We start from the raw sequence: 144179 nt of genomic DNA, 5'->3' as shown, positions 1-144179 counted from the left end.
AGATATATGCTGAAAGAATAGCAACCACCTATTCAGTTAATATGAAAATATGAGACTGAATGACACTAAATTAATTTCAGAGGGTGTTTTTCTATCTGTGTGAATAGTTGTATTACAAGTGTCATAAACTTCCTGGAAAATATTTTTTTTTTAGCATAATCTTTTATCTTTTTAAAAAATAATAAATGTTGAAGCAATTTCTGAAACACATTATTAGCATAAATATATTAACATAATAAAATAATTTTGTGTGCCAAAAAGTCAGTATTCAAAATGAATGAATCCACTTTGTTGTCATGCAAAAAGAACAAAAACCTAAACCCTAAATATTACCATATTAGGTCAGCACTTTTTTTAATAGTGATTGTTTATGCTTGCCGTTTTCAAGGTGCAGGGAAAGGTAAATATTTTAGTGCTTTACCCGAGTCATTAAATCCAATTTTTTTTTTTTTTTTTTAACAACTGTTTATTAAATTTTATTTTGTGGAACAGTAGTACAAAAAAAGCAGCTGTACAAATTTAAAACCCACCCCTTGGTAGACTCAAAAATTAAAATAAAATAAATAATAATAATAAAGACATTAATTAATATTAATAGATAAATAACAATTTAATAATTTTTACAAAGATTTTAGAAGACACAACATTAAAAGCTGAATGGCATGAATTTACAGTTTATTAAATCAAAATTTTAAAGAAAATATTAAATATGAAAAATATCATTGAATATCAAAATATTAAGATATTAATATATTGTTGAAACATAAATGAATTAAGCCAACATGAATACAACAACATTAGTAAGAACTTGTTACATGGTTTGAGCTATATAGACTTTTAAAAGATTTACCGGTTATCATCTCAGACATCCATATTTGTCAGAGAATACTAATGCACTATAGAACAAAAAGTAAAAATAAATATATGCATACATAAACCGCATTGATGATCAATTTGTTACTTTGTTTATTAGTTTATTCAATTGCCATTACATACTGAGCAACTAATTATCTACACAACATTTGATTCACTGCACTTTTGACCCTACAAGAGATTATGAAGCAATCTGCCTGTCAGCCGGTATCAGTGCCTTCATTCTGCATCAGTTCCCGCTGGCGTTTTCTTCCCGCGGTCCTCTGCTATCATGGCCGACGTTAGACAGCCATCCCTAGTGATGGTGTGGTGGAAAGTTTCCGCCACTGCTGTGTCACAGTGGTACTGAAACACGAGCAAGCGTCAGGTTACATGGCGGGCAGAAATAGAACATCCTCGAAAAGTACCAAGTGCACAGATGTGGCCCTTTGTCATTTCTTATTGATAAGAAAGGCCTTAAATAATTTGCTGAGCCAATGTGGGTCTCCAACATGCGAAACGGCATTGAAAGGAATACAGGTGTTGGGTTGGTTTGGTTTTAAGTACAGATGAAACATGCGTGAGGTTTATATTTAAATGTAGGGTTGAGTTACATGGGATGTCAGCCTGGATTCAGGGCTGGTTTATGGTCATTACCCAAAGTGCTCTATCCTGAACATTAGAAGACTGGGTACAACTAGGTCAACATGGTGGATCTCAGATCCATGTCACAGCGATTTGTCTCAAACATTGCTCAATCAATCTATCCCGTATGAGGTTCACAAACAAAACACATACACAAATTTGTTAATACCATCACCTGACTAGTCATATTAAATTATATTTAGTGATTCTGGCGACATGTGTTTACACAAACACATTCATTATTTAACAGCCATCTGAAATCAGCACTTAATCATGTATGTTTATTCAACATGTCTCCCTTCTCTCATTTAAACCGGCTGGGTTAGTTTGAATGGTGCAAAACAGAATACATTTCACAAATGAAGTAAACGGAAATATCTCTAAAGGAATATTTGCAGTTCAGTACAAATCGACAGCACTTGTGGGGTTATGTTGATTACATTTATTCAACTCACCTCTCATTTTCTTTCCCAAAACCGGAAGTTATTTGTTACAAAGGAAGTGAATGGGGCTCACTGTTTCAGTGTGACAGCCACATGATGTAAAGAGTTTTTCAAGTTTTTAAGTTAACATGCTTTTAGAGTCAAGAAAAAACTGCTTAATCTTTTCTGTGGGAAGTTCCAATTTATTTGTACAACTTTTCCAAAACCTCTAAAACAACCGTAAAAAATGTTTTGAATAGCTTTACAGATTAAATAATACACAAGTTTTAACAGAAGAATTTATGAAAGTGCTTTTGTAAATTAATATTATCCACCAAAAATAGCACTATTCAATTCAATGGTAAGCGTCTCACCGTAACCTTGATTTTTGAGAAAGAAAAAAAAAAAGCTGCGTTTTTAATTGATTGATTGCAGTCAATATTATGCCAAAAATGCTGTCAGTTTAACCAAAGGAAATCATGTATTTTCATTTATTATTAAATGGAATTTTAAGTTTCAAATTTCTGCTTTTAAAAAACTGGCCACGTTTACTTCCACTGTCAAAAGTGTGTGTGTGTTAACAATGCTAACAAATGCTGTCTGTTTTAACAGAAGAAATCATTGCAATTATAAAATTACAAGCTTTAAATTTCTGCTTTTAAATCCTCTAAAACATTGGCCCATTCACTTCCATTTTTTTTTGGCGAGTCCAAATATTTTTTTTGTTTCAATCAATATTAACAGCCACAAAAACTGTTGATTGATCTTAACTTGTAACGAAGCCAGAATATTCCTCTACCAGCTCCATTATTAAGCAATGTGTGTACAGGCAGAGATGAGGTCAGTTCATAAACAAGGTCATAAATAAGCATCTCGGTGTGTGGCAAGGAGAAGTGACAGCCTGTGTTTATACTGTTGGCTTGCTGAGAATATCTGCTTCTTTTTCAGGACACCTTCATCCATGAGAAACACACAACAGCTTGTTCTTCGTCCCTGCAGTGGTAAAGCTACCGTCTGTCTAAACAAAGACCATAAGAAACAAAACATGAGCGCTTTGAGCCATTGAAATATTTTGCAATTCACCATATAAGAAGTTTGAACCGGGATGACTCGATGTAGCAATGACCTAGAATGTGTGCTTTTGAAATACAATGAATAAGTTACACAATATAACAATCCCAAACCATGAGCGCATCATCCAGGCACCCAATGAAAAGCAAAACCTGTTTCCCAATGAAACCGTGACAAAAATCAGGCCTGTGCAATGAACAAAGCATTTGAGGTTTAAATATAGAACCTTTTATTTCCATTTAGAGTAAATAGTGTTCAGAATCTGAAATAAGGCTTAAATACCTACAGAACGTTCGTATTTAAATAGTCATTAACACTTTACATGCCCAAATCCAGTGACAATGAAAAAAGTCCTTGGTTTTTGTGTGTTGTTATCCTTCTTTTTTCATATTTTCCCTTGCAAGAAAGAGTTCAAGTATAAAAATTCTCAACAGTGTAAAATAGCCCATCTGATGCATATTTAAAGCAATAGAAGCACAGCATCCATCCTCAACATTAACAATACATTCTAGTGTATGAAGCAGCATGTCCCTTAGGTTTCGCCAGATTTTTTTTTTTGTCCTTTTTAAACAAGTCTTTTAAACAGTTCTGGATATGACAAATGGAGATAACATGCCCGAAACAACAGGCCTGCAATAAAATAAACGTCATACGATAGGCATTACACTAGCCGATATTTAATGTCATGTTCTAAAATTCCAAATATATAAAACAAAAAATTGTACAGTGCACATACAGAATTGTATCTTAAGTTCTACACCAACATTTTTGGTTGAGTATGTTAATAATACTACAACTAAGCCTATTCAATAACTTATAATATGCCATGAGATGAATACATTATTATCCATACAGAACCGCTTCTAAGTCAGTGATCTTAGAGCGCAACATAGTCAACTCAAAATAAATATCTTAAATAGCAGATGTCTTTAAATAGCATTACAAATGCAAGGCACACAAAGAACCCTCATACGCATGGATTCGGATCCTTTCACTATAGTGCTGTTCTGTAAAGAGTTGCTCATTGAAATACATAGACCTTATTACATGTGCTGGTGCTCAGACATATTTCTTAGTGAACATATAAAGACCAGGCCAATAGCGGTTCGTTGGTATAGGGTGAAAAGCTTGCGGGAACCCACTCCCTTATCACGGATCCTCGTCGTGTTCCAGATAAAGATCTGTCGCTATATCGGGAGGATGCACAGGTCTGTCCTCAAGCTTCTGGACCCTCTCTAGGAGGATAAGAAGAGTTGACAGACCCGGAGCAGGACTGGAGTCCAGGGATGAAACTGTGACAGCTCAATAAACAAGCACCAGTGATCTTTCCAGAGCAATCCGATGGCGTGTATGTGTGTATCAGTGCCTGTTCCTTCCAACACAGCAATTGCTCTCTGATTCTATACTAGTACTGAGCAATGCCTTATGCTTTTTTCCATACGTAATCATCTTTGTTTGTGTGTGTTTGTGTGTTTATGCATCCTACCTCGCCCACAGACAGACATTAACACTTAAATTTGTGTGTAACGGTGTACATGTTAGTCCGTGTTTTGTAAGCATATAATACAATACGTCTCAGTCTTTTTGTCTTTTCGAGAGTGCCTTCAAATTGTTCGATGCCCATTATGGGGGAGCAAAAGAAAATCTCTCCTGTTCCTGCACTTTGTTTTGTCCCCTGGCGGCCTGTTTGCTTTGCATAGGTCAGGAGGTCAATACGGGAGTCAGAGAAAGGGAGGACATTCAGCATCAGATAGATAAAAAAGGTAGTTCACAACACATAAAACATGCTAACACTGGATCTTTCTCCATTTTGCCACAGTTAGGTCTACTATCCCTGATTGGCAGAGTTTGTCATTTCTAATTCGCTGAAAAATGCTCCATTTCCCTGATGATCAAAAAAAAAAAAAAAAAAAAATGCACTTGAGAAGACGACAGAACAAAAAGAGCCCTCAAAAATGAGAATAAATATAAACGTAAGGGGCCCAAGAATCAAAACAATGTGGGACATTTCCAAGTGTCCTTAGGAAAAACGGTCGCCTACATTAAATAACAGCATCGGGACTTAAGGTTTCGTCTACAACGCACCTATACCACAGTGATTAGTCGCTGCATACCTCCTTTCGCAATAAATATCCTACTCTAATATTAATTATAGTAATAAAGATAACATAATAACAATGGTAATAGTAAAAAGCTAGATTCCGTCCTTTTCTGCGATCTTTTTTTTTTGGTTTGTTTGTTTTTTTGTTGTTGTTTTTTTAATCACAGCAAGTTGGAAAGCAATGGAGTTCCCATCTCACTAATAATCTCTCTATCAATTACTATCCCCCTCCCGTATGCTCCTCATCTTCTTCCTCTTGCAATCAACCCACAACCAGCAACTATTTTCGTCACCATCCTCTTCATCATCTAGTAACAGTCGCTGGGCGTCGATTCCCTGCGCATCTTCCGTCCGTCTCTTTGGTTGCTATTGCATCCGTTCGGCTTGCAGCTGCTGGGGCTGGTATTGACCAAAGGCCGCAGCTGCAGACCCCGGCGCGGCGGTGGCCAGTGGCTGCTGCATGGCGTAGCCGTAGCCGGCGGCAGCTACGTAGCCGGTTGCGGCAGGAGAGGCAGCGTATGGGTACTGCTCGTAGGCTGTGGCGGCCGCAGCGGTTGCGGCACTGGCGTACTGTGCGTAGGCTGCACCTGTGTAGTCGATGTAAGGTGAGGACGCGGTGGCGGAGGCCGCAGCTGGCTGGATGTGAGGGATGACCACACTGGGCTGCATGAAGGCCTGCGGGTACACGTAGTGAGTGGGGATCCTGTGAGAGACAAACAAGACAGCATGTTAGCAATGCATTATGGACATATCAAATACAGAATCACATCCACAACGCGGCCAAGCACCCCATTTCCACAATTCAATAAAACCAAGGAAATGCCTGCTAGTTATTATTAGAAATATAAGGTTGCCAAAATAGACATCTCTGTACAATTGTAATTTCCGTGCCATTTGCAGTACCAAATAATTACTGTCATCAGACAGGTTTTTCCAAAATTCACCCGGGTGTCATTGGCTAAACAAGCGGCTGCTCCACCCCCCCCAAAGCCATGTTGGGCTTATCAAGACGCTCAAACAAACAGAGCAATCTTAGCTAGTGTTTACATGTTTAAGGGTGAAAAGTATTTTAACAAAAAAATAACAAAATCACCCTCTAATATTTAAAAGGTCCATTTAAATCCAACTGAATATTCCCCATCAGTGATTGGTCAAACAACCACCTCCAAACTCATGCCACTGGCTAAGCCACTGTTGCTTTCATAGATATGTATATTTAGATGCCATATTCGACCGCTACAGACACTTCAACGCATCTGCCATCTTGGAACGGTCAATGTATCGCCAGTCACAAAAATAATTGAGTTTCAAGATGCCACAACACTGCGTAGCCTCTGGTTGTGAAAACCACTGAAATGTAAATTCCTGAAGAAATTGGATACATTTTTCACAGGTAAGAATGTGCTGGTTTGTGTTTTTAATATCTATTAACTTAATAAAACAGATTTTTAAACTATAGTACCTTTTAAAAGTTGTGTTAGCTAACAGCTTCGTTTTGTGTTAGTTTAGCAAAATCATCTGCTGAAGTCTATTGCAGCTATAGATACATAAACATGCGTATAACTACAGTTGCAGACACACAGGCAACTTACTCTCGAGTGTTTACAGACTATCTTTGACCGTTCCAATATGGCAGATGGCTTACTGGCCCATAGAAACAGCCACTAATAGGGCATCTACCTATACCAATAGGCTATTAAGAGGATTTAGCATTTCCAATTAATGTAGGCCTGCTACATTCTTCTTCTTATTATTATTAGATTACTTGTATTAATAAATTACATTAAAATATTGCCCCGCAATAAATTCATACCGCATCACCGCATGATGCGCTGTGAGGGCAATAAAATAGGCTATTAGCTTACGCTTCATTGAAAATGTTTTTAAAAATATTTTTTAAAACAGGTCTATTAATTTATACAATGAATTATAGGCCTATAATTAAAATTATTAACACTGCAGTCATCAATGAAAAATCAGAGCAGCTTTATTTCGGGCACCGATTTTCAAAAACAACCGTCAGTTTTTTTTTTTACTTTCACTTTCTCTATAGTGAATTGACGTTCATCGTCTTGCGCAAAGTTTGCGCGTTGCTTTCTTGAGTTGCTTGACCCCTCCCCCATAATATCAATTGTTTGTAGGCCACATATTAGGCACTTTTTTTAAGGTTTTTAATGTTTATTTATGTTAATGAGAGATATACTGAGAGTTAAAAACCAGGAAAATCATTTGGAAATCCTTGGGGGGGCTGTGCCGGGGCTAAGCAAGTTTCTGATGGGGCTATAGCCCCATCAAGCCCCACTCTAGCACCACCACTGTTGAGACACTTTAACAGAGCAATTTGATAGCCAGTGCTTATATTTTTTTAGATAAAATAAATAAATAGATAAACTGAGACAGACAGATATTTTAATTTAACCAAAAACAAAAAACAAACAAAAGAAACTTTTGATAAAAAGCCAAGTTCAATGCAACTGAACATTATTCCCATCAGCTATTGGTCAAACGATCAGATGCCCCGCCCCCAAGCTCATGACATTGGCTGAGCCACTGTTGCTATGTCAGGCTGGTCGGGATTCTCAAACAAAAAGAGCAATGTTTTGATAGCCCCTCATTGTTTACACTTTACAACATACAATTGCCTTAAAGCGGTCTGTACTCTAACTTGGGAGACGGAGAAAATTATTTAACATCCTTTTAATACTCAAAATGCTAAGTTAACAGATCATCTGTGAGAATCATCTGTTAAAAGTCACATGCGTTCAACACCCCTGTGATCGTCCTATGATATGGGGGAAGGCAGGACCCAGGAGAGGCGAAGAGGAGATGAGGGGAGCATTGTGAATATGTCAGGGCTACTTTGACAGCTGGACAGTTTTCAAAAAGGGACGTTGCTGGCTGTTTCCCCCTCCGCACTTAGACAATGAGCCTCAGGCTGGACAGCACACACAGAGGGGAGTTTTGATTAAATAAGCAATCAGGCACAATGAGCCCATTCTGCCTTTCATTACGTAGCCCGTTGCACTTTCAGAGCGCTTTTCACATTTACGGTCTGCACTAAACAGACGGGTGAGAACTTTTTAAATTAGTTCAGGGATGACAGAATGCATTGAAATGCCTGACACACTAAATATGATTTAATAAGACAATACAATTATATTGTAAAAGACAGTGACATCTGTGAGAATTTAGGGTTGGAGATTCTCATGAAAAACTGAAATGAGTTCATAATGAAATTTGACTAAAGACTTGTTGGGAAGCAATATCTACTTTGACCTGCACACGTAGAATAGGAATTTCCACAAGGAGGCTTTTTAGAAAAGATGGTGTTTATGACTAAAATTTGAGCTGGTTAAGATGGTTTGAAAAAGTGAGAGAATGGTTCTATCATGGCAACCCTATTTGTAGCACACCATTATAACAATCAAACCTCAAACCCTGACCACCCCCAGAATCAAACTCCAAAACCTCTGACCCAAATTAAAAAAAGTAAGCATACCACAGGCGTCAAAAAAAAAAAAAAAAAAAAAAAAAAAATAAAATAAAGGACAACAGTACGTATTACCAACATCAACTCAAAACACACAACCACTCACATAATGCCATAAATGAGAGGGATGAAACAAAATCTTCCTTTTTATCACTCAGGTCAAAGGGCAAAGATGCTCCTATGAAATCTTTCATAGATGCCTTGCCAGCCTGAGGTGACAGCAGGGATTGTGTTAATATAGACTACCATAAGAGTCAAACACAGTGAAAATGCACTCAGCTTCAAACATTGAGAAGTTCACATTCAACCTGCACAGGCACCACAACAAAAACCACACACAGTTGACTATTCACTCATTTAAAACGAGGTTCACATTGTGAACAGACCTCTCACGGACATTTATTCTCTGATTTACATATGAATCAATGTGAGAAATGAACAAATGATTGGTAAGCAACTTAAAAAATATAAATTAAGGGACAATATTTGCCCTGGATCTTATGAGCAATTTTTTGTTTACTTTTATGGGGGCACAGTTTCAATTTAATAAATTAATGAATTAATATAACATTAGTAATTAAAATAATTAGATATATGAGAAAGTTACCAATCAAAATAAAAAAAACAAAAATCCATTTTAATTTATCACCAAAATATGTCTACAAAATAAAGAGTTTGCCCATGCAAAAGTCACAATGGGTAGTTGTTAGGGCATTGCTATGCAGTTTGCTAAAGTACTGTGGCTGGTCAAAAAAGATGTTTTTGACTCTAGATTGTATAAAGAATAGCTTAAGCAGTAGAGTTAGTATCAAACAAATAAATGCAATAAACCTTCTAGCACTTAACTGATGTATCTAAGCACATCTTTAAAAAAAATAAGTTAAATGTAATACTCTTACTCAGTACATGTCTATCACAACATGGTCTAATATTAGGTTGGCCTGTTAGTTGTTAGTACATTGTGATTCATACTACCGAACACGCTGTCAGAGAAAAGACAGGAACATTGTGCAACCACTTTTGAGTTAACCTAAATAAAATGCAGCTGACTCAAGACCACAGTCAGTGCAGCTCTTTTAGTATGAGTGACAGGGAGGGCTGGACGCTATTTTCTGCCTCCTCGGTCATTCCACACTAGAGTGCCATTTTCTAAATGCAAGAAGATTTGACCTTCTACGTCTTTATTCTATTTGTCTAGTGAGCACTTAAGAAAATACTGCTACTAAATAATACACATGATTATGAGCCCAAATAATCAATGATTTTTACAAAGAACCTACTCCCATTGAAAACTAACTATCAGGTTCTTTCAAATAGAGATTAAAATAACTGTTGTTACTGTGCCGCTCAACAATGCACATAAATTTACCCATAAATCTACCCAAGGCCAGGAACCTTGAGGTTTGTGTCTAAATAAAGGTCAACTTCAGACTAGAGTTTCACAGATCTAGAAGACAGCTGTTGTCATCCGTGAAGATCGAAGGGAGTCGAGAACTAGACTTATATATTCTACACAATTTGGACAATTAGCCTTCATGATCTGGTTAGGTTGTTTTTACACACCATGTGTGATAATGGCATATTTAATGCTGAGCTCATGAGAAACTCTACAAAGAAAGTTGCAGAACAGGCATGACTTTGCAAATTTCAAACCTGACCCATATATTACACAGTCCCAATTTGACTACCAACACCGTTTGGTTGCGTTTGGCCCCTGAGCAACCTTTTCCAACCGCTTCAAGGTCAAAGAATGATGCCACTGTTCATTTGACAAGCAGCTTCCTGACAACACTGTCAAAAAATGCCTTAACACAATGCACTGGTGCTAGACGAGAGGTGCCATCTCAGCGGCAATATGGCACATGTTGGGCCTTGTTGTATTTATCTCGAAGCTAAATGTCAGGAGCTGCCCAACACCCCAAGCCAAGAACAAGTTTGTGACAGTGACCGGAGCCAGAGAGAGAGAGAGAAAGAGAAAGACAGAGTGTTAAAGAGCGAGAGAAAGCTTCATGCGACTGCAGTGTCAGCACTACAGCCTTTGTGCAAAACAATGGTGAAGCTTGTTTTCCTTAACGCCGCACGGGGCCATGTGACGAAGGCTCACTCAGGGGGCTGTGGCATCCAGACATTTGTTTGTCACAGCAGAGGGCTCACAACACTGCAAACACATACATGCATGTCACAAACAGACACACGCTCACCCACACGCTGTGGAATCCTCCACAAATTAAACCATGACACTGAACGCTTGACAGTTTTTTCATATGCCTGCTGATCTTACAATAAATTGTCAAGTTGCCTCTGTAAACTGATGTTTCTTTGTCTTTCTGTCTTTGGTATGATATACACTACTGTTCAAAAGTTAGGGGTCAGTAAAATTAATAAATTAATAAGAAATTAATACTTTTTTTCAGCAGGAATGCATTAAATAAAAAAACAAAAAGTGAGTAAATGCATTTATAATATCGCAAAAGGTTTTGATTTCAAATGTTGTTTTTTTTACTTTCTTTACAAAGAAAAACATATATATCATGGTTTTTTACAAAAACATTAAGCAGCACAACTATTTTCAACATCAATAATAAGAAGAAATATTTCCTGAGCAGATAATCAGCATATTAGAATGATTTCTGAAGGATTGAGTAACACTGAAGACTGGAGTAATGGATACTGAAAATTCAAATAATAAAAAGAAAACAGTTAGTTTAAAATAATATATACAGTAATATAATGAAATTTGGTCAAATAAATGCAGCCTTGGTGACCTTAAGAGACCTCATCAAAACATAAAAAAAAAAAAAAGAAAAAAAAAAAAAAGACCAACCTCAAACTTCTGAACAGCAAACTTACACGAGCAGGTAGTCAGGACAGTTATAAAAAAAAAAAAAAAAAGTAATAAATCCATAAATAAATAAAAAATTCTATCATCATTTACTCACCCTCATGTCATTCCATACCTGTATTTTCTTTCCTGAGACATGAAATCCGAGCGGTTCATTTCCATATATATATATATATGGTGATTTTTAATACCCAGCTCCAAAATGACAAAAGAAGCACTATAAAAAAAATATCCTAAAACTGACTTGTAATCTATACTTCAAATCTTCGGAACCTATTCAATAATTCTGTGTGAGGAACAGACCAGAATTTAAGTTATACACCGAAAAGACATAAAAGATCCCATTGTATTTGGTGTCAACGTTTAAACGTGTAATTTTTACAGTTCACTTATAGCTATTAGCTACTTAAATGTCTGTCTTTTCATCACACAAAGACATCGTATGGCTTCAAAAGACTTGTAATATAGCGCAATCGTTGTGATGCTTTTATAGCACTTTTTTGTCCTTTTTGGAGCTTGGCAATATAAAAATTATCCACTTTTGCTGTATGGAAAAGAACATCTCAGACATGCTGTTTTCCATCTCTTTTTGCATTTTACTGATGAAAAAAATATACAGGAACAATAAGTGGCTGAGTAAATTAGTATATTTTTAATTTTTGTTTGGGTAAACTACCCCTTTAAACTTTCTGGTTTGTTTCGTTTTCTACAAAAATGGTCAACAGGGAATTTACAAGGAGATCATCACAGAAAGAGAAACGGCAGGACTCTAGAGACTCTGGATCCACTGCAGGATGCCTTATAGGGCTAGAGTAAAGAGACGATAGAGGAGAGACAGAGAGAGAGCTGGAAAAGAAGGAGAAATGAACAGACACAATGGAGACGGGAGAGAACGGTAAAGGGTGAGTATGTGTCATAGTCTCTGTGTTGTGAGTGTGACAGGACTCCCAATCAGTGAGCAAAATAAAACCGCAGCGTGCAAGTTTGTAGTCGGGCTGTAGGGTTGGCGTGAAGAGGGATCAACAACGGCACACAAAACAAAATGGCACTCACTCCAATAACAAGACACCAGAAAACACACAAAAAAGTGAAAATACATGTTAAAAAAAATGATAAATGATCAAAAACACAAGCTCCAGCAATAAAAAACGTGAAGAAAATAAAAGGAAGCAAAGTAAAAATCATACTTTGCTCCGTGGCAAAGTTATCACTCCTCCACAACGGAAATTCAGCACCCCAAAACCAGCCTTTTTTCCATTAAATTAAAAAAAGCACACAGTTAAGCTATCAACACCACTTCATAATGGTAAAAAGGCACACACAGCTCTATGTACTATTAAAAGTGAAAGTCCAAACCAAAATAAAACCAACATACATGCATCTGTAATCACCATTTTCGAGCTTGTTTGTGTGTGTTTGAGTTTACAGGTACTGTAGCTACAGATCTGCACAAAGCTCTCAGAGCTATTCCTCAAACCACCAGTTATCTTAACCCAAATCGAGCCTGTCGGACCAGAGAAAGATAGACAACATTGAGTCAGGCTATAGTGTCCAGTGTAAAAGATCTTCTTACTCACATACACGCACACACATATACCTGTACACACTCTCAACATCAGTCTAATTATATCAAAGTATTAAATAAGCTTCAGTAATTATGAATAAGCACTGAACGTCATGTCATGTCTTCCCTATTATCAATGTATAAAAATACATTCGTTCATGACACCTCCGTGAGTTCATAATATGATCCTAAAACTGGTTTGATGTTTAAAACTACCACTGTACACATACATAATCTGTTTTTGGTGTTACTCACCCATATGGTCTTTGGATGTAAGCAGGGTGAATCTGAGGGACACCGAAGGTAAAACCTGCACGCAAAAGAATTAAATAGCAAATTAACAAGGCTTTGTGCATTTTTGCTAAATTACTAATGTTATAACCCCAACTAAACCTGCTAAAGTTGGCTGTAGATGAAGTTAAACATCGGTGGAACTACTGTTTTGTTGAACTTTGCCAAGTCAATGGGACTGTACACATGAAGTAAAATAGCTTACAGTTAATCACATCATTACATCTCTAATCTCCTTTACAGTCACCGTTTACCATTAATTAAGACCTGAAAACCTTAGGTAAACATCAGCGCATTTACAAACAAAGAAACTACAGAACTGAAAAATGCCTATGATTTTGTTAGAACATAAATGTATCTGTGCTTTGTCAGTCAAACCTTGTAGGGTTTATTGGGAGTCATTTTGCCAATAAAAGAGCGATGCAGTTGGTAACCAATGGCTTCATTTCATGAATATTATCTTTATGTCTTTGCTCTTCATAGCAACACATAGAAGCTTCACCTGGCTGCATCACCCGTGGCTTGGCTCCGAGATAAGCCAGATTAACGTTGGCTTTCCTGCCATCGATGATGGGGTTGGGGTCCTTACAGGCTCTGTCTGCAGCAGAGCGGTCTGCCATAGTCACCTAGTTTGAAACACAACAAATAGAGATGTGTGGTGCATGAGAGATACACATTAAAGGGATATGCGAATTCTGTTTTATATATATATATATATATATATATATATATATATATATATATATATATATATATATATATATATATATATATATATATATATATAAATACAAAAACAAGCTTCCATTGACTATTTGGTACTGAATAACCAGAGAAAGCCATTGCAGACTAAGCTTAATTCCTTTAAACAAACCCTTGTGACCTCTGCCCCAAATGAGGCTTTAAACACAACATGGTGTGTGTGTTATTTGGTGTTTATTTTTAAAATATCTGGCTAACAAAATCATTAAAGACAGAGGTCACTCAAGGCTTTCTACGCCTTATTTTGGATATCCTTGTGAAGCAGGCAACAGGTTTGTTGTGAAATCCACTAGGGTCCCTTAACTTCTGCTGTGTGGACTGTCAAAACTTTACAAGTTGGCTTGTTTACTCAGTCGCTGAGGAACTCTTATCAGGGTGCTTCTAGTCAAACTCGACAGCTGAGCCAACAAGGGCCTGTTTTACACTTCAATTGTGCACTTTGTTCGGTCAGGAATTTTTAATATTCTGACTATTAACATGCAGCTTGAATTTATACTTCGAGTATTTTACATTTAAAGGGGCCGCCGCAGTTCAATCAAAAATTATGGTGAAACTTGTATGACTTTCTTGGGATATAAGACTTTTTTTTTATTGTATGACTTTTTTTTTAAAGATATATAGATTTTAATTTATCTATTTTTTTTTTTACATAAAATGAAAGTGAATGGGACTGGGTTATTCAAGTTTCGCGTTAGCCACAACAACATGAGAGTGAGTAAATGAGTGGGGTGAACTGTCCCTTTTACAACACAGGTTTCAATATCAGTCTGTAAAATAAACGCATGCAGATAGAATAAAACTATTTTAAAAGTTTAAAACTTTTAGCGGCCACTTACTAAAGAAATAAAAGCAGGCTATTTAAGCTATCAAGCACGAGCGTTCCGCACAAACTCAGTGCGTTTGATTATAAAACAACTGGTGAGTTTTTGCAACACAGCCGTGGAGCAAAATGTTTGTTTCAAAGTTTACGTTTGACAGTCAAGGTGGGAATACTTACAAATCCATAACCCCTGGATTTTCCAGTCTGTCTGTCGGTAATCACCACAGCTTCATCTATTTCGCCAAACACTTCAAAATATTTCCTCAGACTGGAATCCGTCGTATGATACGGAAGACCACCGACAAATATCTTGGTATAAGTGGTGTCCTTTTGGGTGGTATGCATCCTCACAAAAAATGCTCAAGTGCAAAAAATAAAAAAGGGAAAGACGATCGTGCAATTTAGGACTGATAATGACCGTACCACTCCTTTAATATTCCGTTAAAATATTCACTAGATGTTACAAAAAGCGATTGCTGAGAAATATAAAACGCGCACGCGCGCAGATGGGTCTAATGTCAGAGGTAGATTAATGTGGAGCGGATTGAGCCAAGGATCATCAGGTGGATCGAACTCCTCTTCCAAACTGACGTGACTTCTAAAAAGTGCGTGTGACCCATTCCTAAAAGCACCCGGTTAAACCACACCCAGATCACTTTGAGGGAGGTACGAGCACGCTTGACCCCACGCCCACTACACGCGCTTGAACAACAGCTGGACGGCGCACAACGGGCATCTGTTTGCCTTTGTTCAAGAACTGTAGACATTTCGTACAGTTGTTTCAGTAAATGCATGTAAATGTGTGTGTGACAGGAAAAAATACTCCAAACGCCACATTTTTCTAACAGTAACCTTGCTTTAAAAACCAGATTAAACCAACAATGTGGTTTTAACTGGTCTCCCAGCCTTGCCAAGCTGGTCAGCAAGCTGGTCTCCCAACAAAACAGCTGAAAAATGCCCTAAAACTCTAGATGACCAGCTGAATACTGTCTGAAAACCCTATGAAGCCAGCCTACAGACCAGAAACAAGCAAACTGTGCTCGGTTAAACCAGTTTATGCTTGTTTAAGCTGTTTTCCCCCAGCAGGAAACATTGGCAGTTTTGAGATCTAACAAAAATATGGCTTCAGGCAATAACTAAGCATGACAGCGCCAGATCTGTTACAAATAGCCTAAACTTAATTGCAAAATTCAAAAAAGCAATGGCTGTAATGGCTGACACAAATTGGGTTAACACTGCACTCCATATGGCAAAAGAATGACTTACTACATTTTTTTTAAATTCAACCATTCATCATTTATTTATTCAGAAATATATAATATATATATATATAAAAAAAATTTCAGAATAAATAAATGACGAATGGTTTCATTATTATATTATGAGTATATATATGTATGCATGTATTGTATATATGTAAAATATATAAATGTATTTATGGAATTTAATGCGACTTCATGACTTAATAGCAAAATGTTGCAAACAAAAACAAAATGTTTCCAACACACAGCTTTCACACTTGGTCACTAATAATAGACATAGCTATCTGAAGATAAGCACAGAAGCAGACCCAGCATATCTTATCAGGCTGATCTTGTCCGTTTGGACAACTTGGCAGGTGGTGGGTAAGAGAGGTAAAAGAGTTCTTCGGGTGAAGAACATACACAGATGTGCAGGAGAATGGACGCGTTTCAAATGCTGCTTCATTGAAACTAAAAACAGAGTGAGCGTCTGGGCATGTTTCCTGCGTCCCTCAATGAAAATTTGCAGCATAAAAGCACTCCTTTTGTGTAGTCAACACCTTTCATTTCTTTTCACACGTTTTTTGGCGCATTTTTGATTACCATTTTATAAATATAAAAAAATAATAATATTGTATTTTGTTATATTTTTTTATTTTGTGTTCAGTCACCATTTGATTAAACCTATTTCACCATCTTTAATAACTTTTTAGCTTTATTGTAACATAAATTTGTAGAAATATGCCTATAAGTCTCTACTTCATACCTCAGGACACTACTGCTATTTATTGCAAAATCAAATTAAAATCGGTTAATAATTAATTAAAAGTATAGCATTTTAACATTTCTTTGACATATGTGAAAGGCACATCTTTACAACAATTACAACTGCTAATGTCAAACCATCCCAATCTCCTTTAGGACAAAAAGAACAGACGAGGTCTCCATATAATTGGGAGGAACGTGATATGTCACCAGGTAAATTATTAAACAGGCTTCTCATTTAGACCATACAACTTCCAAAGCACTCGGGTGATGGAGTTTTTGTGGAAGCTTGCAACCTGAGAACTAGCCTGTGTGCTGTGACCCGCCAAGCCATGTGGAGATCCTGACGCCCGTAGATGGATAATTGAGGCTTTATATAAAAAATGTCAGGTAGGAACTCGATCGAGAGCATCCATGAATCAACTAATTTATTCATGCCGGGCCACACGCTCATTAAGCTGCGAGCGGAGGCGCAGTGAGGGAGATGGCTTTGTGTTTCAGCACAGTTACAAAAGGAGGCCTCTTCTTTCAGGAGCTGTCTAAGTTTACCTACAAGACATTGACTTGATCTTTTTTCCCGTAGGCTACAGTTTTATGGGCACCCACTGCATAACTTGATTGGCAATCAATTTCATAAACTTTCATATTTAAAACTTAAACTTTTCTGAAAGGAATAGTCTGGGTTCAATAGACAAGGCTCAACTGACAGCATTTTTGAGATAATGTTGATTACCACCAAAATAATTTTGACTCATCCCTTTTTTTTCTTTAGAATAAAACATCAAAGGATCTGTAATGTATTTACAATAGACGCCAAAGGGCCCAATTTTAAGGTTTTAAAAGCAGAAATGTGAAGCTCATAATTTTATAAAACAACTTGCATTCATTTTTATGTTAAAACTTTGAACTGTAAAGTTGGTATTGTCATTTTTACAGTTGTTTTAGGTTAGATTTTGTTTTTATTTTTTGCTTTCATGTTAATTTTAATGAAACGTTTGAGTAATTTTGATGTTTTTATTCATTTTATTCTTTTCAAATATGTCTAAATAGGTTTTTATTAATATTTATTTCAGTTTTAGTTTAGTTATTTTAGTACATTATGTTAAATAAGAAATGTTGGTAACTAGCTGAAATACAACAAGTTTAAGTTTTTTTTTTATTTCTATTTCAGTTAACGTTTATTTTAAGTAATGAAAATGTTTTTAATAGTTTAGGTTTACTATAATAACCCTGGTTAACACACATATTGTTCACGTCTTGTAGTTATACTATTGAAACATTAACATTTATGGATTCACTTCCATTTTTTTTACACAAAAAGTGTTGTTGATTGAGCTTAACTTGAACCCTTATTCTTGAACCCAGAATATTTCATAACGTTAATGGATATAACCTGTCTTGTTAGTTCTTCTTCTTTTCAAGTTGAGGGAATAGTTTATAATAGACCTAACGCTCGTTTTGTACGGCAAACAAAAAGAACAAGAGATTTTGGAGAGCCCTCAACACAATCCACCTGTCAAACACAGTCACTCACTCACACAAACACACATGTACGGCCTTCAGAGGTCACTGGTTCTAGCAAACAGCTGAACGGCTTTGAAAACCACACATACAAGTCATAAAAGGTTAGGGTTGAAAACTCTTTAAACATATGCTTCGTTTATTTGGATAAAGTCAGGTGAAATCTAGTTGTGTGGTACATATGTTCTAGTCTGTGAGGCTAATTTTCATGTGGTATCATAAAAGCCTGTCTGACAAGAGCCAGCTTGAATGGTGAGGCATTACTGCTTTGATAGAGGGGGCATTTTCAAATGTAACAGGTGGGACCTGTCGGAATGTCAGTGCAGGCAGACAAATCACTGGCAGCTGTAACAGCACACACACACACACACACACACAAGATGACAACACATTTTTTAAAGGTATCTAGTTTTATATAATTAGCTAATTACAAGAGGCCTAGTTACTTAGGATAGTTACACCATCATAATTACAAAGAGACATACTAAAATGCAAGGATAACACCAGAGAACCATCTCGGATTTCCACTGTCCCCAAGACAAAACAATTCCCTGTTTCAGACTAACTACATTAGCTAAGTAGCGCCACCTTGTGGACAGCCATTTCCCTTCAGTGGAAGGTACACACTTGCAATTGAGTGTTTAAAAGAATATATTGATTTTTAGACAAAAAATCTCACAGATGATTGTAATAATTGATTGCATATAAAAGTAGTTTATATGATAAACTGTACATAAAAAGTTTGGGGTTAGTAAGAAATCAATACTTTCATTCCGCAAGGATGCATTAAATTGATTAAAAATTACACTGTATAGACATTTATAATGTTCTAAAAGATTTCTATTTCAAGTAAATTATGTTCTTTTGAACTCTCTATTCATCTAAAAATCCTAGGGAAAATGTATCATGACTTCCACAAAATGATTAAGAAGAACAACTGTTTTCAAAGTGGATAATAATAATAATAGGAAATGTTACTCTATTAGAATGATATTTGAAGGATTATGTGACACTGAAGATTTGAGTAATGGCTGCTTTAGATTTGTCATCACAGGAATTAATTACACTTTAAAATATAAAATAAGACAGAAAACTGTTAAACTTATTATTTCTAATAATATTTTACTGTAATTTTGATCAAATAAATGCAGCCTTGCTGAGCACAAGAGACTCTTATACAAAACATTAAAAAAATCTTACTGGCCCCAAACTTTTGAGGAAGTATAATGTTCTTAAGAATCAAGACTTACAAGCAGTATGAAAGAAATATCTCATTGGCAACTTACATATATCATGCTAAATTGTTAACTTTTCTAATCATTTGTTCTGCTACCTACATAATGACTGCCTCAACCTGTTTACACTTATTAGGCACATATTTCCATGATAATGTAAAACCCCAAGGTCAGAATTTGATCTGAGCCATACCCTGCATTAAAATAAACAAGAATGTGAATAACATGTAAAGTGCATGTGCAACTCTAAGAAATATCGCTAGATCAAGCTGCTTCAGTATGTAGTTTCACTCTGAAACACACACACAAGCAGTAGGTCTAAAATCTCTCGTCTGTGTCTTCAGTCTGTTGGAAGGTGGAGTCATTTTCCAGTTCTGGGGAATCATTAAGTCTTTGGTCCTCAGACTCTCCATTGACTGGCTCCATTGATTGTAGTTGTTTGGTTCTGGTTGGGACAGGAAGCTGTTCAGAATGGAGCAGTTCCAAGGGGTCGAGTTCCCCATCTGCGGTCACTGGGGCAGCGACACGCGGCCGTGCTGATTTAATCCTCAACTTGCGTTTCAGGTCTTCCTCCTTCTCCTAAAACAGATCATTTAACCATATATCATAATATTGTGCCACATGCTATTACTAATACAATCTAAAAGCACAAAAAAGTGCAAAAAAACCTCCAAGATCAAATATAACACTGAATATTAGAGAAGAGATTTTAAATGCATTAAAACTGAATGAATGATAAATGTCATTTGGTTCTGCTTCACCTTTCTCCTCTCCTCCACCTGTCTCATCTTCATCTCAATGTCTTCCTTTCTGGTGACTTCTTGTTCTTTGCGAATTTTCAGTGACTCTAGCCGAGCGGGAGGCCTTCTCTTTGGCTTATCAGCATCATCCATCTAACAGACATTATAAATGTTTGTCCCAGAGGAACAGAAATGATCATTTATACACATACAATATGACAGTTCAATTACAGATGTTTTTTTTCAAAGAATAGTCAACTAAATGTTTGAGTGGATTAAAGACTAAGTAAACTCCAAAAAGAGCTATCAAGACACCAACAAAATATGAATGAGTCTTGTATCAAGGGGTTTATTTTTGAATAATTATTGGCCAAACATATGATCACAGATATTGCAATGCAACTTACTAAATAAGTAAATAAATATAGCCTACATTATACACTAATAGTCAAAAGTTTTTGAACAGTAAGATTTTTAATGCTTTATTTTTTTAAATAAGTCTCTTCTGCTCACCAAGCCTGCATTTATTTGATCCAAAATACAGCAAAAATAGAAATATTGTGCAATATTTTTTCTATTTAAAATAACTGCTTTCTATTTGAATAACTGCTGAATGTTTAGCATCATTACTCCATTTTTCAGTGTCACATGATCCTTCAGAAATCATTCTAATATTCTAATTTGTTGCTCAAAAAACATTCAGTATTATTATTATTATTATCAATTTTTAATTTTTAAAACAGTTGAGAAAACATTTTCAGGATTCTTTGATTAATAGAAAGATCCAAAGATTTATCTGAAACAAAAAGCTTTTGTAATATTATACATTATACCATTCAAAAGGAATATAAATTAATACTTTTATTTAGCAAGAATTCTTTAAAGTAATCAACAGTGACGATAAAGACATTTATAATGTTACTAAATATTTCTATTTCAGATAAATGCTGTTCTTCTTTCTATTCATCAAAGAAACCTGAAAAATTCTACTCAGCTGTTTTCAACATAATACTACTACTAATAATAATAAAAAATGTTTTTTGAGCAGCAAATTAGAATATTAGAATGATTTCTGAAGGATCATGTGACACTGAAGACTGATGATGCTAAAAATTCAGCTTTGAAATCACTGGAATAAATTACATTTTAAAATATATTCAAATAGAAAATAGTAAAAATATTTCAAAATGTTACTGTTTTTGCTGTACTTTGGATCAAATAAATGCAGGCTTGGTGAGCAGAAGAGACTCCTTTAAAAACATTACAAATCTATTAAGTTATTTTAATGTTTTGTTATTGTTTTATTAAGTGATTTTTACTTTATAAAAATTAATTATTTTATTATGTGAGAAAAATAAGACATGGACTAGTATAGGGACAACAGTTTAGAGCCCATTACACAAAAATATTTGACTGCAGAAAGTCACGACTGAGTCTGACCAATCAGATTCAAGTATTCTAGAGAGTCTTATAATAATAAAGACTATTCTAGTAATGAATATATGTATGAAATTCTTATTCACTGTATAAGAATTCAGTTTTGGACATTTCCACAACACAATGCACTGTGTAAGTGAAAATACAGGTGAAACGAATATGAACAATCAATATGTACAATTCCTTCTTATTAACACAGGTCCCTATTTATTTTTTTATTTTTTTATGTGAGAAAAGGCAATATTTAAGAAATCATAACACTTTTTTATATTTCAACATTGACAATAGCCCTCACCACGATGTTGTAGGCTTCCCCACTTCCTCCCTGCCTTGGTTGAGCTGGAATGATTCCCTGAACAAGCAGCTGCTCCAGGATCTCACTGGACTCGGGCCTCTCTTCACTTTGCTGGGACAGTCCAGAACTCTGGGCTAGATTTCACATGATGTGTGGGTCAAAATAATTTATATATTTAGTTCATTTCCTATATTATATTTTATATTGTTATTCCATTTTAGCCTTCCTGTATCTCTGATGAAAGGCGTCAAAGTTGGCCAGCAGTTTTTAGCTCCTTTAAAGTGAAATAACAAAGTTGTCCTAGAATTTCTATCTAACCTTGTAGTGGTGGCAGCATTCGAGGTAGGCCTACAGATCCAGGTAGAACTGTTGGCTCCGCTGCATCCAGACTGACCCCACTATCTGTGGTCATTTTGGACACGGCAGAGTCACCACGAGAGCCTCCCTGAGCCACAACAAACCCCACAGTCTCAGTCTACAAAATAAAAGCAAAGTAAGTCAGGTATAAGTCTGCATATAACAAAACACTGACAGCCAAAATTGTTTGCTTGTCTTGTAAGGTGAAGTTTACCTGGTCTGTTGGCTGGTTTTAAAGGGATTTGAGACTGGGAAACCAGATAAAATCAGCTAAAACCAGCAAACTAGCTTTGGTTGGTTTAAGCATTTCATTTTGTTTAATTATTCATCAAATTCACCTAATATAGACTATTAAATGAAATAGGTTAGTTGTGTATAGATTTATAGATTTAAAAAAACACTTTTTATAGAAAGTGTTTTTTTTACTTGTTGTATGTCTGTTTATGTAGCACCGTGGTCCTGCGAGGCACGACATTTCGTTGTACTGTATGTCCCCACATGTAGCGGAATGACAATAAAGCTCAACTTGAACTTGAAATAGTTGTGGGAACAACAGATCTCTTCATCAAGTTTCCTCATATGTTTCAACATACTATAACCACTACCGACATTGTTTTAATCATCATAAATCGAATAACAAAAAAGATTACAGCTTACCTCATTTCCGTTCAGACCGCTCTGTTTTACGGGTTCGACCACCGTGATTTTGGAGCTCCCACATCCCATGTTTATCGCTCAGGACAGCGCGAGCTGAAAATGCGGCTCCGAAACTATTCAATCTGTGTGAAGTTCTTAAACACCGTCGCATTCCAACACATGATCCACGATCTCGCGACCATCGTTGTCAAGGACTCTCTGCGTTGCTATGATTCGTTGCTACAATAAATCTGACCCCGTTCCAGAGGTCACGTAACCTGTTATGTTGCCTTGGCTCTACACTTGTCAAAAATAAAACAAGGGTTTATACAGGTAATTGATTATTAGAACAAAAGTGGCATCAACAGCTAATTTTTTTTAGTGAATTATTCTTCACTAGATTATTTAATTAGAATTAAAAATATATGAAGGTAATTTGATGCCATAAAGATTTGCATGCTCAGGATACGATTTGTGAAAGTGCACATAAGACTGTAAGCGTAAATTAAATTTGCATGCGCAAGAGAAGCTTTGTAAAGGTGTAAATAGCGTTTCAAGCGCAAGAAAAAATTATTTGCAGCATTTTGCTGTTACTTGTAACTGTAATTCATGTATTGTGAAACTGCAGCTTCATGCTAGCTCAAAATAAATATGATCTGCATTCTTATAACTTCCATTTTTCCGCGCTTACACTTTTGGCACGGTTTCTTCGTCAAAATGCGGTCAAAAGCACTGCAAGCCTGTGAACAGTGATTTGCAAGCGAAAACAACAGTTTAAAGAACTGCAAAACGGATTGACCTCGTAGAACCAATCTGTATGTGTAAAAAAACAGACTGTCAAATGTCTAAATGACTTGTTGTGTATGTAGGGCAAAAAGTTCCCGAAATAATCCGATATGTACAGTCTTTCTTTTATCTGCGCTTACAGTTTTGGCAGATTCTCTCACTAACTGAGATTTGCAAGCGTGAGGGGGAGGGCGGGGCCACCTTCTTTTTGTAGCTAATCAAATGAGGCTCTAGCTGACTCTCCATTTACTCTAATCTGATTGGTTCAAATAAACACATCATACGCCAAGACATTTATCTTCATTTAGTTCGGGAACATTCTCCATTCTTTTTGAACAAGTGAACAAATCAAGCTAATTTTGGTGTTCTTTTTTTTTTTTTGTCTACTCTTATTGATGTCTTTCTTCCAAATGATGATGTGTTGGCTACATTTATTGGAAACGGCCTGTGTTCTAATGACATACCTGTCATAAAACAATTGGCCAAGGCTTGACAGATCTATAACACATTATATGTCACCTAGACACCTTCCTCAACTACAAGCGTAAAGTTACCCAGCCCACCAAGTGGCACAATTATAGGTCCGACTCCCTCATAACTACTCCTGTTGGTTAACTAATCATAGATAATTGCCAGGACTCATATAAGATGTAATAAATTATATCTATTTGAGTGAATATCTAGATTTGATGAAAAAAAACAAACAAAACCCAATGTATTCATACATATAAACAGTACCAAAGCAAACTGTGCAGACATAAATATATATAGCATATAATAAATTATATGTAAAAATATAATAATATAAAATATATTTACCAATATATTCAAATAAATATAAATAACATGCACATGAAAACACCCCAAAATATATATATTTTCTAAACAAATAAGTATTAGGGAACAAAGTATAGTTTAGCTTGTATATTTATCACGTGGAGTAAAATCTGACAGTAGCCCTAACCATTACACTGAAAGTGAGAAAGAAAGAAAGAAAGAAAGAAAGAAAGAAAGAAAGAAAGAAAGAAAGAAAGAAAGAAAGAAAGAAAGAAAGGAGGAGCCTTATAATCGTGCCAATACAGCATCTCGAGTCCTAAATTAAATTAGACTAAATAGATTTGGTTTTACATTCAGATTAGATTAAACTGAAATAGATGAAGAACATTTCCAGCGTGAACTTCTGTACTTCCTCAAGTAGATATCCGTCACATCATAAATCCTTAAGAGCAGATCCTCTTTTCTCCAGCGCGGTCAGGCCAGAAGATGGTAGTATCGCTCATCTTTCCTCCAGTCAACACCCACGAACCCTGAACGACCCCGCCTGAAACAGAGCCCTGCAAATGGGAGAAGCTCTTATAGCCTCCTGCCTTTCCTCAACCAATGAAGTCGCCTGAAATAGGGCGGTGAGAACATCTCGACCCACTCAACTTCAGTGAAGTTCTGTCAGAGAAACTGGGCGCTGGTGGAGTGGAGTGGAGTGGAGTGTCTTCTGGACCCCTTGTCAGTTTGGATTAGACCAACCATGGCGCCCAGTCAGGGTTCCAGGATGCTCAGTAAAGATGATGTGAATTATAAACTTCACTTTCGGATGATAAACGAGCAACAAGTGGAGGATATCACCATTGATTTCTTCTACAAACCGCACACCATTACTTTACTGACGTTCACCGTCGTCAGCATAATGTACTTTGCGTTTACGAGGTAAGTAAACAGGAGGTTTAGGACAGAACACACCTGTCTGTCAGCATGGCAGCGGCAACTCAGAGCGCGTGACAGAGGGTTCCGTCAAGACAATTACTTTCCCTTTCAGCTTAAATGGTTTGAAGATGACGCAGATCAGGTTAACAACTGCCTGAAAATATTTGAAAAACTTAGGCTAAACATTACACTATGTTCAATTAAAAATTCAACGAGATTGTCAATGCCACTTGAATCTATTTGAATCTGCCACTTGATAGTAACAGTGTTACACAACCTGGAGCCACAACTTACATTTTTGATTGTATTGATAATAGCCTAATGTTTTAAAACTGCTCACTTATTTAAAGATTTAAATATTGCATTTTCAGTGTATTTTTGAATGACTGTTAATGTGATATATTTACTTCTATATGTCAGGGTTATTATTAACTAAAACTAAACCCATAAAAAATTGTTCCTTGAAATGAAATTAAAAATAGCTAGTTGTCAAGGCAGCAGTTCTCATTTTTATTTAATTCAACTTTATGTACTAAAAACCAAACAAAAGCTGAAATAAAAATTGATGGATGGTTAAAAAAAATAAAAATGACAAAAAAACAGCAAAATGACTAAAACTTCAACTAAAATAAAAATGTATAAAAATAATAACTGATTTAAAATATGAATAAATCTGACAATAGTATCTCAATGATACTAAACACTGATTCTCCATTGATTTGCCACACCCACACCAAAAAGTCTGGTGACATTGTGAAAGGTTATAGTTCTATGAAGTAATCATGGCTCTGAAATGTTATCTGCACTTCGTGTTTTTATTATGGCAGGGATGATGGTGATTCTGATAATAACCTTCGTGTGGGTCTGCTGCTGGTCGGATCTTTCTTTCTTGTTATCAGTGTTCTTGCCTTCCCCAACGGTACAGTCGTTGTTCATTTGCTTCTCAGTAGAAACTTTTGCTGATTGCTTTCATTGCAGGAAAATTCTGTCATTATTTCCTTACCCTCATGTATTTTCTTCCACGGAACACAAAAGCAAATTTGTATAACAGAATTTCCAAGCTGCTCTTTTCCATAAAATAAAAAGCTCAGGCATTTGGCTAAACCTCTCCAAGTAAATCACACAAACAGGAATGACATGAAAACAAACAATTTCTTTTTTTCTCATTGGATTAAAAAAACACTTTTAGGTCCTTTCATAAGACCGCATCCCGCTATATGGCGCATGGTTTTTGGTGAGTGACTGTTAATAGTCTTTTCTTGTGTTTACTTGTCAGTGGCTATGTTGACTCAACCTCCAACGCCGTGATCTATTGAAACTTTGCAGGTCTCAGTGCCCTTTACTTCCTATTCCTGGTGTTCCTCATCTTCCTGAACTGGAATCAGGTGAAGGTGCTTTTGTATTGGCTGGACCCCAATCTACGCTATGCTACTCGAGAAGCAGATGTCATGGTGAGTGATATGATATCCCAGGACAACAACTAAATTCATTCTTGCATGAGAAGTTAGAAGCTAGCCATCATGTCTTATACTCTTTGTTGCCATAGCCCATCATATTGTGTTTATATAAATGATATCAAATCTGTATTGGCAACTCAAGTCAACATTCATTCACACTGAGCTGTGAAAACCTTAGCTTTTCTCACTTCTCAACTCTGTTTTGGTCTAGCCTATGTTTTCTAAGATCTCTGATCTTATTATTATTATTTTCTTCCATGGATACTTGGCTTTCATTTGAGTCCTTTTAATTTTTTTAATTACTCCATTTACATACCAGTATAAACAGCTGTGAAAAAAAAAATAAAGGAGTGCATTCAGTTTTATATAATCTGTGATTTCCTGCATTATGTCGTCTTTATTTATGGCTGCATGTCAATCTTATGAATTTTTATATGCGATCATGGTCGCAGCAGACTAGTGCAGCCCATAGATTATGTCTGAGCTGTGGAGTTTGAAACCCTCCCTTTAGTGTGTGTGTTTCTAATCCAGTGAATTATGATTAATTACCGTAAAGTGATAATGCCAGCTTTCTGTAAGAGGTTTCCATGTAGCTCAGAGGACGGCCTGACTGCCTACGTTCAGCCAATAGGATTATTTGAATCTCTGTCCATTGACATCAAGCTCCATATCTCTCACTGAATCTAATTTGCACTGTGCCCTACTTTTTTTTTTTTTTTAAGCTTGTTTTAAGCTTTCACTCATTTGTAAAATGAGTGAAATTGTTTCTTGAAACAAATTGATTATACAGCCCCGATATATTACTAATGTATAGCCAATAACATATTCTATAGTTTAAATAATCCTGACGTTTTCCATACAGTTTACATAATTTTGAATTTACAGTATTTATTTATACATTTTTCAATTTTATTTTTTTGCATTTTGTTTTATTTATGTATTTAATTTTATCCTTTTTTACAGGAGTATGCAGTAAACTGTCACATGATCACATGGGAACGCATCCTGAGTCACTTTGACATTTTTGCTTTTGGTCATTTTGGGGGCTGGGCAATGAAAGCTCTACTCATCCGCAGCTACGGCCTCTGCTGGTCTATCAGCATCACGTGGGAGCTCACAGAGGTAATGCATTTTATATATTTATACCGTTTAAACGTCAAACCTCATTTTTTATGTTTTTGAAAAAAGTCTCTTATGTTTACCAAGACTGCTGATTTGATTAAAAATATACAGTAAAACCAGCAATATTGAAACATTATTACAAATTTGACACTATGAGTCAGTGGGTGTCTTTCCCAGCCAAATACCTTTGAAAGTAAGTAGTTGCTCATGCAATAGTGCTGATTATGCAACTTCCTCATAACCAAATACTTAATCGTCTGTAAAATTGATGTCAGGGAATGTCAAGTGTTCTTTGACTAAGCAAATAAAACATAAAATCTCAGTTTGAGGTAAACCCTGATAATATCTTATGGAGTATAATTTATGTATGATTGTTTGAGGCATGCTTATTATTACTATTTTTAATACCAGATACATATGAGTTGATACTAGATTTGTAGACTATCTCTAATCCACAATAATGTCTCAGAGTTGAGCAGTGAAAACCGCCTGGTTTGTTATATAGGGGCATGGCGTACCACCTTTTGTTGCTTTATATGTCTCTCGCCCCTTTCTTCCTCCTTCAGTTGTTCTTCATGCACCTCCTGCCAAACTTTGCAGAGTGCTGGTGGGATCAAGTCATTCTTGACATCCTGTTGTGCAACGGAGGGGGAATTTGGCTTGGCATGACTGTGTGTCACTTTTTAGAGATGCGTACCTACCACTGGGCCAGTATCAAGTAAGCTCTTTTTATGATGAATCTGTGGCTGTTCCCTATGAAACCAGCATTTGTAATTGAAAAATATATAATTTTGCTGCTGCTAATGTTGCAGAAATTAACAAGCAGCAGTAGTCACACTCCCCACCATTGTATTGTGTTTGGAGATGTGAATGCAGAGATAAGTTATGTGTTAACTCCAAACCTGTTTTGCACTACATTCTTGTTGGATCATCTGATCCAGTTTTTAGGTCACTGAGGTAGTGTACAACCTGTGTTTTGGATGATTATAAACAGGTCGTTTGTGTGTTTTGTATATGTTCAGGGATATCCACACAACCACAGGCAAGCTGAAACGGGCTGTTTTGCAGTTCACTCCGGCCAGCTGGACGTATGTGCGCTGGTTTGACCCCAAATCCTCTTTTCAGAGGATGGCTGGAATCTACCTCTTCATGATAGTATGGCAGGTGTGTGATCTAAAACATAAGTAGTATGGAAAGCCTTTCAGTTTTTGTTACATTCAAGCTTGTCGCTTGTAAACAGAACCTCTGTCCCACAAACTTTACTTTAGCCAAGTTGGGGGCATTTAAATTATAGAGTCACAGTGGAAAAATATAAGTATTGATGATAATTAAGATTTCATTATGATTTATGAGCGTACAATTTATTTGTAAATTTTTTTAAACTTTAAATGAGAAACCTTAATTATGTAGCTTGACAGAAAATACCTGTTTAGCCAGTTTATGATGGCAAAACTACATATCCCGTCTTTCTCTGTGTTTATATAACAATAATATTAACAAAAATAACCGTTTTCTATTTGACATATTTAAAAATGTAATGTATTCCTGAGCAAAGCTGAATTTTCAGCATCATTACTCCAGTCTTCAGTGTCACATGATCCTTCAGAAATCATTCTAATATGCTAATTTGTTGCTCAAAACCTTTTTTTTAATTATTATTCTCAATGTTGAAACATGATTCATATCTTTTGTGGAAACCATGATACCATTTTTTAGGATTATTTGATGAATATAAAGTTTAAAAGAGCAATATTTTAAATAGAAATAATTTGTAACAATGTCAAATGTTTTACTTGTCATTGGCTATGTTGACTCAACCTCCAACACCGTGATCTATTCACTTTTGATTAATTTAATGCATCCTTGCTAAATAAAACTATTAATAAAAAAAACCCAAATCTTACTGACTCCAAACTTTTTAACACTAATATAGATAAAGCATCAGTTACACACCTAATGTACCCTTTGACCTAAAAAAAAGTCTTCTGTTTAATTGAAAAGCAGAGCAAGAAATATGAAATAGGTCAGTACATTCAGAAGAGCTTAACCAAACAGTAGTAGACCACAGATTTAGACTTTGTTTCTTTGTGGTTCTTTGGGTTTTCACTCACTTTTGTCCTGTTTCTGCTCCAACAGCTCACAGAATTGAACACGTTTTTCCTGAAGCATATCTTCGTATTCCAGGCCTCTCATCCTCTCAGCTGGTGCCGGATCCTCTTCATTGGGATCATCACTGCCCCCACAGTGCGGTAATGTCCAATTACCTTTTTCTATGTTCCAGCATAATGCCTTGAAATTAACCTTTCTTTGTACTGGCACTTCTCACCCAACCAAACAACATTAAGACATTTCGCTTTATTTCATCAGAGTTTTTGCTCTGGTCTCGATTTGCTTCTCTAGAGATCAGGACCATTATCTCTCCAAAATCTGATGTACTAAAACAAAAGCTTTTCCTGGAAAGGCAGGATGTGAGATCCATAAGAACTGAGAAACATGAGACTGCCATGCCTTCAAAAGCCAGTTATTTTATTTATTGAAATTATTTATGTATTTATTATGGAGCGTGATCCAATGATCCATAAACGTCAACACAGTAATGCTATTATTCCATTCTTTCAGCCATATAATCATTATAAATAAATGCATTTATTTTGGATAATGATGTTTGGCAGGTGTGTATGCAACCATTGTACTGTTTGATGCCAGAGGTGTTGAATGACTCATTACTTATAGTTTGCATTTAGGCAATACTACGCATATCTAACAGACACCCAGTGCAAAAGAGTTGGAACACAGTGTTGGATGTTTGGGTAAGTGCATGCTTATTTTTCTAATGCAAAAGTTCTACAGGTACATCTCAAAAAATTAGAATATCGTGAAAAACAATTTTTTTGTAACTTATTTCAAAAAGTTAAACTTTCATATATATATTAGATTCATTACATGTAAAGTAAGGCATTTCAAAAGTTTTTTTGTTGTGTTTTAATTTTGATGATTAGAGCTTACAGCTCATGAAAGTCAAAATCCAGTATCTCAAAATATTAGAATATTTCCTAAGATCAATCAAAAAAAGGATTTGCAAAGCAGAAAAGTTCAAGTTCTTTAAAGTATGTTCATTTATGCATTCAGTATTTTGTCAGGGCTCTTTTAGCGCAAACTCCAGCATCAGTGAGGTGTGGCATGGAAGCGATCAGCCTGTGGCTCTGCTGAGGCACTATTGAGCCTTCAGCTCGTATGTATTGTTGGATCGACTGTTTCTCATCTTTCTACCATAGAAAATATACCATAGATTCCATATGAGATTCAGGTCAGGCATGTTGGCTGGCCAATCAAGCACAGTAATATCATGGTCAGCAAAGCACTTGGAAGTGGTTTTGGCACTGTGGGCAGGTGCTAAAGTCCTGCTGGAAAAGCAAATCAGCATCTCCATAAAGCTTGTAAGCAGATGGAAGCATAAAGTGCTCTGCAATCTTCTGGTAGACGGCTGCATTGACTCTGAACTTGATAAAACACAATGGACCAACACCAGCAGACGTCACAACACCCCAAATCATCACTGACTGGAAACTTCAAACTGGGCTTCAAGCAGCTTGGATTCTGTGCCTCTCCAGTCTTCCTCCAGACATTGATTTCCAAATTAAATGCAAAATTTAAATTGATCTGAAAAGAGGACTTCGGACCACTGAGCAACAGTCAAGTTCTTTTTCTCCTTAGCCCAGGTAAGATGCTTCTGACGTTGTTTCTGTTGCAGAAGTGGCTTGGTAGCCCTTTTCCTGAAGACATCTGAGCTTGGTGACTCTTGAAGTGAAGCTCTCCCAAGTGTTTGAATCAGCTTTGCTTGACAGTATTCTCAAGCTTGCGGTCATCCCTGTTGCTTGTGCACCTTTTCCTACTCAGATTCTTCCTTCCAGTCAACTTTGCATTTAATATGCTTTGATACGGCACTCTGTGAACAGCCACACCTTTCAGTAATGACCTTCTGTGACTTACCCTCTTTGTGGAGGGTGTCAATGATTGTCTTCTGGACCATTGCCAAGTCTGCAGTGTTCCCCATTATTGTGGTTTCAAAGAACAAGAGATACCCTGAATTTATACTGCAGGGATGGTCGTTTAATGAAACTCAAATATAAATATTCTAATATATTGAGATACTGGATTTTGAAAATGAAGTTTTTCCACGATATTCAAATTTTTTGAGATGTACCTGTATGTAATACCTGTCAAAATAAGTAAAAAAAAAAAAAATCATATTCACAGTTCAGCCAGTAGTTTTTCCAGTTTGGATGTTTTGGGTCTTACAATCAGCAACAGGTGATGACTTATAGGGATAGTTCATCAAAAATGAAACTTCTGTCATCATTGACTCACACTTTCAAACCTGTAGGACTTGTGTGGTACATAAAAGAACACATTTGTGGAACACATTTTGAGCAGTTTACATTGACAATGAAAGTTTGAGTTTACAAACAAAAACAGTTGAAAATATTTTCTTTTGTGTTCCACGGCATAAATAAAGTCACGCAGGTTTGGAGTGACATGATAGAGTTAAAATTTTGGGGTAAACTATCCCTTCCATAAAGACTGTGCCATAAAATGATTCTGTCTGTTTAATTTGGAACTTATTATTTTCTTACAGTGGTGTAGATACAGAGAGGTTTAATACATAGTTTTAGTTCTGTCTCACCACAGCTGTTTTTGTCAGAATCAGGTGATTTGTGCCCTGTTTACCAGACAATCTCACTTTTTCCATTCGATTCTAAACAATGGAGGCATTTTCTCTTGGCTTTGTAAAGCTCCAGGTCTGCGAGATTACTCCTACATGGTCTGGTGACTTAACAAACCACACTTTTGTATTTGTAAGTCCTACAAATCTGAAATGCTCAATAGAGATTTTTCCATTGTGCATTAAACACAAAAAGTTGGATACTGTTTAACACTTAAAGAAAAAGTATAATTCTGTCATTTACTCACCCTCATGTTGAACAAGAAAAGGTAATATTTTGAGTTGTGTTTTAAGTTAAAAATTAATGTGGTCTACTATTTTTGAACCCTGTTGACTCTTCAGTCATTTTGCTCAGATATTCTTCAAAATATCTGAAATAACTAAATATCAAACCAATCATGGCATCTATTTTTTCTGAATTTTCAACCGTATATATGTTGAAATTGGCATTTAAATATTTGTTTTTAAAATTGTGCTGGAAAGTTTGTTTGTATATTTATATAAACAAATAAATGACACTTTGATATGTTGTTATATAATGCAACAAATATGAGTATGTGTTTTGTTCTGCAGGGCCATTGCTTTCCTGGAGGCCCTGGCTTGTATCAAATTTGGACAAGACTTGTTCTCTAAAACACAGGTTCTTTATGTTGTCCTTTGGCTTTTGTGTTTGGTGAGTGTTTTTTTGTTCATTTCTGAGTCTGATACCACACTGAAAAATCTCATTTAAAATATTCAATAGTACAGAAATGTTGTACGGCATTTAAAAATCCTCACTATTTTTTCATTCACTAATGAAAAAAGCAATTTATTCAATCATGTGCAAGTGGAACTAAATAGACATTGTGAAATTCATGTTCATTTTAATACATTTTCTCAGAGTTTTGAATCCCACTGTTGTGGCGAAGTCTCATATACACTTTCTCTCTCTTTTTCTTGCCACCTTCCAGGCTTTCATTACTTTTCTCTGTCTATATGGTATGATTTGGTACGAGCAGAATTATGGGAAGAGGCTGAAGGTAAATGACTGTATTTATTCATCTGTTACCATAACATGATGTACTGACAGATACTAATTTAATCCAGTGAATTCTTCAACTAGAATACAATCTAGTGCTGTCTGCTGGTCTTTCACAATTGACAATATTTACATTAGAAACATCCCCAGCAGAGAGCACACAAAATGTCACAATTATATGTTAAAGCTAATTTGCTCTGCGTTTTAGTGTGTCGTGCTTTATTTTCCTAGTTTGTGCTTGCATATCAAATGTTGACAAACTGCTAAATCTCTTTAACAGTACATTGCAGATTGTGACGACAACATTCTTACTGACCCGTATGACTACATTCCTGAAACTGCCAAAGGTAACATACAATGATTTGTTTTAGAGGGTGTATTACTATAAATCATATATTATTAGTAGAATGTACTTTTATTGGGAAGTCGTGGCCTAATGGTTAGAGAGTTGGACTCGTAATCCAAAGGTTGTGGGTTCGAGTCTCGGGCCGGCAGGGATTGTAGGAATTCCGAGTATGGGTCACCATACTTGGCTGAATGTCACTTCACTTTCTCAAATGACGACAAATACCTAGAAATGTACCATTTTAATGTGATTTTTCACATCACGCTCAGATTTGTAACATGGAATTTCCTTTCATTATTTAATTTTCTACCCTAGATTAAAATTAAAAAGAAAATTGTATTGTGGTATGAAGAACATTTTAAGGAACATTTGAGATTTATTTACACTTCGAATATCTGAATGGTTTTATTTAACATATATGCATTTACATTTTTACTACTATTAGCAGAGAGGAACTCGAGTAGTAATTCCACTTCATCACGGAGAAGAAAAAGAGGCTCCGGAAAAAACAAAACAATCAATGGAGCAAGCAGCAAGAAGTGACCACAGCTAGAGACCAATGATCTCTCAATGGGCCACAAGGGGTTAAAGAAAGAATCTGTCATAAACAGTTGAAGAGAGGTAAGCGGTTAGCTGGGTGATAGTGTGCAGACACACGAAGGTTTCTATAAACAGAGGACACATTCCAAACCACACGCCTCTGTCTTTGCAATGTACTGTTGTATACTAGGTTTCATTTTCAAAGCGCTTGGAAGGAAACAATGATTTGTGGTATACCAGGATTCTGGGAAATGACACAATGCACACTTTCCAGTGGCACTGATGTGGCTTTTATATGTCGGAAGCGTCTGAGCCAGTGAATGTTTTGTGATGGCCCTCCAAATGAAAGGAGCTCAATGCTGCCAGGCTTTCTGTAAATCGTTATAGGGGAGCGTTATTCAGTGCTGATTATTTATATTACCAGTATTGTTAATGCAGACCAAGCCCTCTCTTAAATTTTGCACATCATTCTCCACTTGACCTGTAATCAGTGATTTTGATGACACATACCTATGCATTGATTAGGGTAAGAAATTTTATGCAACATTTTATTGTGAGCATAAAAACAAGCTCTACATTCGTCAAAAACCTTTAACACTCGTTTTAATGATCTTGGCACCAATGTTCTATTATCACAACCGTTTTTCAGTCTTCTTTCAGTCTTTTCATTCTTCTTATTTAAATTAAAACTGCAGAGTGGTTGAAGGAGAGGCAGGTCAAGACCTTTTGCATTAAGAGCTGTTGATTTACTTAAATGTAATATGATTCAGCTTTTTTGGCAACATGTAAAGGTGGTTTAGTAATGATGTCATTTTTGTTCTGTACTTTTATTAATTTTGCTTTGTATGTTAACTTTTGTGGTAAGATTTATTACTGTATGAGTATGTGTGGGCATGTGCATACATGATTTTAGACCAATAATATTTTCTGTGGGAGGCCTTTAAATCACTATGCATTTCTACATGCAATTTTTTGAAATCGTTGTAAAATTTGCAAAACCTGCAATTAGGATTTTGTGCTTTTTTTTTAGGCAGGAATATTTTTTTCCATGGGATATTAATACTACATTGTGGCATATGCTTATACTATCACTTATTTTGTCTTATTTAATTGTTTTTTACATTCCATTTTTCATGGACCAAATTGTTGAGCAATACCCAAGCTGTTAGGTATACAGAATTTAATATTTTTTTTCCTGGGAAAAAACAAAACAAAACATCAAAATTTAAAATAGCTGTCAAGATTTCTAGTTATAAATTTGATATGGCTCTGCAGTTCTGAAGGTGACCAAAGCAAATGCATAAAATGTGATGTCAAACTTGAATCTGCCGCAGCAGTGTTGTAATATATAATTATTTCTTAAACTTTAATGTGATAATCAGGAGCAATGAGGTGTGACCATTTTGTTTGAGATTTTTATCAGTGTATGAATGAATGGTTAAACTTCTCACAGATGTGAACCCCCCTCAAGGGGATGTTCTGTTATAACTAAAATAAGTAAAAAATATAATAAAATACTACTACATAATAACTACTAACTACATAATACTATTATTGTTAGAAATTGCAACAATATAAAATAGAAATAAATATATTTATACATTTAAAATTTTAATTAAAACAATAAGTAAACAATAAATAAATAATTATCTCCTGGCCAGAGGAGAACTGGCCCCCCGACTAAGCCTGGTTTCTCCCAAGTTTTTTTTTTCTCCATTCTGTCACAGAGGCAGTTTTGGTTCCTTGCCGCTGTCACCTCTGGCTTGCTCAGTTGGGGACACTTAATTTTTAGCGATTATCGTCAATTTGATTTAGCAGATACTATTTAAACTAAACTGATCTAGACAATGACATCTCTGAATTCAATAATGAAACGCCTTAACTGAAAATTGAATGTTTAATCTTATTATTATACATTACTGACACTCTATCCTCCAGTTTGATACTGTTAAGTGCTTTGACACAATCTGTATTGTTAAAAGCGTTATATAAATAAAGGTGACTTGACTTGACTTTTCACTTTCTTAACACACTTATACTGTATTGTTGAGGAAAAATTTAAAAGAAAATATAAATTGAAGTCTTTATTAGTAATTGTAGTACAATTGTTTGAGTTCCTGGGAAAATATATTCCGGAAAAAAAAACAAAAAAACATATAATCAAAATACAGTGATATTGGTTTGTTTACCTTGCTGTAAACTTAAAGAAAAAGTTTCTCATTGGTTGTTCCGGGACCAAAAAAAGGATATTGAACCAGGAGCGTGGAATGCAAACGGTGCAAAACGTTTATTAAAGGAAACGGTGGTGTGTTGATCACCCTATTCTGATGACGCAAGAGTTGCAATTATGGCAGCTGAAAAGGACATTCTTTGTGTTCTTTTTAAAGAATTTTCGGAGTCTGATGAAATCGGTATAATACGTGTTTAATACTAAAAAATACGCTCGATGTTACAGTCACAGCCCTTGCTGTCCAGAATAAAACAGAACATCCCAATCGAGTGAAGGGATTTGTGGAAACTGTGGTTCCTAATTATTGTGATCCAACCTCGCATTTCAGGATGAAAAGACAAACATTTCAGGTGAAGGATAATCCACTTCTTACCTCAGAGACTGTGTTATGATCTATATGACCTTATTATTTTTATTGTGAGTATTAGGCTTATCATTTTTGGGCAGTTGTGGCCTAATGGATAGAGAGTCAGACCTGTAACCCAAAGGTTGCGGGTTCGAGTTTCAGGTCCAGATTGTAGGGGGGTGAATGTACAGTGCTCTCTCCACCCTCAATACCATGACTGAGGTGAGTCCCTTGAGCAAGGCACCGAACCCCCAGGCAACTGCTCCCCAAATTGGCTGCCCACTGCTCCGGGTGTGTGTTCACTGTGTGTGTGTGTGTGTGTGTGTGTGTTCACAGTGTGTGTGTGTGTGTGTGTTCACTTCTCACTGCTGTGTGTGTGCACTTGGATGGGTTAAATGCAGAGCAGAAATTCCGAGTATGGGTCACCATTCTTGGCCACACGTCACGTCCTCTCCTTTCCTTTCCTTATTGCTGATCACTGTTGTTGTGGTATGATATTTTAATATTTACCAATATATAATTTGAGGAGCATAGAAAATTTTCTGAAAGTGTCACAATACAATAGCAAAATATATAAATATGTATAGTATTTTTATGTTACATTAATCAGTGTCTAGCACACCTTCCAAAGGAAAAGGTATGGACCAGAAGACATTGCAATCACTACATGATATTTAGACAGACTTCCAGTTCCAGATCTATACTTGTGCTCTTATTATTTCAGTTATTTTGCCTTTAATGTAAATAAACATGTGCAAACAATATACTTGCTCTTGTGAATTTATTTTGATGTGCTTTATATACACGTTGCTGCTGATTGGGCTGACATTTTGACACACCCACCAAACAAGAGAAAACGTATCTGGTTGCACACCGTTTCCAGGAAGCATGTCGTTCAACTCGGAAACCGGAGCAAAACGTTGTGTACCGGTGTGAGCCTGAGCTTAATGACTTGTGTTGGTTACCATCACGAGTCTAATACAGTGTAAACTTTTGATATATACATTTAAAGAACTAATAGCTCCCTCTATAATTTATTCGACATGTTATTAAAGAAATGTGTAAATTAAAGTGTACAGTGTAATTAAAGTTACTTTTCCTGTTATTATTAGCCTACTGTTTATGAGAAAATAAGGCCTGTGATTAAATTTAGAATTCATGTTTGAGCTGATGACTGTGTAGTTTGTCTTCTAGTACACAACATTCAATTGTCTTTACGAAAAGTTTGCCACAGACCTCATTTCACTCATAACCATCGATCTGAACCCCCCAGAAATTCACGAGGGAATACACGGCCGGTTGGCCTACAAACTGACGTCAATACAGAACGCATGAGTCAGTCCAAACTCCATTTCCCATAAACCCTAGCGCCGAAGTGGCTGATGGTATATTGGAGAGCTGCGCTGTGACAGCGGAGCTCTATCCGGCGAAGCGCTACTGAGCAGACTCAATCTAGTTAGCCATGGCGGCGACAGGAGGAGGGAAAATCAGATCAAGAAGATACCACATCGCGTCAAAACCTTATGCCAAAGGCAAACAGGTAAATAAAACGAAACTATAGTCTCTATGGTAAGGATTTGAGCGGTTATTAGCTTGAGTCGCACCGGTGTTTTGGCGGCGGGTTTTGTGTTAGTAAAGCAGGAGACATTTTGAGGCCTGTTTCAGGCCTGTTCACGTTCCTCCAGCACACGGTCTCAACACTTGTCACCGCAATACCGCTAACTCATTTGACTGAAGAGACATAGCCGTTCAGTGAGGAAAATGCTCTAAATATGACATTAGAGAGGTGAAATTTTAAAGTATTTCAATAATTTTAGACAGCCGCGTGAGCGCGTTTCAAAACACAATCCGTTAGCTGCGGCTCTCACTGACGTCAAACAAGAATTTTTAAAAGTTAACACATCTAACAGCATTTAAACAGTATTTTAATGTTGTTACCCTTTAAATAAAATGCTGTTATACACCGAAACTCACGCCTCACCTCTTTTGTGCCGCTCAGAGGGTCTACATGTGGGTAACCTGAGCTTCACAGCACTTTTGTCCATGTTTTCTTTGCTTATATTTTATGTGCAAGTCTTGAACTTGGGTAGAGATCAGATGGATATGACTTGAGTACATGTTTTGGCATAAATACGGAAAGCACAGGTAGTTAATGCACTAGGTTTGTCATGAAGAAAGGCGGGATGAGTGCGTGTCGTGGCGTGTTTTCAGAGGGATCTGTAACGTTAGCTCACTGGAAACACTGGCATGCTGCTTTTTGAAAAGAGAAATAGTGCAGCCAGTCTAACGCATGTTCATAGATGAATGTGATTCTATGAACAGACATTTTAATTAGTCTTTTAGTAATTAAAAAAAATCGTAAAGTATGTTTTTCTTATAACTTTAGCAACGTGAACTTTGCATTTATTTACATCACTTAGCAATTTTCGTGATAGAAGTATAAGACTTTTGCATTAGGGGAATTAAGTTCAAGAGGTACAGCATTTATTTGTTTGACTTAAATAGAATATTTCTAACGTTACTTAAATGTTTTTACTGACAAGCTTATTTGCAAAATGGTTAATCATAGTTTAAGATGCATGTTTATGCATACATTTTATTTCTTCTGCATACTGTTTAATAAATACACAAACATACTAATTTGTATTGATTTGAAAACTAGTGCTGTCAATAAAAAAAATTAACTAATTAATCACACGTTTTAAACTTAATTCAATGTTTTTCCTCTGCACTTTATGAAAGTCTACTCATCCACACATTTTTGGTAGTATACTGCCCTACAAAGGCAAAAGACCTTAACTCGCTAGAGTTTTGAAGTTACGGTTGAGACCACCCATTATTTTCTCGGAAAAACTACAAAATTGACTGAAGATACTTATGTACATGATAAAGGATGTCTTGAATGTCCCAAAAATATCAATAACAAATTTTCGACAAAAATCGAAGTTATTGTCTTTTGCCTTTGCACGGCAGTATAGATGGGCAGTGTAGGGAGTAATGCTATTACTGTAATTTATTACTTTTTGCTGTAATGCAGTAATATAATGCATTACTAAAAACATTTTGGCAATATTATACCCGTTACAATCTTACCAATGCATGTTACCATATATAATTATTTTTATTAAACACAAATTTACCAGTACTGCGAGACATTCCAGCAGGACCAGAGAAAAACAATTATCGGGTAAAATAGTATGTGTATTTTCTGGTGCTGCAATACATGTGAGAGAAGAGAACGAATGTGGCAGACGAGAGCGCAGACAAGATTAAGCAACAGAAATTAAATTTATCTCTGTCTGCTATGCCTCTTGAACCCAGAGAAGTGAAGAGACTCGTGGCTGAGTATTTTGGGGGAGATATGTAGCTTCTGTTAACAGTAAAATCGCCAGCTTTTAGAAAGCTTTGCCAGCAAAATCCACAATGACAAGGTAAGCTGATGTTGCTGACTGTGGTTAGTAATAGTAATGCATGCACCACAAGCCGGTTGAAAATGGATAAAAATATGTGAAGATTCAAGTCGGTTGTGATGTTAAACGAATTGTGATACATTTGGGGATGGGGGTTTATACGAATCTATCTCTATCTTGGGGAATTCACTGTCTTCAGCTAAATTTAGATGGTATTTTCTTTTCGTCTTGCCTATGTATAATCAATAGGCGGTCGTGGCCTAATGGATAGAGAGTTGGACTTGTAACCCGAAGGTCGTGGGTTCGAGTCTCAGGTCCGGCAGGGATTGTAGTTGGGGGGAGTGAATAAAAATAAAGTTATTATTATTATAATAACCAACACTCTCTCCACCCTCAATACCATGACTGAGGTGAGACCCTTGAGGCACCGAACCCCCAACTGCTCCCCGGGCGCCGCAGCATTGGCTGCCCACTGCTCCGGGTGTATGTTCACTACTGTGTGTACACTTGGATGGGTATTTTAAAGTCTTTGGTATAATGCATATTAAAGTAGTAGCGCTGTTTTGTTTACTGAGGTAACCCAGGAAACACCATATTGCTGCTTTTCCATAAGCGCCAAGTCATACTTCTGTGGTTATTTGGGTGAAAGTAACTCAGAAACTTCAGAGACAATAATACTGTAATTTAACTAATTACTTTCAAACGAGAGTAACTAGTAATATATAATTTATTACATTTTGTAAGTAACTTGCCCAACATTACGTTGATTGGCCATGCTGACCTTGGATGGTGCCATGTGCGCACTGTTGACAGGAAGTGACTAATGTTGCAGCCCTGAGCTCATGCGTGAGGCTCCAGCCGTGCGCACAGCTGGTTTCGCATGCTGAGTGCATGCAGCACGTTCATGTTGTTGATCCTTTCTTATGTAGTATTCTTGATCTCAGAGTAAGGCAGGAAGATGAAATTACGCTCTTGCTCTGGCCTATATTTAAATCACAAGTATCTATAAGCTTTAAAGGCCTTCCATTTTGATTGTGAAATCTCTCCTGGTTCTTCTGCTGAGGCTAAATGGTCTATTTAGCTTTCCCACCTGCCTGTGGGTCACATGCTTACAGCGTTCAGCCAAAGAGCTGGTCTGTGGTGTTGCTGTGTCCAAACCCTGGAGCTCTGTTAGAGAACAATAAGCCTGTAGTGCTTGCGCAGTGATTTGGTCCCCAGGGCCCCTTTTAGACGACAACTGAAGCTCTCAAATCCAGGCTCTCTCCAGCTTTGGGGGCCACACTGCTTCTGCAGTATGATAAATAGGGGAAACGTGTCCTTCTGTTAACTCATAAATCAAAATGTTTTTTCTTACAGCTTGGCTTCACGTGTAGTAGATAGGTTGAAGGCCACTTGGACAGAATTGCTTAAGCTCTCAACATTTATGTCAGCTGTTGAGTGCTAACCTAAATCCAAAAGGTTTAGGATTGCGAAGACTAAGATTTACCTTTTGATTTATCATTGTAATGAGCAACTGGTTAAGGCAGAACAAGTTGATATGAAATTGTCCCAAATAAGGCTGGATGCTTAAAGGAATAGTTCACCCCCCAAAAAATAAAATTTGCTGAAAATGTACTCTCCTTCAGGCCATCCAAGATGTAGATGAATTTGTGTCATCAGAATGAGTTCAAACAGCCAATTAAAAACATCACAATAATCCACACCACTCAAGTCCATCAATTAACATCTTGTGAAATGTAAAGCAGTTTAGTGAACACATCCATCAAGATGTTTTTAACTCCAAACCATTTCTTCTGGCTAAAATACGAGCCCTGTATTTGAAACATTGCTGTCTCCAGTGAAAAGTCATTTTGTCTGAATTAAGAGAGAAATATGCCCAGATCAGCCATTTACAAATTAAAACAGTCCAAAACAAATATGACATGGGGTGGACTTTTTATATCTTATATGGGATAGACCATAATTATAGCGTATGGACTATATATTTAGGCCAGAAGCAGTGGTTTAAAGTTTAAAAGTCTTTGTAATGGATTTGTTTTTATTAATGAGTTTCAAGGTATTGCTCATTGTTTAATGCTACTGGATATGCTAATTTTGTTCCATTGGCTCCTGCAGCAGCCTGGCCTGATCAGTCGAGTGACAGATACAGTGAAGAGCATAGTCCCCTCCTGGCTGCAGAAATACTTCAAAAATGGAGATGTTCCAGAGGGTGATACCGGTGCAGTCGGGGTGGACCGGAACAACGTGGCTCCTCCCCCCAACGGCAACGACGAAGTCACCCCGCTCCCAGATGGACGAGACTCTCCAGAACCGAGCACAAGTAATAGAGGTATGAGTTGGTGCTGTCCGGCAGATATGCACAGTTGCTATTCTAAAACCTAGAGAGCTATGTAGGTGGCTGCTTTAGAAGCTGCCTGCGTTCTTGAGATGAAATGCTAAATTCCTTTTTCAGAACCATCTACAAGCAAAGCGTCGCTGAACTTCCAGGAAGCTCTGTCAAGACCCCCGCTCAATCGGACCCACCTGCACTTCCCCTCCCTGGATGGTTCCCCTGTGTTAGGAGGCACAAGCTCCCTCTTCTCCCAGCCCTCCACGTCCACAGCGCCCTTCTCAGGGAGCCCTTTCGCTGTAACCTCCAACTTCTCCCTGGTGAAAGAGATTAAGGACTCCAGCTCTCAGCATGAGGATGACAACATCTCGACTACCAGTGGCTTTTCATCACGTGCATCTGATAAAGGTGAGCAACCACATTTCTAAACAGAAACCAGTAGATGAGTGTTGATACTAGGCATTGATATGGCAAGTTGTTTAGAACAATCTAGGCTAGGTATAGCCAGAACTAAGAGCAGGGCTTAATCTTCTTCCAGATGTTCCCACGTCAAAGACTGTGCAGCTCCTCTGGTCCCCAGAGACGGAACGCACGCATTCTGGATCGCAGACAGCCCACTCTGGTCTCAAGAAACCAGCCTTCAACCTGTCAGTGTTTGGCACTTCCTCATCAGTAAGTTTTTTTTTTTTTTTATATATATATATATATATCTCTATATATATCTCTATATATATATATATATATATATATATATATATATATATATATATATATATATATATATATATATATATATATATATATATATCTTAGTCTCACAGTAGTGCATAATTTATAAAATGAACAATGAGCAATTGAAATGTTGTCACAATATGACTTGTGTATATGCGTTTTACTAAAATGAGATTAAAGTTAGGCATGTTTGTTCTCTTACAGTCAGTGTTGAACAGTTCAGTACTGAACTCCAGTCAGTTGGGGGATTCACCCTTCTACCCAGGGAAGACCACGTATGGAGGAGCTGCTGCGATGAGATCGGCTCGTTCACGCCCGGCTACACCTTACCAGGTCTGAACAGTTATGCCAATGATTGACTCTTGTTTCATAGGCCAGTACTTTGATATTACATTTTAAACTGAAATGCCGTTTTTTGATTGCTTTTTGTTCCTTTTTGACTCGTCTGGAATTCTGGTCTGTTGACAGCCTCCAGTTAGAAGACAGATAAAGGCAAAGCCAGCTGGAGCTCAACCCTGTGGAGTTACCAGTGCCACAGCGAGACGCATCCTACAGTCCCTGGAGCGCATGTCCAGTCCTCTTGCTGTGAGTTTACTGTCTGAGCTATGGTGTATATATAGATTAAAAAATCTAATTAAAAATGACTGTAGAATAAGCCTCTAGAACAGGGGTTCTCAAAGTCTACATTCAAAGGTCCAAAACTGAATTTTCATCAGTGTCAAAGGTCCGGAACAATTGGTTATTACAAAACGTGTTTTTAATAAACATACATAACATATAACAAATAAACACTCATTTAAAAAAAAAAAAAGGTTCCCTTTGCATTCAAAATACTTTAATAACAAGTGCAAAAGTGGCAAAACAATTAATTTAAGTGTCAGCAGTAGAAGTCGACCTATAATGTTTTTTCTCTGGCCAATGCCGATATTTAGAAATCAGGGCAGCCTATGGCCGATATATGATGCTGATTTTTTTGGGCCGATTTCCTTTTTTTTTTTTTTTTTTCCCTTTATATCAAAAGAGAGTTTGCGTAAATGGTTATTGCAGGGCACAAGATAGTAATAGTAGTAGTAGTAGTAGCCTAATTCATAGTAATAATACATGGCTCAAAACTTAAGCACCTTCTCAAAACAGTTCTGAAGCATGCTTTTTTGTTTATGTTTGCTGACAGACACCAGTGTTTCCCGCAGACTAGCAAATGCAAGTTGATTCTCTGCCAGCAGGAGGCGCTGTTGGAGCGTGATATATAGCTGTTTCCCCGGTAACGACTGTAATCAAATAAGCGCTACTTTATCAGCCATTACAGGAAAGACCAAATGAAAATTGACATCAAAGCTTTTTTGAAGAAAACGGACGGTTCTTTTAAAAGATACATTCATATAAAAACACCCGCGCAGCATTTTATTTTTGAAACACGCAGTGATCAGTTTATTCAACGAAGTATAAGCCTTTTGGAAAATCTATTTGTAGCGGTCAGTTTTGATATTGTGACAAGCCGCCACAAATAAATGTATACACTGGGCACTGCTATAAGACAAATTGCCATAATATAAGTGATAGCAAAACAAAACAAAAAAATTAAAATATTAGCGGTGAAATGTCACCCGATTATGTCAAACGTCATACGCTCACTGGATGTCATGATGACAACAAATGTCATGAAGGAAAAGTTTCAATATCTCGCCTGCAATTTCGGACCTTCTCCAAAAGACATAAAAAAATAAGAATAAATAAACAAATGATTTACAAGTTTAGCGTGCGTTTATCAAAGTAGGAAATATAATTAGTGTTCTTGAAATATGAAATAGAAGCGGGTCCGGATTGAATTCCCTCCCGGTCCGGATCCGGACCGGAGTCCGGACTTTGAGAAGCACTGCTCTAGAATAAAGAGTTTGAAGTCGACCAAATGTTTTTTTGTAACTTTGTAGGATGCAAAAAGAATTCCGTCTACAGTTTCATCACCTCTGTCAGCTGTAAGTATTGTGACATAGTAGTTTTACGTTACAACACTTTGAAATTCACTTCAATTGAGTTTTCAGTTTATACAGTCTTTAAACTTTCCCTTTTTTAGTCACTGAATCACACAGACCTTGACATTTCAAATTTCCAGGCAAAGAGGAAACGGGTAAGTCTTGTGCATTAATACACACAGCTGTTTAAGATTTTAAAGTGTCAGATAAAATGGGGTGGAACGTGGATATCGAGAAAGAAATCCATACATGGTTTTCATGTATAGAAGCCATTTACTACTGTACCTTTATGCGTCTTGTAAAATTGGCGACTTCCACTTTCCTTCTGCTGCTTGTCTTTAACTGCTAACAACTGTGGCAGCTGGCTACTAATCCCAATCAATGTGCCTATTCACCCAACACCAGAAACCTAAAGCCTGTAATAACCATTTGTGGCGGATGTCCAAAATATCCAGGGCTGTGAGTGTGTTGTTTTGCAGTTAAAGTGAGCACACTTGATGAATCATAGCAGAGGTGTTCATGCATTTGATGTCCATGAGCTTGCAATGTTTAATGCCACTTGCATTCAGGTCTTGAAATTATGGACTGAGAATTGTAAAATCCCTAATGAGTAGTTACCGTTTCTTTTTTATATTGCTCAGAAAATGGATAGCCTGATATCCTTTGCGCAGTGGTGTAGGGAACTGTTGAACTGTCTGCTGTATTTGTAATGTTGTTACATTGACACACAGCTGGAGCTATCAGTCCCTCCTGTGCAGAAGCTGGTGGTACCTGTAGCTGCTGCAGTGTCTGGTAACCGCTCGATATCCTTTAGACCATCACTCACTCCAGGTGGAGTGAATAGAGGAGTGGAGAAAAGCAACAAGGAGACTGTGAGTTCAATATTTATCACAATGCATCCTACATTAGAATTCACCATATGACTATAAAACAACTGAAAAGAGGGGCATATTTGGACACCTTTTAATTGGTTGGAATAAATGGATTTAAAAAAAAAAAATAAATCAAAGAAATGAAGGAACTGCCAGTGCTTGCAATTCAATAGAATAAATGTTTGGGTCAATAAGATATTTCAATTCTTCTTTAAAAACATTTATTCAACAAAGAAGCTATACATTGATCAAACGTGACAGTAAATAATTTTATCTTTTTTTTTATCTAGAAAATGTTTTTTCATTAATTAATCCTGGGAAAAATGGTACACAGTTTCCACAAAAGTATTTAGCATAATTTTCTCCTGTTATGTTTCTTGAGCACCAACACCGAGGACTGGAGTGATGGTTGCTGAAAATTTAGCTTTAATGTTACTGGAATAAATTACAATTTTAAAATGTATGAAAATAAATGAGTTACTGTAATTTCACAAAACTGCTATTTTAATTTTGTTAAAATACATTTTCATGCCTTGGTGAGCATGAAGACACTTATTAAAAAAAAATAATTGATCTCACTTGCCCCAAACTTTTGAAAGGTAATGTACATTGTCCATCTAAGACTGAAACTGTCTGCAAAAATGGCAAACCTTATAATTAAGTGGATTATAGCAATGGAGTCTGTGTTTTGAACTCTTCCAGAGAACTAACTTTTGTTTTCTGTCTTTTGTAGCCGGTAAGACAATCCCCTCCCATTTCAGATCGTGCCCAGGCTTCCTCTCCCAGGTAAGAGTGAATAATTTGTGATAGTTTTAGAATCATCTTTTCTTTTTGGATGGGACTAGGAACTGTTAGTGACTTCACTTGCATATATACTTAATCTATCAATTCCTTTGTCGCCAGCACAAGCAGTTTGTCCTACCCCTTGTCCAGCACCCCAGCGACCAGCAGTGCTGGTTCAGGAGGGGGCAAAATGAAGAGGGAAAGGGCCATTAGACCTTCATCCAAAAGACCTGACGATGAGGTCAGAGATCCTGCTGGCTATATGCTTTTGAGTAGAACTTGCTTTGAAGCTGTCTAACGGGATGGTTTGATGCTCATATAAGTTGTTCTCCTTTCAGGTTGCCGAGGAACCAGACCTGCCGCCTGCCTCTCTTCCCAGCAATTTCACTTTGCCAACATTTAATTTCTCCTCTCCTCCCCCAACATCTTCGCTCACCTCCAGCACAACACCACTTACAACTGTCTCAGAGGATCCGGCAGCAAATAAGGTTTTACTACCTCTTTGACCCCTTAGAATTGTGTGTTCTGTCTGATGTAGTCTTGACTCATCAAACTGACCAAGTTTCATAGCAGTTATGGTGGACAAGTATTTGTAACACGCTTTTTATTTGTTTAATCAGGAGCCAGCTGCACCATCCACACCACCATCTGTTCCCTTCACATTCTCTTCGCCTATCGTCAAGGCAACTGTTGCTAGTCCTCCATCTTTCTCTCCATCAGTAGGTCTCCTATATTCTCTTGCCCTTCACGTTTAAAACGGAGCAAGCATCTGTAATAATAAAGATTCTTCCTTGCAGTCTGGATTCACCTTCAGCGCGCCTACTATGAAAACAGGTCCCTCTTACTCCAATGGGAAAATTGTTCCAACAGTAGCACCAGGTAGGTTTTGATTTACAAAGACATTTTCATTCAAAAGTTATGCTATTGTATTTATTTCTTTACTGCATGTTTTGCAGTCAAATCAGTGACCAGTGAAGAAAAGGAGCTTGAAGGACCCTTCAAACCAGCCAAGGTCTTAAAACAGGGCAGTGTATTGGACATACTTAAGGGACCTGGTAAGATTTGCTTTTCCTGAATATTTTTTTTGTTTTTTATTTTTTCTCTTATATTTATCCTTTTCTTATTTTCAGGATTTGCGTTCCCTGCTCAGAACTCTGTTGATAAACCTTTACTGTCTGCATCAACATCCTCAGCTCCTCTTGAGGGACCTGGTAAGATTTGCTTTTCCTGTTTTTTTTAGGGGGGGTTTTTCCATGTTAAGTTTTGAAAGTCATTGCTTTTTGCTTATTTATCCTTTTCTTGTTTTCAGGATTTGCGTCCCCTGCTCAGAACTCTGTTGATAAACCTTTACTGTCTGCATCAACATCCTCAGCTCCTCTTGGTTTTGGTGATCTGTTTAGGCCACCTGCAGGGTCATGGAGCTGTGGCACTTGTCTATTGCAAAACAAGTCCTCGGACAAAAAGTGTGTGGCTTGTCTTGCTCCACAACCCAACACAGACTCTTCCTCTAAATCGGACAGTAAACCCACAGAAGCTCTTGCAAGCATCAGTTCCCTCTTTGCTCCTCCAGCTGGTAGCTGGGACTGTGACACGTGTTTAGTCAGGAACAAACCGGATGTAGTTAAATGTGTAGCTTGTGACACGGCCAAACCTGGGACTGGAGTGAAATCCAGCCTGACCCTACCAGCTCTTTCGGAGTCCTCATCCACCCTCTCTGCCACCTCTTCTCAAACCACCACCACAACAACAACAACTGCTGCTTCAGCTACTGGACTGTTAGGATTTGGGGACAAATTTAAAAAGCCTGAAGGGTCTTGGGATTGTGATGTATGCATGGTTCAAAACAAGGCACAGGATGTGAAATGTGTAGCCTGTCAGAGCTCTAAACCAGGTAAAGTTTCAGTTTTGCTGTTGTTAGGAGTTAAAACATTTTAATGCCCACAAAAAATCGACAGCCCTGTAAAATCTATGGAATGGTAGAGAAGGATTTACCTTAATTTGGGGGAAAGCCGTGCTTCCAATATCTGCATAAAATATTTGCATACCTGATGTCTTGCTCCTCGTTGTGTTATAGGAGCTGTAGCCACAGCCGTCTCAACTCCAGCACCTGCAAGCACTGCTGCATCTTTGTTAGGATTCGGGGACAAGTTCAAGAGACCTGAGGGGAGCTGGGAGTGTGAGGTGTGCTGTGTTCAGAATAAGGCAGGGGACCAGCAGTGTGTGGCCTGCCAGTCAGCAAAACCAGGAGCTAAAATAGAGTCCAAAGGTAAAGTGCCTTGCAATGATATTTCCATAAGTCAGGAGACTTCGAAGCAGCTGCTTTCTGTTTAGTAGAAGCAGGCTGATGACCAGAATTCTCATTTCTTTTTCAGGTTTTAGTTCATCTTTTGGCGTTCAGTCCAACAGTACAGGCTCAAGTTCATCCGGTTTTAAGTTTGGTACCGGCTCTACGGACTCTACCTCTGCTGGCCTGAAGTTTGGAGGCACTTTTTCAGATACTAATTCCACCACAGGAGAATTTAAATTTGGATTTGGGTCCTCTGACTCAACCTCAAAATCAGCGGGCTTCAAATTTGGAGGCTTACCCTCGGATACAGCTTCTGGTGGGGTCAAACTTGGTAGTTCCTCATCAGAATCCACAACAAAAGAGTGTGTGTCAAAGGCCTTTACATTTGGTGCATCCATGGATGACTCGCTTGAAAAAAAGACTAAATCTCAGGATTCTACTGCAGGATTTAAATTTGGTGGCGGTAATGGAATCGATTTCGGCTCTCAAGCTTCTGGCTCTGAAAACTCTTTTTTTTTTGGAGCTAAACCCAGTGAGAAAGGAAGCTCAAATTCATCCTTTAGTTTCTCTGTGCCCCAGTCCAAAGTTGAGAAAGATGATGCTCTTGCTCCCTCAGAAACGGCTTCAACCATCACGACAACAACAGCAGCAAGTGTCATTCCTATTTTTGGCAAGTCTATAGTAGATGAATCTTCTGCAACAAAGTTTGGGGAAGCATCATCGAAAGAACAAACGCTGGTGACATCCACTTTCACCTTTGGAAAAACAGAAGAGAAAAAGGACACCTCCGCACCCTCCACTGCGTTCTTATTCGGTGCTTCCAAGGAAGCTGATAAACCGGCACCAAACTTGGGCTTCTCTTTCGGTGAGCCAGACCCTCCAAAAGATTTTCCCAAGCCTACACTTGCATTTGGGAAGCCTGCTGAGTCAGCAGAACCTCCAAAGCCATCGTTTAGTTTTGGACAAAGTATGACAGGTGAGTGAAAGTGTCTTTTCTTATTTCGTAATGGCTTTAGTTATATGTTCTAGTAGTACCTCAGTTTTACTCTACAACTATATGCTTTTCAGACACTTCTGCTCCAAAGCCTACTTTTGGCTTCATGGTCAACTCCTCAAGCACCCCAGCTTCCTCCAGCTCCACCCCCAGCCTTTTCAGCACTCCCACTACCTCTTCCCTGGCTCCCACACCTGCTCCCTCAAGTACCTTTGTATTTGGCCAGAGTACCTCCTCTGCACAAACCATGGCAAAGACTTTCATGTTTGGACAGCAGCCGCAGGATAGCCAGCCGGCACCCCCTGCGGCACCTTCTGCTGCACCTGCCCCAGCACAACCTTTCCAGTTTGCCTCGGGCACAAACTCATCCTCCCCTGCTTTCACTTTTGGTGCTGCTGCGTCCTCCACCCCAGCCTCTGCCGGTTAGTTTGCCACCAAATGTCCCATTGTTGTCTAGTGTGCTTTTGACCTTTTGGATGTCATTGTGAACAAATGTCTAATTTCACTTATCTCTTGCAGCTCTAGCTCCACCTGCCAACCCTTCTCCATTTGTCTTCAGTTCTGCCACACCTTCATCTGGCTTTGGCTCTGGACAGACCCCCATCTTCGGACAAAGTGTGTCTCAACCCAGTGCTCCTGCATTTGGGTCAGCAGCACCTTCATTCTCGGCCACCGCTTCCCCAGCTTCTGCGTTCGGAGCTAAGCCCAATTCTGCCCCTGTATTCGGTCAGCAAGCCAACCCTGCACCTACGTTTGGATCTACTGCTTCCTCCACAGGCCAAGGTCAGAGAGACTTGTTAACATCAGCAGAAAAAAGAGCATTTACTGGAAGTCTCAAGTCATTCTAAACAAGTCAATTCACATAACACATTTAGCAATGTCCTAACTGCATTTTACCTTCAAAGTACTACCAAAATCAAAAAGTTCAAACTGAGATTTTTAGGATTAAATTGACCACCATGCTACCTAGTAAAGCTTGCCAATAACCCTCTAGTTATTTGTATGCATCTGTATAACAATTACCCCATTTGTCATTTTTGAAGGAGGGTACCAGTTTGGAAGCACTGGTGGATTTGGAGCATCAGGGAGCAACAATAGTGTGTTTGCCTTTGGGGCCGGATCAGCAGCTTCAGCAACTCCTGCCGCCAGTCCTGCCATGCCTGCTTTAAATCCTCCCTCTGGTGCAGGCTTCAGCTTTGGTCAGGCCCCTGCTTTTAACATCGGGTAAGAAACATCTTTCATTGGCTTCAACGTTTCTTCAAATATTTAATACTCATGTTTTGCATCATTTAATGTTTCATGTAATGGTTTTGGCAAAGTTTTTATTAATGTGACCTTTCGCCCAAACAGGTCAGGAAAGAGTTCTTTCAATGCAACACCTTCTGGGCAGAATTCAATCGCTGGACGCAAAATCAAAACTGCTGTTCGACGCAGGAAGTAAATGTTGGAAAAGATTTGTTGTGGCTTGGGCGTAGACTATTGGGACAAACACTGAAGTACTTAGTATTTTGATCATGGTACTATGATTAGCTCATAGTGCCAGGAGATTTGTTTTTTTGCTATGGAGGTCATTGAGAAACTGATTGGGGAACACTGGCCCAAACCAAGAACCTAACCAAGACTTAAAGATGCAAAATAACACATTACAATCAAGCAAGAACCTTTTAAACAGAACAATAATCTTTGCAACATCTGCATTGTGTGCAGGATTTGCTTTTTTCTTTTCTTTTTGTAAGTAAATGAAAGAAACAAAAATGTAATGATGCTCTGAAGAAAAAGTATCGACGGGTTGCTTATGCTTGGGATGACTTCATATGGCTGAGACCGACCTAGTTGCTGAATCTACAGAAGGGTGTGTTTTCATGTATTGAATGACCCGTGTGTTTTTTCTGTGCGCAGGTTGTGTGTATGTGTGGTTTTTGTACGTGCTGAATTGTGTTTGATGTAAAAATGTAGCCTGTGCGCCTGAGTGCTGTCTGATGTGAGAAGCAAAATGAATGTTTTAAGGAGGTGGGTGACGTTGAGGGCTGTGCACCTCCACTGCAGAGATTTGCAGGCAAGGAAGAAAAAGGAAAAGTCCTGAATTCTTCTCTCTAAATCTGTAGTTCTGAATCTGTTCACGTTCATCTTGTACACTTTATTTTCTTATATACTCCCTCTTATTTTGTCTACCCTCTCAATTTGATATCAACCTCTCTCTCGATTTCTTTTTTCCTGACCTCTCATCCTTTAACTTGTGCTTTTGAATCAATTAATTGGCCTTTGAATATTATTAAAAATTGTAAATAGTGACTTTTTTTTTTTTAATCTGTGAAGTTTTGCGTGTTAAACCAGCTTTTTTTTGTGTTCTGTGTTCTGTCTTTTAGAAGTTATGTAAAGCCCTTAATTCAAAGTTGCCCAAATCCATTTAAAAGTAAACTTAAATGCAAATTGGGGATCCTTTGAAGACTAAAGGAATATTGGCTTTTCTGATCCACTTTTGTTTGGACCAAAACCAGTATTGTAAAAAGTGTTAAGTATATATTTTTCTATCACTTGTTTAAATGGACTTAGGGTGACTTTGGATAATAAGGACATCTACTTAATTTTAAAGCCATGATAATTATTACTGGCTGAGTGATAAATAAAACCATGGGTAATTGCCATCAATAAAACAGGAGTGTTGAGTGGCCTTTTACACTATACTATGAAGCTGTTGAGACAGATGATCCTGGTTTATGCATCTACAGGTTTGTATGGATTTGTCATTTGCTGTGCGTACGTGTGCGTACACTTGTTTATGCTACGTTGTGGGGACCAAATGTCCCCACAAAGATAGTAAAATCTGATTTTTTTGACATTGTGGGGACCACAGGCTAGTCCCCACGAGGGCAGAGAAAGAAAGAAAAAGTAAATGTTTATCTGAAAGTGTAACAATGCAAACAGGCTTTCTGTAAGGGGTATGGTTAGGGGAAAAAATATCGTTTTGTCAGAATAAAAGTAATTGAAGTCTACGACAAGTCCCCACAATTCACAGAAACAAACGTGTGCGTGTCTTGAGATAAACAGACGCCTCAGTATTTAATATGATCGTTTCTGTCAGTGAGGTAAAATCTGGAAATGATCGTAAACCCGCGTTGAATAGTAATCTTTTCTCATGCTCAAGAACAAAGCCAGCTTTTGGTAAAAACTGACATAGTATCCAGGTGGAGGATGTTAAAAGATGCGTGTCATGGGATTTAATGGTGTTTTACAAGCTAAGTTGTTTTTGTTTTTGCAAAGGCTTTCTACACCAATTACATTACTTTTTTTAATGGTTTCGTTTGTTGGAGACCTTTATTTTGAAGCTTTCTTCATTTCCGTTTGCAGCCGGAAGAGCGCCTTTGTTAGAGATGTCAGAAGGTATGTTTTTCGTTGTCTGTGTGTTGCTAATGTGTTATTACAGTATATTTTATGCTGTAACAGACGTCATGTGTTGTAAATAAGCTATTACGAACTTGGGTACTAAAGTGTTATCGCCAGTATCATGTCAGCGAGGTATGGTCCGATATAATGTAACTGTTAACTTCCTAATAACTTTAGAGAGAAGTTAATAGCATTACACTTTTCGGTCTTAATATTAACTATTCTCTGTTGTTATGTCTTCAAAACTGATAAAGACTGTTATATATACAATATGTGCGCATGTACATGTGTTTGTACGTGGTTAATATTTAAAGTATTTTATTGTAATAACTTAGATTTCTGAATTAACTGATATAGAAATAGTTTACCCCCCCCCCCCCCCCCCCCCAAAAAACAAATCCGCTATTTATTCTTGTTTTTCTGAACTTCAATGAGTTAATTTCTTACTGTCATAATGTTTTTTTTTACGTTAACTATTCTCTTTGAGCATAACAAAGTGCCCCATGTGGTGTTTATATAATTGCAGGCATGGTGTTTAAAGAATTAATGACGGCTGGAAATACAGAGGAGCTACGTGATGGGAAATCAAGAGTTAGAGGAAGTGTTTGTAGCTGTTATACGACCAAAGAACACAGCCAGCCTCAACTCCAAAGAGTACCGAGCTAAAGCTTATGAGGTGAGTGAAGTATAGGTAAAGCATTATTCTTCAAGTTCATCTTTAAGACATCTCCATGTTTAAATCTGTATTTCCATGCAGATTTTACTTATTGAAGTTCCCCTGGAGGGAAAAGAGAAAAAACGGAAAAAAGTACTGCTTGGGACCAAAATTCAGACCGACAGTGACCGGACAAAATCAATTCTGGAGTATGTAGATGAAACCACGAAGCCTATATCCAATAACCAGGGCATAATAGGTTAGTGGTCGTTGCAAGAGGTGTTTGGTTTCAGAACCTCATCATTGAGCTCTACGGCACAATAATCAGCTCTTAATTAGCTCCATTAAAGCATATATGATCTCTGCTGCAGGGAAACGTGTTGTGCACATGAGGAAGTTTCAGTTACATGGTGACAGCAAAGGGAAGGAAGCCTCCTTATTTATTGTGCCAATCAATGTCAAAGGTACGACTGCAAGCACTCTCACAGGTGCCCAAAATGTCATATACAAATTAAAACGAGATGTGTGTGTGTGTGTGTATACACACACACACACACATGCATACATACACACATACAGTGTACTAATAATGTTACAAAGCAGTGAACATTGAACGTAATTTGGTTTGTATTCCAATGTAGACAACAGCAAGTCTGTTTATCACCCTGGGAGCCCCAGTTTCTACTGCCTTCAGGACATTATGCGTGTGTGTAGTGAAACCAGTGCCCATTTTTCCTCCACCACCTCAAAGATGCTACTCGCTCTGGACAAGTAAGTTTGAACATCGTCCTTGACCACTGGAAATCATTCTAATAGTACTTTAGAGATTTATTATGATCATATTCATTTAATTTCTCATTTCTCTGTGGCCTGTTTGCTATTAAAACAGGAATGTGGGCAGTATGTATAGTCATAACTATTGTAATATTTTTTTATATAACCAGTAGCCTTCTGGTTATTATTACGTAGAAGTGACATTCTCATTGTAGGCCTGGACAAAGATCTGTAGAGAAATACTACTGTACGTAACTAAATGTTATGTTTTTATTTCCTAAAAGTTCATTTTAGTCCTTTTTTAGGAATGCACTCGCATTCAGGTGCTCTCAAAGCTATAAGAGAAATGTTTATTGAATTGCTGTTTGCTATATTACATGTTAATAAAGTAATGTCTCTGTTTGTGTCAGGTGGTTAGCAGAGCAGCACACTGTGTCTCACGCCATTCCTGCTCTTTTCCGGCCTGCTCCGGTAGACCGTGTGAAAACTAATGTGAGTAACCCGGCCTATGCAGTGGAAAACAAGCAAACTGACAGCCTGCTCCACATGGGCTATACGGCTCTGGAGATCAAGAGCAAGATGATGTCCCTGGAGAAAGCTGACTTGTGCATTGAGAACCCGCTCTATGGGTCAGATCTGCAGTACACTAACAGAGTGAGACTCTATTTCATGATTATGGCCAGAAAACAGTAGTTTGTGTTTTGAATCGGATTTATAGACCGTGCCTATAATTGAACAGACCCAAGTACACCACTGTTCAAAAGTTTGGGGTCAATAAGAAAGAAATTAGTACTTTTTTATTGAGCAAAGATGCATTAATTTGATTAAAAATGACAATAAAGATATTTATAATGTTACAAAAGATTTATATTTAAAATAAATGCTGTTCTTTTATATATATAAAAAAAATATATTCTGATTTCACAAAAATATTAATGTTTTTTCAACACGAAATCAGCATAAGAATGATTACTGAAGACTGGAGTAACGACCGCAGAAAGTTCAACGTTACAATTACAGGAATAAAATACATTTTTAAATGTATTCAAGTACAAAATAGTTATTTTAAATGTTAAGTATTTCACGTTGTTACTGTTTTTATTTTATTTTTAATCAAATAAATGCAGCCTTGGTGAGACGTCTTTTAAAAACCTTAAAACATCTTTTGGCACCAAGCTCAATAGTCATTTGTCTTACGTAATTAGTTTCTAATTGATCACTTGAATGCATAATAATATTTATAACAATATTTAAGATTTAACTATTAAACTTGCATAAAGGTGGACAAAGTCATCATCAACCCTTACTTTGGCTTGGGAGCACCAGATTATTCCAAAATCCAGATTCCAAAGAGAGACAAATGGCAGCACAGTATGACCAGCGTCACAGAAGACAAGTCAGTATATGCACTTAAAATGCCATTGTTCTGTGTTATATTATTAAGCCATTAATAATCAGAGATCATTTAATACTAAAACAATCCGAATATACATCTGTTGGGGGCTTTATCATGTTTTTGTCACCACTCTGTGTCCTGTAGAGAGCGCCAGTGGGTGGATGATTTCCCTCTGCACCGCAGTGCCTGTGAAGGAGACACTGAGCTTCTGTCCAAACTGCTGGACAGTGGTTTATCAGTTAAACAGCTGGACAGCGACCACTGGGCACCCATTCATTATGCATGCTGGTATATATCAGCTTCCTGTTTCTTAAATAAGTAACTATGTATGAAGTGTTTGTTTGGGTCTCTTTATTTCTCATTCGGAAACATTTGGATCCATTTTCCTCCTCTTCTGCCCATCATCTCTCCAGTTTACTGTAAAAGGCCCTATAGAATATAAATTGATATGTTTTTCCTCTGACTTCAGGCATGGAAAGGTGGAGGCCACCAAGCTTCTGATGGAGAAAGGGAACTGTAACCCCAATCTGCTGAACGGCCAACTGAGCTCTCCTTTACACTTTGCAGCCATTGGTGGTCATGCAGAAATCGTACAGCTCCTTCTGCAGCACCCGGAGATAGACAGAGTGAGAAATGCCATATTTTATATTTAATCGTCTATGCTAATTTCCCCCTTTTTTTTTTTATTTTAAATTTATATTTTTAATTCAGTTTTAATATGACATTTGCTTTTCCAGAACAAAGGTCCTAAAGGAAAGCGATAGTACGGTATCCTAGTTACAAATAGATTCCTCTAATGTTCAAAATAAAGGGGTTCCAAACAGATCACAGTGATAACATCAGCAGGATGTGAAGAAGAAAAAAATAAAATAAATAGATAAAAAAGAAAAGAAACAATTTAAATAAAAAAGAGAGAATATGTATGTATATAATAAAATTATATGTATGTGTGTATGTATGTATGTGTGTATGTATGTATATGTGTATATATATATATATATATATATGTAAGCAAATTAATTAAATACAAAAATACTTTGATCACCACATAATATTTAGGTAAATCAATTTAAGAGTTACAGAGGTATAATGCAGCATAAAAAAACAACGTAAATAAGTTCTCATTCCTAAGTAATCTAACACAGGCTTCCATATTTTCCTAAATATATCTAGCTTATCATTACCAATAAATCGTAATTTCTCAATATGAATAATGCTCGCTAGCTCACTCAGCACAGCATCGAATGTTGGGACAATGTCAAGTTTCCACCTCTGAAGAATCAATCTCTTTGCAAGAACCATAAATAAATAAATACCCTGTCTTTCATATGAACTAAAAGAAGGTACAGAAATCACCCCAAAAATGGCAATCATTGGATCTGGAACAAAATCTTTTTTATGCACTTTTGAAAGCAGGTCAAAAATATCTGTCCAGCACTTCTGAAGGTTACAACATGTCCAAAATGAATGTAGAAGTGTACCCTCCGCAACCTTGCATTTATTGCATATCGGTGACACTTCAGGGAAAATTTTGTGCAATTTAGTTTTACACATATATATATATATATACTCTATGTAGAGATTTGAATTGAATTAAGTTGTGTCTCGTATTAATTCCTCCCATTGCGCATCCTCAATAGTGAAACCTAAATCCTCCTCCCATGCTTTCCTAATTGTAGTTGTGTCACTTTCCACCAGATCTGTTAATACATTATAGAAATATGACACTGCTTTTGAGTTTCCAGCTTTAAATCTGTTCATTTCCTCTCATTTTTCATGCGTTTTTAGTTGTTAAAAATTAGGAAAATATTTTCTGACGTAGTCTCTAATTTGCAGATATCTGAAAAAGTGAGAATTTGGTATCTCAAACTCTGATTGGAGCTCTTTAAAAGATAAAAGTAAAAAGTGAGCCAACACCGCTTATTCCCTTCTGTTTCCAAAGCGAAAAAGATTTGTCGTTAAGAGCTGGAATGAAGTGTGTTTCATACATATGGGGCTATATTGATATACATTAGGAGCTTTAATATATATTTGAATTTGTTTCCAAACTTTTAAAGACTGGCCTATAACAAAGTGATTATTATAGATAAGCTTACTAACCTTACCAGGACTGTTACATAGCGCCTGCAGTGAAGAGTTGGAGCAAAGGGCTTGTTCAATTCTAAGCCATTCCGGTTGTTCACAGGTTCCTTCTAATGGGTCATCATTCCACCAAGAGAATACATTCAAGTGTGCTGCCCAATAATATGCTTTAAAGAAAGGTAACCCAAATCCCCCCTTATTCTTAGACTTAAAAAAATGTAGTTTTTTAAATTCTTGCTGTTTTATAATTCCATAAAAACTGAAAAATTATCTTGTCTAATTGTTTAAAATAGGATTGTGGTATGCATGAAGGGATAGATTGAAATAGGTGGAGGAATCTTGGTAGACTCATTGATTTTACCTACCATTGAAATTGGCAGTGTTCTCCAATAGTCTGTTATTTTTTAACTGATCAATCTTCTTTTGCCAGTTGGCTCTTAGAAGGTCTTGTGGTTTTCTAGTTATGACACCAAGATAAGTAAAAGAGTTTTCTGCTATTTTGAACGGGGTGGATCTTATATACTGCTGACAAGTGTTGGGCATAGTAGTCATCAGTCCACTTTTTTTCCCAATTAACAGTAAATCCTGATATATTCCCAAATTTTGTAATAGAAGAGAGGAGATGTGGAATAGACTTACTAGGATTTTTTATAAACAAAAGTATATCGTCTGCGTAAAGTGAAATGTGTTGTGGGAGGCCACCTATCGTGATTGGTTGGATTATCTGCCTGTTGCCGGATATATGCGGCCAAAGGCTCTATCACAACTGCGAAAAGAAATGGGGACAGCGGACAGCCTTGCCTTGTCCCTCTATAAATTGAAAAAGGAGCTGAGACATTATGATTAGTCACTACTGAGGCTTTTGGACAGAAATATATTGTTTTTATCCACTCTCTAAACACATGGCCGAAACCAAATTTCTTCAGGACCGACATCATATATCCCCATTCTACTTGGTCAAATGCTCTTTGTGCATCCAGTGAAATGACTGCAGCTTCTTCTTTATGATTCGAATATAAAACATTGCACAGACGACGTAGATTAAAATACATAAGTCTGCTTGGCATGAAGCCTGTTTGATCTGGATGTATAATATCACAGATATGCTTCTTCAACCTATTTGCAATGATTTTCCCAATTATTTTGGTTTCAGTGGGTAGTAAAGAAATTGGTCTGTATGATGACACTAGTAGCCGATCATGACCTGGTTTAGGTATAAGAGCAATATTGGCATCATACAGAGATGCAGGAAAACGGTCAGCTTCCTGTGAATGCCTATACATGCGTACCAACAATGGCAAAATAACCTTACTAAATCTTTTGTAAAATTCGATGCTGAACCCATCAGGTCCGTGGACCTTGTTGTTAGGGAACTCTTTAATGGCATTTTCCACCTCTTCAATGTTCATTTCTGCATCTAGTGCCTTTAAAGCCTCTTCGCTTAATTTTGGCAAGTGTAGTCCTTCTCGAAAACTATCAATATTTTTTCTGGTCAGATTTCCCTATGGAAGTATAAAACTCTGCAAAATTTTGATTTATTTCCTTTGGATTGGTTATTATTTTTCCCTCTTTGTTCTTAATTTGATACATGGCATTAGCAGCTTCATGTTGTCTTAATTACCGCGCTAAAAGGTTGTGAGGTTTATCACCTAATTCATAATATCTTTGTTTAATCTTACATAATAACTTCAGCACACTGCTAGATAATAGAGAATTATATTCATACTTTAATGCCATAATTTCTTTCAATTTTCCCTTTTTTCTATTCAGATAACTTGTCCCTTCAAAACACTATTCTTTTAAATTCAATATAATTCATATTAATATAATTAATGTATTAACATAAAATAATAGTAATATAATTTAGTTAAAACACTTAACTTTAATTACAAACCTCAAAATGAATAACCATTTTCATATTGTACAGTTTTTAGTGTTTTATTTCATTATTATTTTTTATTTTAACTTGTTTAGACTAAATGTGAACCTGAACCACAAAACCAGTCATAAGGGTCAATTTTTGAAACTGAGATTTATAAATCGTCTGAAAGCTGAATAAATAACTTTCCATTGATGTATGGTTTGTTAGGGTAAGACAATATTTGGCCGAGATACAACTATTTGAAAATCTGGAATCTGAGGGTGCAAAAAAAATCTAAATATTAAGAAAATCGCCTTTAAAGTTGTCCAAATGAAGTCCTTTGCAATGCATAATACTAATCAAAAATTAAGTTTCGATATATTTATGGTAGGAAATTTACAAAATATCTTCATGGAACATGATCTTAATATCTTAATGATTTTTGGCATTTAAAAAAAAAAAAAAAAAAAGATAATTTTGGCCCATACAATGTATTTTTGTCTATTGTTTTGTGGTCCAGGGTCACAAATAGTATATAATTTTAAGTATATATTAATTTGTTTATTATAATTATAATTGTTTATTTTTTCTATTTTTGTTTCTCACCATGAATATAGCAGTTGTAGCTGGCATGACGCTAAATTCTAAACAGACAAATTAATTTGATTATGTTTTGGATTTCTTTTCATTTTAAGCACATTGAGGACCAACAGAAACAATCCCCTCTTCAAGTATGTGAAGAGAGCAAACAGAACAGCTGGGAGGAGACGGTGAAACTCCTTCAGCAAGCCAACAATAAACCAGTGAGTGTGAAACCACTACGTTCTACAACACAGTGCTTCTTCCATACAGAGCTGCAGTTCTGTATCAACAGTCCTGGAGATGCTGAGTAGCATGTTTTGATGTGTTTCAGTATGAGAAGGTGAGAATTTATCGCATGGATGGATCGTATAGGACCGTGGAACTTAAACATGGGAACAACACAACAGTACAGCAGATCATGGAGGGCATGAGACTGTCGCAGGAGACACAAAAGTACTTCACCATCTGGATCTGCTCAGAGAACCTCAGTGAGACACCACACCTGATAAAACACATCACCTTCACTTTTTTCTTCATTCTTTTCTCATTTGATTTGGATTAAGACAAATCTGACCCTGTGGTGTTTTTCAGCTCTACAGCTGAAGCCATACCATAAGCCCTTGCAGCACTTAGGGATCTGGAGCGAGATAGTGACTGATCTCACCGCTCTGGATCCCCAAAGGGAAACTCCACAGCTCTTCCTGCGCAGAGATGTTCGGCTACCCTTAGAAATAGAAAAAAAGGTTTCTGCCACATTATCTTTTGTCTATCTGTTTTTAGTCCACCTGATCCACATGGTGTTTTTTTAAAACAATGGTTTAGAGTCTCCTTCTACATCCTGCTGTGAAACTCATGTGGGTTTTCCTCCTAGGTTGAAGATCCAAAGTCCCTCCTCATGTTGTTTGATGAAGCTCGTCACTGCCTCCTCAAAGGCTTCCTATCAACGTCAGACAGCAAGCTAATTACTCTCGCCAGCCTCCTCCTGCAGATCATTTACGGAAACTACGACAGCAAGAAGCACAAACAGGGCTTTTTAAAGTAGGTAGCTCATTCCTCATCAATTTCCGCATATCGACAATGACTGTTTCCATGTTAATTATAAAAGTGACATGAATATTTCTTATTTAATGCAGTGAGGAAAACCTCAAATCTATAGTTCCAACCTCAAAGGTTAAGAGCAAAGCACATCACTGGACTAACAGGATACTTCACGAGTACAAGGTGTGTCAATTCAGATCATTTTCAAAATGTTGGTGTTGGGACGATTTTCAATGTTATTGCACACTTATGCTCACCAAGACTGTTCTGATTTTCTCAATTCTTTGTGTGTCTGTAGAGTTTGAGCACCAGTGAGGGTGTGAGTAAAGAGATGCACCACCTCCAGAAACTCTTTCTGCAGAATTGCTGGGATATCCCCACCTATGGGTCGGCTTTCTTCACAGGACAGGTGTTCACCAAGGCCAGCTCCAGTACCCACAAGGTCATTCGAGTGTATGTGGGGGTGAACACCAAAGGCCTGCATCTAATGAACATGGAGACAAAAGTGAGATTCCAGTCACTTTATAGCAAACGGACAGATGCTTATGCATTTAAATTATCCCTCAAATCTTCTGTGACATTGTGGTGTTTTATTCATCAGGTGCTTCATCTCAGTTTGGAGTATGGGACATTTATGTGGCAGCTGGGTCAGGCTGACCAATACGTCCACATACATAGTTTAGAGAACAAGAAGAACTTCATTGTGCACACCAAACAGGTATGTGTCTTTGCATCTTGACATTCATTGTTAAAATGTCTAACCTGTGTTGATCATCTTTGTGCTTTTTCTCCAGGCCGGCCTTATCGTCAAGCTGCTGATGAAGTTGAGTGGACCGATCACACCAAACGACAGAGCTGCTTCAGATAAATATGCTTATGGTTAACCTCATCACAGAGAAGCACCTTGTTTTTGCCTTTGACTTTTTTTGCAGTTGTTTTGATTTTTAAGCTATTATAAAACTGCATGACTAAGAGTGGTTTATATACCAAAATGTGAGCTATTACATGTCATCATAAATTTTAACCTAATTTACCATGCAATATTTTCTTACTGTATATGAAATGATATGCCTTTTATAATGTAATGATCAGTTTTTGCTTTTAACAGTTTTTGTAAATATGAATGACCATTTTAATAAAAAAAATATTACAAAAAAGAGCCCTCATAAATTCTTTATACAAGAATTAATTTTAATTTTTTTTCATTTCTCATCATTAGTGATCAGTTTGAAGCGTGTTTTGATGAATATTAAGTAAACGCCTTTATCATTTATATTCTGATTCACTAGGAAATTAATCAAAATGGCTATCCATCCACATGTAAATAAGTAATAAGGTTTACTTTCAGTAAACAATAAGGCAGCACATTCAGCCTCTATTATATTGTCATGTTGTGCCCTGCTCTATCGCTGGAAAACTTAATCTCATTTTTATGTGCGGTCCACTGAAAGGTTGCATTATTTCAAGCAACATGTCCAGGGATTGTTAATATGAAGAAAGTGCATTTGTGCTTGCATTTTTTCTCCACTATGCACATATTGTGTCTCTCATTCAGCTTTCTTAAGGTGATGTATAAAAGATCCTTTAAGAGCTGATAGGATTTGGTCAGTCATGTCTTTCAATACATGCACTCCTTCCTTTTCTCACTTATTCCCTTGTTGCAGTCATTGTACACAACAGAAGGCAGACCAATATACTTCTGTTCCTGTTTCTCTAGAGAGCAAAAAGATTGTTCTCGGCCTGCCAAAACGACGTGGATTCTCCATTCCTCTGAGAATTCCATGTCTTTATCCGCAAAAGTGATAAAAAACTTTCTCGCTGTTGAGTAACACGGTGTCCGACTTCCCAACCGCTCATTTGTTTGCGGCATTGAAAAGGAGAGCTTTCAGCTGCTAAAACCAGTCTAAAGGTCAGAGAAAACTTGCTGTAAAACAGAGACAGTGATGCCTCACAAAGACACGACTGAGATCTTTCTCACACCCTATTTCTCACACAATGCTTGAATGGGGGCTTAGAGGAGCAGAATGGAGAAGGGGAGGGGAATCTTTTCAGTTCTTCAAATGCAACAATAGTCTTTGTCTACAATGTCCCTCCATTCTTGTTGGGGTTACTGATGGGGATGGGGTGGAGGGGCCGGATTGCCATAGAAACAGTGACAAAACATGCTGGTCCCAGAGCAAGAGAGACACAAAAACATGCTTCAAATCGGGACGGAATCTCTGCATCGATCTCTGCAATTTAGTTAGAAGAGACAGTGTGCCAAAGGAGGAAGACTTATGTGAAAGGATGGATGCAGTTTCAGTTGGGTAGAAGAAAAGGCAATAAGAAATACTGGAGCAGTATAAAAGCACTCAATTCTTTTGGAGGGACGTTTGGACCAGAACTCACTTGTGCTCGCGGTTATTGCTCGACTGGATATCACAATGAACTCCGACACTCAATATGAGGACTCTGTGTCCATCATGGTTCTAGAGAACATCAAGAACAAGCTGTTACATGCTTTCAGAACATCAGCAGAACCGAGAACCTCTGCTGAGACAGCTATTCATCCGATCGGAAAGAGTTTACAAGTAAACGAAGAGCTTCGGCGAGCCAAAATAGATGGAGCCATAACTTGGTTAAGATCAGAACTGGTGAGTTTAGAAACCACTAATACTTTTACATCTTAAGTGACATTTTAGAACGGATTGTTTGGTTGTTACATTTGTTGTTTTTTGCCAGTTAGATGAGGATAGATAAATGGATAGACGCACAGAAAAACAGATATATGGAAAGATGCATGGATAGATGGATGAATGGATAGACCGAGATGGATGGACAGAAAAAATAGACAGACGGCTGGATGGCTGGATGGACAGAAAAACAGATAGATGGAAGGATGAATAGACAGACAGGAGAAAGGATGGATGATACACAGATAGATGATGGATAGACAGATGGATGGACAGAAAAGCAGATAGATGGAAGGGTAAATTATAGACAGACAGATAGATATATGGATGGATGGATGCATAGACGGATGAACAGGAAAAACTGATAGATGGAAAGATGGATGATAGACAGACAGATAGATATATGTATGCTTGGATGGATGGACAGAAAAAAACAGATAGATGGAAGGATGGATATAGACAAATTGACAGATATATGGACGGGTGGATGGAGGAATCGAGAGACAGAGACAGAATGACGGACAATTAGATAGACAGATAGAAATGTGAATGTGAATGTGTCTGATCTGTTGCTGTGATTGTCATGCAGCTGGAGATGCGCTCTCAGGACCGTCAGCTGGCTCAGACTCTGCTGGGACTCAATAAGGAGATTCAGAGGCTCAGACGGGAGAACGGATCTCTGCTCCTGGACGCTGACAGCACTGAGCACCTGTGACACCACAGAGCAGAGCAGGGCTTAATGAGAGAACGATGCCCTGGCGAGCAGATACGTGCAGAGGAGTGGAACACAAATAACTCTCCTGTCCTGGAGTGCACTTTGTTCAAATGTCTTGTTGGGAAATGTTTTGAAAGCATGTTCATGTATGTGAAAACTTGACCAAATATCAGTCAAACTGGGTGCTGAAATTTGCACTCAAAACTTACATATACCTCCCTTTACACCTGGCATTAACATACTTTTTTGGTGATCAAATCACGATTAGAAAGCACTTGACCACAGGTTTAAATACATCTGAAACACAATGTAATCATAAAATCACATCGATTCTTCTGACCCCTGACTTTATTGGATTTCTATGTGATGATCAGACTGGAGAAGCATTGGAATGACAGTGTAAATGCAATGCAGTTAAATATATCCTATTAATAATATATATAATACTATTCGGATACAAAACATGTTAATAGCAGATGGAAAGGGAACTAGCCTTAAGAAGGTTAGTTGAGACTTGTATGCTTGATACAATTTCTATGATTAATTTGTCTATAGATGTAGTTCATATCTGTTCTTACTACTAATGAGATTGTGCTGTATGACTGAAAAACCAAGTGTTGATATTTGTTCAGCTTTGAACATGGAATTATTAGCGTAGTATATACAATGGGCGCAAAAATATGTCATCATCCATTTATTAAAATGTCTTGTTGATTTAAACTCCTTATTGCATCATGAAATGATTAATCTCAACATTAATCAGGTTTGTAGGTTTTTATTATCACACTTGTGGTACTAGTATGATACTAAGTACGATGTCAAAGCATGTCATAGCATATCATTAGTGATATTTGTCCCAGACAAATTAGATTATCAGTGAAAATGTTATTTTCCAATGACTCTCATTTTACAGTTGAATGAGTTGTTCATTGCTCAACTTTCAAAATAATATTCTGGTGACTTTCTTTTGCTGTCAGTGTCATGCACTTAGTTTGAAGAGGCACTTCAGTTTTGTGAAATGAGAGAAAATACTTTTACAGATATATAAGCGCTGTTTAAGTAAAACAAACTTCCTCAGTGCATTCTATGTATCTCTATTAGTGCATTCAGGTAGAACAGTAGTCTATCACCAAAGACTTTGTCAAGTTTTCCACAGTGTAAAATGTTTTACTTTTTAACTTTATAGTATATTCTGAGCAAAAGGCAGATGTGTTACTCCGGTTGTTTTAAATACAGTATCCCATATGACATGAAGTTTCTCACATAAGTAATTTTGTTCTTCTGTGAGACTCAACTCTAATGTAAAATGCATATTGGAACATGTTGTATTAATCAAGCACATGTGATCTGAACTGGAGGTTTCAGGGCACAGAGCTGCGTCTACTAAAGGCCCGTTTGGGCAGGTAGGCTCCAAGAGGAGCAAGGCTCATACATGTGCTAAAGGAGTAGATAGAAGGGTAAAAGCTCATTTCTCCTGAGAAGGAGGACATACTGCTTCCCCCACCCTCACTCCCAGAGTCCCAACAAGGTTCCCCTTCCTCCTCTTCCTCATCTTCTATGGCTTTTGCACACTCCTGCTTCAGTTCCTGAATGCCGTCATGAAGATCCATCAGCTGGCGAATCAAAGCTTGGTCCTGAGAGCGCATCTCCATCTACAAAGCAGAGGAATGTTTTTATTTATGCTTTTATTCAATTATTTTTTAGAAGAGTAGCCTATTGTGTGTAAGCACATACATGCTCAACATTCAAGTCAAATTTAGAATGAATAAAAACCGGTTTAACTCAGTTGTTAATAATACACACTGCAAAAAGTGAACATCTTAGTTAAGTCAAGAAGCTGTATCTCTAGCTATATCTAGCTATATTTTGTTCATAAATATGTATAGCATAGGCCTATCTATGATTTTGTTGACATAAGTATATACTAAATGTTTCAACCGTGTTTTTAAATAACATTTTTGTAACCACAAAAGTTACATTATGCCGAAATGAAGGTGCGGTAACGTATACCATAACGAGTTCGTTTGCCCATATAATCTTTGAGTGTAAACCTATTTGGCTTGCTGTCCACTGATGATGAAGCAGCTTCAACTAGAGCTCTGATATACCTATACTTGATATAGGATGATTACAAAGTGCCTAAGATGAAGGTGGACATTGGGGAGGTGGAGGGATGCTGGAACAGCTGAGACTGGAGAGAGGTGCAGCTGCTTATATACTCTGACTGTTGATTGAAAGATTAGATGGGCTCGCTCCTCCCTAACTTACGTTTAGGAACTTCATTAAGCGACATTTCGTGTGCGATATCCAGTTATTTAAATCTGCACGATAGGGAGTTTTGCGTGATGGCGAAAAAAATTCCCAATCCCAACGAAGATTTTGCTCGTGTTCAAATTTTGGTCTCGCAAATATACGCTACTAAAATAATTATATACACCCTTACACTGTTGACTGTTAATGGACTATTTTACCTGTGAAATTTCACTGAAATTACACCGTATAAATACAGTCGTGTTCGAGAGAAACTGACAAAACTTTCTGAACCTGTATAAATTTAAATATCACAAATCTAATCAACTAAGTCTTGTGTTAAAAGACGCCTCAAAGGGTTTTTATAATTCGCACACTGGTATATAAAGCTGAGGTAGGTCCTACTTTACATATCCACATCATAAATCATCAAAATCTTTTTGCCTAAAAACATTAAAATCAGTAGGCCCTATTCAAACCTCATTCTGGGCAACTGTTTAGAAACAATTATCCTCCAACTCAATTTACATTTTGTTCTTTATTTCTAAACTAAACCTCAAGAAAATAAACACAGCGAAACACTGGGAAAGCTCTGACATTCAAAGACTCTGAAAAGAGTGACCAGAACAAACATTACAGTGCTAACATATTCACAAATTCATGCCAGAATGATCAGGTCAAGGTTAAGATGTTACTATAGGCTACTGAATAAGTTCTTATCCTTGTATTCAACAGCGGGAGTTGAAAGTATTTTAGACGGGCAATGTCTTTTTCAGATGCAAATGTCTTTTTCCTCTTTCTGCTCTTTTTATTGGTGGCCACGGCAGTCTAATTGGATGTATTGAGAGGAAATAATATCCTGCATTCCAGGACATTTCATGAGCCTGTTTCTGACTGCAGAAAGGACGAAACAAGAAGTGTTCTCGCAAAAAACTGCATTAATTACACTGGCAGACTAATAATGGAACCTGCATTTAAAGATTTAATCAAAGAAAATGAAAGAGAAAAGGACATGGACGTTGTTGAGAGTAGGTGAAACCCTTCCCGGGCCCTGAACAGTGAACAGTGCATTTGCTTGAGTGTGTTTACGTGTTTTTCTCTATTTCACTGAAGCACATTTAATGGAACTCAATTTAAACCTGACTTCCTATAGGAGAAAACACAAAACAACACTATTTATGTGGGCAGCTGAGTGAACTGGCATAAATGCTGACTGGAAGTGAACACTGGAACTTGTAGGAGTCATTAGAATTGTGTTAAGGCTGGAAAAGAACAATAAGTGAATGCGGTTATAGGCAGGCCCTTTTAGTTAATGAGCAGAATATAGAATGTGGAATAACTAGTGGCCTAACTGATCTGAATTCACCCGACTCCAGAAGTCATTTTTAAACAACCATATATCCATTCTTATCAAAGAACAGTGTGTTTGACATTTAGTCATAAACATGTTCTAAATCAATTACAGTTCAAATATCACAAAAGGAATTGTGACAAGAGTAATAAACATTGTTCAAGATTTAGATTTGAAGTCACAGAAGTACTGAAGTGACGAATATAGACCAATGAGACATAATATTAGCTCCTCTTAAAAGGGTTTCTGTGGTGTCTTTTGTGTGAAAGGTTGCCATGACATGCCATGAGCACAGAGGTTGTAAATGCCAAGCAATATATCTACTGAGAATGGGCCTCCTCAGAATTTAACGCCCGGGACGTTGTAAGGGTCGCAACATGAATGTTAATGACGAGACGGTCGTCATTTTTTACTCATGAGGAGTAACGTTGTAAAGACGCAAGCTGACCTTTGGTTTTACTCGAGTTTGAAACAACATGACCTATATCTACAACAATAGACACGCATGAAATGCTTAGACCACCCAGGACACCCACTATACACAGGGAGTAGAAAAAAATTTAAATTAAATAAAATCATTAAAAATTATATATTTTTTTAATATTATGAGACTCTTATAAGTCTCTTATTCTCACCAATTAACACCATTTATATGATAAAAATACAGCAAATAAGTAAAATTGTCAAATAATACTACAATTTAAAATCATTGTTCTCTGTTTTAATTATTATTGGAATGTTTTTTTTTGTTCCTGTGATGGCAATTTTAAGCAGCCATTATTCCAGTCTTCAGTGTCACATGATCCTTCAGAAATTATTATATAACATACTGATTTGCTGCTCAAGAAACATTTCTTATTCATTTCAATGTTGAGAAGAGATGTGCTGCTTTATTTTTTTCTGAATTCTTTGATGAATATAAAGTTCTAAATATCGGCATTTATTTGAAATAGACGTCTTTTGTAATATTATACTATAATTATTTTTACTGTTAATTTTGGTCACTTTAATTGATCCTTGATGAATAAAAGTATTAATTAATTAAAAAAAAAAAACATCTTGCTGACCCCACACTTTGGAACTATAATTATATATAAACATTTATTTTGTTTATATATTATCATTTTAATCTAAATAAACAACCTGCCAAAATATAGGGCAATAAAATAATTTAATTAATAAAAAATAATTTAATTAATAAGAATTTATAAGTTAGGATTTTTGTGAACATCTAAAGATTAATTCCTGATTATTCTTTATAAGAAAGAGGTTGAAAACAAAATAAACTGTATTGCAAAATATAACAAAAGAGTCAACTGAAAAAAGTAAGACTTACACCAGGTAAAATAATTATATTACATTATAAAATATATTAGAATTTTATATTTTCCTTAAATTGGTTTTCCTAAAAATCCCCCTGCCCCTGGGATCCATGCCATTGCTGAAGGCAAAATGTTATCATGGGACATTGCCTAATAAATGCATCCAAATGACTAATAATGTAGTGAACTCTACTAAATTCAAATCTTACCAGCTCTTTCCGCAGCCAGGCCAGAGCAGTCTCAATGTCCTGCCGGCCTGCATCCCCCTCTCCAGCCATACGCTTCCCTCTGCACACCTCCTGGGATGAGGAATGGTCCCTGCACATCACTGCTGCTTTACAGTGATCAAAAGAAGTTTCTTTACAGGAGAAATCTCTCAGTCTGGTAAGAACTACTTCCATTGTTTCTAGAAGTGCTGATGAGTTGTAGAGAGCTCTCTGTTCTTCTTGTCAGCTGTAGATACAGCTCTGTCACTGTTTTATCTCCCTGTCACACTGTCCAGTACTAGTGAGTCCGCCCTGGGATGGACACTTAAAACACCCCCTGCCACTCCATAAACATGCGCACACTCTGATTTTGCATGCGACATAAGTCTATTTTATGTGCAAGGGAGTGACGTCGAGAGACTGACGTCAGCCTTGTCTGTAGTGTTTCTGATTTGCCATGAGCTTTGTAAATGTTTAATGCAGTTGAATAGATGACGTGTGGATCTGGAGTTGCTATGGATTCGCGGGAAGTACTAGTGAAGACAGCTGGAGTCTATGGAATGCCCTTGGCAGTGCCAGGATGGTAAATAGTAAGTGGACCTCTGTGGACTGAATAGATCACAAATTACATTTGTCAGGTCATAGCTTTGATTTTGATCCCATGCAGATTTTAGTGTTAACTAATATTTTTTGTTCCCACTGTAGTCACTATTGATCCTTAAGCTACTCATGGGTCTAATGTCAGTGGTTGTGGAGCCGCATGCTGTCAGGTCCTCTCTGCGTTTCCCAAGCAACCTGCACAAATAAGCAATACATCCCAACTCGGGACAAAAATAGTAAAGACACAATTGAGGCTATATTTAAACCCAATAGATCAAACCAACAAAGTCTTTGACGTTATAGACATTCAAAGAGACAGAATGGGACCAAGTTCTCTTCATCCATGAAAAGAGAGTCTAGTCTTTCGGTTCTCTTTCAGAACCTCTGCCATGCATGAATCACCAGACTTAAATTCTAGTGTCCTACAAAATGTTTAGCCAATTTGATAAAATTACCTACATCAAAACACATTGTGCATTTGGTAAATTACCGTGTGAAAGCATTGGGAAGCAATATTAATGTAATGTAACATTAATTAATGCAGTCCTCACAAGCACAGTTGCCAACTCTCGCGAGACAAATAAGCAACCGCAACTTCAAAAACAAACCCAAAACGAGCCCAATATTTTTTTGGGATGATTTATTATCATCAATATTATTTATTATCAATGATTTATTACCAGTAAATGAGCCTGCAACATATTTAACTGAAACCACTTTTATCTGAAAAGCAAAAACAGAAGCTATTTTACAAAAATGAGCAAACTGCAACAAAAGAACAAAACTCATCTCCAATCAGCTGTGAGCAGAATAGGATTGGAGAGATGGAATAGGAGAAAAGCAAGAGCTTCAAAGGGGAGCTGTAACATAGCCACATACAGTAGTTATAGCCTAAAACATATAGAGGTCATTCTTGGGCCATCAATGTAGCAATATTTATTTTTTAATTAATTATAAAGAATTCCAAGCACCACGAAACTGCTTGTCCTCACAGCCATATACAGAGGGAAAGCGCTTTATTTTGAGGTCAAAAACAGCTTTTTTCTACCAATTAAAATAAAATAATGTATACATAACTATCAATTAAGTGACATAAAAAAACTAAATGCCAAATAAATATTATAGAAAAATATATAAAAAATATTATATTAAATTATAATATATATTATATTAAAAAGGAAATATTATATTCTATAATATTATAAAAAATATTAATGAAAATTGTTTGGTTTGTTAAGATAGGATAATATTTGACTGAGATATAACTATTTGGAAATCCGGAATCTGAGGGTGCAAAAAAAAAAAAAAAAAAGAAATATTGAGAAAATCACCTTTAACGTTGTCCAAATGAAGTTCTCAATGCATATTACTAATCAGTTAAGTTTTGATACATTTATGGTAGGTAATTTATAAAATATCTTCATGGAACATGATATTTACTTAATAGCCTAATGATTTTTTGGCATAAAAGAAAAATCGATAATTTTGACCCATACAATGTATTGTTGACTATTGCTAAAAATATACCCGTGCTACTTATGACTGGTTTTGTGGTCCATGGTCACATATTTGAACATTTCCAACAATCTTAAAAAAAAAAGTTTATATGTTTATTAAACGTATATATAACTCATGAATATTTTTGAATATAGTAACAGATTTCAATGTTTGTACCTTTATTCCTCATTGTAACACAAAGCCAATCACAGCTTTCTGTGTACTCTCTCTCGTCATATATTTTTCATTATAAAAACACAAAGCACATATCTAATCTAATCTAATCTAAAACAATGAAACTGTAAATGGTCACAAAAACAAAACAACAAAACAGGTATTGATAATAAAAGAAAGACTTGTTTATTAGACAAAACAAGTTGTTTGCTGGCACAAATGCATGGTCTGGAAAAAAGGAAAAACTTTACAATAAAAAATGCAATGCTGAGAAACAAATAAATGGTAGTCTGGTAGAAGCGAGGCTTGTCTCTAGGCAGTTGTGGGATTGGAGCTGACTGCCGCTTCCTCTCCCCCAGCAGGCCGTTGCTTCCTATGTCTACTCCGCTTCTTTTTCTCTCTGTCTATCTTTTTGGGCTGCTGCGGCATAGGTTTCTTCTTTTTCTTCAGGCAGCTAAGTGGATTGGGATTGCTGGATTTCCTCTTACGTTTTTTGCCTCTCCTGTCCTGACTGTCTTTGCTGAGGCCCTCCTTCTCTTTCAGAGTCTGGATGCTTGACTGTTGTGATGGGCTCACCAACTCACCCAGCTGAACCGCTTCAACGTGTTTCAGCGAACGCTCAGAGGGTTTGTCTAACACCATGGTGTTGCGGATAATGTAGAGCAGAGGAACCCCAGGAATCTTCTTCAAGGCCGTCGTCAGCTCTTTATCCTGGTAATAAGGATCGTTATATGTTATTTTATTTTACCAAATTACATGTCCAGTTATAGAGTCCTCACCTGAGTTGCAATGAAGTAGTGGTGTGGATTTGTCTCCCCAAGCATTGACAACAAACACTCTGATGCAGGAACTGGACCTTTCATGTGTTTGCATTTCCTCATCTGAAATCTCTGTAAGATGAGTTTTGCTCCATAGAGGTCTTTTGCGAGGGTTTCAAGTTCCTTAAGTGCGCAGCTGCACAGAACAAACCAAATCTTATTATACAAGAACTAATACACTGACATAAATACCAGAAATGAGAAGAGCATTAACTTACTTTGTGGTACAGAGCTGAACTTCTCCCATGAGATACTTTGGCAATTGCTCTTTGATTTGAATTTTATTCTTTAACGCCGCTTGACAAAACGTCCCATCAATTAATATTTGGAAAGGTTCCCTAAAGATAAAGTTGTACTTGTAAAAACTGATGGTTTTCTTCGCGTGTTTCTGACGTTTTATCTTCATGGTGAATTACTGATGCATAAACCACAGACAGTTTAAACGAATAGATTATCTTGAATGGATAAGAGAAGAATATCAATAAATCCGAACACGCGAGGGCTTATAATTTTGATTTGTGCAAATATGTCAACAAAACCGTTCAAAGAAGCTCACGCTTGTCACAAACATTAACGGCATGGCACCAGAGTGGTTACAGTAAATGGGTACCGGGTAGAAAACAGCAAAAAGCTGTCGGTTATTTCGTTAATTCTAATAAATAATAATAGAAAATACATGTATGATAACTCAAATTAATATATATGTTTAATTTGTTATTATTAGATAAGGACTTTCAGAATTTTATTAGTTAACTCACTCTAGGAACAGTTCACAGTAGTCACTGTTTCTTCCGGTCACTTTTACAGCTGCACGTTCTAGTGAAGAGAAATATGAATCCTTTTCGCGAATCGATTGAACAGTTCATTTCTTTGCAAGTTATCAGTTCAAAAACCGCCATAATGTGGCGAATAAAGAAATCTGTTGTCACATATTGCTCTAGATATTTTATAATCGCTTTATTTATTTATTTTGAACCGGTTCAACCCATGCATTGAGAAGATCCGATTCCACTGAATGATTCAGTCATCGCTATCAGGTTCAACTGAAGGCACCGGTGTAACTTAGCGGTTTTATATCCCTGGCGCGCATGAAGATGGCATCACGTAAAGAAACCCCGTCTGGAAAAACCCTGGATTCTCCCGTCAAACAAATCCAGATCGAAGGAGTGGTAAGAATCAATGTAGCTGAGTCCACAGAAAGTGAACTCGGGGGTTTAAACGGCTCTGTTGGTTAGTTCACTTGCAGATCGATGTGATCAGAATATGCCAAACTAGAAATAACAACAACAATAATAATAATTTCTTAAAGCTAGTTAGAAATGCATTTAGTGGAAAAATAAGAAATGAAATGGTTTATTTCAGGATGACATTAGAAATTAGAATATTTATATAACACTTAAAACACTTCGTTTTATATTATTGCCCATTTAGGGGTTTATTTATAGTTATCCCATTTAATTCCACAGGTAGCAACATTTACTTTTGAGTTGTCAACTTTAAAATGCAGACTGTTTTGATTTCATGTGAACATATTTATATGGCTGGTGTAAATAGTCAAATGACTAGAACTCATTAATTCCAGTTTGCCCCTCTGACAGATTATAACTGTAAAAACTTCATTTAAAAAAGCACATTCATTTTTTTTTAAACAGGCATATTTCTATGCATGTGCTCACTTTAACATTGGTTAATCAATGCATGTTAACAACTGAAGTGGCAATAGATATTTTTGTAAAAGTAGTTCCAATAATTTTTTTATTTCTACAGAGAGACTGATTATTGTTATCGATGAACATAGACATTGATATTCTTCCATATTCATCACTAGGATTTTTCATGAGTCATTGTTTGTGTTGTGTGTGTCTAGGTTACACATGTTGCACCCATGCAATCCCTCTGTGCTTCTGCATAGGTTATGTTTGCTTTAGTCCCCGTTGTGAAGTTGAAAGGACAACATTGTTAGATTCTAACTATCTGTCTGACATTCATGAATGGATACCTACATCTTTCTGTTTAGTCAAAACAGTCCTATTGTTGCACAATTACACCCTTGTTACTCAGTATGAAGAGATTTTGTGCTTGATATTTCAATGAGCTTGTCAGTGTGATGGCATTCGTTTTGACTTTATCAGAAATTGGAGATGTGCTCATAAAGACATGGGCTAACTTATGATCACAGTCACCCTGAGTTTAGCTGAGAGTCCCTTGTTTTTATAATTATGAAGTAAGTAAACGGCAATGTCTTATTGTAAACCCTCATTGGCCAAGCAGCTGTTTACTTTTTATGCATAATTAATTTAATGTAATTACTTCCATCAGATTATAGATCATTGCTTCAGTTTTACAGGCCTGAACAGAAGTCAAATGAGTTTTTGCTGCGTTTTTGTAGTTAATCTGTTTGTACGGCCACAATAAAATAAATTCACTGAATCTAATTAAACTGATGATGCTGATGGAAGCTTCTCACTTGTTTTACTTTCCTACCTCGCTCCCCACTGCTAAGTGAATGAGTGTAAAATGTTGTCAATGTACAGAAAAGTTAGTTTTTGCTTTGTTTCTTGAAAACCGTCATGCTCCGTGTTCTACTTTTGTAGTTTGTTCTACTTTTTTTAGGCTGCAGCCCCAAAAAAGCTGTTTCCTGTCAGGGTGCTTCAAGTAAAGCTGCCATCAATGATTTCATTGATTTTCTATGCACTTGCCCCACAGCCTTTTTTGGTTCTTTACTAAAGCTCAGCTTCCTGTTTGCTGTTGGTTGGAGCTGTTTGAATGATTTTTTTTCTTTTTGCCCGTGGGCTTTCCAGAACATTCTCAGCGGTGTCTTGATGCTCAAACTTAAAGATGCTGACGGTTCATGTGCCTTCTTGCACATTCTCAGCTGGAATGATGCTTTTCAGGAAACATTTTGGGCTTCCTGAAGGTTTATTTTTTTTGTTTGTTAGTTGGGGTTTGTCTCTCCCACGATTTTACTGACTAAGGTTTTTCTTACGTCCCTCATGCATGCATCGCTGGGAGTTTTGTTCTTTTTGTTTTTTGCTCAGTATTTGCAGACATCATCATTCATTTGTCTTTCCAGCTCTGTGCTGCAGAAAAATGTGTACAGACATGGATGATGGATTCAGAATAATGTACCACTTTCCCCTTTTGCATGTTTACCCAGAAGATAAAACAGTCAAAAGTTTTGTGACTTTTAGATCCTGTTTGAATGCAAGTGTATTCCAAAAAGTTGTCGAAATATACTTAAAGCAAATATACACTGCAGTTCAAAAGTCAGTAAGAGAGTATTTATTTGTCAGAAAGGATGCATATATAATATTAAAGATTTCTAATAAATTATTTTCTAGTGAACTTTCTATTTATCAGAGAATCCTCAAAAAATATATAATAATTTCCACACAAACATTTAAACAACACAACTGTTTTTAAGATTGAAAAAAAAAGTTTCTTGAGCACCAATCATCATATTAGAATGATTTCTGAAGGATCATGTGATACTGAAGACTAGAGTAATGGCTGCTGAAAATTAAGTTTTCAAGTAGTTTTTGTCTCTTTTCTGTAACAAACAGCTATTTTAAAACATATATTAACTTGCTATAGTATAAAATATATAGTATGTTTGATGTTTAAAATTGTTATAAAAAATTTAATTTAAATGTTTTAAGGCTGAAAAACTTTTGGAACATGATTGATTATTGCTGTCACTTTCTCATAGCCTTGTAATCAACCCCATCCCCATGAAACAAACAATTAGGAGGCTTTGTGCACATTCATGTAAAGTTTAATAGATGCCGTAATCAATCTTGGTTTGTCATTTGGTGACAACTTGTTGTTATGATGGGTACTAATGACAATATCATTTGACAGTGGCTGTCTGTCTTTGGAGCCCCTAGAGTGCTTAAATGTCTGTCCATCGTCATTGTTTTTAACAATGTCTTTTTGTCTTTTTCTTTTGGGCTCTTAGTGAAGTCACCAGATCCTGTTACATTTTATTCCACAAGGCAAAAGCATTTGCAGGTCGCTGGAAACGCATCTGATGTGGGTGTTATTGATATGCTAGTTTTCTTGTTAATCCTCCCCTGTGAGCAAAATAGCGAGTTAAGAAGGGATACAGGAAGACCCTGATATTAACCATCTGCTGTATTTTCCCTTTCGGTTCAGTCACCTGAGCATCAGACATTGTTGCTGTGCTCTATTTTATAGAGTTTTTAGATGAATACAAATAAGCTAAATGTATAAAGCAGGTGGATTAGAGGCAACTGCTTCAGGGTGGGTAAGCAGCTTATATGGAGAGCTGTACAAATCCCTTCCAGGGATATGTATCTTCTCAGCTCTCTCTCTTTCTCTCTCTCTCTCACTCCGTTATGTGAAACTCTTTATTTTTGACCTTTCAGGCAAAAGCTAAGCACTTTTTAAGCAGTGTGAAATAAGGTCTGCTTATGCATGAGAATCATAGCAGGGCGATGTTTAAATCATTTCTGATTCCCCCAGGAGTTTTTTCTCTTTTTTTATGCTAAAAATATTAGTGCATATGTATGTATGTGTGTGTGTATATATGTATATAATATACAATATAATATATATTTAAAAAAAAATATATGCTTTTGTTATGGGGGTTTATTCACTGTAACCCCTATTAGCAAATCTCCCTAGACCAGTGGTCGGCAACAGGTGGCTCGCCAGCAATAATATCTGGCCCGCACCCGCAGCCAGATTATTTTGATAGCGGTTGGTTCTGAAATAGATCTGCGATGACAGCAAGAGTTAGCCTACTCACAACCAGAGTAGGCTATGTGAGCGGAGCGCGAGTGGAGCGGTGTGATTTTGAATGGAGCAAGGAGCGGATTTTTTAAAAGTCGGAGCGGCGTGGTTTTCACTCGCTCCACCACCACTCCATCACGAGTACAATTCATACCAACGACCCGGCCGTAATATAACTGCATATTTAGCAAGAATTCACAAGTTTAAAATATTTAGCTAGCTTGATAGAGAAGGATCACTCAAATCAGAAAGAATGTGAATGACGGCAATGGACATGAGCGCGAAGTTATAATAGTTCTCAAGGAATTAGTTTGTTCCTTCATATACTGAATATTTTGAGATGAAAGCATGATTTGAACAACTACTACAACACTTATTCACACGCAATCGCTCTCTCAATAATGCATTCAAACAAATGTAATCTTTCATCTGTATCCGATTTCGAATGAGCAGAAATCTGTAAGAAATGCATCGATCCGTAGGTAAAATAACTGACAAAAACGTATTGATATTTTCATCACAAAAAAGAAAAAGAAAAATTGCACTGCAAAAAGAAGCAATTATGCCTTTTAATGCTGACAACCATGTAATTAGCTTGTCATGTGGCAGGAAAAAAAGTTTGCACACAAGTGTTCCAATACGCCATGCTGAAACAATCTTTTATTTATTTTATTTTTTAATATAGGCCTATGAACAGAACTGCGCAGCAAGAGCGAGTTATTAAATGCCCGGAGCGCAGAGGGAAATTGTTGACGCTCCACTCCGCTCACATAGCCTACTCTGCAAATGTGACATTTTGTTAATGACTGTCCTACCACAGGATTTAACACGGAGTAACAGCTCACAGTTACAAAAGACACTGTAACAGTATGCCACAGGCCATTCTAGTTGCCAAGCTTACTTTTGGTTTGAGGCAGATGGTCAACAGGGGGCAGCAGTGATCCACTGAAATCACTGAACTGTCACTCTGCACTTCAGCACTACCTTACATCTTTTTAAACAGTGGCGTTGGGTTGTCAGTCTCTTTTGAACACACTGAAGGGTTAGTACTTTTCGTTTTTTAATATATTTAGTAAGCAATAAGCTTCTTACAATATACATACATACCTTATTCTGTATGACCATATTTTAGATCCCTTAAACCTACCCCATACCTAAACTTAACAACTACCGTACTCACATTTGATAAGCAACAAATTGGGATTTTGAGGAAAAACTCTTAATTGTGAATGTGTTCCCGATTCTTAAGTGTGACCTTTATAATTTTAATATTTTTTCTTATGCTCACAAAGCCAAGGCTGCATTTATTTGATGAAGTTTTATTATAGTAACAGTTTTCTATTTTGACATGTAATTTAAAATGTAATTTATTCCTGTGATGGCAAAGTTTTTTTCAGTGCCCAGTTTTCCAGTCTTCAGTGCCACATGATCCTTCAGAAATCTTTACATTTAAAAATGCTGAGTTACCTTTTTCCTATTTAAATGGAAATGGAAGAATGCATCTGGTGTAGGCTTTGAATCCCTCCTGTGTTTATGATCAAAATTGCTGGTTCCTCCCTTCATACCAATGAATAAATATCCACAGTTTGCACAGTATTGGCGGGTCAGGTTTCTTTTCTCCGGTGCTTTTTATGACTAATGTGTTTAGGTGTCTTTAAAAGATGTAGACACAGTAATTCACTCTCTCAACAACCTTTTGGCGGATTCAGATGGTGACAGAAGGTGAGTGTGAGTGGAGCTTATATACAGCCCTTGAGGGCCCTCTGTGAGGCGATAGCACAGTGACGGCGGGCTGTGAAGTGCAGATTAACAGGCTCAGAGAAGAACTTGATTCGCCGTAAACCTGGAGCACTTCTACAGCAAGCGTAAAAGATTGATGGCTGAGTTGGTGCAGAGGGTGCACAATAAGACTCTGGCAAGCAACAGGAAGTAAAGCGAATCTGGATTTCGTATGTGTCCTTCAGCGTTTTTCACAATTGCCCGCTGTGCCGTTTCCCGGCTAAGGTCAAAGTGCCAACAGGAGACTACCGCCACTCCAATTGAAAGCTGTTTTTTTGTGTCCAAAACATTTCATTGCCGTTTCATAACTCAGTTTATGTCACTTTAAAGTTTTAAGCATCTTTTAAAGCAGCTCTTATATAGCTTCTACAGTTTTTGTTCTGACACAAAGTAGATGTCCATCTGCCCAAGGTCGTACGTCCACTTTTTTCAGAGAAGCCTTGTGAGAAGCTGTGCACCTTGCCAAACAGTCTTGCTTCTCTTCCTCATGACTTTGCAGTGTCTGAGTTTCAACTAGCTTGACAGATAGACTACAGGGACTAGCACTCAATGCCTGCCTCATTCTCACTCTGGATCCCTGGTGTATTCGGCTTGTGTTAGAAATCACTCTCTTTTCGACCTGTGAATGCCACTTGCTCTGTAGCTCTCCCAGTCACCTTGTCCCACTAAGACAATGAGCAAGGGCTTTGTCGAAACTTTAAACATCCCGATGTACACTTTGCTGTGTGAACTCGTTGTTTTCCATTTTAGCTGTGTTCCGTCAGAATCTTTTGTGCCACAATATACCATTATCCAGTATCAACAAGATCTACGTAATTATTATCTGTGGAAAAAAACAGCGGTGTTTCATGGATCGCCCCCATGTTTGATTCTGTTTTGGTTTACCAGCACAGATAGGTTGCGCATTCATCCATCCATTTGTTTGCATGTTTTTAAATTTACTGCAATGTCATTGTTACTTTTAAAAAAATTTTTGTCATAGTTTTTGTCTTTGGGCAAAAAAAAGGCAATATTTTGGCATGTCATATTCATTAATTTTAGTCAGTGGTTTTCTGTTTGTGCAAACAACATTTTAGTTTGTTTTAATTTGTGAATTCTTTATGCTTTAATTATTAATTTGTCCATTCATGGCTTAGTGTGAAAGCCTATTCACAATGTGTTCAGTTTCACTCACTGATTAGTTTCAACCTCTGCAACTCAAGTCTTTTTTTCTTGTCATATTATTATAAACTTCAAAGGCTATCGACTCGTTGTGAATGTTATGTCAGTACCAGTTTGATGGCAAAAAAAAATTTGTGATGAAAATGTTCATTAATAAAGTTGTTTTGTTTTGACAACATAACATCCACAACTAGATAACCTGTGGGTAGTGTCTCACTTGTAGAGTAGAAATGGCTCCTGACTAGCACTGAAGGCATAGGAGGTCTGGCTTAATGTGACTAAAGCTACTACTGGCTTTTTGGCCTGCTGGAGTCTTGCCTAATGGCCTAAGTGCTTTCTTATCCAGAAACTGTCAGTATTATTGATAATCAGATGGCAAGCCACCAATACAGCCATCAACTGACAACCAGGAATTCTAGACCCCTGCCAGCTTACAATCATTCATACATCTGCCTCTCGGTTAGGGCATTATGGACATGAATATTTGCTGTCAGATTTTTGAGGTTCTAAAAATTATGTACATTCTCTAAGTGAACTGTGAATTAGTGATTATTTCACTAATAAAATAGTTTGGACAAATTTGTCAACTCTAGCAGGCTCTGTTAGCTTTTCTTTTGGACCCTTTGGAGTAGAAAGTGAGTATAATTGTAATTTAAATGCCGAAGTAACCAAATAATGGGAAAAATGCATATTTCCCCCCCTGTAAACCTCTGTTTTATAAGTTTCCTTATATTTAGAAAGTTCTGGCTCCTGCTGTTTTGTGCATCTTTTGTATTTTTCTCGCCTTACCCCATAACCAGGCCTTTTATTTTTTATTTTTGTTTGGTTTTGTTTTGGAAATGTGAATGTCTAAGGCATTTTGAACCTACCTTGTGAAGGAAGGCAGGAAGGTATTTTGGATGTTCCACTATGAGAACTCTAGATTCTTGTTATAAGTGTATTTTTTGCTATTATAGAAATTGCTTCCAAGCACAAGTTCTGGATGAGGATCAGGCTTTGAAGATGAGTGGATGGTGTGTTGTATTGACACCCCCCCCCACACACACACTCATTGGTTCCTTAATCCTGGTTAAGCATTGGGAGATTTAAGCATGGACCTATGTCAAAGGTTTCTGAACCAAGATCTTGTTAACCATGTCTATTCTTTGTGCCACTGACCCTTCAGTACTGGTTCAATGAATACAGTGCACAAGTTTAGCAGTTTATCTCTCACCTAATTTTATATGAAACCTTTGAGGCTTTAACATAGGAAATATTTTTGTTGTTCAGATTTAAATACGGTTGTGCCTGCTGTTGGTCAAAATTGAAAATCTATTATTGTGTTAGATGCCAGGCCTCCTGGACCAAAGGATCGATACTGCTTTGTCGACAGATTCGAGCCCCTGCTCTGCTCGGGCTGAAGATGAATTAGATTTTTTCTATAAAACAGCGGAGCTTAGCTCTGCTATTGAGTTTATTGCTACCGTGTGGGACGCTTTACTCTTCACCTGCGGTATTTCATCCACTGTTATTACCGCTGCCCCACTCCTGTGCCTTCTCGGATTTTCCCATTCTCTATCTGTCCTCATCTGTTATCTATAGGGGACATTTGGAATTCCAAATGGTTATGATCTGTATTAAAGTTTACGGATTAAAGATTAAGCTCTATTCTGTCCCAAATCCACCTGCTACCAAATTCCTCTCAGCACCTTTCCAGGAATCCCTTCCTCTGTCCACCCTTTATCATCTATAGTTCCAGAACATGCTTTCCGATGGACTATTCAACCTATTCAGACTATACACACATTTAGACACACCACCAGTCAAATGTTTGGTCATATTTTTGTTTTGTTTTTGAAAGAAGTCTCTTATGTTCCGTAAGGTTCAATTTATTTCATTAAAAGAAGTTAATATAAAATATTTTTTTTATCAGCCATTACTCGAGTCTTCACATCACATAATGATCCTTTAGAAATCATTAAAATATGCCGTTTGGTGCTCAGTTTTATCAGTTATTATTGGTGCTCATTTTTTAATAATGGTTCTTATTATTTTGAAAACCAATTTTTGCTTCTTAATGTTTTTGTGTGAACCATGATACCAGGAATCTTTTGTAATATTACACATGTCTTTACTGCCACTTTATGAATTTAATGCCTCTTTGCTGAATAAAAGTAATAATTTTCTTTTAAAATATCTTTCTGACACCAAATTAATGAATTAATTTCTAAAACAAACAAACAGAACAAATTCTTTAAAAAACTATTTCTAGAAATGGCTGCTGAAAATTCATTACAGGAAAAAACATTTTAAAAATGTAGTACAATTGAAAACAGTATATGCATTTTTATTTGTAACAATATTTGACAATTATTGCTGTTTTACTGTATTTTTGATCGAATAGATGTAGCATTGGTGAACATGAGGTTTCTTTCAAAAACAATAAAAGCATCTTAATTATTTCAAACTTTTGTATCAATAAATAATAATAAATAAATTCAATGATTAGTTACTTAAAGAAATTTGTATATGTGCAATTTATATTTGTATATTTAAGCACTCAAGCCTTTAGATCAAAAGGTTTTGTAGATAGAAAAACAGAAATTCAGACAAGTGTGAGTGTTAGCAGATCTTCAAGCTTGTGTTTCTGTTTCAGGTGCTGATGAAGATCATCAAGCATTACCAGGAGGAAGGTCAGGGCAGTGAGGTGGTGCAGGGGGTGCTGCTGGGGCTGGTGGTGGAGGATAGGCTGGAGATCACCAACTGCTTCCCTTTCCCTCAACACACAGAGGACGATGCTGAGTTTGATGAAAGTAAGGGAATAAAGTTGTGCTCATTGCCTTAATCATTTGTTAGCACTATTCAGACAGGATTAATTTTCTAAATGGCATTTGAGTTCGAGTTTGTAAAGTAGGCCATTATCGTTGCAACTGTTTAGATTATTTGAATTTTACCCACACATCAAATTTAGCTTCATTTTGCTTCTCATTGTATCGGTGCACTAAGTAAAACCCATCACTGATGCCACCCAGTTGACTTTCTCAGGAATGAAATCTTTACTGAATATATTTTGGGCTCCCTGAAGAAGTATTGAAACAATCATTTTAAGCCGCTTTGTGGAGAAAGCGAGTGATTTAGTGACATGGATGTTGAGATGTGCTACATTAAGTACTGATGGAGTGCTGATAGAGAATACACACACACATAAGTTTCTTGGGAACGTTATAAATGTGTTCACTGCTAGATAGTGATCCTGCTATTCCAAATGCAGTTTAGATCGTTCTGCTTTAAATTGTGCCTGAGACAACTTTTGATTTTCTAAGCAGGCATTTGATTAGAAACACACCTTTATTATGCAGGGTTCTTTCTCTCATTCTTTTTTCTTTCTTTGTCTTTCTCAGCATTTTCAGTATGCGCAAACACACAGAAAATTGGGAGGTGAATAAGTAGATGTATTACCCATCATGAAAAGATTTGAACCACCGAACCTGGTGTTTGAAGCTTGTATTTTTAACTGTGAAACTGCCATTGCCATACTCTCCAGTTAGCCAGGTTTGAATGTGGCTGTTTTGTGTCTGACTGCAGATTTTTGATTATTGCTTAAAGCAGAGGTCTCAAACTCAATTCCGGGAGGGCCTCAGCTCTGCAGAGTTTAGCTCCAACCAGCTCCAAATCACACCTGCTTGGAAGTTTCTAGTGATACTTAAGACCTTGATTAGCTGGATCAGGTGTGTTTGATTAGGGTTGGAACTAAACTGTGCAGAGCTGTGGCCCTCCAGGAATTGAGTTTGAATTCCTTAAAGGGATAGTTCTCCCAAAAATGTCATGAATTACTCACCCTCATGTCGTTTAAAACCAGTAAGACCTTTGTTCATCTTCAGAACACATATTAAGATATTTTTGATGAAATCTGAGAGCTTTCTGACCCTGCAAAAACAGCAACGCAACAACAATCATTAAAATAGCCCATATGACATCAGCGATTCAACCGTAATTTTATGAAGCTACGAGAATATTTCTGTGTGCAAAAAAAACAAACAAACATTATGACTTTATTAAATTGAGAAGTTTAGATGTAATTTTATCACAACGCTGTGTCTGGCCTACCAGCCTCCATTTACTACCTGCCAGCTCGTCAGTGATCACTAAGGCCGAGAAACGTCATCGTCCCTAAGTCGAGCTAGTAAACGGCGAAGTAAATTGCGGTGTAATTCAACCTGTATCGGAACAAAGGTTTGGGGCTCAGCTTTTATAGGGTTTCTCCAGAGAACGCTAGCCAGAACGCACGCCTCATCAAGCTCGGTCTGGAGAGAAGTGAGAATGAGAATGGGCTGCTTTCTGCACAGAGCGAAGGACTGTGAGTTGTTTATTCGCTTTTACAGCCTGTGAGATCACAGGTGTAGCTGGTGAGATGGGCTGTGCATCATGGGAGGGAGAATGAGGCAGGGTTGTATTATTAAAAGTGTAATGGGCTGTAGAGGCTCAGAAATGGAGGCAGCAAAGGAACCAAAAATTGGCTAGGGTAGGGTGTTGTTTTGTGGGCCACCAAAATAGGGCTGGGGTGATATGACTGTATATACCATAATGATAGAAACTATTTTGTTATACTGTTTATACCGTGAGATGGCATGATATAAAAAAATATAATTTTTTTCAAACCCGGGGCCATTTATAATTTATGTCATCTGGGTAACCTTGCCTTTTGGTGTGCGTCAATGAAGTTTAAAATTAAATTATTAATTAAAATGATTAATAATTAAAATGAAAAAATATTTTAGTCACTAGAATAAAAATATGCATGCTACATGCCTATGCACTTATTGGACTATATGTAACATTAAACTTATTATTTATTAAAATGCCACTGATTTTTTATACTAATAACAATATTCATAATAATAATAAAAACATCTTGGTATGTAATTATTCACATAGTCACTAGAATAAAAATGCAGTACTTCATGATGTAAAACATTATAAATATTAATAATAAAAATAATAACAGAAAGATCAATATATTAGGAATATAATACAGAATAACAATAATTTATTATTATTATTATTATTATCATTAATTGTATTGTTTATTTTAGTTGGTTAGTTATAAATAGATTTTGAAATGTATTCACTTGTCTCTTGACTACATCATGTAGTAATGTATTTTTAATGCATAATATTATAAATAATAATAAAAATAATTCATTATAAGAGATATCTATCTGTCTGTCTGCCTGTATATACTGTGTACAGTCATGGCCAAAAATATCGGCACCCTTGGTAAATATGATCAAAGAAGTCTGTGAAAATGAATCTGCATTGTTAATCCTTTTGATCTTTTATTAAATAAATTCACAAAAATCTAACCTTTCATTGGATAATAAGAATTTAAAATGGGGGGAAATATCATTATGAAATAAATATTTTTCTCAAATACATTTTGGACACAATTATTGGCACCCCTAGAAATTCTTATGAGTAAAATATTTCTGAAGTATATTCCCATTCATATTCACAATTTTGAGCACTCCAGGGTGATTATGAACATGAAATTATCCAGCCATGGCTTCCTGTTTCACAGAAATATAAATAGGAGGGAAAACAAAGCCCAAATTCCATTAATCATCCATCACAATGAGAAAAAACAAATAATATATTTCTGATGTGCAGCATAAGATAATTGAGCTTCACAAATTAGTGAAGTGGCTTTAAGAAAAGAGCTAGAGCAGTGCAAATTCCCATTTCCACCATCAGGGCAATAATTAAGAATTTCCAATCAACATAAAATGTTACGAAACTGCCTGGAAGAGGACTTGTCTATATCGTCCTAATGACCCATCAAAATTGTGATCATTTATAGTGATTTATGGATATGGTATGGTAGTCTGTAATTTTGTTTTAATATTCTTGATTTATTTTCTTTTCTGCTCTCAAATTTTCTTCTTCTTCTTAATTTGGTGTATTAATATTTTGTTTATATTTTCTTCCTGTTCTTAACATCAACCTGCCAAAAGGGACTACGGATGAAAATTAGCCAGTGTTGGCTAAATCTTGTGCATTTTACATATTGTTTGTGTTATTAATGTGCATTGTCCCTGATTAAATAAATGAAAAATGGAAATGAAATGCATGGTGAGAAGCAGAGTTTGAGTGGCTATAGACTCTCCAAGGACCACAGCTGGAGAATTGCAGAAAATAGTTGAGTCTCGGGGTCAAAAAACCTTAAAAAAATATCATCAAACAGCACCTACATCACCACGTTATTTGGGAAGGTTTCAAGAGAAATGTGTACAATGAAATATACTGCTGTATTTTTGATGTTGTGGGCCTTTATTTCTTCTGGAGGTCCTGGACATCTTGTTTAGATACATGACATCATGGATTCTATCAAATACCAACAGATAAAAAATCAATAAGTGACTGACTCTGTTAGAAATCTTATAATGGGCCATGTTTGGATCTTCCAACCGTACAATAATCCAAACACAAACCTCAAAAACAACACAAAAATGGGTCACTGAGCACAAAACCAAGCTTCTGCTATGGCCATTCCAGTCCTCTGACCTGAACCCTGTAGAAAATTAGTGACGTGAACTGAAGAGAAGAAGCATCGTCATGGAGCTGGGAATCTGAAGGATCTGGAGAGATTCTGGAGTGAAGGAATGGTCTCTGATCTCTTGTCAGGTGTTCTCTAACCTCATCAGGCATATAGGAGAAAATTTAGAGCTGGTGAACTGGAAAATGGAGGTTTCAAAAGTATTGAATAAAAGAGTGCCGTTAATTGTGTCCAATGTGTATTAGAAAAAAATATTTATTTCATAATGATATTTCCCCCATTTTAAATTCTTATCCAATGAAAGGTTAGATTTTTGTGAATTGTTTAACACCCTTCATATGCAAAGCAATATATATTTATTTATGCCATTATAAAAGATTTTGGTCATACTGTCTACCCCTAACTCCTGTGTGGTGCCGACTTGCATTTAAAAATATATTTGAATATTTGAGTCTGTTTTGAAAGTGTTAGAGAGGACAACATGAGCACCTTTGAATCCACAACGGATTGTAATGACTTCCGATGCATTTATCAAGAAGAGTTGAGTTAGTAGTAATTCTAAATGAGAAGTATTCAGCCTCAAGCGTAGTGCATTGCATCTCCAAGTGTACATTAACTCTGTGACTCTGACACTACCTGTGGTATCCTCGCGGCTAATTTATTCTCCTCCTCTGCAACAGGGTGTGTACATATGACAATGTGTGTTTGGGTGACACCTCTCCCACCTTTCCCATCACTGCATGATTTTCTCCCTGTCTTTAGCCCGTAGGGCTGTGCCAGACATATTATGGCATCTAATGGATATTTAAACACCCTTCATATGCAAAGCAAGGATCCTTGAACTGTACAGGCGACTCCTTTGCTTGTTTTTCCTGCGAGGCAATTGCTGTATTTATTACTAGAGTTTTAAAAGGTGAGTTCGAGTCGGCCGCAGTTCTTTACCTCCTTGTGAGTGTTTTTTTCCATGGGCCTTTTCATTTTTGTCCATTATGAAAACCTGCCAGTGACCGAGGTGACTTCCATCACTTCACTCTATTTTTACCTGGTGTTTGACTGCCTCACACAGAGCAGAAGTCTTTCAGGTGGTTGGATTGAGTCTTATCTGATGGAGGAGTGCAGGTTTGCTTTAGAGAGACTGAAACAGGAGGGTGGAACACCTAAAGAGCGTAATTCAAACAGACCGTCTCGGTCGAGATAAGCTTTGTCTGTGACCTTCCATTTCAGAGTTTCAAACGGACAATAAAAACGACATTAGATTCAGCTCTGCATATGTATTAAATCCGCGTTAATGAATGTTTTTGCTTTTTGTGCATTTTGTGAAGTGTGATTTTTAGATTTGCCAATGCACATTGTAACTAATGCAACATCTAAATACACCTCCAGATTGAGCCTCAAGATGAAGAATTTTTAATGTAATCACGTTAAAATTTAAATACTTTTTCCTATCACAGGTTATTTTTGCTGTTCTGTTTGATATTGGTTTAAAAAAAAAAATTCCCAGTGAACATTGAATTTACATTAAATAAACAGTAAATACTTTCCCTTACAACATATCGAGTGATATAGTAATATTTCTATTAGTTTTGTAATATATATTTACACTATTGTTAAAATAGTTTGGGTTTTTTTTTTTTTTTTCACAAAGAAAAATAATATTTTTATTTAGCAAGGATGTATTAAATTGATCAAAAGTGGCAAATGCTTTTATAATATTACAAAGTATTTGTTTCAAATAAATGCCATTATTTTGAACTTTATATTCATCAAAGAATCCCAAAAAGATTTTTTTCACAATTTCCACAAAAATATTTAGCATTTATAAACATTGATAATTTGTCAATTTCTTGAGCACCAAATCAGCGTATTAGATTTGTGACATTGAAGGCTGGTGTAATGAAATTTAGTTTTGACATCACAGGAATAATGATTTTTAAAGTATATTACATCAGATTATAGATATTTTTAAATTCTATTTCACAATATTGGTGTTTTTACTCTATTGTATATAAAATCAATGCAGCCTTGCAGACCATAAGAGACTTTTACTAAAGTTAAAAAAGACTGGAGAAAAATATTAACAAAACATACCACCCACAAACTTTTAAACTGTTAATCCAAGATGCCTAAAAATGCTGTGGAATTAACATGATCCCTGGCCAAGAAACATTACTATGGAAATGTTAATGAATGAAATGTTAATTTAATTTGAGTTATTTTAGTTCTTCAACAAACTAAATGGAAATGAAATAATATATATATTGCATTTATTTATATAAAAATACCATGGTACCTTTTTAAAAAAAGTATTATGCAATAAAATAGTTATGTAATGTTAGGCTAATAAAAAAAAAAAAAAAAAGTTTTGTTGTGTAGTAGAATTATGTAAGTCGCACTAATGTTATGGTAATGTGCATGATATCACCTCAGGGTATTGTTTCTGTGTACATAGTTGGACACAGCTATAATTTGATTTCACGGGCATGACTCTGTAGAAATTTGTGAACGTGAATGGAAAACTCAGTGTTTTGGGGGTTTTTTTGTATGTTGTTGGCAGTATACAAAATTGTCTACCGCTGTTTGTGTTGTTTCAGAGTTTGTTTCTATGGCTTCAGCCAGAGAGACTTCAGCCCCTGCTGCTATAGGCAGACTAACTGTTATAAACTCCTCTTAAACAGTGTTTACTGCACTCAATCCAAACTAATCGTGAACAGCACAGTTCCTCTCAGTCTCAGCCTTTCAATCAGTTATTTTCTAATCTGCCTGTCTGTACTTACTCACTGTTTTGTTGTTTTCACCCGGTCACCAGTCTCATTTTTTAGCCTTTTGGCAATATTTAGTTTCTGTTTTAACATTTAAAAGAATAGAAATAGTATTTCAAATTTTTATTTTTTTTCTGGCTCAAACAGCCATTGAATAGCCAATTAGATTCATTATGTAAAAGTAACATACTCTTTTCCACTAAATGAGCACAAGCAAGAATGATATTTATTTTTTTTCGTTTATATGCACCAGTGTAACAGTACATAGTAGGCAGAGGTTTCTTCAACAGCTGGTATAATGAGTCTTTGCATGTGTTTGTCAGGGTTAATTACATTTACCCATACATATTTAAATGTTTATTGCTGCGTTGAACTGTTGTTGTGCATTTTGTGCTGTTTTTTGCTGTAACAAGATGCGTCTTTTCATCGTGTTCCAGGTCGACGCTGAAGCAGTCAATGAGATAACGCCAGCTGTTAACTCAACCCCTGTCCCACATGAATGCATTATGATACATTGCCATGCTGTGTGTTTTGTCTTTTCCCTTAGTGCTTTCAGCCTCGCTGTGAATCCATTTTGCTGTTTCCTCTCTTGCTTTACCGCAAGAATGTATCAGTAGTATTAATAAACATTACAGTCTGCTAGCAACATTTGTATTTTCCATTCACATTTACAAAATTTCTGCCCAGTCATGCACGTGGATGGCACTTATTCAAATGTCTCATTATCATTGGGCAGTACTTCTGAATTTTAGACCTGGTGGCCACTAATACTGCACATTTTGTATGTCCCTTTATTTGATACACATGATTCAGGTCACAGAGCTTCTGCTAATGGGTTAATCAGTAGAATTAGGTTTGTTTGAGAAGCGAGACATCAAAAATGTGGAGAGTTGGGGGTCCTACAGTCTTTCATACAGCGTTTCTGTATGAAACTACCTCAGCAGACAGGCTTCCGAGGCACCATAAAGTCATGTTTAATGATCTAGAACAAATTCAACTGAGCTTTACACCGTGTCCTAACCAGGCACGACACGATACATTTCCAGCATCAAGTAATTTGTCAGTCTCCACACTGAAAGTGAAAATGCTGTGTGACACTACACAATTACAGCCAGTCAGAACATATTCGCTGGTTAGACCGAAGACTAGGATTTGCATGGAATTATTTAGAAGAAAATTTTTTTGCTTGTTGTGTGTAAAAATGGATGATTATTATTATTATTATAGGTATTTTATAAATAAATACTACCATAAATTTTGGCAACTGTAAGATTTGTAGTGAATATTTCAAAAATATTATAAAAATAATAATTTATGTATAATGATTGGATGCAGCCTTAGCACCTACACAAATTATCTGCAAAGGAAGCATTTTTTGGGGTTTCCAGCCTTGCAGAATAAGACGGCAACAATTTGCTCACCAGTAGGTGGCAGTATGGGACTTGTCAAAAAATGCCTGTGTGTGTGAGCTCAGTGACTCCAACTGGGTGGGGGTTTTTATCTGATAAATGCATAAATAAAACTGTATGACTTAAAGATTGCAGCTCTTTGCTGTCGGAGGTAATCCGCAGCCCATATTTCCTGGCAGAAAAATTGAGCATTCATTGTGGAAATGATCTTGTAGATTAACTCGGTTTCAGGCAGAGGTGCACTGAGAATGGATTATCCATTTAGGCTGTTTGTTAGTTTGTATTTTGTACATGAACGGAGCATTAGGGCTTCACCTCTGTGGCAGGAGTGATATATTTTTAAGTTGATTTCAAGTTTGTGACAGAGGAGGGGAGGAGAGGTGTGTGCCTCAGTTAACAGCATGCGGACGAAGAAAAATGAATGCTTTCAGAGATGTCGTCAGTCAAGTGCCGTGCCCGGCATCCTAATGTGCTTGGGCTGTGATTTTTATTTTTTATCTTCTTCATTTTCCTGAATTTGACGTTATATAACTGCAGACACTGCTGAAAACATCTTTTAACCAGTCTAAGCTGGTTTACTCCTGCGTGATTGCTGGTTTGAAGAGGTTTTGGGGCTTTTCAGATGGTTCGAAGAGACCAGATTAAACCAGCTGAAACCAGCCTATCCAGGTTTAAGATTTTTCAGGGGAGTGTGCAGACATGCCAAGAAGTGACTGAAAGGAAGAGAAAATGATGGACTATTGATGGGGAGCTGTCATGAAGCTATATTTGCCTCTCTTGGACCATTGATTATTTAAATGCTGTAATTTATTAATCAGCTAGGTCTAAGCCTGTCTGGCACACAGTCTTTCGACTATAGTTGTAGTGTAACATAGGAAACAGACACTGGCACATGCCAGTACAGTCTAAATCTTAACAACCTGTATTATCAACCACCTGCCCAGTCACATCGCCAAGCACATGAATTGCAGTCTTCATATTTCATTTGTCAAAATAGTATTTGCCTGAATATCCCAAATTGTTAATCCTATTGTTGGACCTCTTTTTTGGCAAGCTGGTTTTGTCTCTTGTGGCTGCTTAGCAAGCAGGAATATGGAGATCTGCATACTTTAAAAATCCACTAGTTAATTAATTGGTCTTAAGAGAGCACTGTATAATTATGCCGGTTTTGGGTTCAGCTGATCCGGATCAGTCGGGCTTCTTAGGGGGCATTAATCGTGCTTATTAGTCGTGCTTTTGCATTCAAAACCAGGTTGACAGTATATAGTAGTCTTGATATATATTTTTAATTTGATGGATTGAAGGAGATGAATTTAAAGAGGCAAACTCTCAGAGAGGGCTTACCACGCAAACTGTCTAAAAGTTAAAGCTAAGTATGTTAATGAAAGCTCTGCAGTGGAGAAAAAGTCTAGATTAACTAGTTAACTTCACTAATTGACTAGACAGTTGTTGGATGACTAGTTGACTATTGCGACTTATTCGTATTAGCAACTGATCTGCTGTCTCTGAAATTGGGTGCAAACTCATGTCGTCAATGTGAGCACAACCATACAATGTCTTCACACTTTTAATTGGATGTAGTTTTTGTTCCTAATAAACTGTAAACAAACGTAGAAGTAATTTTGCCATTATATATAGACTACCATTCAAAAGTTTGAGGTCAGTAATTTTTTTTTTAAAACAAACTACTACTTTTTCACTAAGGATGCATTAAAAGTGCTGATTAAAAGACCGTAAAGACATTTACAATGTACCAAAAGATTTGTACTTCAACAATGCTGTTCTTTTGAATCCTGTAAAAATCTATTATGGTTTCCATAAAAATATTAAGCAGCACAACAGTTTTTAACATTTATAATAAGAAGTTCTAAGTTTCTTGAGCACCAAATCAGCATATTAGAATGTTTTCTGAAGGATCATTTGACACTGGAGACTGCTGAAAAGTCAGCTTTGCATCTAAATTACATTTTGAAATATAATAAAAGTAATTTTATATGCTGATGAAATGTTTTAAAAGTCTTACCAACCCTAAACTAGAGCAGTAATGCACACAAAATTAATGCTTAACATTTTTGTGTCCTTAATGGAATGGTCCAGGTTTTCGTCATGTATTAACCAGCACTTCTTCTCTTAAACTGTTTCATAACTAACTGATTGCTGAAAAAAAGAAACCATCTCGTACATATCTGTCTTCTAGTGTACACAAACCCTGTTTTGGAGCCCGTCCTGTTGAGTTGACATCCCAAATGTGCAATCCGCCTGAATACCCCATTGCATGCGCTCACTTGTTGTCTCAAAGTGGGCGAGGTTAAGTGTCGCTTGAAGGGACGGTAAGCAGTGTTGTGAAGTTTACAGCACGGCCTAATGAGTTTTTGCTCATCAGAGCGAGATCATGCGGCTCTGTCATTTGCCCTGTGGGGGGTGGTGCGCGGCCCGTCACGTCTCCGCCACAGCCTGTGGTGAGGATTAGAGCCGTGGTTAATCTCCGGTTAGATCAGATCAGGCGAGTGCCGCTTCACTGCCCCCTGGGCACCATTCACCACCCTCGCTCTCCCAGTGCGAGCCCAGAAATATTTGCTTTGAAATGCATTGCTCCGCAGCTTGTCTCCACCATAACAAACCCTTATTTTTCATTTCCCCCCCTCCAGCAACTTTCCTCTACTCCCCCTGCTCCTTTTTTCTCCCTCACTTCTCCCCATGTCTTCTCTAGCTGTCCTGGAGGATAGTTTTAAGAAGGTAATGAGTGCCCGGAAGGCCCGTCCTGTGTCGCAAGCCAGGCTGCATCTCACCCCGAGGCGAACCTAATTCAGGTCAGGGTCAGTGGAAAGCATGTGTGTTTGTGGCAGATGTTTGGGTATGTTTGTCCACTAATGGCACGAAAGACTGCGCTCATGTCCATTTCCATCTTTCCATTTGTAAATTTCACCCTAAGACATATTTTGATACTCCCATTAGCATATTTCAGTCTGCGTTATTGCGTATCATTCATTGACTAGTGTTTATTTCCTGTGATTTGTTTTCATTAGGCGGTCAGCATCACAGAAATGACTTCTGCTTCTCCTCGTGGGCTTGGCATATTATATTAGCCACTGCGCCTGTGGCCCCCTTGCTTCGGACAACATATTAGTTGTTTTGTGCAGTCGGGGTGGGGGCTTTTAGCATTCAGTTGCACCTTTACAACTGTTCCCGATCCGTACCTGCTACTTATGACCTGCTCCATGATTTTGAATCATTTTGACCCATAAACGTTATATTATTACTATGTTTCTACTTATGGCTTGGTCGAGATATAATAATATAAATAGTGACTATCACAAATGTTTTTGAGAAAAAGCCCAAAGATTCCAACCTTTTTTTGGACAATTTTTAAATTCAGTTACCACTAACAGATTAGTTCAAAATATAGTGTATCTATATAGCTCATACATTTAATAATAATAGTATATTTACGATTTTAGTAATAATATTGTAACTAATCCAAAGTTAATTTTTCCTAACTAACTAACTAACTAACAAGCTACACAATTTGAGTGACTTTCCTGAGGTAAATGTAACATCAGGTGACATGTTATTCATAAGCTGTTTTATTTACGTCTTTTTGCGGTTTAGGGGTGTTTGATTCCAGGATATTTGTAGTTGACCTCAACTCCATCGGAATTGACTCTCTGACTGAATTTACATCACATACTGTACACATGTACATTTTCATCAGAACAGGGTCAAGAATAGAATATAAGATTGCAGTCATTATTACACATTTATTCTTTATTTCCAAAACAAAGCTTTAAATTCCTTTAAAACAAATTAAAACAATGTGACTATTCAAATTAGTCCAGTTTAGAGATGTCATCATCTTGAGTAGCCTGTCAACGTTACTACTTAGTTGTTTCCAATACCTAATTTTATAGAGGCAAAATTCACGAGAAACAGTCTTGGTCAAATATTTATTTCAGAAATAAATGACACAGAAGTAACACATTGTTTAATGAATTAATCTAACTACGGTATTTGATTGTGCTAAATGCCCATGATTATCTATTGTCATGGACAGGAGAGTTCAAGATACTAAAAATAATAAATATAGTAAAATACAAGTATAATACAAAAATACATACAATAATATACACTTATTGATGTGATTATTCTTGGTGTTTTTATGATTTGTGATTAGTTAGATTTTTTGATTAGTTTAATGATTGCGAACACAAATTAGGCTAACTGTAAAAACAAAAACAAATGAATATTTAATGCAATTAAGGGATAATATAATGCTACATGCACTTTTACAAGTTGTTTGAACTGAAATGTGTGTTGGCAGTGTGTGTATGTACACAACTACCCTATAATGATAAAAATCCACCCAGTGTTTTTTTTCAATCTACTAAAATCTTTTCCCCTTTCTCAAATCGAGCCTATCTCAGATGCTTGTTGTGTGACGTCACACGGACGAAGGCTGTTCCCACGATCGTTTGATTGACAGTAGCGTTTCAGCACAGACTGTACTGGTGTCTTCCCTCAGACCCGCCCTGAGTGAGCTGTCATCAGTTGTTTCACCGCCGGAGCAGATGTAGACAAGAGTGACTCCTAAGCGATTGAGGAGTTCTGTTGTTGGATGTAATAATGAACATAGCAGTGGTCATTTACTCCCGTCATCTGAGCGGCTGAAGAGGATTACGCTTTGTTCTGAAGGGAATGCGCCCTCAATCTACCTAAATGCGTCTATGTTCGCGCGAATCATTCGTGATCCAGCTTTACCTCCAGGTTTTTTTTAATGAAACTTTGCAAATCACCTTTCCTAATAATGTGCTAATTAGCAAGTTTCATGATGAATGCGGCTTAAGTAAACGGTCCCTCAGAGAGAGTAAAAAAGGTGTTTTTTACACTACCAATGAAATTTTTTTTTAACCAAACTATGTTACAGACTTTTCATTAAGACCCTAAAGAATAATATTAACTTGTGAAAAATGGGCATTATGACCCCTTTAATATAACATCAATAAAACTACAAAGCTGGCACAGTTTAAACATTGGTGGTCCATTCATTTGCTATCCCAAGTCAAGGAATTCCCCATCAAACAATAATTGGGTGATTACATGAGTAGTGGTTCTGATATACTTTCATGTGTTTTTTTTTTTTTTGCATGTATAACTTGTAATAAAGCGCAAAGGAGAGGTCACAGAATTGACTTCTGCCACTCTCCTCGTGTGCTCGGTTTATCAGATTAGACTTTGTGCCCTTGGCCTCCTCGCTTCGGACGACATATTAGTTTGTTCCGTGCATTGGGGGGGCATGTAACGCTCACAGCGTGTCTCTGCAGCCATTTCCGATCCTTGCACAAGTAAAGTAAAGTAAAGTAAAGTCGTGACGTATTGTCAAGTATGGTGACCCATACTCGAAATTGGCTCTGCGTTTAACCCATCCAAGTGCACACACACAGCAGTGAGTAGTGAACAAATGCACACACACACACACACACACCGTGAACACACACCCGGAGCAGTGGGCAGCCATGCTGCAGCGCCCGGGGAGCAATTGGGGGTTCGGTGCCTTGCTCAAGGGCACCTCAGTCGTGGTATTGAGGGTGGAGAGAGCGCTGGACATTCCCTCCCCCCACCTACAATTCCTGCCGGCCGGGGGCTCGAACTCGCAACCTTTTGATTACAAGTCCGACTCTCTAACCATTAGGCCACGACTTCCCCGCAAGGGGAAGGGGGAAAGGGACGTTCTCTGCATTTAACCCATCCAGGTACACCTGGAGCAGCGGGCAGCCATCAATGCGGCGCCCGGGGAGCAGTTGAGGGGTTCGGTGCCTTGCTCAAGGGTCTCACCTCAGTCGCGGTTGCCGGACCTGAGACTCGAACCCACGACCCTCGGGTTACAAGTCCAACTCTCTATCCATTAGGCCACGACTGCCCCCTGTGTTACTCACATAGTGCCCAAATTGATGTCTCACCTCTTGCATTTGCGTGACTTCGGTGAGAGTAAGGAGATGTCTGGGCCAAGGTGTTTGGCAGGCTTGGGATTTGAGCGTTTCAATCGGTGCGCATGTCTGTGTCGGGAGATAAAGTTATCTGTGTCGGGCACACACTGGGTCGGCTCCATCCTTCGCGCAGACTCCTGAGTGGAGACTGGAGAGCGACGCCGGAACTCTGTGTGGTAAAGTGGAGGTGGTGGGGTGTGGGGGGGGGGGGGGGGATACTAAAAGCGTTTGTTTCGCACAGCAGCAACAAAGTGGATGAAAACGCTAATGCTGCTAATGACTCACATCTTGCCCGACACTACTTCCTCATCCTCATCCTCCTCCTCCGCATCCCCCGCTCCGTGCAGCTGGTAGGCACAGCAACCGAGACAAAGGTAAGCGCCTGAGGGACAGTTGAAGACAAGAGGTGACGGTGTGAGTTGGGGATAATTGGAGTGATGCAGTGCCCTGTATGCTTGTTTCATGATGAAAAAGTTGTCTTAAAATGTTAAATAAATTTGGTATATGTGACCTTCTCCATCATTTTGAGACATTTTAACCTAGGAGTTTTCTTATTATGTAATTATTATGATTCTACTTCAGATGTCATCAAGATATTAATCATTTAAATAGTGACTGTAATAAAAGTTTGAGAAAATGCCCTCTAAAGATTACAAACTTTTTTTTGGAAAAAATTAATTATTTTATTGAATTGTCAGGGCGTATTTATTATATAGTTGTTATATTTAAAGAGAAATGAAAATTCTGTCATCAATTACTCACCTTCATGTCGTTCCAAACCCTTAAGACCTTCATTCATCTTCAGAACACAAATTAAGATATTTTTGATAAAATCCAAGCTTTTTGACCCTAGACAGCAACACAACTGACACGTTTCTGGCCCTGAAACATCGTTAAAATAGTCCATGTGACATGAGTGGTTCAAACGTAATGTTATGAAGCTATGAGAATACTTTTTGTGCACAAAGAAAACAAAAATATTCTAAAACTATTCTCATAACTTCATAACCACTGATGTCACATGGACTATTTTAACGATAAAGAGCTTCAAAATGCTATTTATTGTTTGAATTACATGATAAAATTGGCATTTTGAAAGGCTTTGTGATTTTAAAAATACCAAACAAAAAAAGTAAAAAGAAAAAAATAATCATTTCAGTCGGGTCATTGCAACTTCCTGCTGTGCATGTCACATATAGTATGCAACTAGAAATGTGGCACCTAAATGTTCACAACAATTATAGATCTAGTGATTGAGGAAACCATACAAGGTGTCATTTTGCATGTGCATATGAGGTCATTATCATATTGAATATGGCAGCATCATGATCAAACCATGTTTGTGTCATATGGTGCACCTGCACTTGTAAAACAGCCTTATGCTCCTTGATCATTATATGATCATGGAGTAATTATTGGATGAAATGACTTCCATGCGACAGCTGGCCTTACATTTAATGCCCTTGCATTTACCACTTGACAACAGACATTGATGGCTCAAGGTTTTTTTTCAAAGGTAAACCCATTTGCTTTTGAGAAATTGGGGTGAAAGAAGATACAACAAACTGAAATGCTTTTCCCATCATTTTAGAGAGCTCATCACCACAGGTTATGCTCAACCAAGGCCAGGGTAAGGTTTCATTTGCAGAAAAATGAACAAGAAATTGCGATGCTCAATAAGGGTGTAGGATACAGAGTCCTGCCTCTCAGTTAAATGAACCAGTTATTTTTTTATGCATTTTTCAAGTGATCAAATGGTTTTTCAGCTTGAATGTGCATGGACATTAGCTGGAGAAAACTGAAGAATATGAGTTATTTTTTGTTCTAAAGAAACAATTTAATACCTCTATTGCCAGATTTTTATTTTATTCCAGTTGAGCTTTGTTTTTGGACCTATACCACAGCCGATACTGGTAATTGGAAACAACTTATTTATATTGTAGATGTGATTCAGTTTCTGTAGTCTAAATCTATGAAGTGTGCACAGGTCATTGGTAGCTAGTGTTTCATGTGGCTTAGCTCCTGAAACTGAACCTACAGTGTTGAAGGAGCTAATTAGCATTAGCAGAAAGAGCTTGTATATGCTAGCTCTTTGGTAGAATCTCATAGCCTGGCTTCATAATGAGCTGCTAATAACCAACATACTCATAACAATGAGGGAAGTGAAGAGCTCAAGATCCTAACATTTCAAGAAATATACACTGTTTTAATTATGTATAAGCATTTGATCACAGTAACTCAAGCTGCAGTGGTAGTAGCAGTAGAAATGGGCCTTATGCTATTCTGCCAGGGGATCGTTTGCGGAAAATGAGGATTTACAGGACTGTGTGGGTCTGTGATTCTGTCAAGACATTGCAGAGTTGAAGCAGCCAGAGCAGATGCTTCAGCAGATGGAGTGTACAAACACTAGTCCATTTTTGGGTTGGTTTGTGGATCTAGGGCTTAATGTATTATGGTCTGTATGTGGAGATTTAGACATGGTGTGCAGTAACTTGCATGGTTGTCTAACTAGATGTTTCAAGACCAGAATCCTGATGAAAGTCAAAGTCCAAAGATCAGATCCAGACCAACATGTTTTGAGACCAAGACCGCAGACTTTTTGAACTTTGCAGGGTACTTTCAGATTGACAACTCCAGTCCCTCACAAAGTTTTTTTTTTTTATGAACCTTAAAAAATCTCATCCACAACTAGTTTTGGGAATATGAGTTTTTTTTTGTATTTCATGCGCTGTCCAAGACTTTATTCAAGGCTTTAATAGCTTATTGCTTGTTCTGGGAACATTCTTGATTCCTGGCAATAACACGCCCTGTTTCTGGGGCACACTTGCATCTACCCAACCCTAGTATGTGTTCTCCAAGGGTACTTACTGACTTTGTTGGTCTTTTCTCATTGGCTGTTCTCAACGTGAGTTGGCTGACTTGAAGGGCGCAGAGTTCTCCGAAGAAACGGGCTTATCGCCACAGGGGCCCCTCCCTGCCTTCCTCACCACAGGCCGTTCACTAGCATCAGAACACTGTGTCCTGTATGTGATTCACGGTTTTATTTTTGTGGGACCCCTTGTGTCATAAAATAGGGCGTCTTTCTCGGTGCATGACAGAAAGCAGCAGCTAAGTGATGGATATGAGCTTCTCTCTGAGGCTCACTTTGGTCATGCTCGGCAAGACATCAGCATTACCTCTTTAACATCGGGGAATCAGACATCCTTCATATGTCTCCCTTACAGCCTGGATCTCTCATGTTCCCATTTTAGTTGTTCTGTCTTTTTTTTCCCCCCACTGGTATCTTCTTAGGAATGTACTCTTTGTATTCACATTGGTTTCTAAAAACTTTTATGATATTTTCAAGACAGTTTAAATTGCTCCTTTTTCAAGGTAAAAAAAAAACAAAAACATAAATCATATAGTTATGAATTTATTCATTCATAAATATGAGGAGACGCCACATGACATTTTACAACCTGATCTAAACTTTTCTTGTCAAGAAAAGGTAAAATTATTTGATATTTAGTAGCTTACTGACCTTGATGCAGTCATAAAGGTTGCAGGGATGCTCCATGATATCATTTACTGTTTTATTATTATTTTTTGTGCAATGTTTATTTGTATTTTATTTTTTCTACATGTTGGTCATACCACATTTGCCCACCAGGACAAAAAAACAAAATAAATAAAAATGAATACATGCTCCTTATAGAATAGATATATTCATTCTTTTATTAAGCAAGGATGGATTGCTCAAAGTCACAGTAAAGGCATTTATAAAATTACTAAATATTGAAAAATCTTGACAAAGTTTATCACGGTTTCCACAATTTTATACAGCCCAATTGTTTTTAACATAGATAATAAGAAGAAATGTTTCTTGAGCAGCAAATTAGCATATTAGAATTTCTGAAGGATCATGTGACACTGAAGACCGAAGTTGTCATCACAGAAATAAATTACATTTTAAAATATATTAAAACAGAAAACAGTTCAGAAAACATATATTTCACAATATTACTATTTTTACTGTATTTTTGATCATATAGATGCACCCTTGTTTAGCACTTTCTTACAAAAATACTAAAATCATGAGACTACAAACTTTTTATTGGTAGCGTATGAATTGTAGTTTGAATAAATTAATGGATAAGATAAAATTAACATCATCTCATTGACCCAGGAAGCTTTGATATATGGTGACCTTCAACCTTCTAGCTTCACTGGTTTTAATCAATAGCTGTCACATGTATATTTGCAGCATTTCTGCACATATTTTTTGACTGACGCATCTCTTTGTTGTTTCCATCACAGTGCTCACACCCTTTGATTTTATGAGTATGATCTTGAATCAAAATAACAAATATAACTAGATCAAAGAACATCAGTGATATAAGACGGTAAAGGGATGTATGAACACACAGACAGCAGACATGCACCTCTTCCATCCGAGCTTACGGAGCCCACCAGGGAGGTGTCGATCTTCTTTAGCTCTCTTTCCTTTTCCATCTCTTCAGGGCGGAAACATTGCCTTGCTGCTCAGCGGAAATATGATTGACAGATCGGCAGGAGCTTGTGATGTGGTGTAGATGATTCCTCTGGTGTAATTAGGAGGCAGGGACCATGGAGTAACGGAGAGAGAGACAGATACACCTCCCGTCTTCCCGAGGGGCATAGCGTGCACTGAGGCGGTCACCTAGCTGAAGGGGTTACAACAGCTTAGTTTAGCTTGCCTAGCAGAGAGAAAGGCCTCAGGACATGATGCTATTAGGCGTTGGGGCGTATTGACACTGTGTCTTTGTTGAGAGATGTGTACGGGCCGTGTCAAGCTTAAGACCTTAGCCAAACAGCCAGGAATGTCTCCTATTTGATTTTGATTCAATTTATGCTGTATTTTATGAATTATGGAAAACAGTAGCACACTTGTTTGTTTTATTTGCCCTGCTGATTACTTGCTCGTTTGTGTGTTTACATGTGTGTGGCGTTGATTGCCTGCAGATCATACTGATTTACAAGTAGAGGTTCTGATTTATTTTGGACATGACCAGAAAAAGTGCTTACGCTAGATGGCGCCATAGCTCTTTAGCTAAATGCAAGCTTTCTATGATGCCGCTGTGCTTTTTTAAAAGCATGAATAGTGTCTTTAATGCTTCACATCCTTGTTTAGATCGGTACAAGTATGACAGCTTTGACAGGTCTGCTATTTCTGCTGCTGAAAGTTCTTATCAAAAGGACGAACATAGTGGAACATAGTAGACAGTCAATGCATAACGGCTGGTTTGAAGTTAGCTGTGGAATTGCAGGCTTAAGAGACAGGAAAAGTGCATGACGAAAACAAAAGGTCAAGTTTTTTTGAGCTCTGAGGATATATTCATTGCTGGTGTAGACGTTTTGAAGTCAGTATAAACTAAAGTTTATAGTATAGAATCAGAAACCCATGCCTGTTTATTCTAATGAGTTTGTGACAGGAACGTATAGTCTCATATGAATGAGTATATGAACCTGATTTATGATGTTCATTATTAAACAGCTCATACTTATATCCCTCTTTGAAACAAACAAAAAAAAGAAGTCAGCATTGGTTGCAGAAATAAGGATTTTTGGAGCTTGAAATCCCCTGTGAACATAATTTTTTTGTGTTCTACAGAAAAAAAGTAAGTTCTACAAGTTTTAAATGACTTGAGGTGGTGTAAATGATGGCAGGATGTTCTACAGATTAACAATTTATTGACAATGTACTGTTACTATTATTAGATGTTTTTAAATTTTTTGCTATAGTTTTGCATTAAGCTTTGCCATCCTGTAGTGCTCAGTTATTTTTTTAAAAACTCTACGAATTTAGTAACATCGTTATATTTAGCTTATTCCAAAATAATATGAGTTTATTTTTTAAGAAAACAAACGTAATGTCCGCACACTGAATTAACTGATCCATAAAAAAAATCCTTTATTGCAACGTTTCGACCATCAGGTCTTCGTCAGGCACAGATATCTGTGCCTGACGAAGACCTGATGGTCGAAACGTTACAATAAAGGATTTTTTTATGGAGCAGTTAATTCAGTGTGCGGCATTACATTTGTTCCTTTACTATAATACATTTTTTTGTCCTGCACCTGAGCCCTTTTCGGGTTTTTGGTGGATGTGCACAACTTTCTTTCACCTTGCCTTTATTTTTTAAGAGAAATACTTAAAAATGTGTAATAAATACTTTTTTTCAGCATGCAAACATTAAATTGATGAAAATGTGACAGCATAGTCTAAGTTTAATGTTAAAAATCATTTTAAAATAATTGATTTTCTTTTGAACTTTCTATTCAAAGAATTCTGAAAAAATAAGGTTTTTACAAAAATATTAACCAGAAAAATATCTGTTTTCAACACACACACACACACACACACACACACACACACACACACACACACACACACACACACACACACACACATATATATGATGTGTGTGTGTGTGTGTGTGTTGAAAACAGATATTTTTCTGGTTAATATATATTTAAGAATATATATATTCTTAAATATATATATTAAAAAAAATCACCAAATCAGCATGTTTTTTACTGTATTTTTGATTAAATATGCAGCTTTTGCGAGACTTAAAACTAAATATTAAAAATATTACCAAACCCAAACTTTTGAACAGTAATCTATTTTATTTGTTGTATTTTATATGTATTTTAATATTTTATTTATTTAGACAAAGTATAGAATTTTACTATGGGTTATTTATCTGTTACCGGCAATATTATGACAATGATACTGGTATTCCTTGAATTATCATTTTGGGTGACCTACCACTTTAAGTGTGCCGAGATCTTGAATTTGCATGCCTTTCGGGGAAGTAGAACTTCACACATTTTTCTGGGCTATCTTACCCTGTCGCAGAGACCTGACACGCTGGCACTGTCTGAATTTATCTAACAAGTCTGTGAGACAGGAGACTTGTATCAGAAAAGGGGGGAAAAGAAATGAAGAAAAGGACCAAGAGATCGAGACGGGTGCATAGACGGAACAAGAGTGAGATGGCGCCTCTCATTAGCACTCGAGGTGCTGGGCTGTAGCATCGCGAGCCGCTGCCCTAGGTTTCAGCGTGTGGAGAAATTGCATCGACTTGCCTGCAGATGACATGTGTCACCTGTGATCCTGTCCTTATTTATCCAGGACACGATAAAGAAACACATCTGTGTGAAAATAACACTAGTGCTGTAGTGGCCAGGTTCATTTTGCCCGTTTTATTCATCCAATAAATGTTTTAATAATTATCATTGTTCATTTGTTGTTAATCAGTGAATATTTATCACCAATTATGTTTCCAAATGTTCTATTATATAGAGGAAAAACAGGTTCATTTTTCACATTCTGAACATTTTATTCAGCCAGTAAATGTTTTAATGAAAATTATTCATTTGTTGATAACCATTGAATATTTATCACCAATTATCATTAAAAAATTTCTATTTTGAGAAGAAATTGTTATTTTGCACATTTTGAAGATTTTATGCAGCCAGTAAATGTTTTATATATAATTAATATGCACTTGATAATCATTGAATTTATCATTCAAAATGTCCTATTTTATATTAAAAAAAGAATAGCTTCTTGACTTACAAATTTTGACATGAAACTTTTCATCAGTATCTAAAATAAAATGCATTCAAGCCTATCCCAGAATGACTGTGATCCCTGTCCTGAATGCCGCACTTCATGTAGATTTGTGGCCATGGGGGTGTCCTGTTTGACATTTTAAGGTGCTCACGAACGGCACTATGTGCCCTTTTGCATTAGTGTGGTCTTCACAGCGGAATATTACCCAGTAGGCCATGTTACAAAGTGTAGACTCTGGTGCCATTTGGGATGGGGCCTATGTGAGCTGAACCTTTCCATAAACCAGTGGCCCCAGTGTCTCATGTAAGTTACAGACTGAGCCGATTAGCACAACACAGGTCTGTTTTTAATATATATATGCCTTTACGCCCATCCTCTGCATGGCACTGGAGGACTGAGAAAAAGTCACATGGTGAGCTGTAATGTTGAGTCATTAGTATTAGAATTAAATTTAGTTTGAGGTTGTGTTAAGGTTACTTTTAGATGACTACAGTTGTAAATGATATAGACTTCCTGTGAAAGTAGGATTCTGGGATGGAAAGTACTTTTTGGTTTCCTTTTGGTTAATTTAGATACAAAACATGAACAAAAATTATAACTTTACATTTTTCTGAAGTAAATCACCACCATAATATGGTTGCCAGGGCGTTTTTGTTGGATTGCTAAAATGTTTTGAGTGGTTTTTATCATGTTGCTAGCGTGTTGAGTGGTGGTTTGCACACCCTAACATTGAGAATATCATATTCATAGTTTTATGGTTTGCTAGGTGAAAATTGTTAGTCCAGTTGGAATATAGCACATTTCTCTGTAACTAGCCGCATGGGTCAAGAACAGACAAAAGCAATGGCTATTATATTTACACAACCCAAAATACAAACTGCCTTACTACTTTGGCCTTGAGGTGATAAAGAGCGATGAAGAATGTTGGACTGTTTAATTTGACGTCTTTGATCATTCCTTTTTTTGGTACTACTTTAACATTACATTTTGATATTGAGGCGCCTACATTGCTGTCCAGATCATTTTTAGGCCTGCTTGTTTTTCTGTTTGTAACCCATTACAGTTGAAGTGTCCACAGAAGAAGTCAAAAAGTTAATGCGAGGTCTTGGATCGTGCAAAAAAAATCTTCCATGCAAAAAATCTGGTGGGTTTGGCCTTGTTTTTATATTTTTTTAGGGTGGTGTTTTTTCCGTATGAAAATCCATTTAATTACAGGATGCCATCAGCAAGACTCTCATTATCTTGTTTTTTGTGTTGTTGTTTCAAGTGTTTTAGGGGGTTTGGGTTTGTTCGTTGTGTCTCTTTTTTTATTTTTTTACATCTTTTCTGTTTTTTTATTCTTTATTCTCATGCAACTCATTTGTCCTTGCAAAATCTGGTTTGTGGTTTTAAAACTGTGCCGTGTACTGGAATGCACACATTTTTCACTGCTTTTGAAGTCCGTTTTGTATCCACTCTAAAAGAGCCATTTGTTTTCGTCCCCTCCAACCCTCTTTTCTCACACATTTCCTTTTAGAGATGTGCTTCCCCCCCCCCCAAAGGATCAACCATTTGATTAGTTTCAATTTTTTTGAGTTACTGTTGCCTTCCATCCTACGGCTAGTCTTCATATCGCAGATGTTTTCTCATGAGAGCGGACCACTTCTTATTTAATGTACCTTATGAGACTCTCTGGCTGTTTTAATAAAATGAAGACCCTTGTTATGTTCATCCTCAACATGTTTCCTCCGTTATTAATCCTGCTATCTCCCTTTTGCATTCGGGATAAAACTGAATGGCCTTTGAATTGTCAGAGGGGGTATTTTCGGGACATCAGGATTCTGGCTTGGCACACGAGAGTGGAAATTGTTGTCCAGCTAAACCGAGGAGTTAATGTGTCTGTGTTCGTACATTTATCGCTATCTGTAGTACCAAATCTGGCCGTGTTTGGGTTGAAGTTTCCAGGGTTGACAGGAAGCCCAGTGCTCCGTAAGTGCACTCTGCAGAAGTGCATGTCTGTCCTGAAAGTTTGTGTACTTGCACAGATATTCCAGTGATCATACTATACACTAGGGATGGATTAATATGAGTTTTCTTAGCCCTCTACAACATGCTCGTTGCAAGAGTGTTTTAAGACTCTTGGGCTTGGCCAATGTATCAGGTTGTCAATATCTTCTTTTTAGTAACATTGACCTATTGTGCATCTTCTTTAAGGTTTTTTGATCAATCGGTCACACATAAGCTGTAGAGTTTAATTATGGTGCATAACGTTTTCATCCAGAAAGAAATTTAATGTTTAATATCAACTCACAGTAGTAAACAATGCTAACTGGCAATACTACAGTGAGATTGGACTACTAACAGAGGTCTTTAATGTCCAAGACTTAGAATCCATTTCATTTAAGCATTAAAACCCCCATCGAGGTTGTCTGAGTTCTGTCAGAGAGGGTTTTTACTGAAGCTCATGGTGCATATGCTAGAAAAGAAAAGGATGTGTTATTACATGGCACTGAAGCACAGACGATTTATACACCGAACATGAACAGATTGCTATTTAATCATTTGTGGATTCAAATAAGATTACCTTGATCTTACTTTGGTTGTCCTCAGTTATCTTAAGTTTATCCTAAAATCCTTCTGAATATTAAGGCATTCAGATGCTATTGTGCTAAATTGTGAATACAGGTTTTAAAGTTTTGAGTTTAACAGGATATTGATGCTGTTTTTTCATATGGCTGAAGCATTCAGTGATCACAGGAAGTCAGTGAATATAAAATAGACCTAATGTAAAATATAAAAAAAGATGATTTGATCCCCTGCTGATTTTGTACATTTACCCACTGACAAAGAAACGATCAGTCTATAATTTTAATGGTAGGTTTATTTGAATAACAGAATAACAAAAAAAAAACGTTCAAAAAAGTTATAAATTGCATTTTAATGAGTGAAGTAAGTATTTGATCCCCTATCAATCAGCAAGATTTCTGGCTCCCAGGTGTTTTTTAGACAGGTAACAGGTATAAGGTTATTCAGGTCTTAAAGGGAGTGCTCCTAGTCGCTTTTTACCTGTATAAAAGACACCTGTCCACAGAAGCTATCAATCAATCAGATTCCAAACTCTCCACCATGGCCAAGACCAAAGAGCTGTCCAAGGATGTCAGGGACAAGATTGTAGACCTAAACAAGGCTGGAATGGGCTACAAGACCATCGCCAAGCAGCTTGGTGAGAAGGTGACAACAGTTGATCCGATTATTCGCAAATGGAAGAAACACAAAATAACTGTCAATCTCCCTCGGTCTGGGGCTCCATGCAAGATCTCACCTTGTGGAGTTTCAATGATCATGAGAACGGTGAGGAATCAGCCCAGAACTACACGGGAGGATCTTGTCAATGATCTCAAGGCAGCTGGGACCATAGTCACCAAGAAAACAACTGGTAACACACTACGCCGTGAAGGACTCAAATCCTGCAGCACCCGCAAGTTCCCCCTGCTCAAGAAAGTACATGTACAGGCCCGTCTGAAGTTTGCCAATGAACATCTGAATGATTCAGAGGAGAACTGGGTGAAAGTATTCTGGTCTGATGAGACCAAAATCCAGCTTTTCGGCATCAACTCAACTCGCCGTGTTTGGAGGAGAAGGAATGCTGCCTATGACCCCAAGAACACCATCTCCACTGTCAAGCATGAGGTGGAAACATTATGCTTTGGGGGTGTTTTTCTGCTAAGGGGACAGGACAACTGCACCGCATCAAAGGGACGATGGACGGGGCCATCTACCGTCAGGGCCAGGGCATTGAAGCCAACCAGGGCATTGAAAATGGGTCGTGGATGTGTATTCCAACATGACAATGACCCAAAACACACTGCTGTTTTATTGGCGTGTTAGGGTTAGGAATTTAAAATGTATAACAATTGTGTATTGATAAACAATCACGGGCATGTTTTAGTTGTAAAATATTTTCCCTCTCAATGCACTTTGCATGTCCTTGTTGTTTGTTGTGACTGTGACCTATTCTTCAGGTGAAGAGCTGCTCAGAGCTCCACATAATGAGAGACAAAAAGCGTCAAGCAAATTGAGAAATCACAACATCACGCCTTCTCCCCCTGATGCCATTTCTCTCTCCTTTCTCTTGTAGTTCAGTATCAGATGGAGATGATGAGAAGTTTGCGCCATGTAAACATTGATCATCTTCATGTGGGTTGGTACCAGTCAACTTTCTATGGTTCTTTTGTCAGCCGGGCCCTTCTGGACTCTCAGTTCAGCTACCAGCATGCCATCGAAGAGTCAGTTGTGCTTATATATGGTAGGTTTCTCTCACACTTTTTTGTCTCTGTTAGTCAGAATGTGCATATAAAACGTTTGTCCATGTCACTCCACCAAATGATTTCAGCTATTTCAAAGGTCCTACAACAGCAAAAGAACCAAAACCCACAACATCACTGACCTAGCAATAAATAATAACAGACTATTCCTATGTTTTTCCTATGAAATTGTTTTATTATCCACAGAAAACACATTTTCTTTTTCCCACTGTTTGTCACCTAAACTAAAACTGCACAGAAACTTAATATGTAAAAAAATTATATTTCAAATAAATACTATTCTTTTAAACTTTTTATTGACCAAACAATCTTGAAAATGAATCACAATTTCCACACAAATATTAAGCAGCACAGCTTTTTTCAACATTTTTAATAACAAGAAATGTTTCTTGAGCACCAAATTAAACAACAAAATAGAATTAATTTCTGAAGAATCATGTGGCGCTCAAACAAAGGTATTTTCTTAGTGATGTTACATATAGTTGTGAAAAGTCAAGTTATTGACAAGTAACACATTTGAAATGAGAGAGACTCAAATTAGTTTTCTACTAACATTTGTGACCTTGGACCACAAAACCAGTCACAAGTAGCAAAAAACATTGTGTCAAAATTATCGTTTTTTCTTTTATGCCACAAATCATTAGGATATTAAATAAAGATCATGTTCCATAAAGATATTTTGTAAATTTCCTACCATAAATATATAAAAACTTAATTTTTGATCAGTAATATGCATTGCTAAGAACTTCATTTGGACAACTTTAAAGGCGATTTTCTCAATATTTTGAAATAGTTGTATCTCGGCCAAATATTGTCCTGTCCTAAGAAACCATACATCAATGGGAAGCTTATTATTCAGATGATGTATAAATCTCCATTTAAAAAAAAAAAAAAAAAAAAGTGGTCCAAGGTCACATTTTATAAAATTCAAAAAATGTCATGGTCTACATTGCTAAGAATTTAATGACCAACATTTTGCAATTCATCACATGCTTTCGTGTTAAGGTGGACATGATTAAGCTGGTTATATTTATATTTATAAAATGTTAAGAACTTTTCCAGTATTTCCAGAAAACATTTAGGTTTATTCGGATTATGCTGTTTACATGTATATATGAAAATTCCAAAAGCTGTGAAGCATGTAAATATCTTCTGAATAAGATGCGTAACCAGAAAATGGACCTTAATGGGAAAATGATGTGCCTATATAAACACGGTGTCTGAGGTATTTAGCTGTCCTTTCGGGTATCACCTTGCTCTTTGCTTTTTTTTTTCTGCGGACTTCTCTCTCTTCTCTATCTCTATTTCTGTTGTACATGCTTGTGTGCACACACACACACACACACACACACACACACTTTCCTACTGCACTGCTTTGCTCTACCACTTTCCCTTCTCTCTCTGTCTCTCTCTGTCTCTCTACCCCATCGTTTCTTGGCTGTGGACAGCATTCCCCCCTTGTGTAAACAGGAGGCTGGTGTGCGTAGCGGGCCCGGCAGCAGCCTCGTCTAGACAGGGTTTCCTCCCCTCTGTTTATTTAGCCCGCTATCGCAGTGCTGATGTGTACCTTCAGGAGTGGATTCAGAACCCGGACAGCCCCTCATTCACCGGCACAGACGCCACCCATCCCAGATGTCGATGGGCCGATGGCGGAAAGAGGGCGGAGGAATCATCAGACAAGCTGCGTTAACAACAGATCTGTTTCCCTGAACTCACACAAACAAATGTTGTACACCTCCACTCGCCCACCTAACTGGGACAGCATCGGCATAAACGCGCTCTGATTCCAGCGCGGATTTGGATGAAAACATAAACATAAAATTTTGACTGTTCTTCGCACCCCTCCTTCATTCACGCCCCCTGTCCGTTTCACGGTCTCGTGGTCCACACTGTCTGTAACTTTACTCAGACTTCCCCCTCAGGCCAGATGTGAATCCCTATCAGAGTGTTTGTTCAGTCTCCTCCTTGTGGTGGCAAGCAGGCGCTCCTCACTAAAAATATATCAGACACCTAGTAGCTGCCAGAAACCCCACCCTGCACCAAATGCACTCTCCACATGAACAATGAAAGCATTCAGAGGGCCGATGGGTCCACAAACTGTGAGACTTGATAGACATGGTTTCATATGTTCTTCTGGCTCTCAGGTACTAGGAGGTGGGGTTTTTTTTTTTTTTTTTTTAACGTAAAGGACATGTGGTGGAGTTGAGACCACTAGTGAATTTTTTTCTGATTCATCATGCATCATGTCATTTTATGGCATTAATGCTTCAGTTCCTAGTATTTGTAGTATATTCATGTACTATATAATTTTAATGTATTTATTATTATATTTAGTGAAATTTGAGAAATTATTAGGAAATGCTATTACTGATGCTTGATTTTATGCACATTTTAGTAATGGGAGGGTCAAAAATTAGGGATCTCTCATCCATCTAATTAATTCACAATTTGTGAATTCTCAGGAAATTTTAGAATTATGTAGTTATATGAATTATATGCATATAACAACATTTCAATAATAAATATATAAATGAATAAACTAAAATAAAAAGCGATACTTCTATCCCTTGCCGGTGTCCCTGCCCGGTGGAGTCGCACGGCAATACACAACACAATTCAGAGATTTTGGAGGGTGGCAGCACTCTAGAAACCACTTAGCAATACACTAAAAACCACTCAAAATCTTAGAAACTACAATGCAACACACTTAAAAACCTCTTTGATGCTCACAGAGACTTACATTAGCAAGCACCAGTCAAATTTTTTTCAGATCTATTTTCATTATGCACTTCTGCTTATTTCTGTATTTGTGTTTTGTTTTTATAATTTCAAGTTGTGTAAAAGGCATTGTGGATGAATTCCGAAGTGGTGCATAAGTACATCCTCAAACCTGATATTGATTCAGTCCACTCCATTTCAACAGGTACTTGAAGACGACTAACTGAATCTTACCTGTGTCTAAGCAGCTCTTGAGATCGCCTTGAGTTGTTTTAGATTGCCATTTTTATGTAATTTGGGAAGTTTCAAGACAGTTTGAAAAGACAGACGATCATCTTTCCACGGTATCTAAATGCATTTAATATCAGAACAGAACCGTGCTATAAATCCCATCTTTGGATAATGGATAACGGGCAGAGCTGACTGGCAAGTTTTGCCCATCTTCGACAGAACATTAATGATTTTTTTTTTTTTACACTCAAAATGTTAGCCTTCTGACAGTGAGATTAATCCACTTTGACTGGCTGACAGTTCTGTTCCCTTGGTAGATTAACATATACTGCATCTTTTCAAACTTCATATCTTCAATGTTACCTTTCATACGGTTGTCATAACATCTTTACTGCCTTTGTTTTTTGGTCTTGCTACAATATTTATTGTTTTTTAAGCTTCTAGATAGTACGTTGTGTTGAGCAAGTTTGAACACTTTGTTTGCTATCCTCAGAAAGACCACCCATGTTTTGTCTTTGGTTCTCTTTCTCTGTAGATCCCATCAAGACAGCCCAAGGTTCTTTGTGTTTGAAAGCCTACAGGTTGACCCCAAAACTCATGGAGATCTGTAAAGAGAAGGACTTCTCAGCAGATGGGTAAGCCTTTAAATCCCTGGGACTCAATGAAGTTAATGCAGATGGACTAATGTGTGTGTGACTTAGTTTATATATATATATATATAAGTAAAATTTATTTCTTAAGGTGATGTATAACTTTTTTTTTTACTCATTATTTTGCTGTGAAGATATTGTAGAAAACATCTAGCATTTTTGCATTGGTGAATGATGGATTTGCTGAGTCTGGATAAAGGGTCCATTCCCTTGTTTACTTCAGTGTCCCTTGTTGTTTGGCTTGAGATATTCTCTTATAATTCTGATCTGAACCCCCCCCCCCCATCAAAACAAAAACTACCTTTTGAAATCAGTTGACTAATCAGCCTAGAGTGCTTATCAAATGAAGCGATTAGTAATGGAGAAGAGTTGAAATCATCCAATCATTTAATTAGAGTGATCTGTTCACATAGCGCCTCTCACTCCCACATTGCAGGAGACTCGACCACAAGGGGGATAAAGTCTAATTGGGAACGAATGGGAGGAAGTAGAAAGGGGGTTCAAAAGAAAGGTAGTGAAAGTTAGCTATGTTTTTGTCTTTATACAGTCAGGTCCATAAATATTGGGACATCGACATTCAACTTTACTCTATCTGTACACCTGCTCTACCTGCCCAAATTGATAAAATCTCTGCTTGTGTGAAAGACATAAAAGATTGGCTTAATTTAAATTTTCTGCAACTTAACACAAACAAAACTGAGATCATTTTTATTGGAACTCCTACACTTACCAGCAGCGTTTCTACCAATTTCACCTGTGAGATTGCAGGCTCTCCCATCAAATCTTCCAGTATTGTTAAAAATTCTCCTTTCAGTCTCATATTAACTTCATCACTAAATCTGCATTCTTTCATTTACGCCGCATTGCCCAACTCCGTCCTTTCCTCAGTACCATAGATGCTGAAACGATTAGCCATGCATTTGTTTCATCACGCCTTGATTACTGTAATGCCCTCTTCATTGGTTTACCTGCCAGCTCCATCTCTGGATTACAATACATTCAAAACTCTGCTGCTAGAATACTCACTCATACCAAACGTTCTGCTCACATCACCCCAATTTTGTATGATCTCCAACCAAGTATTAAAAAGTGAAAGTTTGATTTATGATTATTATTCTGTCCCATTACTTTTGGTCCCTTAACAAGTGGGAGGCACATATGCAAACTGTTGTAATTCCTACACCGTTCACCTGATTTGGATGTAAATTAAAGCTGACAGTCTGCAGTTAAAGCACATCTTGTTCGTTTCATTTGAAATCCATTGTGGTGGTGTATAGAGCCATAAATGTTAGAATTGTGTCGATGTCCCAATATTTATGGACCTGACTGTAGATAATTAGCAACTGGACCTTTTGTCTATTGATTGCTTTCTGTTTATTTCAGTATCATTCTAGGTGGCCCTGCCCACTGTGAAACCTGATTGGGCCATAATCCTCAAATCGAACAGCTGTTTCACTTTCAATATGGCCTGACAAATTGCTTGAAACTTGATGTATTGTGTTTAGTTAGGCCACAGTGTTAGTTTGTTGTTATCAAAAATGTAATGTCAAATCTTTGACAGGGGTCACTTCCAGATTCTGAAAATGGATGAATGGATCAGTGATAATGAAAATCACTTTTCTGTGTATTCAGGCTGAAGAAGGCTAGCGTGGGTTATGAAAACATGTTCGAGGAGGTGCCCATTGTTATTAAGAACTCTCATCTCATCAACGTTCTTCTGTGGGAGCTGGAGGACAAATCCACTGCTGCAGACAAGCATGAGCTCTTGAACCTTTCCAGCAGGTCTGACCACACACACACGCATTACTAAACAAGTGCAGTATTTCCTAATGCGGATGAAGACATGTGTAAATTTATACTAGCGCTGAGATATCCCTAATGATGCTTGCTCACATTAGCAGTAACTTATCTCTGATGAGGACTAATGAAAAGGTCATTGCCGCCCAGGTGATTTGCTCCTAAAGGAAGTCTGCTTTTAATGGCTTTCATGCTAGACTAGATCTAAATAAAAGGCTTTTGCTAACAGTGAAACTGTTCATTAGACAGTACTCAGACTTTTTACCTCTTGAACTTGAAGTGAACATTCAAATATGACAGTTCACAACCAGCTTTACTCCTCATTCTGACAGAAGCTAGACATCTCCTACCTTTATCTGACAGAACAAATGTGGGGATGAATTTAAAGACACAATTTCTAGGAAGGGTTTTTACCATGCACTAAAACCTTCTCTGTTTCTAAATTCATCCCTTTTTAAGCACCACCTTCACCAAAACGTCAATTCTGCAGCACATTCTGTGTCTTCAACAATAACATCTGAAAATATTTGCTGGCAGCTATTAAAGGAGTCATATGATGCGATTTCAAGTTTTCCTTTCTCTTTGGAGTGTTACAAGCTGTTTGTGCATAGATAAGAACCCTGAAGTTGCAAAGACTAAAGTCTCAAAACCAAAGAGATATTCTTTATAAAAGTTAAGACTCGACCACGCCCCCCTAAAACGGCTCATTCAAACACGCCCCCACATGTCTACGTCACGGTGTGGGAAGATTTGCATAACATGCCCAAATGTTTACGCAATGAAAGAGGGCGGAACTATTATTCTCGCTGTAGTATTGTTGCTGCTTGCCGGCGTCATGTCGTGGAGACGCTGTTTTTGTTGTGAACGCGAAAGTACTTGTTTGGGCTTCCAAAACAGGACACAACTAGAAATCAGTGGTTAAGTTTTATTTACAACACTGTTCCAGAACAGTTCAACGCAAATATTAGAGTGTGTGCAATGCATTTTACAGAGGACTATTTCCTGAACCTGGGAGGAGAGCAGCCTACAATGCTGGCTTGCACAAAGGCTGTTTCTATAAAGCGGGGCAATTCCAACTTTGCAAAGACAGTCTGGCGCTTCTGACTCACAGCCTTTAAGTATGTTTTCTTATTTAAAGAATTTGCCATTGATGATTCAAACGCGAGTTTTGAGCAGTGTAGAGTAACGTTAGTGCTTGTTGTTTGTCGTTTCTCCGATCACAAATGCAGACTTGATAATGTTTACGCAGTGCAATGCGTCGCGTAAAAAGACAGTATAAGTCATTATAATCAGTAATTATGTCCCCACTGGATGCAACAAACGCCTCGTTTATAATGGGTTTTATTGTTTTTGTGTCATCGCGCCGAGACACGGCATCACAATACGGTGAGGGGCGGAACAGTTCCGTCACACGCTGGCCAATCAGAGCACGCCTCGCTTCTCAGAACGATGAGCGTTGTAAAAAACGGTGCATTTCAGAAAGGCGGAGCATAGAGGAGCAACAATTATGTACAGTATGTGGAATATAATGTGTTTTTGAACCTTAAACCGCATAAACATTGCATTACACCAAATACACAAAATAATGTTCTTTTTAGCAACGTCATATGACCCCTTTAAATCATGTTTTGCACTGCCTGCTTTTAAGAGTACTCCATAGGTTTCAGTTTGTGTTTATGAGTAAGATTTAATTTAAAGGTGTCATGAACTGCCTTTGTTTTTTGTTTTTGTACTGTTCTCTGAGGTCCACTTATAATGTTATCAGGATTTTTGCATCAAAAAACATAATTTAGAAGTAAGACTTGGAACTGCTACGATTTGGCTAACAATTGTGTATGATTGACTGCATACATTCTTCACAGATGGACATTGCTGTGATTTAGGTTCAGTAAATATCAAACTATCTGTAATAACAGGCAAAGCAGTTGTGATCATGTGATGAAAACAGTTACTCACACTTGTGTGGTGCTACTTCGGTATAGTCGGCAAAGCATCGTCGTTTAGTTTAAATTTTTCTGAAAATCATGCATCAAATTGTGCCTTTTTCGTAAACAAATTCACAGTAAAATGAAGCGAACAAAGGCCAAGTTCTTAATGATGCGGTCTGGAACTTCATAAAAAATAAAGTTCATCAAAGAAAGTTTATCGTTTGGTTTCTGTGTAGACCTGTCTTTGCCGCTCTTGTCATTTAACTACTACAGTATGTGCGTGAGTCGTGGGCGGGGCTAAACTGGCAGTGATGTAGAATCGGTGGGCAGGGCTAAACAGGCAGCGATGTAGAAGCAGGCGTTGATCATCTTCTGCTGAGGTGGTGTTTAGCCACACTATTGCGTCATAAAGTGGCACATTCCACAGGCTGTCGTTTTGGTAGATTGGCTTCAATATAAGATCTTTTGTGGCTTAATGACACAATTTTGAGTTTGTTTTTTATAGTACAATGACCTCTTATTTGTCATAAGATTAAAGTCCCCCTATTATGGATTTTACAGCGATCTATCACGCCACATTAAAGAGCGCCAAAATGGTATTTGTTGTTTGAATTTCCTAATAAAATGGACAGAATTTGAAATCTGAGATTGTATTTCACATCAAAAGTAACAATGCACAAAGCTTAGCCTATTGCCTACTGTGCATTCATCAAATGAAAACAGCATCGATTGGGAGTTAAGAAACGATATTGGTTCATAAAAATAAGAATCTATTAAAACAGAGAAATATTTTTTTTTGTTTTTTTTATCCAGCACTAGCATAGTTTTTAGTTTTAGCATAGTGTCCTCCGCTGTCACTGCAGTGTTGAACATGAAAAGTGACGCAGTCTCTGTTCATCTGTTCTCTTCATAAATAAATGTCTATATGCTCGTCCTTTAGGTTCATTATTAAAAAATGAAAACATGAACAAAAATAAAAGCAATTAAATGGGTTGTTATAATTAAAATATGAAAATTAAAATGACGGGTAATAATAGATTATGACAGAATTTTTACGATCCTGTCCTTCAAAATGACGGACAATATGAAACATTAGCATATTGCCTGCCCACTTGTTGGTCTTTTCACGTTGGTCTGAATGAAAATGCAAATTCATTCTTTGCCACTAGGTGCCGCTAGGAAAATTGATCTGGTGGCAAGAAAAGCATGATACAAAAGATTTCTGTTAAAATATATGCTTTTATGTTAGTCAGAAAATCCTGCAAAAAGATTTGACAAATATTAAGCAGCACAGTTTTCAACACTGATAATAAAAAGAAATGTTACTTAAGCAGCAAATCAGGAAATTAGAATGATTTCTGAAGGATCGTGTGAGACAGAAGACTGGTGTACTGGCTCATGAAAATATATAAAAAAATGTATATATTAAAGTAGATATTTTACAATATAACTGTTAAAAATTAGTACAATCTCACTGTATTTTTATCTAATAAGTGCAGCCTTGGTGAGCATAGGATATAACTGTTTCAAAAACATCAAAATTCTTACAGACCCCAAACTACACTAAAGCCCAGTTGTGGCAAAATATATTCTAGAATTATTGGAAAAAATTCAAATGAGTTTCCTCTGACCCTCAAAGAGATGGTTATCGTGAAGAACCTGTCTTGTGTTAACCTTACTAGACCCTGCAGTTTTCTGTGACTCTTGACATTGGGGGTTTAATGATGCTCGGTTTGAGTATTCTTGTGTAAACAGATAAGCTCTGTTTTGCATAGGTCATAATAAAGGCCAAACTCGCAGTGCTTGTTGAATCAGTGCACATGAGGTCAGGTGGCTAAAACAAGCACTCGATTTGGGAATAATAATTGACACTTTAAATATAGTCTAAATTAGTTTAATTGATCAAATGACACTTCTAATCCACTCACAGTTTTTGGGAAAGATATAGGAGATGCAAGCAACACCATTTTCACTCCCATTTTGCATAGCTGCCTTGATCTTATATCGATTTGAGTGGTTTTTAGTAAGGCTTGTTTCATTCGGTTTTGCTCCATATAAACAGCTCTTTTCTGTGGAAGAGAGTGAAATACAACATTGAGAAATAGATGTTGATATGAGCACTTTGAAGAGGAGCTGGCTCGCTTTATGAATGATAGTTTTCTATAGATCATTGTGCTGGTCAATTTTCTTCTTCAATTCCCCTGTTTGTCATGGTCGGCCCTCAGTGATACATCAGACGCTATCAATATTTCACACTTTTATTTTTATTTTTTTTCACTCTCATTTAAATTCTCTTTCCATGTACTGCTTGTAAGGATCTGTGGGAAGGGAGGGGAGGTTTGAGTTTCCAATTATCATTTTAATCTATTAATTATTTTTGGGGCAGCTATGGTTGAGATGATGCTTTTTGGGACAGAAACATTCAGTTTTGCTGCTGCTTTTTGAATTGTCAAAGGTCCAAGAGGGGTTTGAAGGTCTCTCTCAGCTGACTAGAAAGGGAATTTTATCTTTTTAATTTGTCTCTCTTAATTCGGCCTGCCAGATTAGTTTTTTTCCAGATGAAAGGAGGAACCTTCATCGCACTGCTGAGGACTTGAAAGAATACATTTGTAATTACCTCCCTCTCTGAAACTGGCTTTTCACACGCGCATACACACAGATGCATAAACACTCACGCGTGGGTAGATGACAAAATTATTAACCAGCATTATATATATATTTAAGCATTTATGTATGTGCATGTTCAAGTTCATTTCAAGTTCATTTATTTATCAAGCACATTTAAAAACAGCCACAAGACTGACCAAAGTGCTGTACATTAAAATAAACCATAAACACATAAAACAGAGATAATACAACATATAAATTAAAAACCAAAAGGAATGACAAATAGACATTCTTAAAACAGAGTAATAATCCAGAGCATAATACAGTGTAATAAGAAAGGGATATTAGTAGGCCAGATCAAACAAGTGTGTTTTTAAAAGTGACTTGAAAACGGATAGCGAAGATGCCACTCTAATCTCAGGTGGCAGATTGTTCTATAACCGAGGCCCGACCACAGAGAAAGCTTGATCCCCTCTACGTTTAAGTCTGGACAGAGGGACTAAAAGGAGATTCTGATCACTGGATCTTAGATTTCTAGTGGGAGTATAAAAATGCAACAGCTCTGAAAGATAGCTAGGGGCTTGGTTATGTAAGATTTGTACACCAATAAGAGAATTTTAAAAACCAGCCAGTGGAGGGCCCTCAGTATAGGGGCGATGTGATCATTTTTTTTGACTATTTTGAATAAATCTAGCAGCAGCGTTTTGAACCAATTGTAGGCGAGTGATTTGTGATTTTGAAATACTGTAATATAGTGAGTTGCAGTAATCTAAACGTGAGGTAATAAAGGCGTGGACAACAGTCTCTAACATTTTGGCATTTAAAAAGTGTTTGATTTTAGGCAGCAAGCATAGTTGATAAAAACTGGAACCAATTACAGAAGAAATATGTTTATCCAATTTTAATGACTCGTCGAGATGGACACCCAGATTTCGCACCCGAGAAGATCTGGAGGCCGATAAGCTGCCCAGATCTAGGCTGATAGCCCGAGAATGATCAGTAGGACTAAAAACAATCACCTCTGTTTTATTTTCATTTAATGTTAAAAATTTTTGAGCAAGCCAGATTTTGACCTCTTCTAAGCACCTTATTAAAGTACAAAGTGCTGAAGGATCATTTTTCTTAAAAGGTAAATAGATCTGGGTGTCATCAGCGTAGAAATGAAAAGAGACCCCATGCTTTCTTAGAATGGAACCCAAAGGAAGCATGTACAGGGAAAAAAGGGAGGGCGCCAATATCGAGCCTTGAGGGAGGCCACAGGTGAGATGAGCAATGGAGGAAGAGAAGTTACCTACTTTGACAAAAAAATGTTTAAGAAAATGGATGTATTTTTAGATGCTACAATCTCTTAAATCAAATATTTTATTCAAGTAGTCCTATGGTGTGACAATTTGATTTTTTTACAAGTGCAAGATATTCCATTCCAAGTTGTCTCTAAATGAGTCCCAATTAATATATAATAAAACTCCTAAAATTAGTTTTTGAAAAGATTTTTAATTTAATTTAATTTAATATTTAATTTTATTTTAGAGGGTAAGCTTCCATACAAATTGTGTGAATTTAAGTGGACGTTTATATTTTATATAGAAATATTCATAATATTAAATAATAAATAAATATTTGGAATATTACGGAAATATTCATAATATTAAATAATAAATAAATATTTGGAATATTACGTTTCCGTTATATTAAATATTTTTTACAGACAGTATTTAAGGGAAATCGTCAGTGTGTATCAAAGTTATGCTGCCTGCAGGTAACATATATACAAAATAGACATATATAATTTTTGATATAATTGTTTATTAATTGTAGCACATTTCATAATTCTGACAGCCCTAACTCTATACTTTAAGAATAATTTGGAAAAATATTTTTTAAATGTTTTTATCTCTGTGACAGTGTCAACAACTTGCATGCCTGCAATCCTTTTTTTTTCTTTTTTTTCTTTTAATCAGTATATCACATGAATTTCTTATTATTCTTTTCTCCAGTTTTTTTTCCCTCTGTCTTTTCTTTTAATCGCTTTGGTTTCTCTCTTTCTGGACATGATTTGCTCTTTCTTTAAACACCAAAATACCAGAAACACTCACAGACAAGGCGGATTTATCTGTGGCTTTTCTGTTTCGTTATTTTTCCTGATTTCTTTTTTCGTCTTTTTTCTCCCTCCCTCCATCCCTCCCTCCGTCGGGTTCTCCACATCTGTTTAAGTTATCTCTTTGCAGTCTGGTGTTACCCTAGAAACCAAAGCAAACACTGAACCACTGCAGCCTTACTAACACAATACCTCCCTGTCTTTCTCTCTCTCTCTCTCTCTCCTTCTCTTACTCTCTCCCATCCTTCCCAGCAGGCTCACTCCTCATCTGGGGGCGAAATTGAATTGGGATTTTTTTTCTTTAGCTTAATGAAAAAAGAATTATGAGTTTTACAGTATTTTGGCGTGAGGATGTGATTTGGGTGGGTGTGTGAGAATCTGTAAGTCTGGGGCGGCAACAACCCCAATTTAAAATGAGCTCAACCCTCTGGTGGGTCCAGTGCTAACCCTTCTCCATTCCTTTTATTATTTTCTTCTTTTTCTCTACCTTTTCTCATGTTCTTGGCACCCTGGTTCTCTGGCTCCCTTAAATAGTGTGTGTTTGTGTGTGCTGCAGCCCAGATCCACATCAATGTCTTTAGTTACTGCAGTGATTTAGGTTCACATACAGTATATATATCACCTCCCAGATATATATCTTTGTTGTTGCACAAAGCTTGGATGCCCAGGCTGGGCTCATGGGCATTAGTTACTTAATCTGAAAACAAAATCAGCCCCCTTGGGTTGAGCCAAATCCATCATGGCTGTCAATACAGTGGTTTTAGACATCCATCTGGCCTGAATGTGGCTCCCCAAACCGCTAAACTCCATGATCCACTGTCCCAGAGTACTCCGGTGGACTTCATTGACTCTACTCAATGATCTGGACACATCATTGGAATCTGTTTGGCCTCAAGTCTCTCTTTAATTGGCCAGGAAAGAGAGCGGGCGCCTCTGATCATTTCCTCCACATAAATCCAACCAATCGTCACTCTGGTTGATTCCAGTAATGCAAGATCTTTGTTGCTTTTGTAGAATAAGAAGGGTGTCTGCCCACAGTGTTTTTGTGCTTATCCTAACCAGACATGACGGCAAAATTTAGTGAGTGATAAAAGCTATCTCTTTTGTTTTTTTTATCTGTGTTGTTGTCTTAATCAGTCTGTTTTGTCAGTCACTTTTTTTTTTTTACCCATAAGAGTTTTCTTTTGTGAATCACACAATGAATAAATTCTAAATAATACACTGATTGCTTTTTTCTATGCAATTACAATGAATCAGGAATGGTTCAAGCTTCAAATGGTGCTTTTCCACTGAATGGCACGGCACGGTACGGTTCAGTACAGTTCATTTTTGGTTTTCCACTGGCTACAGTACCTGGTACTTTTTTCAGTACCACCTCGGTTGAGGTTCCAAGCAAACCGCACCGAACCGTTACCAAAATGTGACGTGTAAACTCTGCTGATCACTGATTGGCCAGAGAAAATCTTCACTGCCTGTGTCATAGAACTTGCGACATGAGACACAACAGACCCGCTAGATCAGGGCTGTCCAAACTCGGTCCTGGAGGGCCGGTGTCCTGCAGAGTTTAGCTCCAACTTGCCTCAACACACCTGCATGGAAGTTTCTAGTATGCTTATTAAGAGCTTGATTAGCTGCTTCAGGTGTGTTTAATTAGGGTTGGAGCTAAACTCTGCAGGACACCGGCCCTCCAGGACCGAGTTTGGACAGCCCTTTGCTAGATGATCAGCACAGCCAGCGAAGGATTGAACGCAACTGTTTTGAATGAACACATCTTTTTTTGTAACAACCAAAAAATGTGTTACCAAAAAAGTTTCGTTGTCTGTTGAGGAAGAACAGATGTTCCTCTCGTTGATAGCCGATGAGCGGATCCAGCGAGAGATTGATGGAGCGATGCGGAATGAAAAGGTTTTTCAGGAGTCACGGCAGTAGAGTTGGCGAAACTATAACGAAATGTGAATAATTCCACCCACTCTAAAGTGGTACTAAACTGCAGTGGAAACACAAACCGAGCCGTGCCATGCCATACTGATCCGTGCTGAGCCGAGTTGTGAACCGAATCAACATCCATTAGATTTCATTGAGATCTGGCTCGAAATAGTTTTTTTTCCTAAATCAGGCATGCTAGTTCGGTTGGATGTCAAGATTAAATAACTATTCATTAAATAACTACTTAAATGCATTTTTTTTTTACACAAATCTTAAAATACTTTTTTTTTTATTATATTGAAGAGAAGTAACTAATATATTTAAAATAAAAAGTGTTCCATGAATGAAATTTTGTGCTACAATTTGGAATAACACTAGGGTGAGTAAATATACATTTTATTTTTTGGGCTGAACTATGCCTTAATATATTGTTTCTTTTTAGTGTAGACAGACAATTGACGCTGCTCTTGTCTTGTTAGAATAAATTGTCTGTTTTAGTGCGGACAGACAAATTACTTGTCATGTCGCATCTGGATACTGTGTCAACTCAGTCTCTCTGTAATCTGTTGCTTTGTGGTAATTGTTTTCCCAAAGTACAAGTTTTCATGGTTGATCAGTACCTCTCATTGTCTGTGACACATTACTGTCATGTGTTAAGATAAGTGGTTTAGACTGACTTATACTGGTTCATTGTGTGTTTTGGCCAGCGTGTACTGTGTTATGCTGTGGCGGTTTGCGCTGACTCCAGATGACCCAAACCTTCCTTCAAGAGTGCTCTGAAATAGGATGGTGTGATTTTAATGAGTCACCTTTCTCCAGCGGTTCAGCTTTTACCGGGACACCACGTTCCCCAGTCTGACGCTCACCTCATGCGATTGCATCACTGACAGGTTCCACTTACCGTCATGTATGGTGTTTTCTTTCCTAATCAAATAATAGATAAACAACTTCCAACTGTTTTTTTTAGGGGATGTTAATATTCACTGAGTCATTTGAGACTGCAGTCACTGGCGGTTTATTCATGAAGCCCATTTTAGATCAGCAGAGTTTTGTTTTGATTTGTTTGTGTGTGTTTCAGACAGAGCGAGAAACAGAAATGGTGAAATGTTATTAAATATGCTAATGAAAGCCAGGAGATGCAGATAGGGGGTGTAAGTGTATCTGTGTTACTGAACTTTTGCTGGGTTTGTGGCTTTACTTAGCTGCAATTTAGGGACAAAACTGTTCCCAGAACATAGCTGGGAACAGCTATGTATATATGTATATAAATATATACATGTAAATATTTCCAAAATATATACTGTATGTGTGTGTATTTATGTATAAATAATGAATGTACACAGTACACACACATATATATATATTATGTAAACAAAAACTTTTCTTTTGGATGCGATTAATGATTATTTGATTGACAGCACTAATATATACGTATATGATAGATAGATAGATAGATAGATAGATAGATAGATAGATAGATAGATAGATAGATAGATAGATAGATAGATAGATAGATAGATAGATAGATTCATACAATTGTCACTGGAATAAAAATATATTTCTAATACAAATAATTTAAAATACAACTTACATGGCCTGACAGAAATAACTATGCACAGCAAATTTGGCATAAGCTTGTGTGTAAGTGAACCCACAGTATATTATTGTTGTGTCTTTTTGAATGCATGCTGCAGGCGTGTGTGTTGTATGTGGGTATATACAGTAAGATAGAGTGTGTTTGTTTGTGTGTGTGTGTGTGTGTGTGTGAGATTCAGATAGCGGGACAGGGAAAGATCCATAGAGCTCATTGAACTCTGAATAATGAGGTGCATGGTAAAAGATGGAGGTCATACAGGGATGCTTGCCCTCATTCATCAGAGCTGGCGCGCCTCCACAGAAAGACTCTTCAGAAACATTAAAAACGGCTTCCAGGGCCACACACACATTCCCTCTTTCTCTTTTCTCTCTTTTAGTCTCCACAAGCTTGCTTTGTTGCCAAACTTGCAGAGCCAGCAAACTATATAACTTGCCCTGTAGGGGCAGTTTAAGAAAAAAAATCTGTCTGTTTTTTATTTATTTTTTTGCTGTTCGGAGTCTAGTTAAGCTGTGGTTTACGGTACAATCTTCTCTTTAAATATACAGTGTACAGATCCCTTGAAGTTGTGTCGTCTTTTTTGTTCACTACCGTTTTTACGGTCATCAGTCCTAATCTGAATTTGTGTTCCTTTGCAATCCACAGTCTTCTGGGTCTTGTTCGCTCTGTTTTGGAAATGTAGTGTAGTCTACGGTTTGCCGCTGCACTTCTGGAGTGTCACAACATCGTATATCAACTGTAAATCAACATTTGGCTAAGGAGTAGAGTCTTGCTTTTGTAAAACATTTTATTTTAGTACGCAGTAAGTTTGTTTCCTGTCATGTCACCTATTAACAGACCCATTTTGGCATTCATTTGTTGAACCAATCTGTGTATACTAAAGCCACATGGTCCATATCATGGTCAATATTAGGGATGTTTTTTATTTATTAATGTTGTCTGATATTGGATATTTAAGCATTAACTTAAATATTTCTAAAATATTGTTAGTTAATAATTTTATAACAATGTTAAATGTAGAAAATCTGATTAATTTATAACCATTATTATTAATTCATATCCAATTATATTCATTAATATACATTTTTCCAACTGTACATTATAACGTTGAAGTATTATAATTTACTTTTATAAAACTTTACTTTACACAAAGTAGTATAGAATTTGGTAAGTAATAAAGTTTATCAAGCTGTTCCAGGCTTGTTGACCAGGTCATAAAGCTGGTTTGTTGGTGGTCCAAGATCTACTAGCTTGAACTGAGTAATCACCGATTTGGAGAAGTTGCAACCCAGCTACCTTGTTCCAAAAGACTAGTCTGGTTTTATCTGGATTTTCCAGCAGTTAATTAATGAGAGATTTCTTTGTAGTGCACATAGACCTTACAAGATGACTTGGTGTTAACATAAATCTGTGTGGACGTGCACCAGGGTATACATGTTCATGCATGATAGAGAGCTGCTCCTGGTTTGTCCGCACCCCCGGGATCTCACTTCCCCACATATGTCCAGCATTTTTCTTCAAGATTAATGGAACATGCTGGCGAGGCTAATTTGTTGTTAATGGGGTTTACCAAGAACAGATAAACTGCTTTTGAAGACATTTTCCCAATCCTTGGTCCTACGGGCTGCTGTCCTGTTATAAAATATGGATATCATTCTACTAGTTACAGTGGGACCTGTTTTGCATATCGCATGGTACATGCAAATGATCTTGATGTATGCAGAACGTGATGAATTATTAATTAGGAATCCATGCTATCTGCTTTTTTTAAATTCTCTGTTCCTCTGTTGATGGTTAAGATGTACTTTGATCATTTGACTTTCCCATAAGATTTTGATCTTTATGGCGTTGCCAAGATACTGGCAGAGTTTTACATTTCTAGTCCAAGCATACTGAAATTTCAATACAAATGTGGTGTGAGCAAAACAATTATTTTATTCTCTAGTGTTGAAAAAACATTATTATAACCGTAGAAATTAAATACAACAATTTAATAAAACATATATTTTTCTAATTGATATTTTAAGGTCAAATATAATTTAAAATGAGATCAATTTTGCTAAATTTTATTAGATATAAAGACTTTTTTATAGCTATTTTTTCCAAACCAAGTGAGGGTTGTGTTTAAAACAAGGACAAAATTGAATTCATCATGTTTTAAGGATGTTTAGATATTAATTAGATTTTTAGATTTTTTAAATATATTAAAATAGAAAACGGTTATTTTTAATCTAGGTATTTTAATCAAATAAATACATACTTATTGAGTATAAGAGTCTTCATTCAAATTTTAAATATTTGTAATTAAGAAAAAAATGTAAAAAAAAAATAAATAAATTATATATTTATATATTTGTAATTTTTTCTTGCAGCGTGGCTTTGCTTTATTTCTTTATTTATTTATTTATTTATTTTTGTAATGTCACTTCACATTTAACATTTAGGATGTTTGTGACCTTGCTAAAACAAATTGTGGCATCTATATAAAGGCCTGTTTATGGAAAAACTGTGAATGTAAGAATTAGTCAGATTCCCTTTTGGTTTACCTGAGTTTCTCCTTCGTTCCTCTGCAGTACTCATCTGGAGAAGAGCCTGCAGATGCTGATGGACCGCGTGGATGACATGAGTCAGGACATTGTCAAGTACAACAACTACTGCCGCAGTCTCAGCAAGCAACAGCAACAGAAACATCAGGTAATCCATCAAACGGCTACACCTGTCTTTTCATCCAGAGATTTTCCCACACTGTTCCTGCCATAGTCGTGAACGGTACCTCAAATCATCCAGCTTGTTGAGAAAAGGTGTGCTATTACTTTCAAGTGATCAGATTTTCACTTAGCAGACAGTAGAAGGAGTACAGCCATATCTTGGGACCAGAATATTACAGGGACGTGAGAGTGGGCTGTGGACGATTGTGACATGAATGGAGCGCACACTTTTGAATGCTTTGATGTGCTTGTGGGATGAGAGCTATCATAAGCGTGTAAATACTAGTTACCGTTAATGGTAGCTTTGCTAGCGTGATGTGTGCTCATGGGAAAACAGGTTGAACACCACAAAGATCACAATAAGGGGCTTGCGCTGAATGAGCGTCTGACGAGGCTTGATTTTCTCTCTTGATGTTATGCTCTGTAAGATATAATTATAATACAGTTGTAATTGATGAAACTAGAAACCCAGGAATTAGCTCTGAGGCTGTAATCAAAGCTTTGTTTCGAAAACACGGTGCACTTTGGAGGGTTGGTACAGTTTTTAGAAATTAAAGATCGTACTCTTAAATAATTGTTTGTTAATTCACAGTGTAGACAAGAGAAAGTGTGATTCTCATGAAAACGGTCAAGAAATGTTTCGATCATATTCCACCCCGAAAAGCAAAAGACAAAAATAGCAAATTTATAGTTATTTTGCATTTTTACATGAAGAGATCAAATAACATTTAAAGGTTGTTTTTACACATCTCTCCTGTAAACAAACAAATAAATAAATATAAAATTAAAGGATACATTTTATATAACTGTAAGGAGAATAATGAATGTAAATATTTCTAAATTTTTACATTTTAAAAAAGAATTGTTCACTATATAATTAAACTGTTTTTTTTTTGTTTTTTTTAAATAATAGTAATAATAATAAATGTTTCTTAAACACCAAATCAGCATATTGAACTGATTTCTGAAGGGTCATGTGACACTGAAGACTGGAGTAATGGAATTTTGCCATTTGCTATAACAGGAATAAAGTATATAAAATAAAATTATAAAAGAAATATAAAACAGTTGCTTACATTTTTTAAATGTTTTTCACATTATTAAAGATTTTACTGTATTTTTGATCAAATGCAGCCTTGGTGAGCATACTGTAAGTGTAATAATAATTTAACATAATTATAATATAAATTTTATAATTTTTTCATAAAAAACACAAATTTATGAATGCTATTGTATATACAGAATGTGGTATATACTGAAATTAAGCTGATTTTTAGTGGTCCAACAAATAGTTTTATTGTCTCTATGCAGAGTTTTAGGGTGAAGTATGACCTTGATGTTTCTTCATGAGGTTCATCCAAGTTCAAGAGTTTTCCTTCATTTTCAAATATAAGGCTGCAAATCTTCCTATTCATGCGAGAGTGTCTGGGATTTTTGTGCCATGCAGCCAGCCAAGGCACTGACTCTATAAAGTCAGTGAAGTTAAAAGAGATTTATTGAGTGACTGTATCAAGGCCTGTATGAGACAGGAGAGGCGAGGTGGTAATGGCCTTCCTCAGTGCTGGACTCTGATGCTCTGAACTTTGTGATTGATTGAAGTACATGTGACCTCCCAAATTCCCCTGATACTGGAATGACATAGTGATTCTCTCATTATTCACTAATTTCTTTAAATCTAATACTTGATGCAGAAAATGTGATTGATTACAAGGAGGCACAAAGGACACAATGCACTTGCATTATCAGTGATTAGTTGAATGTTTACTCTGATGTTATAGGAAATATACAGTTTAGGTTTATTTTTCATTTGTCATCCTTCAGTTCCTTCACAACAAAGTCATCATTGTCTATTGTTCCAGCTGTCATCTTCCCCTTCTTTTAAATACACTGCCACCTCTCCTGGCCTGTCATGGCCATCTTAAAAGGTTGCCTCTCAGAAGATTTGCTTTCATTCAGGCAAGCCCGGGGGTTAATAAAAAAAGATTGGGATATCAAGTTCAGAATAACCGTTTGTTCTTCATCCATCTACAGTACATTCAGAGACGGCAACAGGAGAACGCGCAGAGACAGAGTCGAGGAGAGCCTCTGCTTCCTGAGGAAGACCTGAGCAAGTTGTTCAAGCCTCCTCAGCCGCCTCCACGAATGGACACCCTGCTCATTTGTAGTATGTCATCTTTCCTTCAAGCATTTGATATAATAAATAATATATATTTTTATCATATAAATTATTTATTACATAATACACATTTAATAATTTTAACACACACACACACACACACACACACATAAATATGATATAAACATCAGCAAGAACACCAAATTGCATATTTTTGCTCGGTATGGGAATTTTTCCCTTCATCTCTTTTATCATACTATTTCAGCCATAAAAACCTTAAATATGATACTTAAAAAAAAACATGCAAACTTTTTTTTTTATCTAAAAGTTCAAAATGGTTCAATTAAAAAAAAAAAGATTTTTCAAACTGTTATTTCATATCAGTTTGTCTGGCTTTTCAGCATAAGTAGAAATATATCATGTTTACACATTACAAGTTGTGTTTACAAGCATTAAGTGGATGATTAGTGTCTGCTCAGTAATGGAAGCTAAATCTCTGCTCTTGAGCGAAGTGAGGCATCCCAACACAGCGCTGTCTCATTTGGATATGAAAAGATTTGGACTTGTCCCTTTTTCTGTCCTGTGGAGTTGAGATGGAAGGGAGAAAGGAAGGGAGGAGAGGTAATTTATGAGGAACATTACAGAGGCCTTGCCAGAGATTGATTTAAAGCAATTGTTTCTAACTTGTTATGGAGGTAGTATATTATAGATCAGCCGCTGTCTGAGAGAAAATAGCTGGAGGAGGGTGATATGTCTGTCATGTCATCTTGTACCCTGGACTGCTGGACTCTGTTATGTAACTCTAGAGTCATGCTGTTTACTCAGCAACATGCTGTTTCAGATTTTGAATGTTCAGCCTTTGAAATGGATTATATTAAGGGGCATTTTTGCAATCAAACTAAATGTTTTGTTTGAAAACAAAAATAACTGACAACGAGAAGTTTGATCTAATTTATTTATCAAATATTTAGATTTTGAAGTGCATGATAGTTGCCATTACCTCAAACACATTGCAGCTAAATTATTTTTTTGTTCTAAAGTAAAGTATTTAAATTAATTTTAATCTTAATATTGTCTGTATTATCTGTATGATATGTACACTAATTACAATATTAGTAACAAAAGTATGCAATAAATATTTAATATATGAGTATATATATATATATATATATATATAATATATATATATATATAATATATATATATATATATATATATATATACAGGTCCTTCTCAAAAAATTAGCATATTGTAATAAAGTTCATTATTTTCTGTAATGTACTGATAAACATTAGACTTTCATATATTTTAGATTCATTACAACACAACTGAAGTAGTTCAAGCCTTTTATTGTTTTAATATTGATGATTTTGGCATACAGCTCATGAAAACCCAAAATTCCTATCTCAAAAAATTTGCATATTTCATCCGACCAATAAAAGAAAAGTGTTTTTAATACAAAAAAAGTCAACCTTCAAATAATTATGTTCAGTTATGCACTCAATACTTGGTCGGGAATCCTTTTGCAGAAATGACTGCTTCAATGCGGCGTGGCATGGAGGCAATCAGCCTGTGGCACTGCTGAGGTGTTATGGAGGCCCAGGATGCTTCGATAGCGGCCTTAAGCTCATCCAGAGTGTTGGGTCTTGCGTCTCTCAACTTTCTCTTCACAATATCCCACAGATTCTCTATGGGGTTCAGGTCAGGAGAGTTGGCAGGCCAATTGAGCACAGTAATACCATGGTCAGTAAACCATTTACCAGTGGTTTTGGCACTGTGAGCAGGTGCCAGGTCGTGCTGAAAAATGAAATCTTCATCTCCATAAAGCTTTTCAGCAGATGGAAGCATGAAGTGCTCCAAAATCTCCTGATAGCTAGCTGCATTGACCCTGCCCTTGATAAAACACAGTGGACCAACACCAGCATCACTGACTGTGGGTACTTGACACTGGACTTCAGGCATTTTGGCATTTCCCTCTCCCCAGTCTTCCTCCAGACTCTGGCACCTTGATTTCCGAATGACATGCAAAATTTGCTTTCATCCGAAAAAAGTACTTTGGACCACTGAGCAACAGTCCAGTGCTGCTTCTCTGTAGCCCAGGTCATGCGCTTCTGCCGCTGTTTCTGGTTCAAAAGTGGCTTGACCTGGGGAATGCGGCACCTGTAGCCCATTTCCTGCACACGCCTGTACACGGTGGCTCTGGATGTTTCTACTCCAGACTCAGTCCACTGCTTCCGCAGGTCCCCCAAGGTCTGGAATCGGTCCTTCTCCACAATCTTTCTCAGGGTCCGGTCACCTCTTCTCGTTGTGCTGCGTTTTCTGCCACACTTTTTCCTTCCCACAGACTTCCCACTGAGGTGCCTTGATACAGCACTCTGGGATCAGCCTATTCGTTCAGAAATTTCTTTCTGTGTCTTACCCTCTTGCTTGAGGGTGTCAATGATGGCCTTCTGGACAGCAGTCAGGTCGGCAGTCTTACCCATGATTGCGGTTTTGAGTAATGAACCAGGCTGGGAGTTTTTAAAAGCCTCAGGAATCTTTTGCAGGTGTTTAGAGTTAATTAGTTGATTCAGATCATTAGGTTAATAGCTCGTTTAGAGAACCTTTTCATGATATGCTAATTTTTTGAGATAGGAATTTTGGGTTTTCATGAGCTGTATGCCAAAATCATCAATATTAAAACAATAAAAGGCTTGAACTACTTCAGTTGTGTTGTAATGAATCTAAAATATATGAAAGTCTAATATTTATCAGTACATTACAGAAAATAATGAACTTTATCACAATATGCTAATTTTTTGAGAAGGACCTGTATATATACACACACATACACAGTTGAAGTCAAAACTTTACATACACATTTCAGAATGAAGTGAAGTGACATTCAGCCAAGTATGGTGACCCATACTCAGAATTTGTGCTCTGCATTTAACCCATCCAACGTGCACACACACAGCAGTGAACACACACACGCACCGTGAACACACACCCGGAGCAGTGGGCATCCATTTATGCTGCGGCGCCCGGGGAGCAGTTGGGGGTTCGGTGCCTTGCTCAAGGGCACCTCAGTCGTGGTATTGAGGGTGGAGACAGCGCTGGACATTCACTCCCCCCCACCTACAATCCCTACCGGCCCGAGACTCGAACCCGCAACCTTTGGATTACGAGTCCAACTCTCTAACCATTAGGCCACGACTTCCCATTTTTACACCCCGGCTCTTAATGCATGGTTTTTAATTAGTTAGTAATAGTATTATATATTTTCAGAATCTGCAAAATGTTAATTATTTTACCAAAAATAAGAGGGATCATACAAAATGCATGTTATTGTTTATTTAGTACTGACCTGAATAAGATATTTCACATAAAAGATGTTTACATATAGTCCACAAGAGAAAATAATCGTTGAATTTATAAAAATGACCCCGTTCAAAAGTTTACATACACTTGATTCTTAATACTGTGTTGTTACCTGAACGATCCAAAGCTGTGTTTTTTTGTTTAGTGATAGTTGTTCATGAGTCCCTTGTTTGTGCTGAACACTTAAACTGCTGTTCTTCAGAAAAATCCTTCAGGTCCCACAAATTCTTTGGTTTTCCTGCATTTTTGTGTATTTGAACCCTTTCCAACAATGACTGTATGATTTTGAGATCCATCTTTTCAAACTGAGGACAACTGAGGGACTCATATCCAACTATTACAGAAGGTTCAAACGCTCACTGATGCTCCAGAAGGAAAAGCCATGCATTAAGAGCTAAAACTTTTGAACAGAATGAAGATGAGTATATTTTTCTTGTTTTGCCTAAATATCATATTTTTTCATTTAGTACTGCCCTTCAGAAGCTACACAAGATACTTACATGTTTTCCAGAAGACAAATTAAGTTAAATTTACCTTGATCTACAAATTCAAAAAGTTTTCACGCCCCGGCTCTTAATGCATGGTTTTTAATTAGTTAGTAATAGTATTATATATTTTTAACTATATGATTAATATAATTAAATGCCAATAAATTAATATATATAATATAATATATATATATATTAGTAAATACATTCATGCAATTTAAATTGTGAAATATTTAATTTAATATTTAAATATTTATTACAATTTTATTGTCTGTATAATATGTATAATTGTTTTTTATATAAAAAATGATGACTCTGCTGTAGGTCGAACTCGAGCCTAAAACTATCCCAGTTTAATAGGAGACAGCTGTAACATTTAACATCAAGATCAGAAGAGATGCAGACAAAATGGCATCAAGTAAGAGTATTTGTTTCCATGAGCAGCTCTTTGTAGTGCTGTGGAGTAATAGCTTGATCTGGGGCTGAATTAAATGCTTGTAGGTGCCGTGAAGGGGAGCATCTCATCTCTCACCATTTCTTAAGGTCTTTTAAACTCCAAACTCCTCGGTGGTGTGAGCAGCAGCGCTGCTAAGCGGAAAGACAATCACGGCTCAAGAGCTCGACAGCCAGCCTTCAGTACATAATGGAGTACATTAACTGAGCCACTTCAGTGGGCAGCCTACCCTGCCTCTGTTTCTCTTTGTTTCTCTCGTTGCCTCTGTATTCTGTATCTTCTTCATCTCTCTCAAGATTTCTTTCTTTCTCACTGTCTCTGTGTTTTTGCATTGAATTTTATATTTCAAATTTTCTTCCCATCTGCTCTTCAGGTCAAATCAATTCATACTGCCAAACCATCAAGGAGTTCACATCTCAAAACCTGGGCAAGCTTTTCATGGCTGAAGCTCTTCAAGGAACCAAGCAGTTAGACTTGAGCCACCTACACTGTCCTATGATTGGTCAAGAGTCACCAGTTCCATTTTTATGACTTTTTCTGTGGCTCATCTTAATACAGTGTTCTATTGGTTTTAGATTTTTGTTTTAACATTACTAGACTAAAACATAAGCTTACAGGTCATTTTATTTAAGCATGTACAGTATAAATGCATATTAAGCGTATCAGCACGGACCAACTGTTATTTTTGAGAGGAACCCAATGTACCTGTCTACAATGTGTGAAAAGTGTTGGAAATTTGATTATAAATTGGATCGTGTCCACTTTTGAAATGTTCATTTAAGAGAGAGATGTGCCATCCTTCCAGCATGATTGTGTTTTCTTTTATTTTTAATGTTTGTGTTTCATATTTGTACAGGAACAAGTTGTCTTGAAGTCTTTTTGCTTCTTGAAGATTTTTCTTCCTTAAAATTATTTGGTCAGAAATCTCACTCTAATTATGCTATATTGCAAAGGAGCAATTTAGGGATCAAATCAGTCTATTTGTACAAGCCATTGTATTCTTTTAGCTAAATATGGATGGGAACAGTTGTAATTAGAGTACAGCGCTGTAAGGCTGCCCCCTTCCCTGTCAGTTTACACCAAGAGTCAGCTGCTGGACATTAATTTCAGCCCACTGTTCCCTGTAGTCGAGTGACACTGGGGTTTGCGTGACGTTTTCCACCCACCACCTCTCCACCGTCCACCCACAAGCTACCCGCTACAGTCATTAGCCTTCGCAGAATGTATTTTTAAATTTATTTCCACTTCACTTCAGGTGATTAAAGCAGATAAACCATGACAATAAAACTCTTGAACTTCAGCCGCCCTGATGGATGATTGCAAAGAGTTTGAGTCGTAATTGCAGCGATGAGCTTTTGACATAACACGACGTGCCCAGCCTTTCAAAGAGGAGTGCGCCATTAAAATCCAGCTGCATGAAAAGAAAAATAAAATGCAAAAAAGTTCTAGTTTTTAATGTCCTTTTCTACCTCTAGATACATCCCAAGTCACCTTTTGCAGGTGATTTACAGTAATTGCAGTACTGACCTTATGCCCTTGTAATTAAATACTATATCCTGACATGATGGAAATTATTCCATTTTATGAAATCAGGAAGGCTTTTGCTTACTGAAGTAAAAGACAGTTAATGACATAAATACTATAAATGTTCATCTGTAATAGAAAAAGATAAGTCAGAGGTCTCATCACTGATATCTTTTCAGGCACCTAAAGCATAGGTATATTTTAAAGTCGGACTTATTTCAGGGACATTTACAATTAAAGGAAAAATATTCCATGTTTTTCAACCATTAATGCTCATTTCAGAATTAATTTATACTTGTATTATAATTATATAATGTAATATTGATATTTTATAATATAATATTGATATATTCAACCTTAAATGCTTGTTTCAGAATTAATTTAGGCTATAACATAATTATATATTATGATATATATCTGCTTTATAATATAATTATATATTATTATATAATATAATATTGATATTATGCTTATATTTTCTCTTATATACTTTAGATAAAAAATCCACTGAGAAAGATGTTTTTGAAAAATCTCAAGAAATACAATAACTATTTGCTTGCAAATCTATAAAAGATAACAGTAATTCTATATAATTGTTTATAGAACGCACATAATTCCATGTTTTTCTTCCATAATAAATATATATAAATATTTATATATACATGCCATTATATTAAAAATGCTTGGTTTTATCTTATATAGAGGTGCATCTCAATAAATTAGAATGTCGTGAAAAAATTCTTTTTTTCTTGTAACTTATTTCAAAAAGTGAAACTTTCATATATTTTAGATTCATTGCATGTAAAGTAAAACATTTCAAAAGTTTTTTGTTTTATTACAGCTCATGAAAGTCAAAAATCAGTATCTCAAAATATCCCACGAGTAGAATCACCACGCTCAGACGTCATCAGGAAAAGGGTCCAAAGTCCTCTTTTCAGATGAAAGTAAATTTTGCATTTAATTTGGAAATTAAGGTCCCAGAGTCTGGAGGAAGAGTGGAGAGGCACAGAATCCATGTTGCTTGAAGTCCAGTGTGACGTTTCCACAGTCAGTGATGATTTGGGCTGCCATGTCATCTGCTGGTGTTGGTCCACTGTGTTTTCTGAAGTCCACAGTCAACGCAGCCATCTACCAGGAACTTTTAGAGCACTTCATGCTTCCTTCTGCTGACAAGCTTTATGGAGATGCTGATTTCATTTTCCAGCAGGACTTGGCGCTTGCCCACACTGCCAAAGGTACCAAAAGCTGGTTCAATGACCATGGTGTTACTGTGCTTGATTGGCCAGAAAACTCGCCTGACCTGAACCCCATAGAATCTATGGGGTATTGTCAAGAGGAAGATGAGAGACACCAGACCCAACAATGCAGATGACCTGAAGGCCGCTATCAAAGCAACCTGGCTTCCATTACACCTCAGCAGTGCCACAAACTGATCACCTCCATGTCACGCCGAATTGAGGCATTAATTAAAGCAAAAGGAGCCCCTACCAAGTATTTAGTACATATACAGTAAATGAACATACTTTCCAGAAGGCCAACAATTCACTAAAAAATTTTTTTTATTGGTCTTATGAAGTATTCTAATTTGTTGAGATAGTGAATTGGTGGGTTTTTATTAAATGTGAGCCTAAATCATCACAATTAAAAGAACCAAAGACTTAAACTACTTCAGTCTGTGTGCATTGAATTTATTTTAATGAAATAAATGAACTTTTCCACGACATTCTAATTTATTGAGATGCACCTGTACTGTAGATAGAAACCTTTTGAAACTAAATCACACATTTTCCAGGATCAAAGCCGTTTTCAAGGACACATTTCTGTCGATCTATAAAAGACAAATTCCATGTTTTTCTTCCATAAATGCTCATTTCAGTATTCATTTGATGTTTTCCCATTATACCACTACAAAGTCTCACTAATTTATGCAATTGATAACTGCCAAGATTTAACCTACTCCATGATTTCAGTCCATTTAAAGGCCTGTTGTTGTTTTTTTCCCTGACGGTTAATCTAGAGTTTAGCTAGGCTGACTCCTCACAGGTGATGAGCTGTGTTTGAATCTGCAATAATGGAGGGATGAATTTCTCCCTAAAGCCTCATTGATCTCTGTGTGTGTGTGTAAGGGGGCGGCTTAGAAGACATTGATTTGAGAAGCAGTAGTAGCGGGGTTGGCTCATTAGGAGCTTCCTTTGAACACTTTCATTGTGTTTGTTTTAGGCTGGTAAGCCAGAGGTGCTACAGCTTTTGTTCTATTATTGATGAAGTCCCACTCGTTTCCACACTTTTTGAGGACGTTGCTCCACAAACCAGCAGAAGTTGTTGTTTGATGTTTGTGTTAGTTGCACCTGTTTTTAAAGGCAATACTGTAAAAGGCCTGTGCTTCAGTTTAACTGCACCTGGCACTTTTTAGGAATACACTGTGGTATCCCACTTCTTTTAAGCATTTTTAAGGCACAAATTTAGTGTTTTTGTTGTTGTGAGAACTAGGATTGGTTAGAACACTATTATGTAGCAAAATTAACTTGTAAACCGATATGAAGTGGTAATTATTATTTTTTTTTTTTTTTTATGTTTAACATGTTACTTTAGAAAAACTGAATAGCTGTTATTTTGAAAACCCTCTAGGTCTTTTTTTCTTTTTATTACTTAATTACAAAAATGCTTACTTATTTACTAATTTGCTTTTTTTGTTCTTCGTGCTAGAAAAAAAATTCAGCATGTCGTACTTCATCATGGAAAGTGCCTCTTGGTGGAGGATGAAAATATTAAGTAAATCGTTTTCAGACAGATTTCAGCTTTTATTCTTGTAATTCTCAGTTCTTGATTCCAGAGAAGATGGAAGAATGATGCATTTAAGGCAGGACGTCATCAAAAATGTTTTTTTTTTTTGGAAGAAGCAATGTCAAGATGTTCTTAGAAACCACAATGGTCACTCAGCTTCCTTTTGACGACACACACACAGAACCCACATAAATGCAGGGCTGTCTGTGTTCGAACTAAAAGTGCAAATGAAAACTGAGCCCTTAAAGTTTTTGAGAGTAGCTATCCGGTTGCTCTGGTACAATGGTTACTGCAATCTTCTATAAACAGGAAATTCCTACTTTTCCACGCTAATATAGGTTCTGTAATAAGTACCTGTCTATATATACATGCCCAGTCTTGATAAATCACACTTTTCCAGGATTTTTTTCCTCCAACATTTCTTCTCAAAAGTTTCTCAAAAGATTTTTTAAGATTGTGTGTGTGTGTATAGCTAATTAAATTCTGATGCAACAATTCCATGCTTATGTCAACCAATGTTTTGTTTTGTTTGGAAAATGTTCTTTTAGTCAGGTGTTTCTCATTAAGGTAATTTTAAACTTGTTACGTGAATTTAACAAATGATGTGTGCTCGTAAATGTCATTTCCCATTAATTGAGTGCTTGTTATCGGGGAACACCTGTATTTAATAACCCACTATCAAAAGACCTTATTATTTAAAATGAAATAACAGAAAGAAAAAGAAAAGCCCTCAATAGCCTTGAAATAGTAGCGGGCTGAATACAGACTAAGTGAGGTCAGAATTTATGGTCTATGGTAAATAATTGCAAATGCTATTAACCTGAAACCCATTTAAACTCTTACTAATAGTGCACTCACAATAAATTGATACAGCAACGCTAAACGGCTTCCAATCATCCCTGCAGATATTTCTACTGTTAATTAATTAGAGCTCATCGTTTGCATTGCTGCTGCTGCTCCTAATGTCTTTTTATTGACAGGTCAGTGACAGATTCTGTCTATCTATGTGTGTTTGTATTTGTCTCCTGTCTGGCTGTGGCTCCTTCATATGTGCTTCACATTAATAAATGTGTTCTAATGGGTTTGTAGTAAAGCTGCAATCACACCTGTTAACACGTGCAGTAGTTGATCAGGTAATGTATGAGAAAATTCAAGATTTTTATTCGTCACATACACAATTATACAGAGTATAACCAGCAGTGAAATTACAAAATTAGTCCTTTGTTTTTTCCTCAACAACTGTAAATTCTTTTTATATTTATGTAAAGTTTAATATGCAACTTTCTACAACTTTCAACAAGCTGAATGTACTTTATAGTTCAATTAAAAATAAATAATCCACTGGTTCACCTAAAATAGATCTCAAAGAGTCTGTCTTAATGTTTTGAATTTCTCTCTCTCTTGTGTGTGTGTGTGTGTGTGTGTGTGTTTTAAATTAAAATTCCGGTGGAATTCAGACATTGCATGAGAGGAATGGATGTAATAACAAAGGCCCATGATGATTTAAGCAAATGTTTTAAACTCGATGGATTTATCTAATTTTAAAAGAAATAATACATTTCTCAAACACATTTATGTATGTTTGAAAAAAATGGGGCCTATTACTGTAAATGTAATAAACAGTGGTTTTGCAGAATCCCGTGCTACTGGTTGGGTTCAGAGTAATAAGAAGTGAAGTGTTTGCTGGTAAAGCCACTCACTAGTTACAGGGAAGCAGTTATGAGCTCATGGTAGTTCTAATGTAAATACACCTCTATGAATTACAGCAGAAACACACAGCATGATGCATACAGATGTCAATTCACCTTTATTTTTATAGCGCTTTATGCAATACAGATTGTGGCAAAACAGCTGAACAGTAATAAAAAGAAAAATAGCAGAATCAATTATGGAAACTCAACTATGATGACAGTGCAGCTCTAAAAGACGATAGTTTCATTATTTAGTTCAAGTCAGTTTGTTCAGTTAAATTCAGGTATGGCTACATGATAAATCGCATTTTAATCATCATCGTGAATTGTGCTTCTCTCAATTTATTAAACGTAAGATGTGTGCAGCGCAGCACTCTTAAAAATAAAAGTTTTAAAAGCGTTAGTGTGAGGAACATTTTAGAATCTATAGAAGCTTTTGTGCATTCTTAAAACTTCTTTACTGAACCAAAGATAAAAGAACATCAATTTTTAAGAGTTCTTATTTGACTGAAACTGTCCATTTAAATGCATTAGAACATAAGGCTGCTATACTTTTTTGTCTGGATGTTCAAACCATGTGTGACACTTTAGTTGGAATGATTTGCATATAACATTATGTTGGAGAACGGGTGATTTTTGGATTTCAGGCTCAGTACAGCAGCAATTGTTTTGGTTAACCTTTGAAGGGGAAGATCATTTTTGATGTTTCAGACTTAAAACTTGAAATAATTGCAGAGTTTTAGGGTGACTGAATAGGGTCTAGAATCACCTATGTTGGAAAACTATTACAGCTGTAATTTCCTTATACTGTAACTGGTTTTGAAAATTGTACCTTAAAAATCTGTATTGAGCAGAAAATTAAAATATAAAGCCAAGGCTCTGTACTGGAACAGTTTAGTTCGGATACATGATTTGATGCTGAATCTATTTACAATTGCAGCAATTACCTACTTTCTGACTGAACAGGAAATTAACTCTATTTCTTTGTTCAAAAGAAGAGGACGATTTTTACATAAGCACTGCACTGTGTCTTATATAAACTTGATATTCCTGAATGAGGAAAATTGGGGTCGGATGTGTCAATTGCGGATCAATAGGAAATTGCTCAGTTATTTTATTTTAGAGATGCACATCAGAAGAGTGATTTATTTCAAACTGAAATCTTGCCATATACTCTCATGAAATCTCCTAATATTCTCCTAACGCTACTGTTCAAAAGTAGTTTGTTTGTTTGTTTTTTTTGCTTTTGACAGAAGTCTTTTATTTTCACCATTGCTTCATGTATTTGATCAAGATTTCTATTTGAATATATTTTTAAAATGTAATTTATTCCTGTCATGGCAAAGCTGAATTTTCAGCAGCAATTACTCCAGTCTTCAGCGAATCCTTCAGAAATTATTTTAATATGCTGATTTGCTTTTTAACAAACATTTATTTTAATGTTATCTATTTTTCTTTTACTTGGTCATCTTGATAACTGTGAAATGACAGTGGCGGCATGGAAACGAACCTCCGTTCCCTTGCTTTTGAGAAAGGAAACTTCATCTGTAATGGAAGCGAATCTGCCACGAGGAAAGGGAGGATTCTGTGCTGTGAATGGCATTGAGCTTGGCCAATGTTAATGCCACCTGACAGGGCTGAGATTAAAGCTGGACAGAAGGTGGAAGAGCAGGGCCCTGCCTTTTGGACGGGGGAGGATATCGATGATGGCTCGCGGGGTAATGACATAGGGTTTAGTGCAGGTCAGAAGGATCAGCTAATGAAGACTTATGTGTGGAGGAGAGGAAAGCATTACTTCAAATCAATGCCGCCTAAGACCGAGCGCCTGATAACCTTGGTTCAGAATTAGCTGGCAGACCGTAAATTGTGAGCAGAGGCAGCGGAAATGCCTCTGACCTCTCATGCACAACACGCTGCTTATACAGACTCACACTCTCTCTAAGTCCTCTGCAGGCAAAGCGCTGTCAATATTGAAATAAGCCCGAGCAATTTGTTTTAAGAGGATGATACAGGAGAGGATGGAATTAACGAGCCAAGTCTCCTGTGTGTACGTGGATGTGCTTCTGAGCATCTTTAAAGAGAAAAAAATCTTTATCAATGCGTGCGGGTGGTCCACGTGAAATTTCAAGCCGTGTCAGCAGTCTCCTGTGGTGTGACATGCTGTAGTTCAGTTAAAACTACATTAAACCACTCTTAAAAAAATTTGATGTGAAGCTCAGTAATTCTCACACTACAGACCCAAGAGAAGTGCAAAAATCTGATTAAGTGAAAAACTTGATCTTGAAGTTATCCCTTGAAGATCTTGAAGTTATATAAAGTGGTCTCAAAAGGTAGGTCTATTTCGATATTTCAACTGTATTTATTTCACTGTAATTAATAAAAATAACAAAAACGCTTTCAATGAATGTAAATTTAGCAGATGTATTATGTAATTTCCCCTCAAGCTTTTACAAAAGCATTTAAATAAAAATAAGTTAGTAGCCTATTTTAAACACAATAGTGCCACTTTATTTTTGCTCCACCGACTAAATTAGATTCTAACAAAGCCACAGAGGAATCAACAATGCATCTCCGAGCAATGTAAAAGGTGTTTTAGAATAAATCAGTTGAATGATTGTTATATTAGCTGTATCTCATTTCGAAGGCTTCACCCTCTGGAGGTTGCATTTTTGGCCGTATATGTCACAGAGGATGTCTCATTTTAGAAAAGTAAGCAATAAATAAAGAAATCACAGTAAATTCTTTATTTTGGAATGTAATGTTACTGAAAAAAGGCAGCCTCAATGATGTACATAACGTCCGGAGGGTGAAGCATTCTAAATTAGCGACATCAGTTGACTGAATTATGAATTCTTCTCTACTATATAGTATTCGAAAACAGTATGCCAAAGAGCACTATTTACAAATTCAAGGTATTCGAATTGTAGGTGAAAAGTACCCGAATGACTTACTACTACTGCCTTTACTATCCCATGAGCCTACGGGAGAGAATTTCTGAATGGCAGTGAAGCGATATATCTGACCATGGTAGGTCATGTGATAATAACAAAATGGAGGATATTACATTCATACTACCCCATATAGAACACACTACTCAGACAGTAGGCCTATTTGATTC

At 36.9% G+C, this 144179-nt stretch overlaps 8 protein-coding genes across 11 annotated transcripts; 5 read left to right on the top strand and 3 right to left on the bottom strand.

Moving 5' to 3' along the window:
* Nucleotides 1-2107: 2107 nt before the first annotated feature.
* Nucleotides 2108-15503, bottom strand: LOC306847512 (RNA-binding protein 24). The gene is made up of 4 exons (XM_079381471.1): nt 15038-15503; nt 13781-13904; nt 13243-13297; nt 2108-5794 (listed from the first exon to the last, which is right to left on the bottom strand). Exons 1-4 carry the CDS (start codon nt 15203-15205, stop codon nt 5458-5460), a joined length of 684 nt encoding a protein of 227 aa, XP_079237597.1. The 5' UTR covers nt 15206-15503; the 3' UTR covers nt 2108-5457.
* Nucleotides 15504-18784: 3281 nt separating this feature from the next.
* On the bottom strand, nt 18785-23300 carry LOC306846966 (stathmin domain-containing protein 1-like). Its single transcript, XM_079380697.1, has 5 exons — nt 23109-23300; nt 22413-22569; nt 22095-22228; nt 20384-20515; nt 18785-20201 (listed from the first exon to the last, which is right to left on the bottom strand). Exons 1-5 carry the CDS (start codon nt 23175-23177, stop codon nt 19941-19943), a joined length of 753 nt encoding a protein of 250 aa, XP_079236823.1. The 5' UTR covers nt 23178-23300; the 3' UTR covers nt 18785-19940.
* A 1965-nt stretch (nt 23301-25265) lies between these two features.
* On the top strand, nt 25266-36353 carry LOC306847319 (phosphatidylserine synthase 1-like). 2 transcript variants are annotated; one of them, XM_079381207.1, is made up of 13 exons: nt 25266-25574; nt 26399-26490; nt 26761-26805; nt 26898-27022; nt 27992-28150; nt 28717-28868; nt 29173-29314; nt 30287-30399; nt 30895-30960; nt 33447-33546; nt 33824-33892; nt 34172-34238; nt 34683-36353. In XM_079381207.1, the coding sequence occupies exons 1-13, from the start codon at nt 25396-25398 to the stop codon at nt 34778-34780; spliced, it is 1407 nt and encodes a 468-aa protein (XP_079237333.1). In that variant the 5' UTR covers nt 25266-25395; the 3' UTR covers nt 34781-36353. The 2 variants fall into 2 exon arrangements, with proteins under 2 accessions (XP_079237333.1, XP_079237334.1); XM_079381208.1 differs by having other exon boundaries at nt 25311-25574; nt 34686-36163.
* Nucleotides 36354-38766: 2413 nt separating this feature from the next.
* Nucleotides 38767-53388, top strand: LOC306847395 (nuclear pore complex protein Nup153-like). Its single transcript, XM_079381322.1, has 23 exons — nt 38767-38893; nt 42879-43092; nt 43216-43500; nt 43631-43764; nt 44029-44157; nt 44293-44409; nt 45753-45797; nt 45896-45949; nt 46526-46666; nt 47400-47452; nt 47570-47690; nt 47788-47937; nt 48070-48168; nt 48247-48328; nt 48406-48504; nt 48580-48660; nt 48759-49340; nt 49524-49715; nt 49822-50712; nt 50805-51152; nt 51250-51513; nt 51774-51954; nt 52081-53388. The coding sequence occupies exons 1-23, from the start codon at nt 38816-38818 to the stop codon at nt 52169-52171; spliced, it is 4431 nt and encodes a 1476-aa protein (XP_079237448.1). The 5' UTR covers nt 38767-38815; the 3' UTR covers nt 52172-53388.
* Nucleotides 53389-54074: 686 nt separating this feature from the next.
* LOC306847141 (krev interaction trapped protein 1-like) lies at nt 54075-63636 on the top strand. Of its 3 annotated transcripts, none has more exons than XM_079380941.1 (17): nt 54075-54111; nt 54641-54790; nt 54872-55028; nt 55141-55233; nt 55411-55540; nt 55954-56035; nt 56824-56939; nt 57084-57227; nt 57409-57565; nt 61578-61685; nt 61796-61952; nt 62056-62207; nt 62336-62502; nt 62598-62685; nt 62801-63007; nt 63104-63220; nt 63297-63636. In XM_079380941.1, exons 2-17 carry the CDS (start codon nt 54692-54694, stop codon nt 63384-63386), a joined length of 2064 nt encoding a protein of 687 aa, XP_079237067.1. In that variant the 5' UTR covers nt 54075-54111; nt 54641-54691; the 3' UTR covers nt 63387-63636. The 3 variants fall into 3 exon arrangements, with proteins under 3 accessions (XP_079237067.1, XP_079237065.1, XP_079237066.1); XM_079380939.1 differs by having other exon boundaries at nt 55954-56197; XM_079380940.1 differs by having other exon boundaries at nt 54110-54246; nt 55954-56197.
* Nucleotides 63637-64925: 1289 nt separating this feature from the next.
* Nucleotides 64926-65889, top strand: LOC306847444 (alanine and arginine-rich domain-containing protein-like; the record flags this gene model as incomplete). Its single annotated transcript, XM_079381397.1, has 2 exons — nt 64926-65135; nt 65764-65889. 2 exons carry the CDS (start codon nt 64926-64928, stop codon nt 65887-65889), a joined length of 336 nt encoding a protein of 111 aa, XP_079237523.1.
* Nucleotides 65890-73208: 7319 nt separating this feature from the next.
* LOC306847126 (rRNA-processing protein UTP23 homolog) lies at nt 73209-74707 on the bottom strand. The gene is made up of 3 exons (XM_079380917.1): nt 74326-74707; nt 74069-74243; nt 73209-74000 (listed from the first exon to the last, which is right to left on the bottom strand). The coding sequence occupies exons 1-3, from the start codon at nt 74511-74513 to the stop codon at nt 73602-73604; spliced, it is 762 nt and encodes a 253-aa protein (XP_079237043.1). The 5' UTR covers nt 74514-74707; the 3' UTR covers nt 73209-73601.
* Nucleotides 74708-74910: 203 nt separating this feature from the next.
* eif3hb (eukaryotic translation initiation factor 3, subunit H, b) lies at nt 74911-136480 on the top strand. Its single transcript, XM_079381467.1, has 8 exons — nt 74911-75276; nt 84438-84594; nt 110201-110368; nt 113872-113971; nt 115619-115768; nt 128510-128630; nt 130676-130808; nt 135436-136480. Exons 1-8 carry the CDS (start codon nt 75196-75198, stop codon nt 135591-135593), a joined length of 1068 nt encoding a protein of 355 aa, XP_079237593.1. The 5' UTR covers nt 74911-75195; the 3' UTR covers nt 135594-136480.
* Nucleotides 136481-144179: the final 7699 nt, after the last annotated feature.

This window comes from Barbus barbus, assembly GCF_936440315.1.
Source record: "Barbus barbus genome assembly, chromosome: 27".
Lineage (NCBI taxonomy): Eukaryota > Metazoa > Chordata > Actinopteri > Cypriniformes > Cyprinidae > Barbus > Barbus barbus.
Note: the sequence above shows the minus strand (reverse complement) of the source record. Positions and strands in the feature narration are given on the sequence as shown.

Excerpts from the sequence above, each read along its gene's own strand:
- LOC306847395 (XM_079381322.1), top strand. The coding sequence starts at position 38,816 with ATGGCGGCGACAGGAGGAGGGAAAATCAGATCAAGAAGATACCACATC. Across the intron at positions 45,950-46,525 it reads TCCAGGCAAAGAGGAAACGG|CTGGAGCTATCAGTCCCTCC; the intron begins GTAAGTCTTGTG and ends ATTGACACACAG. Across the intron at positions 47,938-48,069 it reads AGGATCCGGCAGCAAATAAG|GAGCCAGCTGCACCATCCAC; the intron begins GTTTTACTACCT and ends TTGTTTAATCAG.
- LOC306847319 (XM_079381207.1), top strand. The coding sequence starts at position 25,396 with ATGGCGCCCAGTCAGGGTTCCAGGATGCTCAGTAAAGATGATGTGAAT. Across the intron at positions 33,547-33,823 it reads TCCTTTGGCTTTTGTGTTTG|GCTTTCATTACTTTTCTCTG; the intron begins GTGAGTGTTTTT and ends GCCACCTTCCAG. Across the intron at positions 33,893-34,171 it reads ATTATGGGAAGAGGCTGAAG|TACATTGCAGATTGTGACGA; the intron begins GTAAATGACTGT and ends TCTCTTTAACAG.
- LOC306846966 (XM_079380697.1), bottom strand. The coding sequence starts at position 23,177 with ATGGGATGTGGGAGCTCCAAAATCACGGTGGTCGAACCCGTAAAACAG. Across the intron at positions 22,570-23,108 it reads GCGGTCTGAACGGAAATGAG|ACTGAGACTGTGGGGTTTGT; the intron begins GTAAGCTGTAAT and ends TTTATTTTGTAG. Across the intron at positions 20,202-20,383 it reads AGGTGGAGGAGAGGAGAAAG|GAGAAGGAGGAAGACCTGAA; the intron begins GTGAAGCAGAAC and ends GATCTGTTTTAG.
- LOC306847512 (XM_079381471.1), bottom strand. The coding sequence starts at position 15,205 with ATGCATACCACCCAAAAGGACACCACTTATACCAAGATATTTGTCGGT. Across the intron at positions 13,298-13,780 it reads GCCACGGGTGATGCAGCCAG|GTTTTACCTTCGGTGTCCCT; the intron begins GTGAAGCTTCTA and ends TTTTGCGTGCAG. Across the intron at positions 5,795-13,242 it reads TACATCCAAAGACCATATGG|GATCCCCACTCACTACGTGT; the intron begins GTGAGTAACACC and ends TGTCTCTCACAG.
- LOC306847141 (XM_079380939.1), top strand. The coding sequence starts at position 54,692 with ATGGGAAATCAAGAGTTAGAGGAAGTGTTTGTAGCTGTTATACGACCA. Across the intron at positions 56,198-56,823 it reads ATCTGCAGTACACTAACAGA|GTGGACAAAGTCATCATCAA; the intron begins GTGAGACTCTAT and ends ACTTGCATAAAG. Across the intron at positions 56,940-57,083 it reads ACCAGCGTCACAGAAGACAA|AGAGCGCCAGTGGGTGGATG; the intron begins GTCAGTATATGC and ends TGTGTCCTGTAG.
- eif3hb (XM_079381467.1), top strand. The coding sequence starts at position 75,196 with ATGAAGATGGCATCACGTAAAGAAACCCCGTCTGGAAAAACCCTGGAT. Across the intron at positions 84,595-110,200 it reads CGATGCTGAGTTTGATGAAA|TTCAGTATCAGATGGAGATG; the intron begins GTAAGGGAATAA and ends TTTCTCTTGTAG. Across the intron at positions 115,769-128,509 it reads CTCTTGAACCTTTCCAGCAG|TACTCATCTGGAGAAGAGCC; the intron begins GTCTGACCACAC and ends GTTCCTCTGCAG.
- LOC306847126 (XM_079380917.1), bottom strand. The coding sequence starts at position 74,513 with ATGAAGATAAAACGTCAGAAACACGCGAAGAAAACCATCAGTTTTTAC. Across the intron at positions 74,244-74,325 it reads GTTCAGCTCTGTACCACAAA|CTGCGCACTTAAGGAACTTG; the intron begins GTAAGTTAATGC and ends TGTTCTGTGCAG. Across the intron at positions 74,001-74,068 it reads ACTACTTCATTGCAACTCAG|GATAAAGAGCTGACGACGGC; the intron begins GTGAGGACTCTA and ends CCTTATTACCAG.